Source organism: Myotis nattereri, assembly GCF_964212035.1.
Source record: "Myotis nattereri genome assembly, chromosome: 11".
Classification (NCBI taxonomy): Eukaryota; Metazoa; Chordata; class Mammalia; order Chiroptera; family Vespertilionidae; genus Myotis; species Myotis nattereri.
In genome coordinates, this window is record NC_138086.1 from 6,147,431 (window position 1) to 6,271,432 (window position 124,002).

At 52.3% G+C, this 124,002-nt stretch overlaps 6 protein-coding genes across 12 annotated transcripts; 5 read left to right on the forward strand and 1 right to left on the reverse strand.

The window, feature by feature from the left end:
* Positions 1 to 3,494: 3,494 nt before the first annotated feature.
* SMARCD3 (SWI/SNF related BAF chromatin remodeling complex subunit D3) lies at positions 3,495 to 40,621 on the forward strand. Of its 2 annotated transcripts, XM_081102557.1 has the most exons (14): positions 3,495 to 3,569; positions 5,424 to 5,564; positions 32,870 to 33,081; positions 35,280 to 35,322; positions 36,364 to 36,486; positions 36,601 to 36,723; positions 36,974 to 37,069; positions 37,235 to 37,336; positions 37,566 to 37,727; positions 39,244 to 39,341; positions 39,498 to 39,633; positions 39,889 to 40,011; positions 40,128 to 40,229; positions 40,441 to 40,621. In XM_081102557.1, the coding sequence occupies exons 2-14, from the start codon at positions 5,526 to 5,528 to the stop codon at positions 40,492 to 40,494; spliced, it is 1,413 nt and encodes a 470-aa protein (XP_080958683.1). In that variant the 5' UTR covers positions 3,495 to 3,569; positions 5,424 to 5,525; the 3' UTR covers positions 40,495 to 40,621. The 2 variants fall into 2 exon arrangements, with proteins under 2 accessions (XP_080958683.1, XP_080958682.1); XM_081102556.1 differs by lacking the exons at positions 3,495 to 3,569; positions 5,424 to 5,564 and adding an exon at positions 29,560 to 29,811.
* Positions 40,622 to 40,730: 109 nt separating this feature from the next.
* Positions 40,731 to 46,410, reverse strand: CHPF2 (chondroitin polymerizing factor 2). Of its 2 annotated transcripts, XM_081102554.1 has the most exons (4): positions 44,892 to 46,410; positions 43,902 to 44,466; positions 43,065 to 43,247; positions 40,731 to 42,155 (listed from the first exon to the last, which is right to left on the reverse strand). In XM_081102554.1, exons 1-4 carry the CDS (start codon positions 45,176 to 45,178, stop codon positions 40,857 to 40,859), a joined length of 2,334 nt encoding a protein of 777 aa, XP_080958680.1. In that variant the 5' UTR covers positions 45,179 to 46,410; the 3' UTR covers positions 40,731 to 40,856. The 2 variants fall into 2 exon arrangements, with proteins under 2 accessions (XP_080958680.1, XP_080958681.1); XM_081102555.1 differs by lacking the exon at positions 43,065 to 43,247 and having other exon boundaries at positions 44,892 to 45,346.
* A 7,377-nt stretch (positions 46,411 to 53,787) lies between these two features.
* LOC308527368 (ATP-binding cassette sub-family F member 2) lies at positions 53,788 to 71,588 on the forward strand. 5 transcript variants are annotated; one of them, XM_081102667.1, is made up of 15 exons: positions 53,788 to 53,844; positions 54,499 to 54,699; positions 60,434 to 60,646; positions 61,823 to 62,005; positions 62,092 to 62,263; positions 63,486 to 63,581; positions 65,078 to 65,180; positions 66,341 to 66,436; positions 66,608 to 66,727; positions 66,816 to 66,905; positions 67,261 to 67,371; positions 68,046 to 68,108; positions 68,304 to 68,432; positions 69,607 to 69,810; positions 70,966 to 71,588. In XM_081102667.1, exons 2-15 carry the CDS (start codon positions 54,540 to 54,542, stop codon positions 71,101 to 71,103), a joined length of 1,878 nt encoding a protein of 625 aa, XP_080958793.1. In that variant the 5' UTR covers positions 53,788 to 53,844; positions 54,499 to 54,539; the 3' UTR covers positions 71,104 to 71,588. The 5 variants fall into 5 exon arrangements, with proteins under 5 accessions (XP_080958793.1, XP_080958795.1, XP_080958794.1 ...); XM_081102668.1 differs by lacking the exon at positions 53,788 to 53,844 and adding an exon at positions 53,850 to 53,964; XM_081102666.1 differs by lacking the exon at positions 53,788 to 53,844 and adding an exon at positions 53,888 to 54,412.
* A 1,727-nt stretch (positions 71,589 to 73,315) lies between these two features.
* Positions 73,316 to 75,818, forward strand: H2BK1 (H2B.K variant histone 1; the record flags this gene model as incomplete). Its single annotated transcript, XM_081102626.1, is given in 4 exon segments — positions 73,316 to 73,438; positions 73,551 to 73,646; positions 75,581 to 75,682; positions 75,684 to 75,818. Coding segments are annotated over 4 exon segments (456 nt in total).
* A 17,097-nt stretch (positions 75,819 to 92,915) lies between these two features.
* DRC11L (dynein regulatory complex subunit 11 like) lies at positions 92,916 to 106,733 on the forward strand (the record flags this gene model as incomplete). The annotated part of the gene is made up of 19 exons (XM_081102627.1): positions 92,916 to 92,926; positions 93,572 to 93,899; positions 94,767 to 94,886; positions 95,205 to 95,390; positions 97,779 to 97,850; positions 99,236 to 99,432; positions 99,884 to 99,968; positions 100,400 to 100,510; positions 100,662 to 100,737; positions 101,417 to 101,523; positions 102,286 to 102,369; positions 102,465 to 102,529; positions 103,253 to 103,335; positions 103,515 to 103,622; positions 104,198 to 104,397; positions 104,811 to 104,897; positions 105,141 to 105,318; positions 105,613 to 105,854; positions 106,629 to 106,733. 19 exons carry the CDS (start codon positions 92,916 to 92,918, stop codon positions 106,731 to 106,733), a joined length of 2,445 nt encoding a protein of 814 aa, XP_080958753.1.
* Positions 106,734 to 109,365: 2,632 nt separating this feature from the next.
* On the forward strand, positions 109,366 to 116,970 carry ASB10 (ankyrin repeat and SOCS box containing 10; the record flags this gene model as incomplete). The annotated part of the gene is made up of 5 exons (XM_081102765.1): positions 109,366 to 109,675; positions 109,819 to 110,086; positions 112,653 to 113,172; positions 116,411 to 116,524; positions 116,785 to 116,970. 5 exons carry the CDS (start codon positions 109,366 to 109,368, stop codon positions 116,968 to 116,970), a joined length of 1,398 nt encoding a protein of 465 aa, XP_080958891.1.
* Between the last annotated feature and the right edge of the window lie 7,032 nt (positions 116,971 to 124,002).

Genomic DNA, 124,002 nt, shown 5'->3' on the forward strand with positions numbered 1-124,002 from the left:
CCACCAACATCTCCAGAACTTCTTACTCTCATGAAACAGAAACTGTCCCCAGCCCAGCCGGTGTGGCTCAGTGGTTGAACATCTACCCAAGAACCAAGAAGTCGCTGCTTCTATTCCCAGTCAAGGTGCATGCCCAGGTTTCGGCTTGATCCCCAGTAGGGGGCGTGCAGGAGGCAGCCAATCAATGATGTTTCTATCTCTCTATCCTTCTCCCCTCCTCTCCCTCTAAAATCAATGAAAAACAAACAAACAAAAACTGCCTCCATTTAACACTAACTCCCCATTCCTTCTCCTCCCACCCCCTGGTGACCTCCATTCTATTTCTGTCCCCTGCAGCATTCATGATAGCTTCTGTGACAGCACATCGTCCCTTCTACCTGGTGTGGTGAGTTGTTTACATGGATTAATCGCTCCCATCTGCTTGAGAGCTCTCATTCATCCCTGCCCCACAGAGCCCAGTATGGTGCCTGCCACACAGTAGTACAGGCTGGAGGAAGGAAGGCAAAACGAAGGTGGGAAGTTAACAAAGGCTCCCTATGGGTTCGTGGTCAGAGGCACATAGCTCTGTGGTCTGAGTTTACATAGTGGGTGCTCAGAATATATTAAAAATCGAAATGATGATATAGATGATTTTTGTAAACTTTTACTTATTTTTTGAATGGATAAAATATTCTAAATTCAAATCCCTTACCCCTCCCAACCCTTCACCCCATCCTCCAGGCCCTCACCAGAGGCAACCTCTGCAGCCAGTTCCTTGTGCATCCTTCCAGAGGACTGTGAGTGTGTGTGAGTGCGTGCACACACATTAGCATGCTTTACATGCTCTTGTGCACACCTTGCATTTTTTCACACGCCTTATCTTTGAGATCCTTCTCTATCAGCATATAGAGAGCTTTGCCATTGTTTGACAACATTCATTGAATGTATTTACCTTGTCATCTGTTTATTCTGCCTCCTATCACCTGGCTATACTTGTCACACCCTTTATTTAACCTGTCACCTGTTGGTGAACATTTAGGCTGTTCCAAATTCTTGCTGTACAAGAGGTGACACATGAACAACCTTGGGCCTCACCAGGGACTGAGTCTCGGCCCTTTACCTCAAGCCTGGTGTGCCCCAGCCTCTGGCTCAGGCCTCCCCAGCTCTCCTGGGCTGCGCTGCCGCCCCCTCCACAGCCATGGCCCCCCTGTCTGCATCCTCCTCCAAACCCTTCCCGAGCCTCACTCTGTGCCAGGCTTGTGCTGGCTTCTGGGTGTCCAGGCCAACAAGCCCCAGCCCCACCTTCCTGGAGCTCACAGTCCTGAGGGGGAATGGACAAGGGAGCAGTCACTTAAAATCAAGGTGGTAAGTGCTGGGAAACAGGCCTGCTGCCCGCCCACCTGGGAAGTCAAGGGGAAGGGCTTTGGGCTTAATCCCTGATAATCTTACCCCTGATCCAGGCTGCCGGGGTGGTTTCCTTACTGACTGTGAGTGGGAGGGGGGGAAGGGGGACACAGGGTAGGGTCAGAGGAGGCGGGGCTGCCCATATGGCTGCTCTGCCTGCCCGGTCTGGGCCAGGCCTAGGCCAGCTCTTGGTCTGCTGCCTGCTGCTGCCCCCACCTGTGCCCTCGCTGCCTGCTCCCCCTCTGGTGACCCCACAGCTCACTCCCTTATGTCAGAACCACCTCTGCTCACTTTTGAAACTAATGTCCCATCGGAAGGGCTCATTCTGGGAAGCTTATTCCACCAAGTTAATAGCTGGTGATGGGAGGGAAGGGATTGGGGGCAAGAGGGTGGATACTGTCTAAATCAGTGGTTCTCAACCTTCCTAATGCTGTGACCCTTTATTTATTTAAAAATATATATTTTATTGATTTTTTTCAGAGAGGAAGGGAGAGGGATAGAGAGCCAGAAACATCGATGAGAGAGAAACATTGATCAGCTGCCTCCTGCACATCTCCTACTGGGGATGTGCCTGCAACCAAGGTACATGCCCTTAACTGGAATCAAACCTGGGACCCTTTAGTCGCCAGGCCGATGCTCTACCCAGTGAGCCAAACCAGCTAGGGCTGCCGCGACCCTTTAATACAGTTCCTCATGTTGTGGTGACCCCCAGCCATAAAATTATTTTCGTTGCTACTTCATAACTGTCATGTTGCTACTGTTATGAATCGTCATGTAAATATCTGATATGCAGGATGTATTTTCATTGTTACAAATTGAACATAATTACAGCATAGTGGTTAATCACAAAAACAATACGTAATTATATATGTGTTTTCCGATGGTCTTAGGCGACCCCTGTGAAAGGGTCGTTCGACGCCCAAAGGGGTCGCGACCCACAGGTTGAGAACCGCTGGTCTAAATGAACTCTTCTTGGCCCAGGGGAGTAGACGCCAGCACTGACCTAGGGCACCAGGGCCCCTATCATGGGAAGCCACCCAAGTCCCCTCAAGTCCCACTGTCCAGACGGCTGTCCATGTGCCCCCCAGGTCACTCGGCAAGCCTTCCCACATCACTACACCCATCGCCACACCCTCCCCTGACCACCAGGAGTCCCTGGCTCACAGGCCAGCATCTAGCAAGGGCAGCGGGACTCACAGGCACTCACATCCCCTCACCAGAAGGAGCGCAGGATGCGGCTTTAAGTATCATGGGGCTGGGAGGAACTGAACACATCTTCCCAGGGCTGAGCGGAGGGAGTTTCTGGGCGGTTTAGTGTTGCATATTGTTAAAGGGCGGTAAAAGCAGCATTATTCACAGTGGCCAGAAGGTGGAAGCAATCCAATTGTCCACAGACAGGTGAATGGATAAACAAAATGTGGTCTGTGTATATATACATTGCACATACACAGGCAGTGGGGTCTAATTCAGAGTTACAAGGAAGGAAATTCTGACAGGCTACAATGCGGAGGAACCTTGACGGTGTTATGCTAAGTGAAATAAGCCAGACACAAAAGAACAAATACTATATGATTCCACTGACGTGAGGCACCAGAGTAGTCACGGAGTGATCAGAACCCCCTGCCTGGCTGGATGCCCGGAAAGGACGCCTCTTGGCTGTCAGGGTGCTTGCGGAAACATGAGGAAAGGAGACGGGACCTGGATTAGACCAGGCGCGGGCGGGCGAGCTCCTAAAGACTGGGGAGCGGGGCGGGGGCATCAGCCAGAGCCTGACCCTGAACCTGGCGTGGAACTTAAGTTCCCACCCTCACCCCGCCTCCCCGCCAAGGTGTGCGTGTGTGCGTGTGTGTGGCCCTGAAGAGGTCATGTCTCGGGTCACACAGGATCACACAGAATGCCCTGACGGCCTGTGTGCATCCGTGGGCGCGAAGTGCGCCTACAGACAGACCTAGGGCGCATTGTGCGCAGGCCAGGGCGCGGCGTGGCGCTCCCAGCGTGGGGACCGCACGGTCGGTTCGCTGGGGCCACGGCGCCTGCTCCGATCCCTAAGTCATTATTCAGCTCCTCGCTCTTTGCAGACGCTCCCTGCGCCTCCCCCTCTCGGGGCTGCAGCGGCGCAGGCGCCGGCCCAGCCGATCGCTGAGCGGGAGCGGGCGGCCGTGCTCCCGGCCGTCCCGGGGGAGCAGGTGAGCGACCCGTGCCGCTCGGCCGCCAGGCCCTTGCGGAGACGGAGAAGAGACGCCGCCAGGCCGCGCCGCGCCCCCGCCCCCGTCCCGCCTTCCCTGCCTGGAAGTACCCGTCTTGCCTCTGTTGGCATCACCCCTCCTTCTCCTGCCTGGCATCCCTCCTCCCCCCTGCCTGGTTTCCCTCTCCTCCCGCCTGCTGGCATCCCTTCTCCATGGCTGGCATCCCTCTCCCCCCGCCTGGCATCTCCCGCCTTATCCCTTGCCTGGCATCTTCCCCTTACCTGGCATCCCCCTTCTCCCCGCCTGGATGCTCCCTCCCTTTCCTGATGCCTCCTTCACTCCTGACTCTTCCTCCCTGCCCCCTGCCTGGCACCCCCAGCCCCAGCCTGGTGCCTCGTCCTCCTGTCCCCTGTCTCGCACCTCTTCCATGACTGCCAAGTTCCCACCCGCCGTCCTCTCCTCTCGGATGCCTCCCCTCCTCATCCCTCTTTCCCTACCTGGTACCTTTCCATCCCCCCCAACCCCCCTGCATTTCCCCTCCTTCCCTTTGCCTGGCGCCCTCCTGCCTGGTACCATACTCTCCTCCCTCCAGTCTGGCACCTTCCCTCCTCCACGATTGTCTTGCACCTACTCCTCCTCATCACCTGTCACCTCCCCTCTGCCTAGCACTTTCCCATTCAACTCTTGCCTGGCATCCTTGCCCTCTGCCCTACACCCCTGCCTGGCACCTCCCCTCCTCCTTCCTGCCTGGCATCTTCCCACCTCCCATCCTGTCAGCACCTTCCCTCCTCCCCCTGCCTGGCATCTTCTCTCCTCCCATCCTGCCTGGCCCTTCTCCTCCTCCCCCTTCCCTGGCACCTCCCATCCCGCCTGGCACCTTCCCTCCTTCTCCCTGCCTGGCACCTCCCCTCCTCCCCCTTCCTTGGCACCTCCCATCCCGCCTGGCACCTCCCCTCCTCCCATTCTGCCTAGTACCTCCCCTCCTCCCCCCTGCCTGGTATCTTTCCTCCCCCCTGCCTGGCATCTTCCCTCCCCCCTGCCTGGCATCTTCCCTCCTCCCTCCTGCCTGGCATCTTCCCTCCTCACATCCTGCCTGGTACCTCCCCTGTCTCTACTTGGCTGTATACCTCTCTCCTATTCAGGTGTTTCTCTCTCTCCCATCTTCCTGCAGGGCACCTCCCCCAGTCCTGGGCTGATAATCTCTCCCCTATTGGCATCTTCCTCTACATGGCCTTGCCTTCCTCCTCACCCTTCCCAGAGTCACCCCCTGGCCACCAGCCCCTGCACATGACCTGAGCCACTCTCAAGCCCTCCACTCCCGCCCCTTATCTACAGCACCACCCTCCGCTCAATCCCCACGTCCAGCCTCTGCCCGGGGACTTCAGCACAAGCCACCCTGAAGCCCAGGGCCCACAGGGCGAATCCAGGGGGGCCCTGCACAGCGGAGGGGATGGCTGCCACTACCTGCCTGCCGCTCCTACAATTCCCTCGCGAGGCCTAGGCTGACCAGAGGCCACCCAGTTCCCATCCTGACCTGCCGGTCACACCCTCACCTCCAGTGCCCAGCTCTCTGCCCACCTGTTGCCAGGTCCCCAGAGCTTCACCCCTGTAGGGACCTGGGCCTGCCTGGGTTCTCAGGAGCCAGTGTCTGACGGCTTCCTGCACGCACCCTGCCCCATCCCATGCTCTTCCTCGTACCACCAGCCTGGGCCTCACCACCTCAGTCCTGGTCACTCCCTGTCAGGGGCTGGTCCATGGTGGCCCCTCAACTGTCTTCTTCCCCAGCCTCCTGACGCCCTTGAATCTGCCTGGGGCTCGAGGTCTGCTGGCCCTCCCACTGCCCTCTCCTTTCAGATCCTCCTCAGAATGGCGCTTGGAGCTGCAGGCGAGGTGGGCTCTGGGCCCGCACCCCGAGGGGGCACTGGATGAGTGCCCTGCTGCAGGACCCTGCCACCCATGACTCCAGGCCTTCAGCACCCACCCACCGTGGTACAGGTAGGCGCTGCCTCCCCCAGCCTGGGAGCAGGAGCCCTGGGGCCCAACTGAAAGTTGCTGGCGTCTGGCCCCCTCTTGGCACTTCTGCCCCAGCCAGGCCCATGGTGGTGCCTCTTAGCCCTCGCACAGCTGGAGCCTCAGCCCAGGCCCCGCTGGCACACCCTCCACCTTCCCCCCTCCTGTCCCTGGGTCCTGCCTCTCGGAGCCGCCAGCTGAGCCAGGGACAAGCAAGCCTGAAGCCGTGTTTTTGGTTCAGGTGAAAATGGTCTGTGTCTATGGCTTGTTCCATTTCCTTCCCACCAACAGACACCCCGACACACATCTCTCCTCTCCCCCATGTGTGAACACACCCCCATGTGCACACACGTGCCCCCCCTGCTGGGAGGAACCTGCTGACCCCTGGCACCAGGTGGCCTCCAGAAACCTAACCCCAAACACGCTGTGGCAGACGTGCCAAAGCCTGCAGGGCCGGCGGGTTTGTTCTTAGCAGGAGGGGGAGGTAGCAGCCTGTGGCACAGCCTTGGGGGAGCCAGCCCTGTGCTGCCGCTAGGCAGGCCTGCGGCTCAGGCGCTCCGCGGTGCCCACTGATGTGAGCTGGACCCGCCTGGGCCTCCTCCTGGCAGAGGGAGAGGAGGATGGCCTGGCTAGTCCCACATCAGCCTCCCTGGCCCAGAAGGACACACTGAGGCACCGCATGGAAAGGCCACCTGCCGGAGGGCGCATTTATCTTGGGGAGGGGCTGGCGCTGGTCTGAAGCCTGCAGTCTGGTCTGGGCTCCGCCTGCCCAGCCCCACCTGCCTCTCTGGCTGCCTCACTGGTGGGGTCACCTGGCAACAGCCTGTGAGACCCAGTCCCAGCAGGAGGAGCGGACAGCCCATCCCGCAGGAAGTGCCACAGGGCCCTGGGAGGGACACGGGGGAAGCCCTGGATGGGACGTTTGAGGCAGCCTTTTGGAGAAGAGGAGGCGGGGCAGCTGGTGCCAGGGTCAAGGGTGAGCTGGATGAGAGTGGCTTTCTCAGCTTCTCCTTCCTCAGAAGCTGCTGAGGACTCAGCGTCCTGGTGTGGCTGCTCTGAGGCAGGGGCAGCCCCGTCCCCCCCCCCCGCCCCCCCCCCCCCGACCCTGTGGCTGGCAGGCCCAGAGGATGGAGCAGCAGGGTGGCAGGGAGCTCCGACATCCGCGCTGTCACCCTGGAATACGTGCAGTGAGGGGCAGGAAATCAAGGCCCCAACAGAGGTCCCATCCACTGCCCCCAAACCTAAGCACCGTCTGAGGGGAAGTGGGGACCTATTCCTCAGCTTGCGGGTCGGTTTTAATGCGGAATCCTGGAGGAAAGCTACGAGCTAGTTAGTGTCCCACACACGTTCTCCCTGGGTGCTCTTAAGTTCTGGGGTGTCTGAGGGCAGAGGCCAGGTCCCAGGGGGTGGGGAGGCTGATGGGAGGCAGCTGAGGTCCCTGGGAGATACGCCCGAGTCAGGTCCCCAAATGGTAAGGCCTCGTACATTTCCACCGATTTGGGGTGCACTGAACTAAGCCCTGAGGGGCTCCCCAGCAGCAGTAGGCAGGTGCCTCAGGCTGTGAGGATGGGCAGTGGGGGAGGGGAGGCTTGAGAAGACTGGGAGGCCCTGGGACAGTGAGTCCATCCTGGTGACACTTGGTCCCCAAGTGGCCCCAGTCACAAGGTGGATCTAAGGCTTATCTGGGATTCCTGGGGAGTCAGGAGCCCCAACCTCCCCATGTGCTGAAGGTGGTGAGGAGTCAGGTGCTAGAGGAAGTTTCTGGCAGTTTATTTTAGAGTCACATTAGCCTAACGTGGCCTTCATTCAGTGTGTACAGTGGTGGGTGTGGAGCTGGCTTGGACGCCTGGCAGTGTGGGCACGTGCTCTCACTTGGATGCTGACAAGCTCTGAGCTAGTGCGGGTCTAGACCAGGCATCCAGAGCTGCACTATCACCCCGCCCCGCCCCCCCCCCTCCCCCAGCGCTTAGCAGTACGATGGCAGGAGAGAGCTCCGGGTCAGTGAGCTGTCACATGGCGGAGGTAATGGGCGAAGGCGAAGGTGTCGCCAGGAGAAGGCTGAATGGCCCTGGGTTTGGTGGATTCTGAACTCTCTTCAGTTGCTGCACCAGTGGGGTCAGCCTGCGTCTGGTGGGCACTCAGCTAAGGGACACTTTGTAGGGCCGTGTCCCCCAAAGCGAGGCGTGTGCAGACCCTCGGTGACCGTGAGGGACCCGATGGGAGAGCAGTTGCTCTCAGGCTGGCCCTTGATTTGCTTCCCAAGCTGTGAACCTGATTTCTCTGTGACCTAAACCTGCAGGAAATTTGAGTTGGTCTTATGCACACATCCCCCCTGGTGTCTTGACTGGAATTAACGAACTTGGATCACTCCATGTCAACTGTCTCCCAGACTGCAGAGCATTCTGGGCCTGAAGGGAGGGAGAGAATGGGGAACGAGAGGATGCCCACCTCATTCCAGGAGGAGTTGGAGGGAGGAAGTACAGGAAGGAAATGTATGGCGAAGAAGGAGTTAGTCCACAACATGCAAACCAAGAGGCCCTGGAACATGAGCACTCATGTGGGTCACGCTGCCCTTATGACAAAAAGTACACCATTTGTTCAGAAATACTGTGATTTCTGGCCCTGACACCCCAAGAAGTCTCTCCTGTATGATGACATAGGGGGGCACTGGGTGACAAAGTTAAGTGATGTCCTTAACAACACCCTGAATTTCCTGGGCTATGACAAGGACTAACACAAGCTGGGCAGCCAGAGAAATATTGCTATTGTGCTCAATCCAACGATAAAATTTAGAAAAACTAGAGGAATGCATTGCCTGCCGTCAGGAAATCCTCTCTGTTAATATTTACAACAGTGTTTCCGATAAATATCAGGCAGGAGGGCTCGGTTCCAGCCAGGAATTATGTAGTCCCATTCCTGGGGTAAGGGTAGCATCCTCCTAGGAGAATAGAGACCCTCCCAGCATGTGTGCCCAACGGTGAGCTTGGGTGGAGAGAGGGCCCCATCACCTGCCTTACCCACCAGGTCCTGAACCCACTAGGAAAGAGGCACGGCTGCAGGGATTTCTCAGTTATTGCGGGAAAGCTGGACTGAAGAGGGGCTTGAACCTGAGGCCCAGATGCAGACCTGTGTGCTCACTGGGGCATGGGAACAAGAGGAGATGGGCAGGCTTCAAGGGAAAGGCAGGGATGCCTAAATTCAACGCACGCCCCCGGCCCCCGCCCCCCGCCCTGCCCAGGAGAGGAACGTGTCCAGCAGGTGTCAGACTCTCACCACTTTGTCAGACAGCGCCCCACCCAAGAGAAGGGTGGAGAGACTGGGCAAGGAATCTTCTCTTCAGAGGAATAGAGTAGAAGCTTTCTGTGAACACATGAACACAAGAGGCCAGGGGTGCCTCTCCAGTGGGGGTGGGGCTGGTCACATTGCTGACCTGGGAGTAACCTTTGATCCTACCCCTTCCTTCTTTCTGCATAAGAACAATCACCTCATTCTTTTTTAAAAAATGCATTTATTTTTTAAAAAAATATCTTTATTGTGGAGGGTATTATAGGTGTCCCCCTATTCCCCCAATTGCCCCCCTCCACCAAGTTCCTGCCTCACTGCAGGCCTTTATCATCCTATTGTCTGTGTCCATAGGTAATGCATATATGCAAGATCTTTGGCTAATCTCTTCCCACCTCCACCCCCTCTTCCCTTTGAGATTCATCATTCTGTTCCATGTTTCCATGCCTCTGATTCTATTTTATTCACCAGTTTATTTTGCTCATTCGATTCCTTGTTTGTTTATTTTGATTTTTAGATTCAGTTGTTGATAGATGTGTATTTAGTGCCATTTTAATGTTCATATTTTTCGCCTTCTTCTTCCTCTTCTTAAAGAATACCCTTCAACATTTCATGTAATACTGGCTTGGTGGTGATGAACTTCTTTAGCTTTTACTTGTCTGTAAAACTCTTTATCTGACCTTCAATTCTAAATGAGAGCTTTGCTGGCTAGAGTAATCTTGGTTATAGGTCCTTGCTACTCATCACTTTGAATATTTCTTGCCACTCCCTTCTGGCCTGCAAAGTTTCTGTTGAGAAATCAGTTGACAGCTGTATGGGTGCTCCCTTGTAAGTAACTAACTGCTTTTCTCTTGATGCTTTTAAGATTCTCTTTTTGTCTTTAATCCTTAGCATTTTAATTATGATGTGTCTTGGTGTGGGGCTCTTTGGGTTCCTCTCTGCACTTTGTGGACTTGTAACTCTATTTCTTTAACCAGGTAGGAGAAGTTTTCTGTCATTATTGCTTCAAATAGTTTTTCAATATCTTGCTCTCTCTCCTCTCCTTCTGGCACCCCCATGATGTGAATGTTGGTACTCTTCAAGTTGTCCCAGAGGCTCCTTATACTATCTACATATTTTTAAATTTTTTCTTCTTTTTTTGCACTTCTGACTAGATGGTTTCCCTTCCTCATATTTCAAATTGTTGATTTGATTCTCAGAATCCTCTACTCGACTGTTAAATTCCTGTAAATTATTCTTTATTTCAGTTAGTATATGCTTAATTTCTGACTGTTCCTTTTCATGTCTTTTGAAATTCTTACTAAGATCCTTGAAAGTCTCACTAAGTCCCTTGAAGCTCTCATTAAGATTCTTGATTAGTCTTATAACCATGGTTTTGAACTCTGTATTCAGTAGTTTGCTTGCTTCCATTGTGACATGTTTCTTTATCTCTGCATTTTGGCTGCTTCACTGTGTCTGTTTCTATGTATTAGGTAGAGCTACTATGTCTTCTGGAACTAGGAGAGTGCCCTTATGTAGTAGGTGTCCTGTAGAGCCCAGTGGCTCAGCCTCCCCAGTCACTTGATCTGGGCACTGTAGGTGTGCCCCTGTGTGGGCTGTGTGCATAGTCCTGTACTTGAACCTTGATTGCTGTTGGCGTCACTGGGAGAAATTGACCTCTAGGTCAAATTGGCTGTGAGAACCAGCTGCAGTGGAAGAGCAGCTGTGCAGGAGATACCCCTATGGAGCAGGACTTGCTTTAGTAAGGCTTTGGTGCTCACTGAGTCTGCCTCTTGAGTGTGTTGCTTGTGGATGTGTAGAGCTGTAATCTGGTATGGTCTGAAGCTATCCATCAGGTACACTGGTTCTGGGTCCTTCTGGGAGGTGCAAAGTCAGACACTGCCTGGGGCCACCTGGCAGGAGCTACAGAGAGGTCTGTAGATGGCTGCTACTTGTATTGGGCTTATGAAGTGCCCAGGCAAGGCCAAGTTGTGAAGCAAGGCAGGCTGGTGCTAGTACTGGGTATTGGGCCTTTTATTGATAGGTTTGGGGCACACTGACACCAGCTGCTGCTTGTTTGAGAGATTTTAGCAAAGTTTGAAGCCTGAGCTAGAACAGGCTCTTCAGATGGAGAAGTTGCAGCAAACAGCTTGGGTGGGGCTGCAAATTGGATGGGGCAGGGTTTCAGGGAATCACCAGTGGGGAGCAAACAGTGTGAGCCAGGCTGATGGAAACTCAGATATGGCTGCCAGTCAGCTATGCGACCTGAGGGGGAGGAGGGAGAAGGGGCTCAGAGAGGGGTAAAAGGGGAGAGGAGGTCCTAGCACAAGAACAATGACACCTGCCTGCAAGCACCCCCTGTATGGGAGAAAGCCATCCCTGATTTCCTGCCACTATGCTAAACACTCCTCCCTGTATATCCCTGTGTCCCCCAAAGCCATCTGGTGCTGGAGCTCAGAGGGATAGAGTCTGAGTAAGTTCGTGCTCTGGCCTTTTAAAAGGAGCTCTCTGGGTCTCCAGCAGCCTCTGTGTCACTCAACCACAATCCCTGCTGGTTTTTATAGCCTGAAGTTATGGGGACGTCTCTTACCAGCTCTGGAACCCCAGGCTGGGGGCCTGATGTGGGGCTGGGACCCCTTACTCCTCACAGAGAGTGCCTCTGCAGCCAATATATCCCTTGCAATTAAAAAAATGGCACATGTGGGTGTCTGACCAGCCTGTTCTGCACTTCCACCTCTCCTACCAGTCTCAATGTGCTTTCTTTTTTACTTCTCTAATTGTAGGACTTCCATTCAGCCAGCTTTCAGGTAGTTCTGAATGATGGTTGTTTTGTAGTTTCATTGTAATTTTGCTGTGATTGTGGGAGGCAGCAAGTACTGGTGTTTTACCTATGTGGCCATCTTGATTCCTCTTTCCAATCACCTCATTCTTTTATTTGATTTTTATTTCCTAGAACCATCTCAATTCCATCGGCTTATTTCTCAGGTCACCATCCTGTTCAATCTGCTGCTGTCTTCTGCCCAGATCACTGAGGTAGCCACCTAATTGGTGCCCCACACTCAGTCTGGCCCCCTGCCCCAAGCCCCAACCGACCAGGGCATTCACAGTGGGCTTCCTGAAACACGACCTGGCCTGTCTTCCATGTCCTCATGGCCTTCAAATGACTGCCCTCGCTCACAGCCTTCACACATGCTATTCCCTTTGCCAGCAATACTCTTTCAGCTCCCTTCACCTGCCTAAGTATGCTCATTCTTCAAGGCTAGACTTAAATGCCACTCCTTCCGGGGACACTTTTTCACTCCCCAAAAGTCAGAAAAGTCAGTCCCACCTTCTTATGTACCAGAAATGTAAATATTTCACTGTAGAGCCCCTTAAAGGCACAGACTGAATGCATCTGTCTTGTTCAGCATAGCACAAACAAATATTTCTTGAATGAGCGAGTGAATAAATGAGGCAGTCAGAGAGGAAAGGAGGTGGCCCTGACAGCTGGTCCTAAGATGAGCCTGCCCTCCCTTTTGCTGTTGGCCACGCCCTCTCTACACCCCCATGACCCAAGAGGGGGCCTTTCTTACCTGCCCACCTTGACCTGCCAACACCTGAGCAGCTCCATCCAGCTGCTCTTGGCCCCCACCCGGCAGTCCCTCCCCAACAGGACCTGTTCACCATGTTCCAAAGCTTAGTCCTTCCTCAGTTGTTCTTGTGGTGACCTTGGTCTTGCCCTTTGGAGAATATTTCTGCTTCCACGACATTTGTCCGCCCCCAGACACTTGGAGAGAAGTCGTCACACACTCTGCACCTGCTCTCGGGAACATCCAGTTCTGGCTTCTTCAAGTGTTCCTACCTGGGGCATGTGCAGGCTGTTCATGACCTTGGTGCCCACTGGGGAGAGACAGCCAGAGGGGGCGAGGCTGCCTAGTGTGTCAGCCTTTGTATTTACTCAGGCCTGATCTTTCATCTGTAAAGTGGGACTTAATGCCCCTTCCATAAGGATGCAGTGGATGCTGAGGAGCAGGCCCTCCACCCAAGGCCTCATGTGCGGTGAATGTCAGGAACGCCCTCCTCAGTGCATGGGTTAAATGTCCTTCTAGGGCTGCTCCGGCTCCAGGTGTCATCTATAGACCCCAGAGCACGACTTTTTAGCAGTGACCAGGGTCTCCCTTAGTTCCAGGCCACACCCACCATTGGCTCTTAAAGGCCCGGGGTCAGTGAGGAGCCCCTGGGGCTTCCTCCCACCAGCCAAGTTGTGCCTTCTCCTTGTCCCCTGCCTGTGCAGTCATCTTCCCAGCCAGCAGCTCTCCATCGGCCTGATGTAACCTGCATATTTGGGAGGCCTAACTTCTTTCCTCTAATAGAGTTTTCAGTTGGAAGCGGGGGTGGTGAATGAACCAGTGCGGGGCTCCAGGAGAGAGCCCTGTGGTCCCCCAGCTCTCTGGGGCTGTAGACACATCTGACTGAGTTTCAGCAGCTGAATCAGCAGCAGGGCTGCAGGTGGGTCGCTTTGAGGCAGGAGGAGGGGCGAGGTCCCTTTGGGTGGCAGCCTGAGTAGAGAGGGAAGAAGCTGAGACCTGGTTTTGTCACAAATCTGACTTCCCCCACCCATCAGCAAGCCATCATTTTGCTTTTATTTTTGTGCCTCAGTTTACCCTCTGAGCCCCTATTTTACTACCTCTTATCCTATCTCACCCTGGCCTCTCCCTTCAGGTTACAACTCTGTCTTTGAAACCCTTCAAAAATTTGCCTGTTCAGTAGATGATGATAGCTCTATCTGTCAAGACCCCCCTCACCCCACAACTGCCCCCCCCCCCCGTTGCTCACCCCTCACTTCCTCAGCAGCATCTGAGGCTTAGAGCACCACCTGCAGGAGGGAACAGAGCAAAGCATGTGGAGTCAGAATAATAGCAGCCAGTGCTGATGGAGGACTCATGGCAAATTCAAGAACTGTTTTTAGAATTTTTCATGGCTTAACATTTATCCTTACCACAACACTATAAGGTAAATGCCATTATTATCTTCATCACTTTTAAGATGAGAAACTGAGGCACAGAGAGGTTAAGTAGCCTCTGAATGGTCAGGGCAAGAGTCCCAGATGGGGTCTCTCGACCACATCTGGCTCTCGGAGGTGTGTGTGGCCCAGACCACAGGGAAACAGCCAGGCCCTCCACCTCCAGCAGAGACCTAAGGTCAAAGGCTAATTGTTCTGGTGCTCAAAGCCCAGACCACTTATTTACATTAATTGCTGAGCCCCTAGGGGCATTAGAGTTTGTGGTCCCTAAAATAGGGAATTAGGAGGAGGAGTGGATTAGAGAGCTCTTGCCCGTTCAAAAAGGGGCACCCCCTTCTAACCTCCATCTGACTGTCCAAGGTCTTGTTGGGCTTATTGCCAGATTTCCCGTTTCTTAAGAGACTGGAAATCTGTTTCTTTATGTGAAATCTGACAATTTTTAAGGTTTCTAAGAGTGCGTAAGACACAGTGTGGGCTAAGCGAGAGCTATCTGCCTTACCCAATTGGTAACATCCATCCTGAACTTTCCTTACCCCTTGTCATCTCTTTTATCCATTAGGCTCAGGACGTTTCTCACCCCGAGAACTTGAGGGCCTCAGTTTGAGAAATACTGCATTAAGAGTTGCTGTCACTTTAGGTAGTCTCTTGTCATCAATGAGTTATAAACAAACTGTGAAGAACTTTCTCAAAATGTGAAGACCTCTTCCCAAGTATCAGTCAGGGGTCCCATTTTGAGAAGCATTGCTCATTAATCCTCAGTGGTGTGCTGCTGATGGGAAGGGTGGGGACTGCTGTGGAACCCCCCTCTCAACTTCTCTACGTTTAAACCCGGGGCAGTGGCCCCACCCTCCACACTAGTTCGCTGTCTGGCTCTGTGTCAATCATCAACCTTGTGCCCCTCATTTTTAAAAAAGGTATAGTAATATCCTGCCCTTTCACTTCCTGGGATGTTGAAAGAACCAGATTATATAATGAATATTGAATTGTTTTATAGGCTATTAAGCTTCATTAAAATATATATGTTAATTTGGACATATATCCAAAGTATTTGACAAAGTCTTCCCCAATATTTTGAGTTTGGCACATAAACATGGGCTGGGTGCAGTGGTGTGTGTTTAAATACCCAACAACTGGCTCTTCACAGGCTGGGAAGGGGGAGCTGAGCTCTGATCTGTATTGTTTGCCAATTCCTATGGTGTAAATACTCCTACTGTGGCTGCTTGTATTTTATTATTTATTTATTTATCCTCACCTGAGGATATTTTTCCACTGATTTTTAGAGAGAGTGAAGAGAGAGGGAAAGGAAAGAAAGAGAAAAATATCGATGTGAGAGAAACACATCAATTGGTTGCCTCCTGCATGAGCTCTGACCAGGGCCCAGGCCAGGGATGAGCCTGCAACCCCTTGACCACAGTCAAACCCAAGACCCTTCTATCTGCAGGCCGACGCTCTATCCACTGAGCCAAACCGGCTAGGGCACTGGCTGATTTTTATCTACCACATGACACTCCATCATGGGACTGGATATTCCTATGATGGAGTAAGTTTACTGCCAGGTGAAGACTAAGCCCCAAGGGGGTAGATTGTCTGGAGAGAGGGTTTTGTCCTGGTGCCTGTCTTCTTTCAATACCTTCAGCAAAGACCCGGATGAAGAGAGGTTATGCTCACTGGATTTATGAATGAGGCACAGCTGGAAAGGACAGTAAATATATTGGATAATGGAACTGAGATTCAAAAGCTCTCAAGCCAGAACAATGGGCTAAGGCTTACAAAATGAATATGAACAGGAATAACTATGTGTCTGTTCTTGAGTCCACAAAGGCAACATTACAAGAATGGGATGGGGAGACATGCTTTGGCACAATTGGAGTAGGAAGCGAATTGAGGTTTTAATTGACAGTGAGTTCAATACAAGGCCAGAGTGGGAAGGGTGGTTACCAAGGAGTGATTCATTAACAGTGGTACTTTATTCAGTCCTCTGTGACTTAAGGAGAATTTTCACATGTCCTCTCATTACTGTTTTGCTACTGACAGTAACCCAATGAGACGATAGTATGCCCATTTTAAAAATGAAGGGAATGAATGTCGGACCGGTTGACATGACTTCACACTGCTGTCTTCTGGTCAATAGGCCGTGGGGTGAACACTCAGACACAGGTCTTCTGGGCCAGGCTCTGCCCTGTGTTGTGCTTGTGCAACACATTGTTCTAGGGCAGTGGTTCTCAACCTTCTGGCCCTTTAAATACAGTTCCTCATGTTGTGACCCAACCATAAAATTATTTTCGTTTCTACTTCATAACTGTAATGTTGCTACTGTTATGAATCATCATGTAAATATCTGATATGCAGGATGGTCTTCGGCGACCCCTGTGAAAGGGTCGTCCAACCCCCAAAGGGGTCGCGACCCACAGGTTGAGAACCGCTGTAGGGGCTGCCCTTAGGCTATGGGAGCAGAATGGATGGCCCACGGACTGGCCAGCAGGTCACATGCAGACCACTGTAGGGATCGTGAAGAGCCGTGTTGGGTGGACTAGTAATTAGTACCTAGGGCTGCCACAAAGTACCACAGACCCGGGCTGAAACAACTGAAATGCGTTTTTCGCACAGCCTAGAGGTTGGAAGCCTGAGATCAAGGTGTCAGCAGGGCTGGTCCGTCCTGGGGGCTGTGAGGAAGGACCTGTGGGGAAGGCCTGCAGATGGCCATCTTCCCTCTGTCTCCTCACATCATCTTCCCTCTGTGTGTGTCAGTCTCTGTGTCCGAAAGTCCCCTATTTCTTAAGGACGCCGGTCACATTGGATTAGAATCAATCTAATGGCCATCTGAACTCGATGACCTCTGTAAATGCCATGTCTCCAGATAAGATCACATTCTGAGGTGCTGTGGGTTAGGACCCCAACAAATGACTTTCTGGGGAACATAATTCAGCCCCTAACGGGACTGTGATCGCTGCCTTCAGCACTGGGAGTCCTGTCTTTTGCAGGAGAGAGATGAGCTCTAAGTGGCCAGAACCTCCAGGAGGTTTGAGCCTGGGTTACACCTGCCACAGGAAGAACCAAGGCCCCAGGGGACAGTTGGACTCCCCGCCACCGTGGAATCCCTTGGGCCCTGGTGGCTGGAACACAGGCTCCCCACCTGGCTCTAGCTCTCCCCTCAGGGGACTGTGCGGAGCCGGAGGGGGCCTCCTTTCTGTGCCACTGATACAGTCAATGTGCCACAGGTTCGCTGGCAGCCAGCCCATGGCAACCCTGCAGCCAGCTCTCGGCCGGCCGGGCTGCAGCTGCTGGCTTCTCCTCCACTGACACCGAGGCCCGCTGCACCGCCCAGCCACAGCCCCTGAGGCGGCAGCTGCTAGGGGTAATTCCCTCTCTCCTCCGCAAGGACTACATCCTCCTAACCCGGTGCTGGTCCAGGCGCCCCTGACTGCCGGCTTCATTGTGAGAGACCTTAGCACGGACCCAGGGCTCTGGAATGGGACGCACTACCTAGTACTAGAACTGCAGCCTTCCTGGCGGCTGGGTGGGGGGCAGCTGACATGAGCTTCTTGCATCTTGCAGTGTGTCAAGGCCTTCAGTCCCATCAGCCCCTTTCTGCTCCTTAAATTCAGGTGTCTCGAGGGTTGAGGCTGTGTCTAGCACGTGAGTCAGCAGCACTTCTCGCAAAGCATCCCTAGTGCAGGGGTGGGCAAACTTTTTGACTCGAGGGCCACAATGGGTTCTTAAACTGGACCGGAGGGCCGGAACAAAAGCATGGATGGAGTATTTGTGTGAACTAGTATAAATTCAAAGTAAACATCATTACATAAAAGGGTACGGTCTTTTTTTTCAATAGTTTTATTCATTTCAAACGGGCCAAATCCGGCCCGCGGGCCGTAGTTTGCCCACGGCTGCCCTAGTGGGTGCTCACTAAGCATGGGAAAGGGGAGGCAGAGGAGAGGTGGGGAAGGACGGTGCAGGGGGAGGCCCTGCTTTGCCTCTAGGTGTCTTCAGCAGCAGCTCCCAAACCTCGGCTTCCCTGGGCCAACAAGCAGCCTTGGGAATTATTCCTGGATTTAAATCCACTTGGTTTGCTGTGGTGGCTCCTGAAGCACCTCCCTCTTTCCTGCAGCGCCTGCCGTGTTTCTGGGCCACATATACAGGCTAACCACACCAGGCCCGGCCTGCATGCTGATGGCCAGTCTCTGCTCAAGGAAGCTTCTGGTGGTTTGGGGGAACCGAGACTCCCCCCAGGCTCCCATAGCCATCATGATCAGCCACTACGATCCCCACAGCTGCAGGGCTCCAAGGGCTCCCTGGTTCACTGCTCCCCTAGCTGGGGGGTGGTCCGCAGCAGGACCACCAGGGACCCAGCGGTAAGCAGAGCAGTGGCAGTGGAGCTGGGGCGGGGAGAAGGGGGAGTGTTTGAGAGGTGCAGCATCGGGAACCCAGCAACAGCAGCAAGCTCTCATGCAGTGCCTACCCTGTGCCAGGCGCCATGCTGAATTCTGCACACGTGCGACCTCACTTTGACACTCCCATCCACCTGCGAGGCAGGTGTAAGGATCCCTGTTGTGCAGATGGAGAGAATGAGGCGTAGACAGTCAGGTAACTTGTACAAGTTTTGGTCGTCAGTGGCTGAGCCAGGCGTGAACCCACCACTGACTGACTCTGGGGCAGTGGTTCTCAGTCCGGGGCAGTTTCTCCCTCCAGGACACGGAACCGTGTCTGGAGATACTTTTGCTTGTCCCACTAGAGCAGTGGTTCTCAACCTTCCTAATGCCGCGACCCTTTAATACAGTTCCTCATGTTGTGGTGACCCCCAACCATAAAGTTATTTTCGTTGCTACTTCATAACTGTAATGTTGCCACTGTTATGAATCGTCATGTAAATACCTGATATGCAGGATGTATTTAGGCGACCCCTGTGAAAGGGTCGTTTGACCCCCAAAGGGGTCGCGACCCACAGGTTGAGAACCGCTGCACTAGAGGGCTGAGGGTGGTGGTAGAAATTACTGAATAGAAACCAGGGATGCTCCTAACATTGTATAATGCATGGCACAGCCTACACACACGCACGCACACACGTACACATGCACACGCATGCGCGCACACACACACAAGAGTTATCCAGCCCAAAATGTCAACAGTGCCAAGAGGACTTTAGAAGCCTTGTTCCCAGGTTGAAGCTCAGAGCTATCACACCATGGGCCTGCAGAGACCCCATTAGAACAGTGGGTTCAGGACCTGGGGAAAGATAGGCCCGCAGGCCCTGAACCCAGAGGACCTCAGATTTCTTGGGGAAGCAGGCAGAAGTATGTGGGGTTGAGAGGAGGTGGGCCTGCAAGGGATCAGGGATTTCACAAAGCCGGCCTCAGCCTCCCCATGTCCCCACGCAGCAGACCCTATAAGTCACTGGAGCGATGGGCAATGGGCAGGGCACAGGGCAGTTAGGACCCATTGTCACAGCCCTGGCCTGAGACAGGCTGGGTTGCAATACCTAAGGCAAGAGCCTAGATCTGGGAGCAAGGACATGGTCAGGGCAGGGCCAAACACTTCCCGGAGTGGGGAATCCTTATACAGGTGGGCGGGGGCACCAAGCAGACTTTGTTACAAAGGTTAGTGGAGACAGGGGTGGTGCACCTAGCAGGTCCAGGCCCCAAGAACACCTGTGTCCCCCCTCAGCCGCTCCATGGTGAGTCTTCATGGGGTTTCTTGGCTGTCGCCGCACTATTGGGACCCAGAACTAAAGCACGGTCTGCTGACTTATAGGGTCTGCTGTGTGGGGACATGGGGGAGGCTGAGCCCTGCTTTGTGAACCCTGATCCCTAGCAGGCCCATCTCCTCTCAACCCCACATACTTTTGCCTGGTTCCCCAAGAAGTCTGGGGTCCTCTTGGCACAGATGGAGCCTCTTGCCTTTGCTCACATCATTTCTCCTACCCTCTTAGGCCAGATCGAATTCTTCAGACCTGTGGCCACCAAACGGCACCAGGAAGGCAGGACAAGGTGGCCCTGGATCTGCCCAAGACCACCACCTGCCTATGGCCAGGTAGCATGTCCCTGCAGGAAGCACGAACCGGGGTGGCCAGGTGGGAGGACAGAGAGGCATTGCTGATCTGGTGATCGTGTGTGCGTTTCCCACCCAAGAGTTACATGCACACGTGTGTCCTTCCGCACGGCCCGGAGAAGCCACTAAACTGCCTGCTGCTCCACCCACAAGAGCGAAGGGCTTATTCAAAGTTGAACTAAGATTCATTTTTTTGGCTAAAGGATATTTCTAACATAGGACTTAAAGGAACCTCCTAAAAATGCATTGAAATTTGTTTTAGACATCTTGATGGTGCATTCCTAGAATTTGTATTCTTAGTGTTTGAAACAATCTGCTTGAGGTCTTTTGGGGTGAATTTTAAAAAACAAATGAGAGTAATTCAGCTTAAATGTACAGACTTCTGGGAATCTTGATTTTCTTCTCTAAAAGGCAGGTGTTTGGGGAAGGGGGAGGTGTGTGTGTGTGTGTGTGTGTGTGTGTGTGTGTGTGTGTGACTATTCCCAGGGGGCAGGCATTCTACATGGAGATGTCAGGGAGGCAGCTTGGGATGGAGAAAACCCAGAAACCTTGAGGTTGGGAGATGGATTTGCAGTCCCGACCCCACCCCGTAATAGCACCGTGACTGCTGGCAAGTCACACGGCTCCTAGAGCCCTTTTTCCTTATCTTTAGAACAGGAATCCTATCCCCTACCTGGTAGGGTCTCTGTGAGGGCTAGGCTGGTTACTGCGTGTGAAAGTGCCTGGCTGGCCAACAGTAAAGTTCTGTTCAGACTTAAGACGATGCTATTGCTATGAATCCTACCATGACATGAGCACAGATTGTAGCATATATGCAGGTGTCATTTGGAAGCATGTAGAAATCCCACACTGCCTTCACCTCTGAGGAATCACTGTCTTGACCATGTGCCAGCTACTCGGGATTTATTCGTGAACAAGCCAGAGACTTGGCTTTGTAGAGCTTACCTTCAAACAGAGGGAAGGAGGGGGACACACTAACACAGTAAGTAAGTCCATGACGTAGAATGGTGGAAGGTGTGCAGCACCACGGGGAGATGAGCAGAATATGGGAGATGACTGCAGAGGGGAGGGAGGGCTGCAGTTTTTAATGGTGTGGACAGATTGTACCCATTGAGAAGAGGACATTTGAACAAAGACTTTAGGGAGATAGGAGAGTTAGCCATGCAGAAGAGCCTTCCGGGCGGAGGGAACAAAGCCCCAGGGCTGCCCAATGCCTGGAGTTTCTGAAGAACCATAATGAGGCCAGAGGCCGGGGCACAGACAAGAGTGAAGGACTGGCAGGAGGTGAGGGGCAGAGGGAGCAGAGAGTAGCGTTGGGACTGGGTCCTGGGACCCGCAGGACCTTGGTCCGTACTCAGAATAAGATAGGGGGACTTAGGAGAGTTTCAAGCAGAGAGATGATGTGATCTGATTCCCCTTTTTATTTTTTTTGTGTTTTTTTAATGTTTTTATTTATTTCCGAGAGGAAGGGAGAGAGAAATAGAAACATCAAAGATGAGAGAATCATTGATCAGCTGCCTCCTACACCCTCACCCCCCAACCTGTAACCCGGACATGTGCCCTGACCTGGAATCAAACCGTGACCTCCTGGTTCACAAGTCGACGCTCAACCACTGAGCCACACCGGCCAGGCTGATTTCCCCGTTTAAAGGACCACTCTGGTTGCCGAGTTGAGAATAGACTTGGTGCAGGTTGGAAGCAAGCTAACCACCACTCACGGATTGAACCAGGTGGTAGCAAGGAGAGGTAAGAAGGGGTTGGGTACTGGATCCAGAGCCAACAGGACTTGCCTTCAGATTGGATGCAGGATGTGAGAGAAAGACAGGATTCTAAGGTCACTCCAATGTTGGTGGGCAGAGAGCAGGAGTTTGTTGTGGGGATATGAAGGTGGAGCCGTCTATGACTGATCCAGGTGGAAATGTTGAGTAGACAATTGCATATCCAAGTCTAAGAGTTGGGCGAGGGGACTGCTCGGGAAGAAAATGTTGGTAGTTGTCAACATATAGATGGTCTTTAAAGCTATGACACTGGGTGAGGTCACCAAGGAAGTGATTGTGGAGAAGTGAAGAGGACCAAGGCCTGGGCCCGAAGTGCCCCCACCCTGAGGGGGAAGATGAGCTGGACAGCCCCGGAGGTGAGAAGGGGCAGCAGGGGATGCAAGAGGGAAACCCAAGGATGGGAGTGCTCTAGAGCAGCGGTCCCAACCTTTCGGACCTCACGGACCACCAGTGGCCCACGGACCACCGGTTGGTGACCGCGGCTCTGAGCCAAGGCTAGAGAGTATTTCCAAGAGGAGACAGTGGCCAACTGTATGGAATGAGGCAGCTGCTTAAGCAAGATGATTCCTGAGAACTGAGGGCGGCTCCGACAGGAGCATTTCCAGTGGAGCAGCGAGTAGGATGTGTGCCAGCAAGGATTGGATTGGGAGAAGATAACACTTTTGAGAAGCTTTGTTGCAACTGGGCAGTGACCGATAGGATGAGCAGATGGGGAAATGGCAGGACTTTGCGTGCTGGCAGGAGGCATCCAGGAACGAGGGAAGGCTGACCATGTGATGGTGTGGGAGAGAATTGCTGGAGCAACGTCCTTGAGGGTGTGAGAAGGGACAGGAGCCAGGATACCAGGATGGCAGCTCCGGACCAGAGCACAGACAACTCCTATAGGAACGGGGCCACAGCACAGGTGACTCCTATAGGAACGGGAGAGAGCTGCTGGGAGATGGGAGGTTGGTGGGAGTCTCTGGAAGTTTCTTTCATTTTCTCAGTGAAGCAAGAAGCACGCCTATCATCTGGGAGTGCAGAGGGGAGGAGGATTTTGAAGTCAGAGGAGGGAGAAGAAGAAAACTCATGTCGAAGTGGGACCAGGGAAGGAAATGAATGGACCAGAGATGGCTCAAGGCCATTGAACTCTGTGCTCCTGAAGTGACAGTGAGACCAGTTCCAGGCAGGGGTGTGTTTCACTCCAGCCACAGTCAGCTGCTGGGTGCAGCTGCTGGGAGTTAGTGAAGCTGGATTTAACTCTTAAGAGAGTTAAGAATAGATGCAAAGGAGGTTAAAATGAACTTTTATGTTATATATATTTCACCATAACTTGAAAGAAGAGCATCTATATGCCGGTGTCATTGCAATGAGGGATGTGGGTCAGAGAAATGGACCCGAGGTTCCAGTGGAGTCACAGGTTTTGGGGGTCAAGGCACTGGACAGAGTGGTCAGAGAGTGGAGTGCTTGAGACTGATACCGGGGTGCGGACTGCAGTGCCTGGAATGACAAGGCACAAGAAATGACCTGGGTGTGAGTGGCTGGGGGTGGGGTTCGGGGGAGGATCACTGGAGGTGAGGAGGCCAAGGAATCAAGACCAGAGGATCTGAAAAGCAGCAGGAAGAGGGCAGGGAGTTACACTGGTGGGAGTGACAGTGAGCTGGAGCTGGAACCCCCAGGAAATGAAGGCACCGTGTGTGGGGATAAGATGCAAAACTAGGGCCTGCAAGCTGCTGCCATGGGCCAGGAGGGGTACTGCCCCTCCTCAAGGTCAGTGCGTGGCGGACGGGGGGCGGGGGGGGGAGTTCTGGGGAAAACATTGTCAAGGGGAGCTGAGCTCTGTCACAAGAAAGCGAAAGGGATGTTCACGGAAGTGGCCAAGTGGATCGGACATCTTACTTATGACAGAGCACAGAGTGGAAGGGCTCAGGCTGGTGGGAGAGGAGAGCAGAGAGGGTGCTGGAGCCTTGCGGAGCCACGCCTGCAGGAGTGGAGGGAAGTGCGGGGTTTCCTATGGCAGGAAGGCAGGTGCGCCACAGGTAGCCCACAGGCGTGGTGGAGAGGCAGAGTGTCGGGTGAGGGGCTGAGGGCAGGGCTCCCTGGGCCCCACGGATGCAGAGGAGAAAGTGCATTTCAGACCCTGAGAGCGGGGCTCACCCTTGACTCCAGGTGAAGCTGAAGACATCTGGGAGGCCAGGTCCCTGGGCTGTTCCATGGATGTTTTATCTATACATTCCACTGCCTGTTGCCATTTGGTTTAATTTCCCCAAAAAATGTCTTCAAGGAAATGCAGATGAATTCTTTTCTCTATTCAGTTCTCTTCACTTGGGTGACATCCCAGACCTCAGAATGTAGTGGCTGGCGGAAATCCCTCTGACCACCTGGTCAGAGCAGTGGCTCAGGCCTCAGGAGTTTTCCAGGGTGAGGAGCAGGATCTTTGGTCACCATGACATTGTCCTGACACTGGTCATAAAGAGCAGCCAAGGGTCTCCCAGCCAGGAGGCACAGGGAGCCAGGGTCCATGCTTGAGGCTTGGCAACGGGCAGCAACTGTCCTTCCCCGGCATGCCAGCCAAGGCCCTTCTGGCTTTCTCGGAGGTCTGGGTAAGGCAGCAGTATCTCATTTCACAGAGGAGGACGTAGCACCTGGGGCGTAGCCGCCACGAGCAGAGCTGGGTGTCCACAGGAAGTCATGAGCTGCCCCTGAATGTGGTCCCCAGCCTCCCAGGCAGTGAACAAAGTGAGGATTGGACCAGCATCTGTTGATAGACTTGAGGTGGACCAGGATGTTAAGGACATAAAGAGGGGTAGGTGACTCCGTGGAGCCTCAGGCATTTGGCAGATGGCAGGAGCAGAGCTGGAGGGAAGGCTTCAGCTAGAGAGAGGGTTTTGTGAGGATGGGTGGGGTTCCCAGCCCTATGGATCCAGGTAGGCTCCTGGCCTCAGGGAGGCAAGGAGGGACGTGTGCTGCTGCTGCTGCTGCTGCTGCTGCTGCTGCTGCTGCTGCTGCTGCTACTTGGTGTCTTGAAGGCCTGCGAGTCCCGAGGCCACAGATCCCGCTTGCGTTTTCCCTGAATGTAACGGGTCCAGGACTGAGGCTGTTTCTATGGGACTGAGGCTGTTTCTATGGGAACATCCCTGCTGCCCGACCTGGCAGAACCATGCTGGTCCCACCGAGTCGGCTGCAGTGGGCAGCCTGGCTGTTAGAGCACCACTCAGGACCAACCCCGTCCTTGCTGAAATGGGGACCAGGCCAGTGTGGCTCCTTTTTGCACGGAGCCCCAAGCTGCTGGGCATGAACTGTTACCTAAAGAATGGGAGAGGGGAGTGAGAGAAAACTGGCTGTGAATCCGAAATGTGCCTTCCCTCTGGGCTGCACGTGCTCAGGTCCCAGAGCCTCGGCTTTCTCTCCTCCCTGACCGGCAGTTTCAGCATCCTGGTGTTGGCCCTCACTGTATGTGAGGGGCAGCGAGGGGTCCCGGAGCCCCCACAGACAGAGGAAACCCACTCACGCAAACAGGGAAAGGACTTACTCATCTGACTGACCTTTACCCTGCACCTGCTTTCTGTGCAGCCCTTGGGGGACCTTGCCCCCCTCCAAGGGGGCTGACAGCATAGTAGTGAGGGACCAACGGAGATGCCTGTGGGACAGGGACCCGGTGTCTTTGTGGGTTAGCAGCAGCCCTGGCGTGGCACGGCCCTTGCTTCTCTGTGTCTGTCTCTCTCCTCCCCGTCTGTCTGCCTGGGCTCCCGTGTCTGTCTGATGGAACCCTTGGGTTTCAGGGCAGGAGGGCCCTTTTCCTCCTGAGGAGCTGAGGGGCGATGGTCACACACCTATTTTGGTGGCCTACTTTTTTTCCTGTTTGCTTCTTTCTGTCATATTTGTCTCTTATATATGTTTGCAAGCTGACACAGAAAGGCAAAGTCTCAGAGAAAGACAGACAGCCCCTTAATAGTAGCAGACGGCGTCCTGGGCACAGAAACATTCTTGCATGAAGAGAGAGGTCCCTGCACCATGGCTCTGGCCTGGGCAGTGGAGGAGGGGGTGGAGGACAGTGCCCCCACCCATGGTCTGGTCCTCCAATGTCCTGTCCGCGGGCGGGAGGAAGCCCCTCAGTGTAGGTGGGGGCTAAGGTGTCGACTCCCCTCCACTCACCTCTGGGGGCTGGGCTGGCCCCTCCGTCCCCCTAGGGTTCCCTGGGGGCAGGGACTTAGGCCAGGCAGGGAGGCCGGGGTAGAGCTGCCGCTGGGCCCCTGGCTTGCCCTAGAGTTTAGTGAGCAGGGGGCAAAGTGGGGGCTGGGTTTAGGGATGGCCCAGGCCCCTGAAATCAGGGGTTGTCAGCCTGAGCTTCTGGTGGTCTCGCTTCATTTCCATTCTCTCTCTCTCTCTCTCTCTCTCTCTCTCTCTCTCTCTCTCTCACACACACACACACACACACACACACACACACACACCCCAATCCAAGAGGGCCATTCCATTCTGCTGCGGAAACCTTTATGGCTGGGGTAGAGGAAAGGGGGCAGCAGAAAGAGGTCTCCCCTTCAGCCGGCGTTCCTTTGTTCCTCCCCGCCTCCCCCCTCCCCTCGCCTCCCCTTCCCCGCTCCCCTCCTCGGCTCCTCGCGCTTCACCCTCCCCGCCTCCCCCTCCCCGCCTGCCTCCCCTGAGTGGGGTCCTCGGAATGGGACCTCCACGGAGGACGGGAGGGGGGACTCCAGCTCGGCGCAGCGCCGTGACCACCCTCCCGCAGGGAAGGAGTTAAGTCGCCGCCGCCTGCGCCTCCCCCGCCCCCCGCGCTCCGAGTCCTGCCGCTAGGCCCGGGGCTGACCTTCACCGGGAGGGAGGCCCAGCGCGCATGCCCGGCCGGCTCCCGCCGCTGCCCCAGCCCCGGGAGGCGACAGCGGGGCGGGCGGCTGCGGCCGGGCCACGTCCCCGCGCCGGGCGCGGTCGGGGGGCGCCGAGCCCGTCCCGCCGCCGCGGCGCATCCCTCGGCGCGGGGAGCGGCGCTTGGCCATTTGGTGCCGGTGGAGCTTCGCGGCGAGGGAAGGAGCGATGGGGGGACGGCAGGGGGGACTCCGGCTCCGGGCCGCCGGCGACCGCCCTCCGCTGGGCACGCGCCCGTCCTGGCCGGAGCGCGAGCTGGGCCGGCCGGCACGGGCGGAGGGGCTCGGAGGAAGGCCCCTGCCCGCTGGAATCTGGGCTTTCCCTGGCCTCCTTCCCACCCGGCGGGACACGGCGGCGGGGCGCTGCGGACCGCCCCTGGGGCTGAGCGGCTGGGGCTCCTGGCCCGTGTGACGTGGAAGCTCTGGCCGGTACCCACACTGGCACCTCTGCTTTCTGGCCCGAGGGCTCCCTGTGCCCGACCGCTAGGGTCGCCCCTGTAGCGACGGCACGCAAACGTGTCTGCGGGCGGGTGCCGGTGGATCTGGCCTGGCGAGCGGGCTGTGGAGCTGGTTAAGGTGCGCCCGCAGGTGCGGGTCCTGGTGGCTCCTGTCCCCTGGTGTTTGCATTAGTGTGGGTGCCTGGACTATGGGGCGGGGCGTGCGTGCGTTACAGGCAGCATAGGGATATCTCCCAGGGGTGGCTGCAGGGGAGGCCCTGACCTTGGTTGGCCCAGAAGGGGGTTCTTGTGGACCTGAGTGATACCATCTCCTGGGGTCCACCGCAGCCCTTGGTCCAACCCCTCTGACAACTCCACCACGAGACCAAGCCCCCTCACACATGCTGAGCCATCCTACCCTCAAACTGCCCAGCTGCGTAAGGCGGGGCACCCACCCCCTCCCCTGCTGTTTTCTTTTTCCAAAAAGCCTCTCCAAGAATTGAGAACTCTGCTTTACACAAAGCCGAGGGGAGTCTACCCCTGCCCAAGCACCCACAGAGGGTGGGGGTGCCCATCCCATGGTGACTCACGCCTTCAGGTAAGTGGCCAAGTACGAGTTCTGTCCACTGGCCACTGAGTTGTGGGTGGTTGCAAGAGTTAGCAGGCATTTGGTCATGTGGAGTTCCTGTGCCCAGGCATGGCAGCCGAGCGAGACTTAAAGCCAGTCCTTGACCTCAGGGGACTACAGACCTAACACACATGAAGCATGTCAGACCTTAGTCAGCCCAGTGCCAATTCATGCCACAGGGTAGGTGGCAATGACATTCGGAGAAGAGAAAGATCCGTGTACACGAGTGGACAAGGGAAGGCTTCTCGGGGAGGTGGGGCCTGAGCTGGGCTTTCAAGGATGAATATGATCAGAACAGGCAGACAGGAGGTGGAAGGCATTCCAGGCAAAGAATATCAGGAGCAGAGGCTTAGAAATGGGACTGAGCCCAGGAGGGGGGTAGAAGTTAGTGAACAGGATGGAGAGATTGCCTCCCCACCCCACCACCCCCAGGGCCCAGTCTCTGTGGGTCTGGGTCTGGGGTGGAGGCTAGGTAGAGATTTGGCAGAAAGGGGGTCTCTAGGTCCCAGCTAAGCCCCGGTGGAGGAGCGGCATCATGGACCACCCCTCTTCTCTGGCATTTCAGGGGACTGACAGTGGATGCCCAAGCAAAACCAGGGTGCAGTCAGAAGAGACTCCCCGTGCAGAATACTCCCACAGTCTTGGTCTTGACCTCTGAAGGCATTCTGAAGGGTTGAGGCCCAGGCCCCTCCACACAGCCCCACCCCCAGTGCAATGCTGGATCTGGAGGCCTAACTTCAAATACGTTTCCAACAAGTTGCCCCCTCTCCTCACCTGGATTCTGACAGTGCAGCCAGCCCCAGGAGGGCTGTAAACTTGACCCACTGTTGTTCCCAAACCCCTGGGTTCTCCCTTCTGAAGGAGGAGAGAGGGGTGTGGTTTGGGGGGCCATGGGCGGGGCCAGGGTGCCTAGCCTGTAGATCTCATGACTTGCCCCTCCCATTTCCTGTCCCTCGTAACCCAGAGGACTGGCTGCTCCCACCACACCAGCCTCCTGCAGAGCCCTCGTGACTCCCCCACCACCCTGCTCTCTTTGGGGTCTTGAGGTTGGCTCTGCCAAACCCACAGGAGCCCCACCTGCTCCGAGTCGCCCACCCCGCACCCCATTCCAAAGCCGCCGGGCTGCTTGCCTCGTGCTCTCTACCCATCCGTTGACAAGCACCCCCATCCTTGCCTCCCCCCACATTTTCCTCTTCCTGTTCTCATGAGCCCGATCCACCTCTTCCCAAAAGACATCCCCTCCTGCCCTCACTTTCACACAGAGACACACACAGCCTCGCAGGCCCAGAAATAGACGCACACGGAGCTGGGAGGCCCCGGCCAGGTCCCGCCACACACGCACCCGCCCCGCACGCGCCCCGCGCCCCGCGCCCCGCGCCCCGCGGAGGAGGCACACACAGGCGCCGTCTGTGCGCGCAAACACCCCACCCGCCGCCGAGCCGCGGTGCGGACAAGGGCGCTCACAGATGCGGGCGCCCGGGGACGCCGCCCCTCGGCACACCCACCGCCGCCGCCGGCGCGGGGGGAGGCCTGGCCCGGCTCGGCGCCCCCGCTCCTCCCGCCAGTGTTTCCCTCCTTGGCCTGCCAGGTCCCCGGGGAAAGGGCCTCAGAAATGCGGCGGGAGCCACTTGGGGAAAAGTTGGAACTGGCTGTTCCCTGCCCGCCCCGCCGGCGGACTCCCCACCCGGGACGCTGTTTGTGGCGGAGCCGGGCGGCCGGCGCGCCCCCGGCCACCTCCCCGGCGCCCCTCCCCGCGCCGCCTCCCGCGGCCCCCGGTCGGCCTCGGCGGCCGTGCGGCTCCCAGCGCCGGAGCCGGGCTCGCCGGCCGCCCGGCCGCTTATCTGCGCTGCTTGGGCAGCGAGGCTGGAAGGCCGGCCGGCCGGTCCCCGCGGAGCCGGCGGCGGACCCCGGCGGCGGACTATTTCTGTCTTATCGGCGCAGGAATGCGGCAGCCGCGGCGGCGGCGGCGGCGTGGGCCGTGGGCCGTCAGGGCAGCCCTGAAGGGGCCCCCTCCCCACTCCGCTCGAGTAGAAGTGTGAGAGCGCCCAGCAGGACTCGGAGGGGAGAGTTGGAGGGAAAAAAAGGCAGAAAAGGGAAAGAAAGAGAAAGAGAGCGAGAGAGTGCGAGGAGCCGCCGAGCCCACCCCGATGGCCGCGGACGAAGTTGCCGGAGGGGCGCGCAAAGCCACGAAAAGCAAACTTTTTGAGTTTCTGGTCCATGGGGTGGTGAGTGGGGGAAAGTTGTCGGGGGGGGGGGGGGTGCGCTCCTGGCGCGGGCTGAATGGAGGGCCGCCGGGAGGGGCTGGTGGGGGCCGCTCTCCCCCGGCCACGGCGGGCACCGCAGCCTCGGCCCAGCCCGGGACGGAGCCGGCGCGCTGGCACCGAACACGTCGCCAGGCGGCCGCCGGGGATGGGTGCCCGGGCGGCCAGGGAGGCGTTTGCCTGGGTTCTGGTCAGGGACTGGGGTGGGGACGTGGAGACTGTCCCCCACGCCCAAGTGGGGCTCCCCTCTGTCCCAGACATGTTTCCTTCCGTTCTTTCCCCTGTGGGCCCAGGTGTTACCCCTGCCCTGGGGTGGGGGTGGGGGTGGGAGGCATGGCGTGGGCTGGACTGTGTCCATCCTTGGGAGAGTGTCTCTCTGATTGTATCTCAGAAGCAGGGAGCAGGTGACCCCTGGAGGCACTGGGAGCAGGAAGCTCTCTGGCTGAACAGCCTGTGCATCTCATGAGGAGGAATCTGGGGCTTTGCTGGTGGCCTCTGCCATCAGGGCCAGAGAGAGGCCCTCTCTAGGGACAGACCCCAAAATTAAGGGGCTGAGATGGATCCCCTTGGCAGACTCAGCCCCCAAAAGCTGCTTCCCTAATGCCTCAAAGGTGTGAAGGAAGGGCTGGCGTCAGGGAGTGAGGCCTAGAGGCCCATGCGGGGAGGCAGCACAGGGAGCCCGAGGGACCCCACGGCCACCTGGGGGCATGGGAGCCTCCAGCAGAGGCAGCAGGGCCAGGCGGGGAGAGGTGTGGAGGGCAGGTGGACGGGAGAGGCAGGGGCGTCAGAACTTGACATGGGTACTAGGGTTGGAGCCAGGTGTAGAGGAAGCAGTCAGATCGACTGTGGCCAAATTTGGTTCTGACCCCAAGAAAGGCACACTGTCAGTGAGGCAGGCCCTGGAGCCTCGGCCCACCACGGGGTGGCCCTGGTGGCTGCCACAGCTCCCTGGGGCCTCTTCAGCAGGGCAGTGAGTATCCCTGACCTTGATAAATGGGAGAGCAGCTGATAAGGAAAATGGGTTTCCTTGGGGTGGCCTGTCCTCCAGCCTGAACCTCTGGGGCAACGCCCCAGGGGTGTTGGTGTTGGTCCGAGGAGTTGCCAGTCCTAACCTTGTTGTTTGGGGAGTCCCTTTAAGAAAGCCCATCTAGGTGGGAGGAAAGCTACACTTGTGGGTTTTTTTATTTGGTCAACTTAGAGCTTCCGTTCTTGAATGGGTTGGAGCCCCCATTGCCCCACTCCCAGTGCCTCATCTGTGCTGGTGGGGAGCGGCTGGCCTAGGCTCCCTTCTGGGCCACCACCCTGGAGGGGTGAGTGACAGGGTCAGCTGGGTGGGGGAGGCAGACACATGGACAGGCAGGTTTCACTGTGGGAGAGATGGACAGAGGCAGCTGGTTGGCTGCAGGTTAGGGTTAGACATAATGCGGGGCTGGAGGGAGAGCTGGCAGTTAGAAGGAATTCACCCAGTTTGGGGTCAGGGCTCCTCCTTGTGCCTGGGGGCCGCTGCGCTCCTGGGGGTAAAGTGGTAGTATTTTTATTGTTGTTGATCCTCACCAGAGGATATTTTCTCCATTGATTTTTAGACAGAGTGGAAGGGAGGAAAAGAGACAGAGAGAAACATCGATGTGAGAGAGACACATTGATTGGTTGCCTCCCACACACGCACCAACCTGGGCCGGGATTGAGCCTGCAGCTGAGGTACATGCCCTTGACAGGAGTCGAACCCGGGACGCTTCAGTCCCAGGGCTGATGCTCCAACCACTGAGCCAGACCAGCCAGGGCTAAAGTGGTAATATTTAAATGATAAGAGGGCCAAGGGGCTGCATCCCTTGCTCCCTAATCTTCTTCCTGCTCTCCATGTCCCAATCCCCATCCCACCCAGCGTCCACTTTACAGCCCCTCTGGTCCTCCCCAATCTCTCCTCTGGAATCTAGACAAGTGGGGTTTCAAAAGTCTGTGGAACATTTCACTCCGTGTATTTGCATCTCATTTACATCCCGTCTGAGCACCTGGATAGTGTCAAGGGAATACACCTGCCTCATCCATCTCTCCAAAGCCCCCTTTGAACCCTGACTTGTGACCTCACTGGGTGGGGTGGGAAGTAGAGGAGGTCTATATGATGAGTCCATCTCTGGTGATTCAGGCCTACAGGAAGGAAAGATGATTCTAAGAGGAAATATGCTGCTTTTGACCTACCCAAGCCCTCTGGCAGCCCATCTCCGGCTCCTCCCTGCTCCCCTCCTTCCCCCCCATCAGAGAGTGATGGTGGGGTTTGACCTCAGCCTCTCAGGTTGCCTCCAGACCCACCTCCAGCCTCACCTTGGGAGCAAATTATGGGATGGACCGAGTCAGCGAAGCCCCTAGGCGTGGACGCTTAGAATAGCTGAAGGGGGTTGGGGGTGGGGCTGAGGGGTCAGAAGCTGGGCCCAGAGAGACGAGAGGGTGGAGATGGAGGGAGCGGGGTGAGTGCAGGGCAAGACGGCCCGGGAAGCAGGGAATGAAGGGAAGCGGGCCTGCGGGAGTCCCAGCGGGGAGCTCGGCCCTGACCTAGGTGCAGCCAGCTGGCCACTCGGGCTGCCTGTGCCAGGAGGAGCCGTGTGACCTTGGCGAGGTCACGCCTCTCCTTGAGCCGCGGTTGCCTCATCTGTCAAGTGGGGATGGAAGGACCCTCCGAGTCTGTTTTTCGGAGCAGCATGTGGATGTGCACATCCTTTGAAAAGGTTCAAAGGCGCCATTAATATTCATTTCCGCGGTACCTTCCGCAAATCCGAAGCTGGCGATGCCCCGTGCAGTTGCCTGGCTGCAGTTAGCTTCCTGCAGCGAGACGCGAAGCCCCCTCCGCCAAAGCCGCGCGGTTCCGGCGCCCCTGCCCCTCCCACCTTCGTTCACGCCGCTGCAGCAGGGTCACCAGCCGGGGTTCGGGGTGGGGGAGACGCGGCTCAGGACGCCTGGAGCCGGGCCCTGCTCTGACCGGCGGGCGCCTGTTTCTGCTTCACCCCCGCCACCCCCCTCCCCAACCCAGCGCCCCGGGATGCCGTCTGGAGCCCGGATGCCCCACCAGGGGGCGCCCATGGGCCCCCCGGGCTCCCCATACATGGGCAGCCCCGCCGTGCGACCCGGCCTGGCCCCCGCGGGCATGGAGCCCGCCCGCAAGCGAGCAGCGCCTCCGCCCGGCCAGAGCCAGGCCCAGAGCCAGGGCCAGCCCGTGCCCACCGCCCCCGCGCGGAGCCGCAGGTGAGTGGGGCCCGGCGCGGAGGGGGCGGGCCGCAGGGACGGGGTGGGCGAGGAGCGGGATTGGCAGGGGCGAGGAGGCATGAGCAGCAGGGGCCGAGGCGTCCCGGGAGGGATGCCCTCTGGAGAAGTGGAGTGAGGGGCACTGCTCTGGCTCCTTTGTGTGCCCACCGTAGACGAGCTGCGGCCGCAGCGCCCTTTCTCCTTGTCACCTGCTCCAGCCCTCTCTCCAGCCCTTGTTCCAGGTTAAGGGTGATGCTTCAGTCTTTGGGGTTGGGGGGTGGGTGCTGGCAGAAGGCCTGAGAGCAGAGCTGTGGGACTGTGTTTCTCAAACTGTGGTTGTCCGGTGCACCTTCCCCAGAATTCCCTGGCTTGACTGTTTAAAGCCCCATTCCAGATCTTGGGAATCCGAATCCCTGGCGTGTGTGTGTGTGTGTGTGTGTGTGTGTGTGTGTCTGTGTAGCAGCTTGGGAATTTGCCCTGTTGGGGTGAGGGGATGTCTTCTGCCCAGTCCTGCTCGCAGGCACTCAAAGATTGGAGAGCTGTCATAATCTGGCCTCTGGACCAGGTCTGCCCCCAAGCCCCCAGGGCCAGCCCATGTCCTTGTTGGGGCCAGTTGGTGGCACCCCCAAAGCCCCTGCTGGTGCATGACAAGAGAAATGCCCCTTTGGGTTTCACTATTTAGCCAAACACACATGCTTCCCTCTGCTCACCACATGGAGTCCTGTAAAATGTGTAATATGGATTATACCTCATTATAAAATATTTTTTACACATCGAGGAAAATTCCCTGTTCATAGGAATCCTACGGTGAATTCTCCTTCAAAATAAATCATCCTGTTATACAGTTAACAAGTCCCTGATTTATTTTGTACAAATGGAGAGTCTCACATAGATACTTTGTTCAAAACAAGTCAGACCTGCCTGGCCGGTGTGGCTCAATGGCTGAGCGTCTACCTGAGGTCACAGGTTCGATTCCCAGTGAGGGCACATGCCTGGGTTGCGGACTCAGTCCCCAGTGAGGGGCGTGCAGGAGGTAGCTGATCAATGATTCTTTCTCATAACTGATGTTTCTATCTCTCTTCCCCTCTTCCTTCCTCTCTGAAATCAATAAAAATGTCTTTTAAAAAACACAAAAACAGCCCTAGCCGGTTTTGCTCAGTGGGTAGAGCATTAGCCTGCGGACCAAAGGGTCCCGGGTTCAATTCCAGTCAAGGGCACATACCTTGGTTGCAGGCTCTTCCCCAGCCCAGCCCGAGCACGAGGCAACCAATCGATGTGTTTCTCTCACATCATTGTTTCTTTCTGTCTTTCCCTCTCTCTTCCATTCTCTCTAAAAATCAATGGGAAAATATCCTCGGATGGGGATTAACAAAAACACAAAAACAAAACAAACAAACAAGTCAGACCTTGAGTGAAAGCTACTCGTCTAGCCTTAGAATAGATTTCTGGACAGGGAGGGGCAGTAGTTGAGAACACCACATGGGGGCAGTATAGAGCCATCCTTTAGGCTGGGCTATTCACTTGCCAAGGATTTTCTGGGGTGCATTTGGAAGTCAGAAGCAGCTAGTTGGTCAAGAATAATCCAATTCCCCCCGAAGTCATGTCCCAGGGGAGAATGTCCCCCACACACACACTCTCTGAGTCCCTAGGAGAGTGTCCCTGGACCCTGTTGGCAGGTGGTCCAAGGGCACCAGCTCCCTCTCCTCTCAGCATCTCCTCCAAGCCCAGGTGGCAGAGGTGCAGTCCTCACCAGCTTCATGTCATCACCTCCTGCTCCAGGGATTGGGGCCCGGGGGTTGGCTAGCCTTCCTTGGACAGTGCCCCCCAGTTTGGCAGCATAGGAAAGTCCTCAGGAGCCATCCTCCCTCTCCTCTGTCCTCTCTCCTTCCCAGCTTTCCCCAAACGCTTCTGCAGCTCCCCACCTCAGCCCCCAAGTCTGCGATTGTCTGGCCCTGTCAGGGCACATGCCTGGGGCAGAAGGAGGCTCCCAGGCCAGAGAAAGGAGGAGTCCCCTCTGCCCCCCTAGAGGACAGAGCAGGAGGCCACACACCACCGTTGTTGCCCCTTGAGCAGGCAGAGGAGTGGGCTGTGGGAACCCCAGCCAGGCGGGCGGAGAGGGGGGATAATTTAGCAGGTGGCCTCCTTACTCCCAGATCTGTTACCATGGTAACCTGGTTTTTTCTTTAAAAAATGTACAGTGCCAAGAGGAGGAAGATGGCTGACAAAATCCTCCCTCAAAGGGTGAGTGCCTTTCACAGAAGCCCCCAGCAGACCCCCACCCCTTGCTGCCCCACCTCATTGGTCTCCCCTCCCCCTAAGGAGCAGAGCTTCAGCGATCACAGTCACTTTTACTTTTTGTTTAAAAAGCTAATTAAGAAGTGAGGCTCCCCAGGCCAGAGGGGGGGGTGGGATAGAGGGAAGGAACAGAACCCAAAGGGGTAGCATCCTGGGCCTGGGGTGCAGTGGGCTGAATTGCAGCGGTCCAAACACATGCTGAGCGGTGGGGGGGGAGTGCGGGGGGATAGCTGGTTTAGACATCAGTTGGAGTGACTGGGTGAGGTGCCAGGGCAGAGGCAAGCAGCCACATCCCCTAACTGTCTCAGGGACACCAAGGTCCTAGCCAATTTGCAGACACCCAAGGATAGCCCAGAGGCTGTGTGACAAAGGAAAGAGCCAGAGGAGGAGGTGAAGCCCGAGTTTGTTGGGGTCCATGGTGACTCTGGCCTTCCCTAATCATGAAATGCATGGGTCTCCCTAGAGCAGCGGTTCTCAACCTGTGGGTCGCGACCCCTTTGGGGGTCGAATGACCCTTTCACAGGGGTCGCCTAAGACCATCGGAAAACACATCTATAATTACATATTGTTTTTGTGATTCATCACTATGCTTTAATTATGTTCAATTGGTAACAATGAAAATACATCCTGCATATCAGATATTTACATGACGATTCATAGCAATAGCAAAATTACAGTTATGAAGTAGCAACGAAAATAATTTTATGGTTGGGGGTCACCACCACATGAGGAACTGTATTAAAGGGTCGCGGCATTAGGAAGGTTGAGAACCACTGCCCTGGAGGGAGAAGCAGTTTTTGTCCCTATACGTGAGGCTGCTACTGCTGGATACGCAGTCCTGGGGAGAGGTCCCATTCTCACTCTCAGAAGTCCCAGAACCAGCCAGCTCCCCTCCATCTCCGTGTACCTGGAATCACATGATACGCACACATTCCACCTACAAGATTGGCTGAGCCCCTGTTCCCTGCCTTGCTCCTCCTCTTCCAGATCCGGGAGCTGGTCCCTGAATCCCAGGCTTACATGGACCTCCTGGCGTTTGAGAGGAAACTGGATCAAACCATCATGCGGAAGCGGGTGGACATCCAGGAGGCTCTGAAGAGGCCGATGAAGGTGCCTTGGTTTAGGGGTGGGAAGGCGCTCTACGTCCTGTTCCCAGAATGGAGACAGGGGGTTGCGGGGTTGGCACACAGTGCTTGCTCTGTGGGACACTCTTTATTTCTACAGCAAAAGCGGAAGCTGCGTCTCTATATCTCCAATACCTTTAACCCTGCGAAGCCCGATGCTGAGGATTCTGACGGCAGCATCGCCTCCTGGGAGCTGCGGGTGGAGGGGAAACTCCTGGATGACGTACGTCTTGGCCCAGGTCTCTCCAGGTGTCCTGGGGTGGGTATGGGGCTGGGCTGAGGACAGAACTAGATGTTTGCACTGAGGGTTAGGGAGTCAGCCCTGCCCAGGGTGGGTGGCCTGGAGGGACATCAGAGGTGCAGAGGCCTGCTTCTAACCATGCTGCCCTACCCATCCAGCCCCACCCCCTCCCAACTCGTTCTGCCCCCATGGTCCCTGTTCTGCCCCCACAGTCCCTGTTCTTCTCCCACAGCCCAGCAAGCAGAAGCGAAAGTTCTCTTCCTTCTTCAAGAGTTTGGTCATTGAACTAGACAAAGACCTTTATGGCCCTGACAACCACCTAGTTGAGGTAAGACCCAGACCCCACATTGCCCTAGAATTGCCACCCTTCCACAGGCCCAAGTCCCGCAGTCCCATCCGCTGCACAGGTTTGCACCAGGGACCACCCTAGAGCCCCAAGCATCACCAGCCCACATGGGCCTGTGACGTGACCCAGCTCTTCTCCCCTGGACAGTGGCACCGGACGCCCACCACCCAGGAGACGGATGGGTTCCAGGTGAAGAGGCCGGGGGACCTGAGTGTGCGCTGCACGCTGCTCCTCATGCTGGACTACCAGGTCCGCGCCAGTCCCCCACATCCTTTGGCCCCCCACACCCTTTCTCTTAGACAGGTGGGCGAAGGCCCCCAAGGTAGGCATCCCAAGAGACCCATCCTAACTCTGTCTCCAGAAGCACATTTCCAAGGAGCCCAATCACCATGTCGTACCCCCCACTTCCACCCCAGTCCCAAGCTGCCTGGCTTTGAGCTCTTCCCACTCCCTAATTTTCATGGTCACCTTTTCACAGCCTCCCCAGTTCAAACTGGATCCCCGCCTGGCCCGGCTGCTGGGCTTGCACACGCAGAGCCGCTCAGCCATCGTGCAGGCCCTGTGGCAGTATGTGAAGACCAACAGGCTGCAGGACTCCCACGACAAGGAGTACATCAATGGGGACAAGTATTTCCAGCAGGTACCCTGAGCCCAGGGATGTGGGGAGCAGACAGAGTCACCGGTAGGGGAAGTGCCTCTACGAAGCTAATACCACCCCTGCCTTTAGATTCTCAGGTATTAGAAACCATAGTCACTCTCTCAGAGCCAGAGGCTAGGTCCTAGTCCAGGCCCTACCATGGTGTAGCTCTGTGCTGCATGTTCGCCATCCCAGGTCAGGGAGGTCTGGAACCCCACAAAGCTCTCAGGAATGTAATATTCTTGGCACTCAGAGTTGGATCTCAGGGTCTGGTCCTGGGTCCTGACTCTCGGTGAATTACTTGGCCATTTTGAGCCTTGTTCCTCATCTGTCCCATCTAACCCACTGGGCAGTTAGGAAAATCAAATTGCTATGAAAGGGTTTTGACAAAAATTCTACCGAAGTAGAGATTCTTTTTTTAATCCTCACCCGAGGATATCTTTTTATTTTTTTAATTTAAATATATTCTTATTGATTTCAGAGAGGAAGGGAGAGGGAGAGAGAGATAGAAACATCAATGATGAGAGAGAATCATGGATCTGCTGCCTCCTGCACACCCCACACTGGGGATCGAGCCCGCAACCTGGGAATTGAATCGTGACTTCCTGGTTCACAGGACGACACTCGACCACTGAGCCATGCTGGCCAGGCTGAGGATATCTTTTTAAAATATATTTTTGATTTCAGTGAGAGGGAGGGAGAGGGAGATAGAAACATCAATGATGAGAGAGAATCATCAATCCACTGCTTCCTGCACACCCCCTACTGGGGATCCAGCCTGAAACCTGGGCATGTGCCCTGACTGCGAATCGAACCATGATCTCCTGGTTCATGGGTCAGCATTCAACCACTGAGCCGATAGTTTTCCCCCATTGACCTTTTTAGGGAGAGTGGGAGGGAAGAGGGAAAGAGAAACATCAATGTGAGAAACACATTGACTGGTTGCCTCCTGCATGTGCCCTTCTGGGGCTGGGGATAGAACCTGCAACTGAGGTATGTGCCCTTGACCCAGAATTGAACCCATGAGCCTTCGGTCCACAGGCTGACGCTCTAACCACTGAGAAACCAGCCAGGGCAGTAGAGATTATTCTTCATACATTTTAAATAAATACAGCAGATAAACCTGAGGAGTAAAAAGAACAGTTGATGTTTATTAAACACATACCACGTGTCAGGCAGGTATGTTCCAAGCACATTGAGTGTACTGATGCACTGAATTCTAACCACAACCCTGAGAGAGGGGAACTACTATTATCCCCATTGTAGAGATGAAGAAACTGAGGTCTGAGTCATTAAGTAACTTGCTCAGGCTGCAGAGTAAGTGGTGGGAGCAGGATTGGTATAGGCAGGCAGACCCAGGGTCCATCCTCAACCACTGCACCGCACCAGCCCATGGGCCCCTAGTTTCAGACCCGTGACTCAGATGCTCCTGGCTTCTTGTGGCCTTTCCAGAATGGATCTAGAACTGTAGTTATGCTCTTTCCAAGCACAAAAGAGTGACCTCTTCCTCCTGCCTCAGATTTTTGATTGTCCCCGGCTGAAGTTTTCTGAGATTCCCCAACGCCTCACAGCCCTGCTGTTGCCCCCTGACCCAATTGTCATCAATCACGTCATCAGGTGAGGCCCCGGCTTGCTCCTCAGACCGGGGAATCATTTCCTCCTGTCCTGCCTGTCCCTCCCATCCCAACGCCCCCTCCCTCCCCACTGCGTCTGCCCTGGGGCCCTTGGCCTCTGTGGAGGCAGGTGAACTCCAAGGGCTGGACTTCCTGGCAGCGTGGACCCGTCGGACCAGAAGAAGACGGCGTGCTATGACATTGATGTGGAGGTGGAGGAGCCACTGAAGGGGCAGATGAGCAGTTTCCTCCTGTCCACGGCCAACCAGCAGGAGATCAGCGCTCTGGACAGTAAGGTGGGGCCAGAGCCCAGAGCTGCAGTGGGATGTTAACCCAGAAATGACAGAGTACAGACAGAACAGACACGAGCATGGGCCTATGGAGAGATGAAGGACTTAACACCCCCTCCCCTGGGACTGCAGAGGCCTGGGGCCCGAGGGACTGTTCTTCAAAGGAACAGCAGCAGCCCTTCCCCCACGTGCCTGCCTCCCCCTTCCCCCTTCTTCCACATCACCACAGCCAGGTGAAAGCTTCTGTCTTTCTACCTGTAGATCCATGAGACGATTGAGTCCATAAACCAGCTCAAGATCCAGAGGGACTTCATGCTAAGCTTCTCCAGAGACCCCAAAGGCTACATCCAAGACCTGCTCTGCTCCCAGAGCCGGGACCTCAAGGTGAAGGGGACTTGGGGAGCACTGGATGGAAGACAAGCATATCAGGAAGACAGTAAAGGTTGTACACAGGGGCGGGAAGGGCCCGGGCTCAGGGCTGATTCCACTCTCCCTCCCAGGTGATGACAGATGTGGCAGGCAACCCTGAGGAGGAGCGCCGGGCTGAGTTCTACCACCAGCCCTGGTCTCAGGAAGCGGTCAGCCGCTACTTCTACTGCAAGGTGTGAAGGGGCCCGGGCACCTTAGGCCCCTCCTCACTGAGAAACTTCCTTCCTCAGCCTCCTGCGCCTTTGCCACTCCACCATGTCCCTCACCTCCTGGGAGCCCTCCCTGCTCCCAGATGCTCTTCCAGGGTGGGCAGCGGGTGGTTGGGGTCGTCCTGTCACTCACCAGCCACACCGTAACCCTGCTCCTGCTCTCATTTCTCTAAAGATCCAGCAGCGCAGGCAGGAGCTGGAGCAGTCGCTGGTGGTGCGCAACACCTAGGAGCCCTGCAAATGAGCACCGCGGGCCAGGCCGCCTGACCCAGGCTCTGCCAGCACCCCTCTGCCCACCTGTGGGAGGTGGGGAACTGGATTAAAGGTCATTCATCTGCTAGCAGCTGTGTGCTCATTGGCAACTGGGAGAGGGGGGGAGGGGGAGGCAGTAGGTCCCTCTGGGAAAACTCCCAGCCCCTCCCTCAGATTCTTCTCCTGACTCCGTTTCCCTAGACCTAAAATCACTTTGGCAGAAGACACTTTTAATCACATTTTCTTATTTTAAAAAAAATACAGCCACAAGCTCTCCATCCATCTTGCCTTGCCCTCCTGGGGCTGAGGCAGAAAGGGGAACCCCACGGCAGGCCGAGGCTAGGTGCTGTTGCCCTGCTCTTGCTCGAACAGGGCCATGGCCAGCTGGGCCCGGCCGGCCAGCCCCTCCAGGTTGCTTAGGCGGCAGCGGTGGTAGAGTTCCTCACTGAGCCGAGGGCTGCAGTCCCGCAGGGAGAACTTCTGCACCAGCCCTGGCTCCACGGCTCGGAAGAGGTGGAGCCCTGAGAACCGGAGGAACACATCCATCACCTCCAGCCCCTCCAGGGCTTCCTCCTCTTCCTGGCCTGCCAGTTCCGCAGCCAGCCGCGCGCGGGCAGCCAGGTAGTCGGCATTGTAGAAGCAGCCCTCCGCGGAAGCCTGGCGGTCAAACCGGCCTCCTCCGGGAGCCCCCCGGGCAGGGTCAGCACCAGGAGGGGATGGGGGGTCAGGGCCAGCCCCCGGGGGAGACTTCTGAGGTGCCAGGGCGGGGTGGAACTCCTGGAAATGGACGGGGAAGAAGGCCTGCCAGCCAGAGATGGCGTTCATGCGGCAGCGGTTGAGCACCTCCGGTCCCGGCCGGGTCCACACAGTGGTGAGGAAGAAAAGCGTGTCCACCGGGTGCTTCTTGGACACCACGTCCATGAGCCGTACCTGGGAAGGGGCCTCCGCCCGCACTGCGAGCCAGGCCAGCCTCGTCCCAGGGTACCGTCGCTCCAACTCGGCCACTGCAGCCTTCACCCCGAGAAACGGGTCCAGGGCCCCTCGGCCACCTTCCTGTGGCCCATAGACCAGCAGGAGGGTGAGCAACACATGCTCTCGTGGCTCCAGAACGCTGGCCGCAAAGGCCTCGAGGAAAGCAGGGGCCAAAGCAGCTTCCGCCACCAGGAGCGGCAGCACCAGCTGCACACGGGTGGCCTCTGTGACATAGGGCATAGGTAGGATTTCCACTCGACTCAGCGGCCGAAGCAGGCTGACCCTGCGGGCCAGAGCCCGCCGGTGCCCACGCTGCGTCACAGCTTCCAGCAGTAGGTCCAGGGTGTACTCCATGCCCCGCGCTGGGTCAAAGCGCCGGTAGCCATTGAGCAGCCGCTGCTTCTGGAATCGCAGCCGGGGCTGATAGCGCCGGTTCAGCTGCTCCAGAGCCGTCTCCACAGCATCGCCCACGTCCGCCCGGCTAGCCCCTTGCAGTGGGCACTTGGGCGCCCCATCTGCACAGGAGAAGGTGTGCTGTTCTGTGAAGTAGTCCCAGCCCAGCACCTCAAATCGAGAGCGTGGTGTGAACGGGGCCGGGAGCCCCACAGGCCAGCTCAGCCCTGCCTCCCCCTCGGGGGTCAGCACGGTCAGGTTCCGGATCTGAGCCTAGGGCAGGAGGGACACACAGTGAGTAAACCGGGGGAGCGGGGCAGTCCTCAGGACCCGACCCGCCTGGGCTCTGCGCTGTCCTGACACTTAGTGGGGTGCCCCTTGGCTAATCACTCAATGCCCTGTACCTTACATCCTTCCTCTACAAACGCAGTGGGCATAGGAATTATACCCCCCGTACACAGATGCAGTGAGGAGGCCGGCGGGGAGGAATGTGCTTTGGCAGACAGACCTTAAAGCATCCTGAAATACAAAGCTCAACGGCTCCCCCTCCAAAACCCAAAGTACTCCCATCCTCCTGAGAACACACCTTTGTGTGCACCTGTACTTCCCCTCTGACAACCCCACAATAAACTAGAATATTCTTCAAACCCTTGGTTTTTTAGGCCAGTGATAGAAATTAGGGGACTTTGGGATTGTGGCCTCCTTGGTGGAGAGGCACACTGTTCCGAGCCCTGACCCTCAGTTCACCACCAAACCCTTCTAACTGCCTCCGGGTCTTTCCAGGAGCTCATCTGATGACTGGCCTGGACCCAAGAGCCCCTTCTCTCTGGAGCTGCTTTAAATTTAGGTACAGTTAGCCCTTCCCTGTCTGGCTCCATGGATAGAGCACTGGCCCGAGGACTAAAGGATCCTGGGTTTAATTCCAGTCAAGGGCATGTACCTCATTTGCAGGCTTGATCCCCGGCCCTGGTCGGGGCATATTGGGAGGCAACCAATGGATGTGTCTTGTCTCTCTCACATCAATGTTTCTTTCTGTCTCTCCCCCTCCCTTCCACTCTCTCTAAAAATCAATGGAAAAATATCCTCGGGTGAGGATAAAAAAAAAATTTAGGTATGGTCAGCTTCTTCCTACCCCACCAGCCTCCCCCTCAGCTGCCACTCACTCCAGCCAACCTGGCTCACCTGCAGTTGCTCTATTTCGCTGTACGTCTGCTCCAGCTCCAGGGTGCTGAAGCGCTTGTGGAGCCGGTACATGAGGGTCCCCTCCGATACAGGGTGCACTGCAAAGGCACTCAGGAAAGCCGAGCTCCCCTCCTTCTCCGGGTCTCTATTTTTGGCCAGTTCAAATGAGCGATACTGCTGCCCCTAGAGGGACCAATCAGACCAATCAGTGCCACACACGGAGGGCTGCCCGTCTCAACCAGCCCTGACCAAACCCAGCATTCACCCCCTAACTGCTGCTGCCGTGCAAGGACGGAGGAAGCAGGGGCTCAGTCCAGTGTCCCCTTAACCTTGGCCTTACTCTCACTGCTAAATTTTGAAAAAAAGAATGTTCAGTAGGCAACTAAGGGTACTCTCTTCCCCAGAGAGCCCCACTGTTTCTCCAGGGAATGAACACCATGAGCCAGCAAGTACTCCTATGATACCAGTCCCAGAGACAGGGCAGCTCTCAGGGCTAGAACAGGGATTACCTCACTTCTCCAGGAGCGTAGCCATCTCTAGAACATTCCCAGATTGTTCACGACTGTGCGTGTGTCAGGGAAGGGGTGGAGGAAGGGGGGCAGATGGAGGACTGAGGAGGGGGCACCTTTTATCTTCTCACAGGGTCCCTGACAAGATGCCCCCGGGGCTAAGACTGCCTGAGGGCACCAGGGCAGCCAGAGGCACACTCCCTATCTGTGAAGGGCAAACCAGAGGCCGCATGTGCTGCCGGGAAGGAGCCAGCATCACCGAGCCCGGAGACCAACCCTCAGTCACTACTGTTGTCAGGGACCCCGACTGACTTGAAAGGGCTGTCACCTGGTGCTGTGAGACACAGCCGATGCCCAGAGAGTCGATGAGGCAGCGGCCAAGCCACTCGTCAGGACGGGCACTGAGAATGTCCCCTCGGCAGCCATCCAGATGTGGCCGCAATCGAAGCAGGAGACTCCGAGACAACAGGTAGCCAAAGCCCCCATGGCAGTACCGGGCCTGCTCGCCGGCGCCAATGAACTCCTCCGCCCGGCCCAAATACAGGTCTTGGTTGATGCTGAGGTGGCCAGCAAGGGCTGCCAGGCGGGGGGCCTGCACATACGTGTCATCCTGCATGATGAAGAACCAGTCGTAGTCGGCCCCAAAGTGTGTGTGGAGATGGCGCAGGGTCTCCGACATGAGCCAGGCCGGTCGCTCGTCCCCATGAGATACCACCTGCATCCCCGCTGGAGCCCGGGCCCCCCGCTGCCCCGTGAAGTAGAGCAACCGCGGGAAGTGGTGGGCCACGGTGCGGTTCACAGCCACGGCCAACGTGGGCAGCGTGGCCCGGGAAGTCAGGACAGCCACCAGCAACCGCTCCCGAGAGCCCAGCTCTGTCTGGATGTACCGAGTCCTGTGGAGAGACCAGTCTGTCAAGGGTCAGCTCCCTCATCTCAGGAACCCAGGTTGTATAGCATACACACCCCTCTAGAAATGAGGTAGTTGGAGGTGAGAAAAGAGAAGCAAGAGACCTCCTCATCAGCATTAATTAGCTCCTGGAGTAAGCATCCTCTGAACAGCTGACACTGGGGAGGGATTTACTAATGATGGACTAGACGAAGTAGATGCAATTCCTACCCTATCTAAGAACATCCAGCACTAATGTAACACCAACAGGTGAGACTTTCTTAGACTGAGGAAGCGGGGAAAAAAGAAATAGAACCACGATGGTAAGAATTGCTCCACGGGGCCCAACACACATTACCACTGAAGGCAGAGGCAAGGCCTTAGAGCAGCCCTAAAGTGGGGTCGGGGGCTATGCACGCATGCAGCTCTCACCTCAGCACCTTCTTGTAAGGCTTGTTGGGATCCCTATAGTAGGGGACAATCCGGGGTTTGAACTCTTCATCGCTTTGGTCAAGCCCAATTCTCGAGTCAGGATTCTGCAGGCCTCCTGGTTCCCCCACAGCCTCTACACAGGGATCTTCTCCCTCACCCTGGATCCAGGAAACCCGCAAGAGGCTCAGGCTGCATCCCAGAGACAGCCCCAGGATGAGGGGCAGCGCTGGTCGCAGAAGAGCCAACAGGGAGCTCAGTCGCATGGTGGTAGGCCCTGCTGTGCGCATGCTCCGGGGGGCACAGCCTCAAGGATCACTCAGTAGGTTGACGGGTGCCAGGCCAGTGGTAGGCATGCGGTTTTAACCAGGGAACCTGGCGCCCGTGAGCTCAGCAGCAGAACAAGGCGTGTTTGCTTCCAGGCCCAGCATCGCCAGGAAGCTGGACGTCCCGTCTTCACAATCCTGTCTGGCTGGTCTCCAGTTATCAAAGTGCCAGATCTAACCCTCAGTCCAGACGGTAATAAATATTAGACTCCAATTCGCCCACTAACGGCTTATGGCCTGTCTTCCCGTAGAAAAGGGAGGCAACACCACTCACTCCTGCCAGACGTAACCCGAAAGGCCCACGCACACCTGCAGACCAAGTCAGGGGCCAGCAGCAGCTGCTGCAGAAGGGGCCGGGGAAAGCACCTGCTGCACCAGAACAGGGCGCCCCCCAGGCGCTGCCCCCTACCCTGCCCCGGCCTGGCCTGGCGGCCTCTTCCTACTCCACTCCCGAGTGCCAAGGAAACACGGGGCGGGAGGGACCCTCCGCCCGCTCAGGAGGGGGCGAGAGCCACTGGCATGGCACACGGAAGCTCTGCCCACCCAAACGAGGGGCAGAGAGCGAGCCCCAGCCCGCAGCGCTCACAGGGGCACGGTGGCTGCCGGGGCCATTTTGCAGCACCTCCTTCCCCGAGCCCGGATGCTCAGAGGCGGTGCTGCCACCTCCCTCTCCGGGAGGACAGGAGGCAACTGGCAGTCGCTGCGGAGGGCGGTGTCAGGGCCCCTCGCTGTCCGGTCGTCCCAAGGCCCCAGGTTCCCACACCAAACCGAACCGAGAGGCCGAGGAGCGGCTCGGGGCCACGCGGGTTCTGGACAGGCCGGCCGCGGTGCTCCCTCTGCGATCACGGACCCATCCCGGTCCTGGAAAGAAGGCTCAAGGCGACTGTTGGCTGTTCGTCTCCAAACGAACAAAACCGGCTGCGTCACGGAGCTGCCGAGGGCGGGGGGCTGAGAGGCGGGCAGGGACCCCGCGCCCGGGGCTTCCGCGGGGCCGCAGGGGGAGGCCCGGCAGCAGGCCCGGGCGAAGCGGGGAGGATGCGACCGCCGCGAGCAGCGCCGTCCCCGGGACCGGGCGAGGGCGTGGGGCGGGGCAGGGCGGGAAGGAGGAACAGACCCCAGGTCCCGCCGAGGCGCCGGCTCCGCCGCGGCCGCTGCCACCTCACGGCCGGCCCCTCCTTCCTCTTCCGCCCGCTGTCAGCCCGTCTCTATGGTGACCGCATCCGGCCGCTCGCTCCGCCGCGCCCTCTCTATGGTCTGCCGGCTCCTCCTCGGGACCGCGCGCCGCCGCCCCTCTCGAGCCGGCGTGCGCCCCACCGCGGCTCCTCCGAGTGGCCCTGGGGGGCCGCAAACCTCCCACCCCAACTCCCATCCCAACTCCCACCCGCCCAGGAAAGTGCCCACCAGTGATCGCGTGTCCGTCCCGGGACTCCCCCGCGGCCCCGGAACCCGCCGCTCCGCTCCGTCCGGCGGCCAGGTGTTGGCCTGGAAGTTGCCGGCCATCGTCGTGGGTACCGAGTGACCGGCCGGGCGGGTGGGCGTGGTCCCTCCCTCGGGAGCTGAGAGTCGACGCTAAACTCACACTGACCGGCAGAACGCACGCGGGCAGATGTCCCGAGCTGTCACACGTGCCACGGCGGACACGGCGAGTCCAGTGGGAAAACACGACAGGACGAATTAGACTGTGAATTTGGGAAGGCTGAGAATCCAGAGTTTCAGTGAGTCACCCAAACGAAATGTGAGATTTCCAGGTAAAAAGCAGAGCCCAGAGAGAGGAGAGAGGCTGCCTGAGAGGAGAACTGGGGAGGCTGGAGGCCGGGGCAGCTAGGGCCCGGGGAGGGGGGAACACAGCCCGGGGCGGCGGGGCCTCTGACAACCACGCCGGCTCCGGCCAGGACGCACACCCCTCGGGGCAAGCGGGGGCAAGCGGGAGGTGTGCAGGAGCAACTGTGTTGCCAAATGTTCCAGGGGAAGAGCCAAGAACGTCAGACGCCTTGCACATTGTAAGACAGTATCACACAAGTAGCAATGGTCTGTCCCGGGCCTTGACCACGTCCTATGGCCCAGCGCGTGTGGCTCAGTGGTTTTGAGCGTTGACCCATGAACCGGCAATCACAGTTCCAATCCCGCTCAGGGCACATGCCCGGGTTTAGACTCCATCCCCAGTTGAGGGCTGCAGGAGGCGGCCAATAAATGATTCTCTTATCATTGATGTTCCTATCTCTCCTTCTCCTCTCTCTGAAATCAATGAAAACACATTAAGAAAAAAAATTGCCCTATTGAACATTCATGTAAGTGAAATATATTTTCTAAAAGTGTTTGCTATTAAAAGGGAACACCAGAGCTAATAGAGTTTAAGAACCATCATTCTAGGAAGAATAGAAGATAGAACTCACCAGGACTGCTATCCTTTGCTGCGTTTTGATCTTATCCTCAGACCACAACTTGAGCTCCCCTCAGCAGCTGGCACATAAAAGGTGGTAAATGACTTGTTAGAAGAAACTCCAGAAAGGAGAAGAGGGACAATCACCTGGACGTGGGATGATAATAGGTTCCAGATAAGCATTGTCCAATAGAAATATAATCTGAGCCACAAACGTGAGCCATATATGTAATTTAAATTTTTCTTATATATGTTTTATTATAGTACTAAATATATCCAAAATATTTCATTTTTTTAATATATATATTTTTACTGATTTCAGAGAGGAAGGGAGAGGGAGAAGGAGATAGAACCATCAATGATGGGAGAGAATCATTGATGGGCTGCCTCCTGCACGACCCCCTACTGGGGATGGAGCCTGAAACCCAGGCATGTGCCCTGACTGGGAATCAAACTGTGATCTCCTGGTTCATAGATCAGGGCGACATTCAACCACTAAGTCACGCAGGCTGGGTTCCAAAATATTACTTCAACATATAACCAAAATAAAAAGTTGACATATTTTACACCCCCCCCCCCATATGCAATCTTTGAAATTGAATGCATATTTGATACAGCTTATCTCAATTCACACTAGTCACATTTCAGGTCCAAGTTCAAGTGCTCCATAGCCAGAGGCTACCACAGCCATGGGCAAACTACGGCCAGCGGGCCAGATCCGGCCTGTTTGAAATGAATAAAACTAAAAAAAAAAAAAAAAAAAAAAAGACCGTACCCTTTTATGGAATGATGTTTACTTTGAATTTATATTAGTTCACACAAACACTCCATCCATGCTTTTGTTCCGGCCCTCCGGTCCAGTTTAAGAACCCATTGTGGCCCTCGAGTCAAAAAGTTTGCCCACCCCTGGGCTACCACATTGAACAGCACAGTTCCACACCCTTCTCACTGAGTTCCTAGGTAATTCTGGATGAGACGTTTCCTTCCGTGGGTCTCATTTCTTCATATTTAAATGACGAGTTCAGCCGAAACCGGTTTGGCTCAGTGGATAGAGCGTCGGCCTGCGGACTGAAGGGTCCCGGGTTCGATTCCGGTCAAGGGCATGTACCTGGGTTGCGGGCACATCCCCGGTGGGAGGTGTGCAGGAGGCAGCTGATCGATGTTTCTAACTCTCTGTCTCTCTCCCTTCCTCTCTGTAAAAAAATCAATAAAATTAAATAAATAAATAAATAAATAATGAGTTCAGACCAAGTGTTCTTGCTTGCAGCACTGACCTTCAGTGATTTTTCATATTTAGCCAGTCCTTCCCTACTCTACCTATCTCTCTCTCTCTCTCTCCATTTCCCCATTTCTTCTCCCCTCATTGCCAGATCTGTTCCCTGAAAGATATGTAAACCCTGGGTGAGAATGGCAGAATTTCTAAGTGGCCAACAAGTTTTCTAAACCACTCATGCTGTGCTGAAGGAAGACTTCCAAGCAACTGTTGATTCATGAGAAATCCTGGAGATGATTGGTGGCTATGTAGGTGGCTTCTTGAAGTAACTGGTGATAGTCTTTCTCTTGCTAACCTAAGCCATTTTAGAGCTGGAGTTCTGGAACCAGCAAATTTCAGCCTTAAATCCTGCCACTGTCTCCTACTGGCAGTGATGTGTTATTAACAGCTCTGTACCTTTGTTTCCAATATGTAAAATGGTAATAATACCCACCTTGGGGTTTGTTGGGGAAGATTAAATGGAATTGCATAGATGAATGGGCATAATAAATGTTAGTTCTCTGTAACCTGTAGCCTGCCCATAACCAGACATTTTAATGAGGCTGGGAGAGGGAGGCATATTTTAGACAGGTGCTTAGAAGAAAGGCTTTGCTCAGCTATTTGTCTATATTCTTTACCTAAAACAATGCTTCTGTCCAGAGTAGATGCTTACTATTTGTCAAATGTATTAAATAAAATAAATACTCAGTGTATACTTAGGCAAGGCTTCTAATAGTAGCAGAAAAGGCAAAAGGAAGCCTATCAGAACTTTGGTTAAGTAATTATTAGCCAGTTTACAAGAATTAAACTCTAATCCTGCCCTAGCCAGTAGTTAGAACATCGGCTCTCGACTGAAGGGTCTCAGTCAAGGGCATGCCTGTACCTGGCTTGCAGGCTCGATCCCCCACGCCAGTCTGGGCGTGTGTGGGAGGCAACCAATTGATATGTCTTTTTCACCTTGATGTTTCTCTCTCCCTGTCTCACTCTCTAAAAATATCAATGGTGTTCATATTTTCTGCCTATGTTTTAATTGGGTTTTCTTTTTATTGATATGTAAGAGGTCTTTATATATTATCAACACAAGTCCTCTTTCATAGAGGTGATTTCCAAATATTTTCTCCCAGCTTGTGGTTTGTCTTTTCAATTCTCTTAACAGTAGCTTTTGAAGAGCATAAGATTTCAATATTGATGAGGTCCAATGTTTCAGTTCTTTTATGGATTGTGGGCTTAGTATCATATTTAAGAAATATTTGCCTTACCCAAGTGTATAAAGGCTTTCTCCTATGTTTCCTTCCTGTTTTTATAACTTAAAATTTTACATTTAGATTCATCATCTGTTCTGAATTAAATTTTGTATAGGATGTGAGGTGTGGACCTAGGTTCCTCTCTCCTTTCCTTTTTAAATGGGTCACCTATTGTAGCACCATTTTTTGAAAGCATGGTTCCTTTTCTACTGAGTTGCCTTTGCACCCTTGCCGCAAATCAGCTGTCCATGTCCGTGGGGCCCAGCGCTAGATTCTGTTTTGCTGCATTGATCTACTTGTCTACTTTGATGCCATTAACACCCTGCCTGAATTGAAGCCATGTAGTGTCAGTCATCCTACTTTGTTTTTTGCCAAAATTGTTTAGGCCGTTCTAGGTCCTTTGCATTTCCATGTGAATTTTAGAACCGATTTGTCAATTTCTACAAAACATATCCTAAGATTTTTATTGAGATTGTATTGAATCTGTAGATCAATTTTGGAGTAACTGACATTGTAACTATATAGTCTTTTGACTCATGAACATTGTAAATGTATTCATTTATTTAGATCTTAATTTAGCAGTGTTCTATAATTTTTACTGTTTAGATCTTTTACACCTTTTCTCAGATTCATGTCTAAATATTTCATATTTTTGATGCTCTAATAAATAGTAAATATCTAATTTTCAAAAAAAATCAATGGAAAAAATATCCTCGGGTGAGAATTAACCAAAACACAAAAACAAACCAACAAAACTCTAATCCTTCTAAGAACCATATGAGGTAAGTACTATCATCAGTCCCACTTTACAGAGGAGAGAATGTATTTTTTTCCAGGTCACACACTGTAAATGGTAGCATTGGGGTTTGAATGCAGGCAGTTTGCTCCCAGAATTCATGCGCTTGGTTATGCTATGACAAGTGAGGTCCCCATCCAGGAATTCCAGCAGCAGGCACAAGTCACTTCTTTTAAGGCACTTACCACCTAAATGCCATGGTTTGTTCACCTTTTTAAAGTTCCTTCTTGCCCTAACCGGTTTGGCTCAGTGGCTAGAGCGTCAGCCTGCGGACTCAAGGGTCCCAGGTTCGATTCCGGTCAAGGGCATGTACCTTGGTTGCGGGCACATCCCCAGTAGGGGGTGTGCAGGAGGCAGCTGATTGATGTTTCTCTCTCATTGGTGTTTCTCTCTATCCCTCTCCCTTCTTCTCTGTAAAAAAAATCAATTGCCGGGAGCCGGTCCATCCTTGCTGTTTCAAGGGACCTGGCATATATGGCATACTGTTCTTAATATGTTTGCTCACCTTCTTGGCACTATGTGTTTTAACCAAGGTCACCTCTCTGAGAAAGGTTGTTTCCCCAGGTAGGGATTTTCCCCTGAAGTTAGGGAGGGAATAAAACCCCTTAACTAAGTGCCAGGCGGGTAATTAATCACTTTAACTACGAACAATCATGCTTAAGCTACATAATCTTTACTCCCTGGAATGGAGATAAGAAATGCCCTAACCTTTGGAATAGAGATTAATAGGATTGGAATCAACTGGTATAAATACAGATGTAACAAGACAACAGGACACAGAACCTAGACACAGAACCTAGAGACAGAACCTAGAGACAGAACATGGCAAAAGATCCTGGACAGAAACTGGCCACAGAACCTAGAGACAGAACCTAGCGAGAGAACCTGGCTGAAGATCCTAGAGACAGAACCTGGCTACAGAACCTGGATAGAACATGGCAAGAGAACCTGACTAGAACCTAGACTGAACCTGGCTGGAGAACCTAGCGAGGGAACATAGCTACAGAACCTAGCTGGAGATCCTAGACAACTTGGCTGGAGATCCTGGCTAGAGGAACCTGGCTATGATGATCACCCGAAGGCTGCCTCCGTGTCATTCCTTCTTCGCTGACTCTGTCCACACCTTTGGGGACCCCTGGACCTGCTGGGGTTGGACCCCAGCAATCAATAAAATATATTAAAAAAAAAAAAAGTTCCTTCTTAACTGCGAGCTCCCTAGGGCAGTGGTCAGCAAACCGCGGCTCACGAGCCACATGTGGCTCTTTGGCCCCTTGAGTGTGGCTCTTCCACAAAATACCACGTGCGGGCGTGCATGTACAGTGCAATTGAACCTTCGTGGCCCATGCGCAGAAGTCGGTTTTCGGCCTGGGCAAGTCTATTTTGAAGAAGTGGCGTTAGAAGAAGTGGGGGGTGTCGGGCAGTCGGGCGACGGGAGACACAGCACAGGCGGGCCTCGGGATAGATTCATGCACGAGTTGAGTGAGCTGGTCAGCAGTCTCATTGTGTAGTGGTTAGTGCTAGTCGCCTCCGCAAATCGCGTGTGGGTGACAAAAGTACCTACTCGAAGCATAAAGTTACCTGTATTTTTCCAACCAGCTGCAAATCCTACAGGTATTTTTGTCATCAATTTAAGAATTGTAATTATTTTGTGTTGGTGGCTTTATTATTATTATAAAATGAAACATTTTTTTAGATGCCCTGTTTGACATGGCTACAAAGAAGAAGCAAACTACCTATATAGTTTAAGTTTAAAAAATTTGGCTCTCAAAAGAAATTTCAGTCGTTGTACTGTTGATATTTGGCTCTGTTGACTAATGAGTATGCCGACCACTGGCCTAGGGTGAGAGAATGCCTTGTCACCATTGCAACTCCAGCATCTAGCTCTGAGCCTAACGTACACTGGACACTTAATTGGTGGAGGGTAATCTAGAAAAAGTTACTTTCAAAGGCATGAATGTGTGAAATAGAATTATCTGAAATACGAGCAGTTAGATTCTATTGGAGAATCAAGTTTGAGGAAGAAAACTAGTTTTATGTGGGTGGCGGAGTGAGTTTGCTTCCCTACAGCCTGTCACTGATGGTGTGGCCCTGCTGGTCAGAAGCCTGGGGAGGTTAACAGGGATCACAAAACACCTGCTTTGCGTTTGAAGCTACAAATTTGGGATTTACAGCGTAGGCGATGAGAAATCTGTGAGGCTCACAAGAAAAGTAACGGACTAACTGATGATAAAGGTGCCCTCGGAAAGAGGGTCTTCCCACCAAACTGCATGGTTTCGAGCAGACCTAACAATTCTGGAGTGGGTAGGCTAAGCGGCAAGTTTCAGGAACAACGATCGGCACATTCTACAAGTTTGGTTAACGCTGGATTAGACTCTTAAATCTCGGTTTCAAGAAACGGGGACGCCTTTCTTTCAGGCAGGATAGCTTTCTGTTCGCAACCGCCTCTCTCTTCCTCCTTTTCCCTCCTCTGCTTGGCCCATTGTTTCGACCCCATTCCTGCCTGATGCAGTCTGGGAAGTGTAGTCGCTCGCCCGCCTACCTAAACCGGGAGGCCCTCTAAACTCGGTATCGCCACACAACTCAACAGACTTTCGAGAGGTGGGGTAAAGCGCGGAAGATCCAGCCCGCTTATCCGAGGAGCAATCTGGGACTTGCCGTTTGCAGCAGCCAAACCGCTTCTGGGAACAGAGGGGTCCAGGACTCTAATCTCCCTCCGCCCACTATCCCGGCCTCGCGCGTCGTAATGACATCAGGGCCTGTGAGGCCCCTGGGATATGCGGTAGTTCTCGAGGAGTGTTCTCTGCCTCAGCAGCTGCGACTTGAGGACCACACTTCCCAGGAGTCTGAGCGGCGGCGCGCCGAGAGCCGCGCGGGCCCGTGATTGGCTGGTGAGCCGGCCGCACGCGGAGGAGCCCCAGGAGCAGCTCCGTTGCGACAGAGGCCGAGCGGCAAGGCCCAGTGAGTTGGGGGAAGAGACGCTGGGGGGAGGGCGCCGGCCAGTGAAGGGGAAGGAGGATGAGAAGAGGGAGGAGGGACGGGGTCGGGATGGATGGAGGAATCTTCGAGGGAGAAGAAAAGGCAAAGGGGGAGAAGCCGACGGGCGGGGGTTGGGGTCCGTTCGGGGGTGGCGTGTGAGGAGACCCCGAGGGGACTCACCCGGGTAGGGGGGACAGTGCGTCCCGGGGGAGCCGGCTGGGTGGTGTGGAAGCAAGGGGACAGCGGAGAGGAGGCCCGAGGCGGACGGGAGGAGGCAGCCCGGCAAAGCGAGGCGGACGTCTGGAGCGCGGAGCGCCAAGTTGCGGGGAAACCGGAGACGGGACCTCTGCCCTCTGCCGAGGGGCAGAACCCGGTGCCCACCGGGCGCCCTGGAAGGAGGAGCGTTTCCGGAGCGAGGCAGGCCGTGGGGATTGGCGGACACAGCCCGAGGGAAGAGATGCTGAGGTTAAAAGAGCGGCCGAGGATCAGCATCGGCTCGAGAAACTGACAAAGTTGGGAGCTACCGGGCAGGGGCGGAGCTGGTCCCGAGGTTCGCTAGGAAAATTCCCGGCAGGGACGGAGCAGGGCCCGGGCATTCTCCCTAAGGGAGACTTAGGGGTGCTTGCCTTCCTTCAGGCTCCCTGGAAGACCAGTACCGACCCCTGTGGTTCATCACCATGCCCTCCGACCTGGCCAAAAAGAAGGCGGCGAAAAAGAAGGAAGCTGCCAAAGCGCGGCAGCGGCCCAGGAAGGGGCATGAAGAAAACGGAGATGCTGCCGCAGAACCACAGGTGGCAGAGGAGAGAAACGAGGGGGTCAATGGCCAGGAGACCACAGGTGCGTGGAGGGCGAGGTGGGCGCCAGGGCTGGTTGCTAGGACTTGATGGATGCGGGCCCCAGCCAGAGGCCGGATCCGGATGCTGGGGGCACTGAACACTGTCTCAGGTGCCTCGAAACTTTGCATGAACCCAAACAGTAGCGTTGGAGCTTGTGGCATCCTGTTACTGTTCCGGGAAACACGGGCTCCTCACATACCCGGGCAGGCAGCTGGGAGAGCCGTGCTACTTTGTTGCTCTGTCTGCTGGACTGTGAGGAGGAGGTCGGCTCCCTGCCCCTTTCTCAGTTCCCATTTCTACCCCTGGTGGTCAGTGCGCCGGGCTCTTTGCCAAATCACACCCTTGTCCTCTCTGGGGTAATGACTTCTATTCATAAACTTATGAATTACTTTATGGGTTTTTCCTGGGAAAGAGATAATTTCTGTTATAGTTTGGAAAATATGTAGCACTTCTCCAGGGCTGGACACTGTTCTACATACTGAGGTGCTCAGCTATACACACAGTCTGCCCTCGCAGAACTGACAGTCTAGGTGGGGGAACATGGCAGTGTGTGATAAAGAATATTCCAGCCCTAGCCGGTTTGGCTCAGTGGATAGAGCGTCAGCCTGCGGACTGAAAGGTCCCAGGTGCGATTCCGGTCAAGGGCACATGCCTGGGGTTTTAGGCTTGATCCCCAGTGGGGGGCGTGCAGAAAGCAGCCAATCAGTGATTCTCTCTCATCATTGATGTTTCTATCTCTCTCTCCCTCTCCCTTCCTCTCTGAAATCAATAAAAATATATAAAAAGAAAAGAAAAATAATGTTAAAAAAAAGAAAGAAAAATAATATTCCAGGCTCTTGGGAGTCTATTTCCAGCCCTCCCCCCTGCCCCCTGAAGGCTCTCTAAACAGGCCTTCTCAATACAGACTATTATTATTCCTTGAATAGTCACCATGTTTCTGTCCTTTTACACACTGAGTTCTAATACCACAATTTTTATGCTAGTTACATTTGACATTTTTCTCAAAGCCTTTCCCAATCAAACCTGACCTTAATATTTCCATTTACTACACTCCTGTGCTATCTTATACCATTACCTTTTTATATTTTCTCTTCTGTTTTTTTTTTTTTCCCCACCTAAATTGTTTGGTTTTTGCAGGGACTGTGTCTTGGATAATGCTATTTTGTATGACTAGCCTTGCAGATAGAGATGCTAAGTAAATGTTTGAAGAGGAGAGGAGAATTACTAATGCAAATTATGACAGTCAGATAGAACTTCAGAAAAGGAGGAGTTAAAAATGATTGAGAGTAGAGAGTTGAGTGGTAAGAATTGTCTCCAAAATAAGAATTATAGGAAAAAACTGGTGCATTGCAGTCAGGCCATGGGGAAGTTTTATTCTTGGCAGGAGGAGGGATGAGAAGTTAAGAATGGTGGGAGTGAACAGGCTGAGTTGTGATCTCTAAAGTAGAGAGTTAGGGTCCCCTCTAGACGCTCAGGAACCATGGTAAGCTGCATCATTGGCTCTGTGGGGACTTTCTGGATGAATTGGAAAGGTAGAAAACTGAATCCTACTTTGAGACTATTGTCCACTGTCCTCATTACAAATTTCTTCACCCTTCCTCTTCTATGAAAATAGAATTTCCCAGGGAACCCAGATGTAGCATCCCTATCTCAATAATACAGGATCTTTGGATTTTACCTTTCTTCCTCAGGGAGATACTATTATGAAATGTGACAAACCCTCTCAAAACATTTCTTATTGCCAGGAGCCATGTCATTTCTGCTTTCATAATTAATGAGTCCTCTCTCCTCTCTGGGTTTGGGATTATTTGATACTGTGAGTGACCATTCTCCAACCTTTACCAATTGCCATTACCATGTGGTCTTCCTTAGATAGCAAGGTATGAAAAGACCAAGATAAATAGCAAAGAAAGTGACCTCTGACCAACAGTTCCACCTTCTTTACAATGTGAGACACTTGAAGATAAGCACTGGAGAATGAGTAGAAGGGACAGTACTCACTCTGGTGAAGTTTGTTCCAGAATCTTTCTTCCATTTCTTCAAAGCTATTCACTTGTCTTTGGAGCCTGTTTTCTGGGATATTGTAGGCTAGACAATGAGGTCTGTTTAAGTGTCTTTCTTTTGAAGCTTAGAAGATGACTTAGGTTATAGATGCTATAAACTGGAAGAGATCAAAAGAAAATGGCATATAGCCTTCCCTTAATTTTGATCTTCCCCTGCCTGAGCAGATGAAGAGATAGACTAGGGATTGTCAAACTTTTTCTGTAAAGATCCAAATAGTAATGTAATATTTTAAACAATAAAGAATTAAAGAAAAAAAAGAGTATTAAGATATTGGTGGGTTTCTCCTAATGTCACTGAACAAGGAAAAAAAAAATCCAGATAGTAAATATTTGTGGCTTTGTGGGCTATACATATGGACTATATCTTGCAGCTGTTCAATTCTCTCACTGTAGTAGAAAGCAGCCATAGACAATATGTAAATAATGAATGTGGCTGTGTTCCAATAAAACTTTTATTTATAAAAGTAGGCAGTTGGCCAGCCTTTTTTTTAAGCCACCTTCTCTCCTAAGCTAAGAATGGTTTTTACATTTTTTTAGAGGGTTACATTTCAATGGTAATGTAGATACTAAATAATGATCTTGATTTTACCATTTGTCCTGTAAACTCTAAAATGTTTACCATCTGGCCCTTTAAGAAAAAGTTTATCAACTACTTATCTAGACATGAACTTCTTTCTCCCTACTCCATAATCATCTCAGCATCTAGAACAGGGATTGGCACAAAGCAAGGCTGTGGGAAGCTTGGTAACACAACCATATTGAAAAAAGACTTAAAATTCCTCCTTGCAGTCAAAACTAAAAACTTAGTCCTCCATTCAAAAAGTACTTATCAAGCACTTACATATATATCATAGTGTTCAGGAGCTGAGGGAGGTACAGAATGACTGCTGTCTGTCTTGTGGAGCATTCTCCGCCCTCAGTGCTGGTTCCTTGCAAATAGAGCAGGTTTAGCAGCAAGGTGGGTAATGGTGCCAGCACAGGTAATCTGACAGGATGGGGTATTTGGAGAGTGACCTCTGAGACTGACCACGTACCACCACACCTTCTGTCTTGGCATTGCTCTCCCCAAGCTTACCTGTCCAAGGAGGGCACCGAGCTGTCTTCCTCCCTCTGCTACATCTCTACTCGTCCTGAGAACAAGCGCATGACTTTTCTCATTTCATGGGTTCTACTCTAAAATCACTAAGGGAACACAGATAAGGGTAACAGACTAAAAAGTCAGAAAATTCTCGTACTGCAACCTCGTGTGTAGATTCTGATTCCTACTTGAAAAGGTAACTAGATCACCTTTTCTCTTTTGGCTAAGCTTACTAAGACTCCCTCCACTCCCATTTCTGTCCACTTTCAACAACTCTTTGTGGGTACTTTCCTATATAGAAAGGTAGTATAGTGAAGCAGGTGAGGTCATGGGCTTTGGGACCAGACAAGCACTAGTTCAAATTCTGACTCTGTCACTTACTAGCCTTTTTGGCCTTGACTATGTTATCTAACTTCTTCATTTATAAACTGGGGTTTATAGGTGTATGTGTCATAAGGATTATTAGTATTAAATTAGATGGGAAATAAGGATTATTAGTATTAAATAAGGTTTATTACTAATACTAATAAGGATTATTAGTATTAAATTAGATGATACAGCACAGTCCTAGGCACAGAGTAAACTCAGCTATTAGCCAGTTATATTAGCCATTAATAGTAATTGTTCTTGGAGGAGGGTTGGTAGGTGGGTGGAAAGAGATCAACCAAAGAACTTGTATGCATATATGCGTACCCCATGGACACAGACAATAAAGTTGTGAAGGCCTGGGGTGGGTGTGGAGGCAGATTAGAAGAGATGAATAGGGGTAAAAAGGAGGCATATGTAATACTTTCAACAGTAAAGATTTTTAAAGTATGTAACAGTGTTCTGATAGAATGTGTATAGCATTACTTTACAAATCTAGGTAAATGAAAGACATTGTCATTAAAATGCAAAATAAATTTATTTTATTTACTTTGTAAAAAAAAAAAAAGTAATAGTTCTCAACCTAAAGATGTAGTCATGCATGAAAAACCACAGAGACAGGACAGCTAGTCTCTTTTCTCAGGATCACTTTACCTCTGAAACCCTTCAGATTTGGGGACTTCTGGCTTGTCCAGCCTTGGCCTTGCCTGCGGTTTCCCTCTGTAAATTTCCTCACTGGTCCCTTCTGGGCAGCAAGCTTCCTGGAAGCATCTTCCAGAACAGGGGTGGGGAATGTCTGGCCCTTGGGCCCTATAAGGCTGCGAAATCATTTGGTCTGGCCCTGCAGAGGCATTAGGGGTGAGTTAGTTAAAAGTTTGACTAAATATAGTAGGCTAATTTTTTATTTTTCTTCTTTTTCTTGTTAATCCTCACCCGAGGACATTTTTTCATTGATTTTTGGAGAGAGTAGAAGGGAAGGAGAGAGACAGAGAGAGAGAAACATCAATGTGAGCGACACATCCATTGGTTGCTTCCCACATACCCCACCCCCCGACCGGGCCGGGGATTGAGCCTGTCACCGAGGTACATGCCCTTGACTGGAATCAAGCCTGAGACCCTTCAGTCTGCAGGCCAACACTCTATCCACAAGCTAGGGCAGCAGGCTAATTTTTAAGTTGATAATTTTATATGGCCTGAGAATCATGTTATAAATATCCAAATGGCCCTTGTTAGAAAAAAGCCCCCCCCCCCCCCCAATCTAGGAGCTTCTTAGCTTGTGAAATTAGAGAGTTACACCTCTATAGTATCTACTTTCTGGGAGCATTAGGACTAGTCACTTAATACATACAGAGGACAATTTGCAGTTACAGTCATTCCCACCATGTATTTATATAATCTAGAAACGGGAGGTTAAAAGGATAAGTTATAAACTCTGGCCAGGTGGCTCAGTTGATTTGATGCATCATTCTGTGCACCAAAAGGTTTGATTCCCATTCAGGGCACATGCCTAGGTTGCAGGTTTGATCTCTGGGGAATGTATGGAAGGCAACACATTGTTATTTCTTTCTCAGTGGATGTTTCTTTCCCTTCATCTCTCTAATAACCAATAAAAACATATTCTTGGGTGAGGATTTAAAAAATGGTAAGTTATGAAGTAAAAAGTATCCAAAAAAGCAGGGTATTAGGGCAGATCTATATACAAAGTATCCCCTGTTTAAAGTTTGTAGACCTCTGAATCTGCTCAACTTGATCTGGAGTCCAGGTCCTTTAGAACACACATGCCTTTTTTCAGCATTCAGAATTCTGTATGGTAATATTGAGTAACCTGAATAAAGGGAAAAGCCACAAATGTCCATACAGGGACTGGAAACCTGGACTCTCAGGTTAAAAGTCTGATGCTCTCCCAACAGAGCGATCCAGGCACTCTAACACAGTGACGGCGAACCTTTTGAGCTTGGTGTGTCAGCATTTTGAAAAACCCTAACTTAACTCTGGTGCCGTGTCACATATAGAAATTTTTTGATCTTTGCAACCATAGTAAAACAAAAGATTTATGTTTTTGATATTTATTTTATATATTTAAATGCCATTTAACAAAGCAAAATCAACCAAAAACATGAGTTCATGTGTCACCTCTGACACGCGTGTCATAGGTTCGCCATCACTGCTCTAGCATATGCCTTGAGAGCTGCGTCTCTTCCCAAACTGCTTTTCTTCTCTGTCCCCAGAAGTGGATTTGCTGTCCAAGGAGCTGGAGGACTTTGAGATGAAGAAAGCTGCCGCTCGAGCTGTCACTGGTGTCCTTGCCTCTCACCCCAACAGTACTGATGTCCACATTATCAACCTCTCCCTCACTTTTCATGGCCAAGAGCTGCTCAGTGACACCAAACTGGAATTAAACTCGGGCCGTCGTTATGGTCTCATTGGCTTAAATGGAATTGGTGAGGCCCTTGGAAGGCGAGGTGGGAGGTATCTCTCCTTGGCTCATCTGTCACTCAGCGAGTATTTACCTAGCACCAGCTATGTACAAAACAAGGAGTTTACAGTATGGGTGGGAGAGCAGAAATGCCCAGGGAAAGGAGCTAGCAATACAGAGCAGTGTGTGGTAAGTACCACATGAGTAGTTACAATAGGTGCTGGAAAAGTGGGCGGGAGGGGTGGGTTGGCAGTGTGAGGCTGCTGTAGATGAACAGATTTCACAGAGGAGGGGTGAGGCAAGAATTGGAGGGAAGGTGTCCTAAGAACGGGGAGCGGGTAATAGGGTTTGAATGAATGAAAGGAAGGAAGGGTCCAGCCAGTGTGGCTCAGTGTTTGAGCTGGAGGTCACTGGTTTGATTCTAGTCAGGGCACATGCATGGGTTGCGGGCCTATACCCAGTAGTGGGTGTGCAGGAGGCAGCCGATCCGTGTCTCTCTCTTTCTCTCTCTCTCTCTCTCTCTCTCTCTCTCTCTCTCTCTCTCTCTCATGTTTCTGTACCTCCCTCTTTCTTCCTCTCTTTCTGAAATCAATAAAGACATTTTATTATTATTACTTTTTTAAAATAACTCTTTTTATTTCAGAGAGAGAGAGAGAGAGAGAAACATCAATGATGTGAGAAAATTGTTGATTGGCTGCCTCCTACATTCTCCGCACTGGGTATCAGGCCTGCAACCCAGGCATGTGCCCTGACATGGAATTGAACTGCTACCTTCCGGTTCATGAGTCAGTGCTCAACCACTGAGCCACATTGGCTGGGAAATAAAGACATATTTTTTAAAAAAAGAAAGGAAGGAAGGAAAGTACTAAAAAAAAAAAAAATGGTGCCCTAGCCGGCTTGACTCAGTGGATAGAGCGTTGGCCTGCAGACTGAAGGGTCCTGGGTTTGATTCTGGTCAAGGGCATATGCCTGGGTTACCGGCTCGATCCTCAGTAGGGGGCATGTAGGAGGCAGCTGATCAATTATTCTCATCATTGATGTTTCTATCTCTCTCTCCCTCTCCCTTCCTCTCTGAAATCAATGAAAATGTATTTTTTTAAAAATGGTGAGGTTGTGGCTGGGCTGGAGTGGAGGAACTGGTTGGAGTAATGACACAAAACTGCTGAGTGTCCCCTTCCCATTCTTTGCCTGCTTCTCTCAGGCAAGTCCATGCTGCTCTCTGCCATTGGGAAACGTGAAGTGCCCATCCCTGAGCACATCGACATCTACCATCTGACTCGGGAGATGCCCCCTAGTGACAAGACACCCCTGCAGTGTGTGATGGAAGTCGATACGGAGCGGGCCATGCTGGAGAAGGAGGCTGAGCGGCTGGCTCACGAGGATGGTAGGGCTCCAGACCTGGGGGGTGGAGGTGCGAGGCTTCCTCCCAGGAAGGGCCCAGGGAGCCTGAAGGCTGTTCACTGCCCACAGCGGAGTGTGAGAAGCTCATGGAGCTCTACGAGCGTCTGGAGGAGCTGGATGCTGACAAGGCAGAGATGAGAGCCTCGCGGATCTTGCACGGACTGGGTTTCACACCTGCCATGCAGCGCAAGAAACTAAAAGACTTCAGTGGAGGCTGGAGGATGAGGGTTGCCCTCGCCAGGTGAGTCCCTCTCCCTCCTCCCCCCTGTAGCTCCCCTTCTCTCTCAGGGATGAAAGCTCGCTCTAATAGAAGTGTTTTGAACAGGGCTCAGTGGTCAGTAACTGCCAAACAGGACACCGACATCGACGATGTGGAGGGCTGATGTGTGTGGGTTAAGGAGGGGGCTCCTGACTGAGTGGTCGCTGTTGGGTTCTGGCACAGTGTTTAGGCATCTTCGGTAAATGGTGGACTAGGTCTGCCTTTCTCCTCCTGACTCCCCTCTCACCCTTTTTTGTGCTTCAGTCTTTCTCATTGTTTTTTCTATAAGGAGAGAATGTTCGAATGCCAGCTGTTAAGATCTGTTTTCTCATCTTCTTGTGACTTGGACCTGAAATGAGTTTCTTTCTTTTTTTTTAAATATATTTATTTATTCTCCCTTTACCCTTTTCTACCTCCCCCACTCCCCTTTCCCTCTGGTAATGACCATACTTTGTCTGGGTCTATGAGGGTGTTTTTTTTTCTTCACTTAATCCCTTTACTGAGCTTCATAACCATCATTCCTTTAGCAATCCCCCCAGAAAGTCCCGATTAAATAGGTGGTTCCCTAGCCACCATTGTCTGCCAGGTGCCTTGGTGAGCCTGACACGCTGCCTCAGCAAGGCTGCCTATGTGCACCTTCAAGCACGAGTGCAGGGATCCCACATGTGAGAAGGATTAGCTGCCTTGGGTTTGCCTAGAGAGCTTTTAAAAATACAGATTTCCTAGCCTGTTCTTATTTCTAAAAAGCTCCACAGATGTGGGAACCAGAGTTATCCCCTTGCTTCTCCTGTCTTGAGATTCCATCTAAGAAAAGAGCTTTCTCTGGACTCCTTGCTAGAGGCCAGCAACCCTGCCAGATAGCTCTAACCTGAATACTTTTCACTGCAATGATTGATTTCTTCTGTCCTTTTTCCTTCCTGATGGTCACCATCATCAGTGTAAAAGACTGACAGACTCAGGGACTTTACAGTCTCATCTCCAAAGCATATCATCCCTCTGCTTCTCAACCCTGTTTCTGCCCTTTAACCTCTGCTCTTCAACTCTGGTTTCTCTCCTAGTTCTCCCTTTCCTCTGAGGTATAGAACCTAGAATTGGTTTCAGGACTCAAGCCAGGCCTGACCCAAATTGCGGTAGCAGGCAGGGCAGTCCCTTTCTGTGTCGCACCCATTAGACTGAGGTGGCTCCGTCCTTTCCTGTCCTTCAGAGCCCTCTTCATTCGGCCCTTCATGCTGCTCCTGGACGAGCCCACCAACCACCTGGACCTCGATGCTTGTGTGTGGTTGGAAGAGGAACTAAAGACGTAAGGGGACAGGGCTGGGGTTGGGAGTGGGCAGGTGCTGAGGAGGGAGTTGAGCGGGTCCAGAGGAAATGGATACCCAGAAACCGCACTGATGTTAGAGCAGTTAACAAATGAATGGAGCGAGGCCACGAAGGCCACAGTGACAGTGGTAAGCACCTTTAGGGCCGGCCTTTGTGTTTGATTGTCTTTCTTTTGTCTGAAACGTGTGGGTGGTTTTTTTTTCATTAAAGCTGATTTCTTTTTTTCATTAATTTCAGAGAGTAAGGGAGAGGGAGAGAGAGGTAGAAACATCAATGATGAGAGAGAATCATTGATTGGCTGCCTCCTGCACACCCCTACTAGGGATTGAGCCTGTAACCCAGGCATGTGCCCTTGACTGGAATCGAACCTGGGACCTTTCAGTTCACAGTAAAGCTGATTTCTTTAACTATATTTCTAGCCATCACATATAGATATCATTTTTGTTTATATTAAAGCCAATTTCTTTTTATCTTATTTTTATTTTTTTAAATATATTTTATTGATTTTTCACAGAGAGGATGAGAGAGGAATAGAGTTAGAAACATCCATCAGCTGCCTCCTGCACACCCCCTACTGGGGATGTGCCTGCAACCAAGGTACATGCCCTTGACCAGAATCGAACCTGGGACCCCTGAGTCTGCAGGCCGACGCTCTATCCACTAAGCCAAACTGGTCATGGAAGCCAATTACTTTTTAAAAAAAATATTTTTATTGATTTCAGAGAGGAAGGGAGAGGGAGAGAGAGATAGAAACATCAATGATGAGAGGGCCTGCTCCTGCATGCCCCGCACTGGGGATCAAACCGTGACCTTCTGGTTTGAGTGTGACCTTCTGGTTTGAGCATCACAGGTTGACGCTCAACCACTGAGCCACACCAGCTATGCTTAAAGTCAATTTCTTTAACTGTATTTGTAGACATTATCTAAGATCATGATGTAGTGACAAAGGAAAAATAGCAGATATGGCAGTGGTCTCTCTGGTTAAAGAGCTGAATAACCTGGGTATTGTGCCAGCTCTAGACGAAGGTTTTCAGTGATCTCTGCAGTGACTTGGTACCTTCTTTCAAAAAGAAGAGTGTCATGATTTTGACTGTGCCGATTCCAGTTCTTCTCACCCATAGTTCCAATACACTTATGGGCGGGTCTGTGCACATACACTTTTGTTTTTACCATCACTGGTACTACCATCTCTACTCCATTCTGTTGAAAATTAGAACCTGGAGGAAAATTAGAAGATGAGGGAATCTCAGACTGTCTCATCACACTTTGAAAGGCATTAAAACGTCCTTATAGGTAAATGGTGCACTAGTGGCTTCAGTGCTTGCTGAGAGCTGGGAATTGACCAATAAATCTAACAGGTGCTCAAGTGTAAGGATGAGCAAGGATGAAGGTTTTCTGGGCCTGACTCTCAGCTTACCTGTTGTGGACTATCTTCCAGTTGTGAGCACCCCCCTGACTGGTTCTTTGGCTTTGCAGTTTTAAGCGCATCCTGGTTCTCGTCTCCCATTCCCAGGACTTTCTGAATGGTGTCTGTACCAACATCATTCACATGCACAACAAGAAACTGAAGTATTATACGGTGAGTAGCCCCCCCTTCTCCACAGAAACCTCTGGGTTACCAATTCCCTGAAGTTCTCCTTTAAAAAACACACAGACAAACCAAAAAACAGACTTAGCAGCCTTTTCTACCTATTGCTGTAAAAATATGTGGACAAGGAATCTTGCAGCCTGTTTTAGTCCCAAAGCATTTGCTTTCAGGCCATCGGCCTGGATTGTCAGCCAGTGCACACAGTGTATGTTTGCGTTGTGGCAAAGAGGTTGACTTTTCACGGTACCTAGGCTGCCGTCTCTGTCTTCCCGAATGGCTGCTTAACTGCTTCATGACCGCCGGCACATTTACCCTCCTTCCATGAAGAATGGGCGTCAGGATCTCGACAGCCTACTTTTGTGCCTTTCCATAGTCTCTATTTCAAAAATCATATCAGATGAAAAATAGAAGTCCTCTTCATTCATAACTATACTTGCCATGGGAGTACTAATAGTTTCTTAAATAGCCTTCCAGAAATTTCCTGTGTACCTGCAAGCATTTGTGGAAAATTTCTTGTATACATATCACAGTTGTAATCTTAATAATCATTCTCTTCTGTAGGTTGCTGTTAAAGTTTACTGTATCTTGGACTGCTTTTCATATGAATATATATATAAATCAACCTCATTCATTTTGGTGGCTGCATGGTATTTTGTTGTGTGGCTATCCTATACCTTATTTGTCAAACCCTTTTTAATGGATATTTAGGTTGAGTCTAGTGTTTTGCAGATAAAAACCATGCCAGTCCAATTGTGCAGGGTTTGCCAGGTCCTAAATCTGATTGGTCTGTGTCTTCCCTCCTGGGAGCAGTTCTTGTCAACTGCAGGGGGCTTCAGCCTCTAGGGGTGGGTGTATTAGGGAGAGCCTGTGATGTCTGTACGACGGTGGTTTTCACGGCTGCTCCCAATGCTGTGGGTGTGTTTATGGCTAAAGTGAGGATTTGGTCTGGCACCCTGCTCTGGCTGAGGCATACAATTTGAAAGGCCCCAGATTCCAGATCAGGATATGCTTTTTTAGTGCATTTCCTCTTTCCCTACTGCATAGTCTTATAGCCAAGGCCTAGTCACATGTCATCTGCATCCCCTAAACCCTGGGTGAAAACCCAGGACCGAGGTTCACACTGCCCCCCTCACTGGCGCGTTTCCCCACAGGGTAATTATGACCAGTATGTGAAGACACGGCTGGAGCTGGAGGAGAACCAGATGAAGAGGTTTCACTGGGAGCAAGATCAGATTGCGCACATGAAGGTAGGGCAGTTGGGATGTGGGTAGGGCATCCAGGGAGTGGGATGAGGGTTTCGGGAGAGTTTAGGGCTACTGGAGGAGGTCAGGAGGAGGCACATAAGTTTTTACTCTGCTTTTAAGACGAGTTGTTTGATGCCTGCCCATTCTCCAAGCCCCCTTTCTGATCTCTTTCAGAACTACATTGCTAGGTTTGGTCATGGCAGTGCTAAACTGGCCCGGCAGGCCCAGAGCAAGGAGAAGACGCTACAGAAAATGATGGCATCAGGACTGACAGAGAGGGTCGTGAGCGACAAGGTGGGGTCCAATTGGGTGGAGAGGGGTGGCCTAAAGTGAGGTGATTAAGAAAGCACCTAACCTGATGAATGCCCTGTCCTTTTCCTAGACATTGTCATTTTATTTTCCACCATGTGGCAAGATCCCTCCACCCGTCATCATGGTGCAGAATGTGAGCTTCAAGTATACAAAAGATGGGGTGAGTCTCCTGTGTGGTTGGGAGGCTGGGGTGCATTTTACAAGGTGTCAACTGGCTGGGAGAGTCTTCTGTTCTGTGCTGAGTATACCTCCTAACCCCTGGGCTGTGGGGGATTTCAGGTGTGGCAGCTGAGGTGCCTCATCCAGGGATTCAGTAGCCCCTCTTACGTAGTTGGGGGGAAGAGTACTCAGCTGGGCCTATGGTGGGGACGGTGGGCTGGAGTCCGCCATGAGAGCTGCCTCCTTCCTCCACACTGCCACCTCCTCCAGGCACTCAGTAGGGTTGGTCTGCCAGTCAGTTTGATCGCTACCATGGCCTGGTATCCAGCTCTCTCTCTCTCTCTCATCCACCTCAGCCTTGCATCTACAACAATCTAGAATTTGGTATCGACCTTGACACACGAGTGGCTCTGGTAGGGCCCAATGGAGCAGGGAAGTCAACTCTTTTGAAGCTGCTAACTGGAGAGGTATGGTGCCAGATGGGATGGGACTTCCCAGAGAGAGTACGAGACTGTGTAAGAGAGGACACATGCATGGGTCTATTTTTTGTATTTTCAATCAGAGCATTTGCAGGGGTGGGCAAACTTTTTGACTCGAGGGCCACAATGGGTTCTTAAACTGGACCGGAGGGCCGGAACAAAAGCATGGATGGAGTGTTTGTGTGAACTAATATAAATTCAAAGTAAACATCATTACATAAAAGGGTACGGTCTTTTTTTTCTTTTTTTTTTTTTTTTAGTTTTATTCATTTCAAACGGGCCGGATCCGGCCCGTGGGCCGTAGTTTGCCCACGGCTGATTTAGAGTATAGGAACGTCTGTGCATTTACAGATATGCTTTCATTTTAGAAAATATGTGTGGTGCCTATGTTTGAGTCCTTTGTTATACAGTATGTTGCATGCTGTAGTAGACATTTAGTCACCACTGAGGAGATGTGCTGAACATCTACTTCAGTATATCTTCCTAAATATTTTTTATGGACCAGAGTAGTAGTCTGTGAGGAGGTGATGTAGCTTCAGTATAGGAAGTTGTATGAGTTTTGTTCAGTGTGAACATATGTTAGTTTCCCAGTTCTGCCTGTCTCTGCTTCTGACTGGTTTCCTTTTTTGTGTGCTTGTCTTTCCATTTACTACTTTTTCTAGCTATTACCCACAGATGGGATGATCCGAAAACACTCTCATGTCAAGATAGGGCGATACCATCAGGTATGACAGGCCTGGGGTTGAGGTGGGGGAACTCCCCGGTGTGTGGTAATTGGGCTGCATGTGACCCAGTCGACTCCTACCTGCTTCTCCTTGAACAGGTGGTGCCTGGGTAGAGGGAGTAAGTTACTTGGCAAGTTACCCAGCAGGGTTCTTGGACGTCAGTCAAACCTGGGTGGGTTCCTTTTTTTCCTGTAGCATTTACAAGAGCAGCTGGACTTGGACCTTTCCCCTTTGGAGTACATGATGAAGTGCTATCCAGAGATCAAGGAGAAGGAAGAAATGAGGAAGATCATTGGGCGATATGGTCTCACTGGGAAACAGCAGGTTAGTGGAGGCGGGTGTGGGGAAGAAGCCCAGAGGACTGGGAGACTGGCTGGATGGTCAGGGGACACTGTCCTGGCCACCATTCCCTTTCCTCTGCCCCAGGTTGTTATGTAGTAGAGCAGCAGTTTTCAACCTCTTTCCTCTGATGTCACACACAAACTATTAAAATTCTGTGGCATACCAAAAAATATATTTGTTGCCAATTTGACCCCAAAAAGGTATAATTTTGATACATGCACACTGGACGGCTATTGTGTTGGCTGTTCTCATTTTAAAAAAAATTTTTTTTTTTTTATTTCAGAGAAGAAGAGGGGAGAGGGAGAGATAGAAACATCAGTGATGGGAGATACATTGGTCAGCTGCCTCCTGCACAATCCTTACTGGGGATTGAGCCCACAACCTGGGCATGTGCCCTGACCAGAATTGAACCGTGGCCTCCTGGTTCATGGGTCAGTGCCCCAAAACAGAGCCACATGGCCAGGCTGTTGTCATTTTTTTATTTGACAATCTAAGGGAAAAGAGGCCTTTGACTAGTCGGGTATTTGATATTTTAAAAATTTCTGTGGCACACGGTTGAAAATTGCTATAGTAGAGCATTTAGGTCTCTCTATGAGGAAGGGGCAAGCACATCATGCAGTCTCTGAGCCATTGTGCTTGAGGGCAAGGGAAATTAAACATAGAAAACAAGTTCCTGGATTCAGGTCTGGACTGAAGGTCCACTGGATTGCTCTGAATCCTAAGGTTTATTTCTTTTTAGAGAGGAAGTGGGGGAGAGAGACAGACAGAAACATTGATATGAGAGAGAATCATCAATTGGCTGCCTCCCACATGCATCCCTACTGCATGTGGGAGGCAGGATCAAACCTGCCACCTGGGTATATGCCTTGACCAGGAATCGAACCTGCTACCTTTTGGTGTATGGGATGATGCCCAGCCAGGCCAGGGCTGAATCATTAAGATTTAAGTGCTGAGAGTCATGGCCTTGGTAACTGCAGGAGCTTCTGGCTTCTGGATGCATTCCTTAAGGCCTGAGAGACTGATGACTGTGTCACCACCTTGCTGCCTGAACTTGGATGTTCCTGACACCAGCTTTTGTTGAGTGACGGGGAAGAGGTGAACTGTGCTGTTTGGTGGGGGTAACACTAACTTATATAAATATCACGGTCCTACTCAGGTGAGCCCGATCCGGAACCTATCTGATGGGCAGAAGTGCCGGGTGTGTCTGGCCTGGCTGGCCTGGCAGAACCCCCACATGCTCTTCTTGGACGAGCCCACCAATCACCTGGATATTGAGACCATTGATGCCCTGGCTGATGCCATCAATGAGTTTGAGGGTGGAATGATGCTGGTCAGCCATGATTTCAGACTTATTCAGCAGGTGAGGCTCCTGGCTCGGGTGGGAGGCCTAGTAGGGGGCATATAGGAGAAGGTTGGATGGAGGACAGTCATGACACATAGGGGGCACTTAACACATTTTTTTCTTAATCCTCACCCGAGGATATTTTTCCATTGATTTTTAGAGAGAGGGAAAGAGAAATATCGATGTGAGAGAAACACATCAATTGGTTGCCTCCTGCACAAGCCCTGACCAGGGCTTGGGCCGGGAAGGAGCCTGCAACCTAGGTACGTGCCCTTGACCAGAATTGAACCGGAGACCCTTTGGTCCAAAGGCCAATGCTCTATCCCAGGGGTCCTCAAACTACGGCCCGCGGGCCACATGCAAATATTGTATTTGTTCCCGTTTTGTTTTTTTACTTCAAAATAAGATATGTGCAGTGTGCATAGGAATTTGTTCATAGTTTTTTTTTTTTAACTATAGTCCAGCCCTCCAACGGTCTGAGAGACAGTGAACTGGCCCCCTGTTTAAAAAGTTTGATGACCCCTGCTCTATCCACTGAGCCAAACCAGCTAGGGCAACACATTTTTATTTGATTTGGGAAAGGGGCTCAGGGCATAGATGGGGTGGTTTGGATCAGATCTTATGGCTCTTTGGGAAACTTAGAAAGCCTTAATGGACATACTTCATTTCTTCAGTAGCTATTTGGGGATGTTAGCCTATTTAATATTGTTGGCCAAAATCAGGGTGGGAGTTGGGTAGAGAACAGAGTGCTTTTGCTACTGTCCCAAGGTTCTTCAGCCTAATGATATACTAAGGAGGATTTTGATTAGACAGAGGGCTACCACCAGTCTTTGGTGAAAAAGCTGCTGGTCATTTCTCTGAAGCTTTGGGGAAGATGGGATGGAGCTGAGAGTGAAGCCTGTGAACAGATCTAGGCCCTGCTAGGGGACTGGTAATCAGGAGGACAGCAGCTCCTGGCTGGGAGTCTCCAAACCTGCTCGTTATATTTCCTCTGTGTTAAGCCATCCCAAAGAATGTGGAGATAGTGAAACCAGCCCCGAACTGGATATGAAGCTGGTGAAGGGGCTTGGAAAGGCTGTGGAGTCTTTTTCCTGGAATTCCCCAAAAACAGCTTTCTGTGAGGGAGAGAGAGAGTGCTGGCCAGGATCATTAAGTCTATGATTTGCTTTCTAGGTAGCACAAGAAATCTGGGTCTGTGAGAAGCAGACAATCACCAAATGGCCTGGAGACATCCTGGCCTACAAGGAGCACCTCAAGTCCAAGCTGGTGGGCGAAGAGCCCCAGCTTAGCAGGAGGACCCACAATGTGTGAGCCCTACCCTGGCCAGATGGGCCAGGCCCCTGGGGCCGCACTCCTGCATTGCTGCAATACCACTCCCCAGCTCCTCCCCTGCCCCCACCTGCCTTAGCTACACTCTGTGATCCTATCTACAGCTGGACAGTACCTGTCCGTTTTCTGTCCTTCCCATTATTTTTGTCCATGTCTGGACTCAGCCGGCTGTTCCTGCCAGCCCCTTGCTGGTTCCTGACCCTGAGTGATGCAGCCAGAGGCACCTGAGGGTTAGCCCAAGGGCCCACACCCTGGTTGGCTTGTGAAGGAGCTTAGGATCCTGGTTTTCTGCGTTTTGATGAAATTGGAGGAATACAACTCAGCCCACCGCCCCCATTCCTTTCTGCTTCTGGTTTGGAGCTCTGGATCAGGGCCTTATTCCTGATCGGTTTTTAAATAATTATTTAAAAGTGTAACTTTTAGACCTGCGTGACATCTACAAAGCGTCCAATAAAGAAAGAACAAGCCATGGTCCCTGCTTTCTTTCTCGGGTCTCTGGGCCCTTTGCTCCCCTCCTCGCTGCGCTGCCAATGTCCATTTCCCTTCAGCAAGAGCTGGGGTGGGTGTCAGGATGGATGTGGTCTGAAGACTAGTCTGTAGAGTCCTGAAGAACTCAGTCCCTTTTGCTGATTTGAAATTGTGCCTTTTCTTACACTAGTGGTTCACAAACTTTAAGGTTCACAAACTTTAACGAGTCAGAATCACCTGGAGGACATATCAGGTCACAGGTCACGGTCTTTCCTGAGTTTCTGGCTCAGTAGACCAAGAAGTAACATTTCTAACAGGTTCCCAGGTGCTGCTGGTGCTCCTGGCCTGGGGACCACATTGAGAAGTAGCCTCCTGGAACATGTTTCTCAGAGTTGTCTGAGGCACCTGCCACGTGGGACCTGTATCACACTCTTAGGACGCTTGTTAAAAATGCAGCTGCCCAGGCTCCAGATCTGTTGATTCTGTCTGGTGGGATGGGAGAGGTGCAAAAATGGTCAAGAGTCTGCATTTTCACACCCAAATTTGTGAACCACTGTTGCTGGTCATACAGGGAGCTTTATTATTTTACCTGTATTTTTGCCTGAATTTTCATGAGCACTATCTAGATGACAATCAACCCAAGGATTGGCATAGCCTGTCTGAATTTTGACTAGCATTCACCTTTGTGCCACCATGGATTCCTCACTCCACCTCTGCAACCTCGGCAGCCATGTCTGTGGGAGAACACAGCCATGATTTTTCAGTGCTCATTACAGTGCATCTCCAACTAGAAAAAGTCTGGAATGTCGTCAAAACCCCCACAGAGCTCAGGATATAATGAGAAAGGCAACAAGACTAGAGAGCAAGATGGCATAAATCAGATGCTAATTTGTGATTTAGGTAGAAGGATACAAAAGGGAGGGAAGTTTCCAGAAAGGTGGGACTTGGTGCTCTAACTTGAAAGATGAGAAGGATCTCAGATGGCCATGAAGTCCAAGAGCAGCCCTGGGCAGAGGTACAGTAAGTGAGCATCAGGTGAGAAGCTGTAGCTCAAGGTGCTGAGGCCAGAGGAAGGGCTAGGACTCCTACTCCACCCAGGACCTGGCTTGCTGCTTTGTACCCTAAGTGGGGTCCAAAGCAAAGTGGCCTGTCATTGGTCTGGAGTATCCAGAGACTGGATTCCGGGGGGAATGGTATCAAGAGTGAGCTACGGGGATGGATGATAAGCTGCGGAGCTGGGAGCTTTTGCTGCTTCAGCCAAGGAGTGCTGCCTTATATTATAGCCCTGAAAGTCGCTGGGTCCCTGTGCATTGTACCTGAGGTGTGAAGGGATGCTGGCTTCAGAGCTGGAGGAAAGTTGGCTTGACTATGCAAAAGAAAAGCCAATCTCAAAACTTATGAATGCTTAAAAAGCTCACCAAATAGGTATTTCTGCAAATGCCTAAAATTAGCAGTGCCTTATTGTGGGTTAAGCATTGGCCTCCTGACGGTGCCCTCAGTGGTCCTGGATCTGTCTCTGGCTTCAAAGTTTGGATAGAACAGATCCAGGGACGCCCCTTCTTCTAGCCTCAACCACCCTATGTCTTTCCAGTCACAACCTCTGGAACCACCTCAGCCATCTTCAGCCTTCGAAGCCAGCCAACACCGTTTTTTTGTTTGTTTGGGTTTTTTTGGTGTTTTTTTTAAAAAAATTATTGTTACCTTAACTTCTTATTGCCAAACAACCATGAGCTCCCTAAGTCGTCAGTGTTCTTCCACGGAGGTGGAGGCTGCCGTCAACCGCCTGGTCAACCGCATCTGCGGGCCTCCTACACCTACCTCTCTGAGCTTCTATTTGGACCGCCACAATGTGCTCTGGAGGGCATGGGCCACTTCTCACACAAGTTGGCAGAGAAGAAGCACAAGGGTGCTGAGCATCTCTTAAAGATGCAAAACTAGCGCAGTGGCAGATTCCCTTCTAGGACATGCTGAAGCCTCCCCAAGATGAGTGGGGCAAAACTCAGGACACCATGGAGGCCGCCATGGCCTTGAAGAGGAACCTGAACTGGGCCTTGTGGGTCTGCAGGCTCTGGGTTCTACCTGCGCAGACCCTCATCTCTGACTTCCTGGAAAACCACTTCCTGGATGAGGAAATGAAATCATAAAGAAGATGGGTGACCCCCTGACTGACCTCCACAGGCTGGCCAGCCCCAAGCTGGGTGAGTATCTCTTCGAAAGCTCCCCTCAAGCAGACTAGGACCTTTGGAGCCCAGAGGCCTTTGAGGGGCCCCTCTGCATCCCCCTCATGTCTGGCTTTTGCCTGAGCCATTCTTTTAACCACTCTGGAGCCCTCTGGAAACAATAAAGCTTGCAGGAAAAAAAAGAATTGGCCTCCTAGTCCTCTCAAACCTTAGCATGTAAGCGGTAGCCAGATGCTGGGAACTGAGTGAGGGGTGAGTCTAGTGCAGGGATGCTTGCTCAGGTTTGTTTTCAAACCCTTCAGTGGGGGAGTCTCGACTCACCCTCACCGGCAACCCTGAGGAGAACAGGGTCTAATGAGACACCAGGGGTTTAAGCTAAACCAGCCTCGTATGGGCTCAGATTTCCTGTTGTCAGTGGTAACCAGAGGTGTCCAGTTCTGCCTCCACCACTGGCTTGATGTATGTCACTGGGGAGTTACTGACCTCCCATTTTACAGAGAAACAATGTCTGCCTACTCACATTGTAGGATTTATCAGGTCCCCACCGTTTGTTTTACTAGAGATCACCTAGTCCAAAATTTTGTGTGATAGCCCAGCTGTCCCATGCATCAGGACGATGCTCAGCCAACTGGTTCGATTTCCGGTCAGAGCTTATGCCCGGTTTGCGGGCTCAACCCCCAGTGTAGGGCATGCAGGAGGCAGCCGATCAATGATTCTCTCTCATTGATGTTTCTATCTCTCTCTCACTCTCCCTTCCTCTCTGAAATCAATAAAAATTATATTTAAAAAATAAAAATATCCTGTGTGATAGAAGAGGAAACAGGCTGAGGAAAGTGCCTTATGAGGTGACAGAGTGAGTCACAGTCCAGCCACAGAACTGGGTGTCCTGACTCCTCTCGTCTGGTACTGAGATTAGGTCACAGAGGTGTGCTCTCTGGCAGGTAATTTGGTAACGACAATCTACCAAATTAACTGCACACACCCTGTGACTTGGCAGTGTCGTCTCTAGGCATAACCTTCTTTATGCTTGCACAGTGTCCATAGTTGCATATTTACTATAACACTAATAGCAAGAAAACAAAAGCCCCAAAATGTCCATTAAAAGAAGAATGGAGCCGGAACCGGTTTGGCTCAGTGGATAGAGCATCGGCCTGCGGACTGAAGGGTCCCAGGTTCGATTCCGGTCGGGGGCATGTGCCTGGGTTGCGGACATATCACCAGTAGGAGATGTGCAGGAGGCAGCTGATCGATGTTTCTCTCTCATCGATGTTTCTGGCTCTCTATCTCTCTCCCTTCCTCTCTGTAAAAAATCAATAAATTAAATAAATAAATAAATAAATAAATAAATAAAAGAAGAATGGAGATATGAGCTATGATTCCTCCACACTATGAAACACTATGCAAAAAACCCCCAAAACACTATGCAAATACATTCAATGGGAAAAGCAAAGTGCTGTGTAACTGATTCCATTTGTCAAAGATAGATGTTGAAGGGGCAGGGATGGGCTAGAAGAGGTTAAGCGGGGGGGAAGGGGGGAGGACATATGTAGTACTTTCAACAATATAGATTTTTTTAAAAAGATAGATGCTGACATGTGCTTATACAGAACCTGATAGTGTTACCTCTTTCGGTTGGGACAAACCATTTCTTTTTAACTTGGAAATAATAGTATAAAAATGAATCCCGATTTCCATGTCTCTTGGCTTCTGGGAAGAGGCTGGTGAGGTGGCCTTACAGTGCTGTGTCTCCACCCTGGGGCTGGGGCATCCAGCAGAGCTTCCTCGTTAAAGCAGTCCTGCTGTTTATCTAGGTGCACCCTGACATCGGCATCTCTTCCAAAGCTATGAGCATCATGAACTCACTTGTGAATGACGTGTTTGAGCGCCTGGCCTGCGAGGCTGCCCGACTGGCCCCAGTACTCAGACCGAACCACACTGACGTCCCGGGAAGTCCAGACGGCAGTGTGCCTGCTGCTGCCTGGAGAGCTGGCCAAGCACACTGTGTCCAAGGGCACCAAGGTTGTCACCAAGTACACCAGCTCCAAGTGACCCGGGGCCTAAGCTAAATAAAGGGTCAACTGGTCTCATGCACTGTGGTGATTTCAAAAATGGACATGTGCAGGTGAGGTGTGATTTGGGACAAGGGTATTATACTTTTCCCCCTCTTTTTTAAAAAAAATTATGTTTTTATTGATTTTAGAGAGAGGGAGAGGAGAGGGGGAGAGAGAGAAATATTGATCAGCTGCGTCCTGCATGAGCCCACAACCTGGTCATGTGCCCTAACCAGGAATTGAACCAACCACCTCTCAATGCATAGGATGACGCTCAACTAACTGAGTCACCCAGCCAGGGCAGGTATTGTCACTTTTGATGGCCACTGAGGTGGAATTGCAACACTTACTTATACCTTTTTTTACATTGCTTTCTGGGTGTACCCCATGAGCACATGTGAAAAATGTTCTCACCTGCAGTGAGCTGATGTAGGACTTGGGGCTGGATTCAGAATCCTCCAGCTGCTACCAGCTGTATTCATCATACCCTCTCTGGGCCTGAAATTCCTCCTGTGTTACTCCTTTTTTTTTAATTTCAAGAAAAACGATTTTAAATATAATAATGTTACATGCAATAAACCTTAATATTTCAAGAAAAACTATTATTTATTTATTTATTTTTATTAAATCTTTATTCAGATTATTACAGTTGCTTCTTCCTCCTGCCCCCATAGCTCCCCTTCACCCGGTTCCCACCCCACACTCTGCCCTTACTCCCCTCCATCCTCATCCATAGGTGTATGATTTTAGTCCAGTCTCTTCCCGCATCCCCCACACCCCTTTTCCCCAGAGAATTGTCAGTCCACTTCCTTTCTCTGCCCCTGATTCTATTATATTATATTCACCAGTTTATTCTGTTCATCAGATTATTTATTCACTTGATTTTTAGATTCACTTGTTGATAGATATGTATTTGTTGTTCATAATTTTTATCTTTACCCTTTTCTTCTTCTTCCTCTTCTTAAAGGATACCTTTCAGCATTTCATATAATACTGGTTTGGGTGATGAACTCCTTTAGCTTTTTCTTTCTGTGAAGCTCTTTATCTGACCTTCAATTCTGAATGATAGCTTTGCTGGGTAAAGTAATCTTGGTTTTAGGTTCTTGCTATTCACATTTTGAATATTTCTCGCCACTCCCTTCTGGCCTGCATAGTTTCTGTTGAGAAATCAGCTGACAGTCGTCTGGGTATTCCCTTGTAAGTAACCTAGTTTCTTTCTCTTGCTGCTTTTAAGATTCTCTCTTTGTCTTTTGCTCTTGGCATTTTAATTATGATGTGTCTTGGTGTGGTCCTCTTTGGATTCCTTTTGTTTGGGGTTCTCTGCGCTTCCTGGACTTGTAAGTCTATTTCTTTCACCAGGTAGGGGAAGTTTTCTGTCATTTCTTCAAATAGGTTTTCAATATCTTGCTCTCTCTCTTCTTCTGGCACCCCCATAATTCAGATGTTGGTTCACCTGAAGCTGTCCCAGAGGCTCCTTACACTATCTTCATATTTTTGGATTCTTTTTTCTTTTCTGGTAGGGTGTTTTTTACTTCTTCATATTTCAAATCTTTGACTTGATTCTTGCGATTCTCTAGTCTGCTGTTGGATCTCTGTATAACATTCTTTATTTCAGTCAGTGTATGCTTAATTTCTAGTTGGTCTTTTCTCATATCCTTGAGGGTCTCACTAGATTTATCGAGGGTCTCACTAAATTTATCGGCAGTTTCTAGAAAATTCTTGAAAAACCTTATAAGTGTGGTTTTGACCTCTATATCCAGTAGTTTGTTTTCCTCCATTTCTGTCATTTGTGACCTGTTTCTTTGTCTCCGCATTTTGGCTGCTTCCCTGTGTTGATAGAGTGGCTTTCTGAGCTAGGTGTCCTATAGGGCCCAGTGGCTCAGCCTCCCCAATTACCTGAGGTGGACACTCTTGATGCATCCCTTTGTGGGCTGTGTGCACAGTCTTGTTGTAGTTAAGCCTTGATTGTAGTTGGTATCACTGGGAGGAATTGACCTCCAGGCCAATTGGCTGTGAGAATCGGCTGTGTCTATGGTGGGAGAACTTCTGTGCTGGAGACATCCTTATGGGGCAAGACTTGCTTCAAGGGGGCTTTGGTGCTCACTGAGTTTGCCCCTTGAGTGTGTCCCTTATGGATCTGAGGAGTTGTAATCTGGAGGGTCCCACTCTGACCACTGGGTACACTGGCTCTTGGATCTCTAAGGAGGTATTAATTTAGCCTCTGCCTGAGCCTACCCAGCAGGAGCTACGGAGTACATGCAGATTCCTCTTCTTTGTTTGGGGTTTGGAGGTGCCCAGATGAGGCCCAGCTATGAAGCAATGCAAGCTGCTGTGGGACCTTGGGCCTTCTTTTGGATGTTCTGAGTTTCTCTGACCCAGCTGCAGTTTGTTAGGTAATTTTAGATTGCAAAGGGCCAGACCATTCATATGCAAAAGCCTCTGAGCACTGCTTGGGTGGGGCAAGGTCTCAGGGAATCAACAGGGCAGAGCAAACAGCTATGGCTGATCTTCAGCCCTGCCCTAAGAGGTCCCGGGTCTCAGTGTCCTGCGGTAATCGCTGCAAGCACCTCTGAGAGAAAGCCGCCCTCAAGTTCTGCCCACTGCCATACAGTCCAGTTTCTCCCCGTATGAGTCTGGGTCCCCAGAGACTCACCCTGAACTGGAGTGCAGAGGAGTCAGGACCTTGTGTCTCCCTCCCGATTGAAAATTACAACCGTGTCCTCAGTTGCCAGCCCTTTCTGCATGAGCCTCCGTACCTCTGCACTTGACTTCCGCACCTCCTCTGAGTCTCAGTGTGCTTTTCTCTTTCCTTCTAGTTGTAGAATTTCCACTCAGCCAGCCTTCCTGTGGCTCTGGATGATGTTTGTTTTGTCTTTTAGTTGTATTTTTGAAGTGGTTGTACAAGGCAGCAAGCAATTTCAGGTGTTTACCTATGTCGCCATCTTGGTTTCTCCAAGAAAAACTATTTTAAATATGATAATGTTACATATTAATACAATTATTCAAGAAAAATGATCTTATATATAATATTACATGCAATAAACACTAATATTTCAAGAATAAAAGGATTTTAAGTATAATAATATTGCCAAAACTGTACTAACATAGTTTGATATCACAAAAGTTGTAGGAAATATTAAAAATCTGCAAATAATAGGATTGCTTCTATTATATTCTAGAATATTTTCCCCTCTGGCTCTATTTCTGTTCATCAGTTTATGTTGTTCATTATATTCCACAAATGAGTGAGATTATATGATATTTATCTTTCTCTGACTGGCTTCTTTCACTTAGCATGATGCTTTTAAATTCTATTTTGTCAGATATGAGTATTGCTACTCCAGCTTTTTTTTTTCTTTTCCATTTGCCTGGAAAAAATTTTTCCATCCCTTCACTTTCATCCTGTGTCTGTCTTTTGTTTTGAGGTGGGTCTCTTATAGACAGCATGTAGTTGGGTCATGTTTTTGTATCCATTCAGCTACCCTACACCTTTTGATTGGAGCATTTAATCCATTTACATTTAGGGTTATTATTGACAGGTACCTATTTATAGCCATTTTAATTCTGTATGGCTAGGTTTCTCTCTCTGTTTCTTCTTCTCAGCAATCCCTTATAGTAGTCCCCTTAGCATTTCTTATTTATTTATTTATTTATTTTTTAAATTGTTTTATTGCTTAAAGTATTACAAAGGGTATTACATATGTCTCCTTTTTCACCAGCCCTTGACAATCCACAGGCCTCCCCTACCCCCCAGTGTCTTATGTCCATTGGTTATGCTTATGTGCATGCATACAAGTCCTTCAGTTGATCTCTTACCCGCCCCCCTTGCCCCCCCATCCTCCTCGGCCTTCCTGCTATAGTTTGACAGTCTGTTTGAGGCAGCTCTGCCTCTGTATCTATTTTTGTTCATAAGTTTATAATGGTCTTTATTATCCATGAATGAGTGAAATCATGTGGTGTTTTTCCTTCATTGACTGGCTTATTTCACTTAGCATAATGCTCTCCAGTTCCATCCATGCTGTTGCAAATGGTAAGAGTTCCTTCCTTTTTAGAGCAGCATAGTATTCCATCGTGTAGATGTACCACAGTTTTCTAATCCATTCATCTACTGATGGGCACTTAGGCTGTTTCCAGATCTTAGCTATGGTTTATTGTGCTGCTATGAACATAGGGGTGCATATATCCTTTCTGATTGGTGTTTCTGGTTTCTTGGGATATATTCCTAGAAGTGGGATCATGGGGTCAAATAGGAGTTCCATTTTTAGTTTTTTGAGGAAACTCCATACTATCTTCCATAGTGGCTGCACCAGTCTGCATTCCCACCAGCAGTGCACGAGGTTTTCCTTTTTCTCCACATCGTCTCCAGCACTTGTCATTTGTGGATTTGTTGATGATAGCCATTCTGACAGGTGTGAGATGGTACCTCATTGTTGTTTTGATTTGCATCTCTCGGATGATTAGTGGTTTTCATATGTCTCTTAGCTTTCTGAATGTCCTCTTTTGAAAGGTGTCTATTTAGGTCCTTTGCCCATTTTTTGATTGGGTTGTTTATCTTCCTTTTGTTAAGTTGTATGAGTTCCCTATAAATTTTGGAGATTAGGCCCTTATCAGACACTAGAGGCCCAGTGCACAAAAATTTGTGCACTCGGGGGGGAGGGGGTCCCTCAGCCTGGCCTGTGCCCTCTCGCAGTCTGGGACCCCTTGGGAGATAACGACCTGCTGGCTTAGGCCTGCTCCCGGGTGGCAGAGGGCAGGCCCAATCCCTAGGTGCAGCCCCTGGTCGGGCTTAGAGCAGGGCCGATTGGGGAGTTGGGTGCCACCCCGTCATGCACAGAGCAGGGCGATCGGGAGGTTGTGATGCGACCCTCAGTCACGCTCAGGGTAGGGCCGATTGGGGGGTTGGGGCACCGTCCGCTGTCACACTCAAGGCAGGGTCGATGGGGAGGTTGCGGCGCCACCCCCTGTCACGCACAGAGCAGGGCCAATCAGGGGTTGGGGCACTGCCCCCTGTCACTCACAGAGCAGGGCCCATCAGGGGGGTTGGGGCTCTGTACCATGTCACGCACAGAGCAGGGCCAATCAGGGGGTTGGGGCGCTGCCCCCTGTCACGCTGATCCCGGTGCCTAGAGGCCTCGCGGCTCCTCTGATCCCGATGCTGGGAGGCATATTACCCTTTTACTATATAGGATAGAGGCCTGGTGCACGGGTGGGGGCCGGCTGGTTTGCCCTGAAGGGTGTCCTGGATCAGGGTTGGGGTCCCCACTGGGGTGCCTGGCCAGCCTGGGTGAGGGGCTGAGGGCTGTTTTCAGGCTGGGGGTGACTGAAGCTCCCAACCGCTCCTTTTTTTCTTTTTTCTTTTTTATTCTGGGCCAGCTTTAGCTTTGAGGCTTGGCTCCAGCTCTTAGGCCTCTGCTGATGAAAGTAGGTTTCTGGCCTTTGCTTACAATGTTGCGATCCAGCTGACTGAAGCCCGGCGGACTAAAGCAGGTTTCTGGGGTTTTGTTTAGCTTATATTTGTTACATAGTTGCTTAGAGTTGCAGCTCAGAGGCCTGCAGTGGCAGGCAGGGAATGTTGGAGTCCTCTGTCACTGAAGCAATCAAGCCCCATGTTAGTTTCAAGCTGCCTGGCTGCCGGCCGCCATCTTGGCTGGCAGTTAATTTGCATATCGCCCTGATTAGCCAATGGGAAGCATAGCGGTCGTAGCCAATTACCATGTTTCTCTTTTATTAGATAGGATAACATTGGCAAATATGTTCCCCATGCAGTGGGCTTTCTTGTTTTGTTGATGGTTTCTTTTACTGTGCAGAAGCTTTTTATTTTGATGTGGTCCCATTTGTTCATTTTCTCTTTAGTTTCAAGTGCCCTACGAGCGGTATCAGTGAAGAAATTGCTTCAGCATATGTCTGAGATTTTGTTGCCTTTGGATTCTTCTAGTATTTTTATGGTTTCCCGTCATACATTTAAGTCCTTTATCCATTTTGAGTTTATTTTTGTGTATGGTGTAAGTTGGTGGTCTAGTTTCATTTTCTTGCATGTATCTGTCCAATTTTCCCAACACCATTTATTGAAGAGACTATCTTGGCTCCATTGTATGTTCTTGCCTCCTTTGTCAAATATTAATTGAGCATATTGGTTCAGGCCGATTTCTGGGCTCTCTATTCTATTCCATTTATCTATATGTCTGTTCTTGTGCCAGTACCAGGCAGTTTTGAGAACAGTGGCTTTGTAATACAGCTTGATATTTGGTATTGAGATCCCACCTACTTTGTTCTTTCTTAGGATCATTGCAGCTATTCGGGGTCTTTTTTTTTTATTCCAGATGAATTTTTGGAGAGTTCGTTCTAGATCTGTGAAATATCCCATTGGTATTTTAATGGGAAGTGCGTTGAATTTATAGATTGCTTTGGGTAGTATGGACATTTTAATGATGTTGATTCTACTAATCCATGAACACGGTATGTTCTTCCATCTGTTTATGTCTTCCTCTATCTCTTTTTTCAACATCATGTAGTTTTCTGAGTAGAGGTCTTTTACCTCTTTAGTTGAGTTTATTCCTAGGTAGCTTAATTTTTTTTGTGCGATGGTAAATGGGATTGTTTTTTTAGTCTCTTTTTCTGTAAGTTCACTATTGGTGTATAGAAATGCCTTAGATTTCTTGTGGTTAATTTTGTATCCTGCTACATTGCCAAATTCATGTATTAAGTCTAGTAGTTTTTTGATGGAGTCTCTAGGGTTTTGTATGTATAATATCATGTCGTCTGCAAATAAGGACAGTTTTACTTCTTCTTTTCCAATTTGGATGCCTTTTATTTCTTCTTCTTGTCTAATTGCAATGGCTAGTACTTCCAGTACTATGTTGGTGAGAGTGGGAATCCCTGTCTTGTTCCTGTTCTTAGGGGAAATGGTGTTAATTTTTGTCCATTGAGGATGATGTTGGCTGTGGTTTTGTCATATATGGCTTTTATTATGTTGAGGTATGATCCTTCTATTCCCACCTTGCTGAGAGTTTTTATCAAAAATGGGTGTTGGATTTTGTCAAATGCTTTTTCTGCATCAATTGATATGACTATGTGTGTTTTTTTTTCTTTCAATTTGTTTATGTGATGTATCACGTTTATTGATTTGCGGATATTGTACCATCCTTGCATCCCTGGGATAAATCCTATTTGGTCATGGTGTATGATCTTTCTGATATACTGCTGGATCCGATTTGCTAAGATTTTGTTGAGGGTTTTGGCATTTATGTTCATGAGGGATATTGGCCTGTAATTCTCTTTCATTGTGTTTTCTTTCCCTGGTTTTGGTATTAGGGTGATGCTGGCTTCATAGAATGAGCTTGGAAGTGTTCTTTCCTCTTGTATTTTTTGTAGTAGTCTGAGGAGGATAGGTTTTATTTCTTCCTTGAATGTTTGGTAAAACTCACCTGTGAAGCTGTCTGGTCCTGGGCTTTTGTTTGCTGGAAGCTTTTTGATAACTGCTTCAATTTCTTCCATAGTTATTGGCCTATTGAGATTTTTAGGTTCTTCCTGATTGAGTTTTGGAATGTTGTATTTTTCTAGGAATTTGTCCATTTCCTCCAGGTTGTCTAGTTTGTTGGAGTAGAGTTGTCCATAGTATTTTTTAATAATAATTTTTATTTCTGTGGGGTCTGTTGTTATTTCGCCTCTATCATTTCTGATTTTGTTTATTTGTATCCTCTCTGCTTCTTGGTGAGCCTGGCTAGAGGTTCATCAATCTTATTTATCCTTTCAAAGAACAAGCTCTTGGTTTCATTGATTTTCTGTATTTTTTTTTGGTCTCTATGTCATTTATTTCTGCTCTAATCTTTATTATCTCCTTCCTTCTGCTCACTCTGGGCTTTTCTTTTTGCTCTCTTTCTAATTCTTTGAGCTGTAGATTTAGATGATTTACTACAATTTTTTCTTGTTTTTTGAGATAGGCCTTGTAGACCTATAAACTTCCCTCTCAGGACTGCTTTCATTGTGTCCCATAGGTTTTGAATTGTTGTGTTTTCATTGTCATTAGTTTACAGGATGTTTTTAATTTCTTCTTTGATCTCATTGGTGACACAATCAATATTTAATAACATGCTATTCAGCTTCCAAGTATTTGAGTATTTTGGGTTGTTTTATTGTAGTTTATTTCTAATATTATGCCATCGTGGTCTGAAAAGATGGTTGGTATGATTTCAATCTTCTTGAATTTGGGGAGACTTTGTTTGTGACCCAATATGTGGTCTATTTTTGAAGATGTCCCATGAGCAGTTGAGAAGAATGTATATTCCGTGGCTTCGGGGTGAAATGTTCTGAAGATGTCAATTAAGTCCATCTGATCTAGTGAGTCATTTAGGATTGCTGTTTCTTTGCTGAGTTTTTGTCTAGAGTATTTATCCAGTGATGTCAGTGGTGTATTAAAGTCCCCTACTATGATTGTATTGTTGTCGATCTCTCCTTTGATATCTTCCAGGAGTTTTTTTATGTATTTGGGTGCTCCTGCATTGGGTGCATATATGTTTATCAGGGTTATATCTTCTTGTTGTATTGATCCCTTTAGTATTATGAAGTGGCCTTCCTTATCTCTTGTTATGGCCTTCACTTTGAAGTCTATTTTGTCCAATATAAGTATTGCTACCTCAGCTTTTTTTTCATTTCCATTTGCCTGAAAGATATTTTTCCATCCCTTCACTTTCAGTCTGTGTGAGTCCCTTCTTCTGAGGTGGGTCTCTTGTAGACAGCAAATATATGAGTCATGTTTTTTTTATCCATTCAGCCACTTGATGTCTTTTGGTTAGAGCATTTAGTCCATTTCCATTTAAAGTTATTATTGAAAGGTACTTGTTTGTAGCCATTTCTATTTTTTGTGCCTGTTTTCTTTCTTAGCCTTTTTTTTTCTTTTTCTGCTTTTTACACCAGTCCCTTTAACATTTCTTGCATTGCTGGGTTGGTGGTGATAAACTCCCTTAGCCTTTTTTTGTCTGTGAAGCTTCTTATTTCCCCTTCAAGTTTGAATGATAGCCTTGCTGGATAGAGTATTCTTGGGTTCAGTCCTTTGCTTTGCATCACTTTGTAAATTTCCATCCATTCTTTTCTGGCCTGATGTGTTCCTGTTGAGAAATCATTTGATAATCTAATGAGAGATCCCTTGTATGTAACTTTCCATCTCTCTCTTGCAGCCTGTAAGATTCTCTCTTTGTCCTGAACATTTGCCATGGTAATTATGATGTGTCTTGCTGTGGGTCTTTTCGGGTTCACCTTGTTTGGGACTCTCTGGGCTTGTGTGACTTTTTTCTTCCCCACCTCAGGGAAGTTTTCTGATATTATTTCTTCAAATAGGTTTTCTTACCCTTGTTCCTCTTTCTGTTGTTCTGGCATCCCTATTATTCGTATGTTGTTTTGTTTCATGTTGTCCCAAAGCTCCCTTTGGCTCTCCTCCTGTCTTTTATTTTTTTTCTCCAATTGCAGTTCAGTTTGGGTGTGTTTTGCTTCCTTGGCTTCTAATTCACTAATTCGGTCCGCTGCTTCTCCTAGTCTACTGTTGAAACTTTCAATGGTGTTTTTTATTGCAGCTATATCACTCTTCATTTCTTCTTGGTTCTTACCTAAGTTATTGATTTTTTCATTCATTTCTTTTTGATTCTTACATAAGTTGTTGATTTTTTCATCTGTTTCTTTTTGCTTCTTATATAAGTTGTTGATTTTTTTCCTCCATCCGGTTTATGCACTCTAGGACCCTTAATCTGAATTCTTTTTCTGTCATGTTGCATGCCTCTGTATCACTTAGCTGCTTTTCTGGCGAGTCCTCCTTTTCTTTCCTTTGGAGGTTTCTTTGTCTACCCATGTTTGATCTCACTGACATATCTAGATGTGGAGTTGTTCAGTGGCTGCTCCCTGGGTGGCAGTGGCTCCTCGGGCTGCGGTTGCTCCTCGGGCAGTTGTGGTAGCAGCTGCTCCTCAGTTGGCAGCAGCTCATCTGGTGGGTGCTGTTCACAGCTGTGGTGGCTCTTCTGGCTGGTGGGGGGAGGCTTCACACACAGCTGCTGTTCCTCAGACAGAGGGTGTGGTGCTCAGGAGGCTGCTGTTGCTTGGATCTGCTGCGGTGATTTAAAGGCACAAAATACAACACAACAAGGCACAACGTACCAGGCGCTGAACACAAATGTATTCACGATATTAATAACCCTAAATAAAGGTGACCACCCGAGCAAAGAGAATTCGGGGATAAGGAAGAAAGAAGAGAAAAAGAGAAAAAAGAAACAAAAAAAGGAGTGCAAAAATGAAATTTGGAAAAGGGAGGGGGGAAAAAGAGAGAAAATAGAGAATGAAGTAGAAGAGGGGAAGAGACTATTTATATGAGGAGAAAATTCCGATAGAACTGCCACTGATCCCAACAAATTCCAGCAACAGATCCCTGGAGAAGAATGCAAACTACAAACAACCAATAATATCAAGCGAGGCAAGGGAAAACAGAAGCACAAAAGTAACCAGAGGGGCGGGGGGAAGAAAAAAAACCCAGCAGAAAAATAAAAAGAAAAAGCAAAACAACCTCACAAACAATCCCAAAAAAGAAAAAAAAAAAACAATATACTCAACAATCAAGCAAACAACAGCAAAACAATAGAAAGAGAAAAGAAAAGAAAAAATTTGGATAGTGAAGAAAGATAAGGGAGAGGTGTATAAGGATTTAGAGCAGGGGATTGGAAATAGGATATATAAGTAGGGTGAAATTTTGACAGGGGGTAAAAAGAAGGAACAGGAAAAATCTAAAGCAGGAATAGGGTAAGAGAAACAGGACAACAAAAGGGGAAAAGTGAGGAAGAGGGTTTTAGCATAAAGGTAAAATTGAGGTAAAGAAAAATGATGCTAAAGGAACGATGAAAATAGAATGTAGAACACTAATCCCAAAATAAAATAAAGAGAAAATAAAATGACACTTTAAAAAATGGTAAAATGGTAGCAGTAATAATACTAGTTTAAAAAAATGTAATTAAAAGGGTAAAATCAGGTGATGAAAAAAGAAAAAAATTGGTTTCTTAATTAAAAGGTGAAAAAAGAATAAAATAAATAAATAAAAAATGTGCAGTAGTGAAGGTCCTTCAGTTCTTCTACTCTTCAGTCTGGCACACCTTAGTCCTGCCAGGTATTCAGGAGAGTGTTGAATTTCCCTGCGATACACTGTTCCTCCATGTTTTAAACCACAGTCCTGATTTTAAAGCAGGTTGTATTTGTTTCCCAGACTGCCTTAATTTGTGTTTACATAAGAGTCAGTTTGTGGCTCAGCCTCTGAGTGGCAGTGTTTCTGGATTGACCTCTGAGGCTATAAGTCCTCTCTATCCAGCAGTTGTTTATTTTCCGTATCGCACTTAAAACTGGTTTGGGAGAGTCGACTGTCCTAGAACCTGTTCTTTAGTCGTTACTCCTGCTCTGTTTCCCAGGTTCCACAAAAACAACTTTCCCCTTCAGTCTCTGCGAGTGACCCCGAATGGGCAATCCCATGTACTGGCTTTAATAATCAAATGCAAAGATTTAATGGGAAGAGAGAGAACAAGGGCCTGAGAGGTTGCGCGAATTCACAACCCTCCACCTTTCAGCTCTGTGCGCAGTCCCTTCCGTGCACCCTCTCTTCCCCAGTGCTAAGCAGCCGGCACACTGGCAAAATCCAAGCCTGCTTTTTTTGCACCCAGTCCAGCTATGGGCTTATTTTTAGCATTCCCTTCTGCCAGCAGCCCTGCAGGAGCCCTTCCACACTCGCGGATCACACTGGCCCCAACGACCGCAAACTTTGTGAGGCTCAGATTTTCCCCACGCACATGCGCGTTCCTCTCTCCAACCTGAATTGCAAACCGCACCTTTAGGGGAAGTCTGATCCTTCCGTGGGGAGAAGCAGGGTTCCTCTAAGTTCACGTAGTCGCGCTGCTTGGGTTCCGTTGTTTCCGGGTTAGTAGCCAATCTCTGAATGCCTTGGATGCTGAGTCTTTGGCTTTATATGCTTCCAATAACAGCCACTCAAGATGGCACGTTCTCCGCAGCTGAGCCGGCGCTCGGGGATAGATTTCAGCTGCAATCTCCAACCATTCCCTTTCTCCGGCAGTTCTCTGTCTTTCCCGGCTGCAAACTGTCTCCCAGCTGAATATCTTCTGCTTATTAGGGCTGTATGTTACCCGTTTCAGCTGCTCACCCTTATCTGCTCCTAGACAAGGCACGGGACACGTCCATCTATACCTCCGCCATTTTCTTCTCCAATTGATTTTTATTCTGAAAATCAGCCAATCAGCAATACTCTCACCCTAGTTAATGCTTCTCAGCATTTCTTATAATGCTGGCTTGGTGGTGATGAACTCCTTTAGTTTTTGTTTGTTTGTTTTTTTGTCTGGGAAGCTCTTTATTTGACCTTCTATTTTGAATGATAGCCTTGCTGGATATAGTAATCTTGGTTTCAGATCCTTGCTTTCCATTACCTTGAGTACTTCATGCCATTCCCTCTGGCTTGTAGAGTTTCTGATTAGAAATCAGGCATCAGCCTTATGGGAACTCCTTTGTAGGCAATAGTTTTCTTTTCTCTTGCTGCCTTTAAGATTCTCTTTGTCTTTAATTTTTGGCATTTTAATTATGATGTGTCTGGCTGTAGGTATGTTTGGGTTCTTGTTTGGGGTTTTCTGTGCCGCCTGAACTTGTGTGACTTTTTCCTTTACCAGGTTAGTGAAGTTTTCTACCATTATTTCTTCAAACACCTTCTCTATGCCTTTCTCCCTTTCTGCCCCTTCTGGCACACCTATCATTCTAATATTGTTACGTTTCACATTGTCCCACAGGTCCCTTAAGCTGTCCTCCTGTTTTTTAATTGTTTTTTTCTTTTTGGTTCTCTAATTGAGTGATATTTTCAACTCTGTCTTCTAATTCACTGATTTGATCCTCAGCTTCCCCTAATCTGCTGTGTATTCCTTCCAATATGTTCTTTATTTGTGTTATGCCATTCTTTATCTCAGACGACTCTTTTTTCATAATTACTATATCTTTTTTCATACTGTTAAGCATTTTTAACATCATTACTCTGAACTCTGTTTCAGATAAATTTCTTATCTCTGCTTCATTTATCTCTTCTGGAGAATTTGCTAGTTCTTTCATTTGGGGGTTGTTTCTTTGGTTCCTCATTTTGGTTGTCTGTTTGGGTTTGTGACTATGTATTAGGTAGGTCCTCTACACCTCTGAATTTATACTGCAGGACAGTGTTAAAGGCTGTTTCTGACTAACTGGATTAGGCAAAGACTCAAAGTCTCCAGAGACCGCCTCTGTCTACAGACTAATAACTTAAATTGCCTGCAGGCAACCATCCTCAGGTGGTTTTTTCAACAGGGTGGGGCAGTTACTTCTGCCTGGAGGCTAATTGCTACTTTTAATCTCTTAAGTGGCCTCAGGGCAAGGTGTTTTCTACTAGGGTGTGTCAACTGTCTTCCCCCACCTCAGGCAACGCAAATGTCTGTGTCGGAAAGATGTCCTCTGCTGTGTGAGGGAATGACTCAGTACAGGAAACTTGGGGTGTCTGCTGAAAGGGCGAGTCGTCGCGGGGCCTACATGGGCCGGCCACCGGGCCCCATGAGGCACAGCCTGACCACGCTGCTGGCGGCCTCGGGCACCGACTCCCCAGCCCACGGCGGGAGCCCGGCACAGGCCGCCACCCGCCCGCCGCCCCCGGACCGGACCCACGCGGCAGCAGCGGCAGCGGGGCGGGGCGCGTGCCCTTGCCCGAGGAGATGGAGGAGGAGGCGATCACCGGCGCCCCCAGGAACGAGACGGAGGACGTGAAATTCCTGTCTGGGCTGGAACTGGTCGATCTGCTGGACCCCCGGCAACCGGACTGGCCCCTGGAGCCCGGGCTCAGCTCGCCCTGGGGCAGGGGGCTAGGACTGCGCCCTCCATCTTGCCCTGGGTCCTCCATTTTTGGGGCGGCCGCCATGTGCTCAGGAGAGTGCCTTCTTTCTGGAAGCCCAGACCCCTGCTGGCCACGCCCAGGATTTCTTTAAACTAACCAATGACAATCAAGGGACGTGCGCGCCATAGAGATGACCACATCCTGTGTAACAACACCCGACTCGCGCCTGGCCAATCGGCGGGGCCCACAGTCCCCTCCCCTGCCCTTACTATAAAACCCACAATCCCATCAGGCCTCACTCTCTCTCTGCCACTGGGCTCACCGTTGCATCGGTGAGTGTGGTCGGGGAGCCGAACTAGTTTGAAATGAAGGACTGTTTGCTTTTGCATCAGACTCGCTGGCTCCCTGGTGGGCTTTTTGGGAACCTTGAAATCTGGGCACAACATCTGCCTTCTGAGAGCTATCCCCCAAGTCCCCAGTCCTGGGGTCTGCTCTCACAGCTCCAGTCCACTTTGCCTTCCCTCTGCCTGAGCACAAGGTGGGTGGCTCCACAGGGAATTTTTGTGTGTTAGCCCTTTAAGAGGGTGCTCAAACTTTCAGCTGCCACTCCCTGGCAGACAGCACCCCACTGCTTTTCCTAGCTAGATGTTATGTGGGTACCCTCTTCAGCTTGGTGCTATCTAATGGGGAGCCCAGCTTCAGGATTAGATCCTAGAGTTCTCAGTGGCAGCTCCCCTACTCCCCCCTCCCCAGCTGAGATATCTCTTCGGTACTTCAGTTGACATCTGTGGGTGCCTAGCCAGCCTTTCATGCCTCCATCCCTCCTACCAGTCTCTATGCCAGCAGTTCTCAACCTGTGGGTCGCAACCCCTTTGGGGGTCGAACAACCCTTTCACAGGGGTCGCCTAAGACCATTGGAAAACACATATATAATTACATATTGTTTTTGTGATTGATCACTATGCTTTAATTATGTTTAATTTGTAACAATGAAATTGGGGGTCACCACAACATGAGGAACTCTATTAAAGGTTCTCGGCATTAGGAAGGTTGAGAACCACTGCTCTATGCGGTCTCCACCTTCAGTCCTTGGTTATCAGGGTTCTCTCCTGTGAGTTTTCTGTTGATTATTCAGGAAGCATTTCTGTATTTCAGTTGTAATTTCAGCTTGTTCCTGGGAGCATGTCCATGCAGCATCCTCCTACTCTGCCGCCTTTTTTTTTTTTTTTTTTTAAATTTTTACGGAGAAGGGAAAAGGACAGAGAGCTAGAAACATCAGTGAGAGAGAAACATCGATCAGCTGCCTCCTGCACACACCCCACTGGGGATGTGCCTGCACCAAGGTACATGCCCTTGATGGGAATCGAACTCGGGACCCTTGAGTCCGCAGGCCGACGCTCTATCCACTGAGCCAAACCGGTCAGGGCTCTGCCGCCATTTTTAATCTCCCCTGTGTTACTCCTTCAGACTATGTTTTATGATGCCATTTCCAGCAAACTGCCATTTTTGTCCCATGCTGGATATAGGGGTCTACATAGATGTATTCTTTATATATATATATTATTGATTTCAGAGAGGAAGAGAGGAGAGAGATAGAAACATTAATGATGAGAGAGAATCATTGATTAGCTGCCTCCTGCATCCTCCTTACTGGAGATGGAGCCCACAACCCGGGCATGTGCCCTGACTGGGAATCAAACTGTGACATTCAACCACTGAGCAACACCGGCCAGGCTAGATGTATTCTTTAAGATACAAAACAGAAGACCTGAACCAGCTTGCAAACAGCCTGCTGGGATCTGTAAGATGTTTTCATTCTCCCCTAACATTTTCTTCCCCTTCATTTCAGAACAAATTGGTGGGAAGGTTTTTGAGACTAACTTTTCTTCACCAATTTTATTTCAAAAAAATCTCAAACCCAGACACCCACAAAAAGTTGCAAGAGAATACAATGGTCATTTGTGTGTCCCTCACTCAAGTCTACCACTTAACATCTGACCCCATGTATCTTTTCTCTCTTATTCAGTCTTTGCTCCAGCTTGTGCGCATGTGACCCATAAATGCTGTCCCAAGCTCAGAGAGGTGGAGTGGAGGGAGTCAGTGACTAAGTCCAAAATTCGCTATGTTCTCTTTGTGACTGGCTACCAGGGGTGGGCAAACTTTTTGCCTCGAGGGCCACAATGGGTTCTTAAACTGGACCGGAGGGCCGGAACAAAAGCATGGATGGAGTGTTTGTGTGAACTAATATAAATTCAAAGTAAACATCATTACATAAAAGGGTACGGTCTTTTTTTTTTTTAGTCTTATTCATTTCAATAGGGCCGGATCCGGCCCGCGGGCCGTAGTTTCACACACATTTTCTCATATGAAGAGACTCACATGGAGGTGCCCTGAGGAGAGAACTAATTATCCACGCTTGGGTTTCACAGCCTAGAAGCTGGCGGGCACAGATCTGACCCCTGAGCCTCAGCTTTTCCCGGCTCCTACCTTGCTACTCCAGGTGCCATTCAGAGACTGGCCATGTCTGCGTGGCTGGGAGCTTGTCAGGAATACAGACTCTCAGGCCTACCTCAAACTGTGGAATTGGAACCTGCATTTTGACAAGATCCTCAAGTACTAATGCCTGAGAACTCATCTCTCTGCTCCTCCCTTCTCCCTCTTCCTTTGCCCTGTGCCTTATGTATGTATTTAATTTTAAGTCCCTACTTAATATGGAGCCTAAAAGACAACCACCAGCTGACCAGAGTCAGGAGGTAATGCTTTGTCTTTTCTAAAGAATGGTCTCCTGAACCCCCAGGACAGTCGCACAGCGGAGTGAACGAGCTGGATCTGCATTAAGGGGTACAGGGCTCCCCCAGCTGGAGTAATGCCTTCACGACTAATATTCACCAGAGTCTTGAAGTTACAGGGTGATTTCAAACAGGGACCATTCTTTTATTTGATCCTCACAAGAGAAGTAGCCACAGCAGAGCCCACACTCTGCCCTAGCTTTCCAAGGCTTGCTGCAAAGGAGCCTGACTCCCCTCAGAGTGCTGCCTCCAGAATGTCCTCTGTGATATGTCCCCAATTGTGCACCCACAGCCCCTCCCCTCCCAACCTTGGAACATGGAGACAATGGGACAGAACCCTTATAACTGGGCTGCTCTGGGGGTGCAGTCAGAGCGGAACCACAGGGCTTCTGTGGATTCCACGACCAGCTCACCAAGGATAGCGTGAGGAGTGAGCACCATGTCGGAGGGGTAAGTTGGGACTGGAATGGAGCCCCCAGGGCTGGGAGAGCAAAGAGCAAGCTGCCTCCTACTCAAGGTCCCATCAGGCTGGGGCTGCTGGACAGGGAGAAGGACTGATGGGGGGGGGGGGGCAGGTCATGCTGGGCCAGGGCCCCTGATTCTCACTAAGCAGCCCCAGTTGCTCCAGTCTGTGGTCAGCTTTTGCTCTTCAGATGTCTCTTGGACTATTAAATCCAGAGCCAGGGCTCTTCTCTGGGAAAGGGACCATCCTCTACACTCATCCCTCACCCCACTTCCCACCCACCATCCTAGGCCACTGCAGCATCCCTGGGCTGCACCCTCACCATGGACGGACCAACTGCTGCCGACTCCAAAGGGCCTCTTCCTTATAGGGAGCCCCTAAGAGCCATGGCCATTCTCCATTCCTCTAGTGACCCCAATCTCACACTGCTAAGCCCCAGTGAGCTCACTGTGGCTGCCATCTCCTGCCCCTGAGGACCCCTCACTTCACTGAGCTCACTGTGAGTAACCCTAGCGTCACACCTTCTGAAACCTGAGTGCACACTCCTCGGAAGGCTCAGCAGCACCCCTGCAGCCCCCGTCCCCAAGCCCCTGATGCTCAGAACACTCCAGTGCACACTGCCTCCTCTCCAGATCTTACCAGCGCCTCTGGGACTCTTCCCACGTGACCTTGCAGGAGCTACTGGACCAAGAGCAGCCCATGCTCCAACCCGTGCCCACCAGGGAGTGGCAGTCCTTCCAGTACAGGCTCTCATCGCTCTACCTGTACTACCTGGGGCTGCTGCGCGGGTTCGACATTCTCTATGACCAGATGGTGCAGCCGCAGAAGCGGCGGCTGCTGCGGCGCCTGCTGGACAGCGTGGCGGGCCGTGTGCTGGAGCTCAAGGATGAGATGGTGCGGGTAGACATGTGCGAGTGGCACTGCCTGGACCACGTGCTGCGGGACCTCAGGCTCACCCCGGTGCGAGGACAGCGTGGTGCCACACCCACACCAGTGGAGGGTGCGGGTGGGGGTGGGGCTGGTCTCGACCTCCTTCAGACACCTCTGGGGCCTCTGCAAGGAAGGGAGGGAGGTCAAGCAGGTGGATCAAGGATCGGGGAGAAGGCCTTCAGAAACTGGAGTGGGGGTGGAGGTGCATGCAAGTGGCTGGAGGTGTGTAGCTAGAGTCAGGCTGGAGGTCTCGCGTGGATGGGAAGATTCATGTCCCAGGAGGGATCAGTGAAGAGTCCTCTAGATGCTTGCTCCTCAAAGTGTAGTCCATGGACAAGCAGCGTCTGCACCACTAGCAGCTCGTTAGAAATGCAGACTCTGGAGGCCTCACCCCAAGCCTACTCATCTGTACTTGCATTTTAACAAGACCCTCAGGTGATCTGGATGTACCAGCAGGTTCCAGAGCATGAAGCTCCAAGGCCATGGTTCACTGCTCCCATCCAGGGCAGCCTCGGTTTCCTGACCTGCTGCATCAGGCTCAGCTGTTGGTTTGAAAAAAACAGATTCTCCAGGCCGTGCAATTCTGAGTGGTGGTCTGGGGAGGGCCTGGGAGTCTGCATTTTAAAGGCTTCCCAGTTGATTCTGGTGCACAGTCAGGTTTGGAACCACTACCCATTAGCTACCATGATCCTCCAGAATTCAACTCTGGTCACAGGGTCCAGGCAGGGGAGAAAGTGATGACTGTGAGTGGATTTTCCAGTTGCCCATAAATTTCCAACTCCAGGGATCTAGCATGGAGGGAAACAGGATCTCTGTGAGTAGCTGGAAATAGTAATGGACTGGCCAAATGGCCTACCTTCTGATTTCTGGCCTTCCGTCCACCCTATTGCCCCAAAGGCTGACCTGGAGGTTCCAATCCCCAAATACTTCCTGCTGGAGCAGTCCAGCATTCTGCAGGAGCGAGAGCTGATGCTGGCAGAAATCCTATCCAGAATGGAGCCAGTGGCCTTCCAGGAGGCAAGTCCAGGGGACTCTCTCCCCGACTCCTCCCATAGCCCTGCTCCGGGAATAGAGATGCCCCCCTTCAGGACCCAGGGAGGCCCTGCCCTGCCCTACTCCCACCTGAGAGTGCTCTTCGGATAATCCCTAGTCTCCTTCAGGCTGCTCCTGTGTCCTTGTAACCTTCCAACACCAACAGAGAGGAGCAGGACTTGGGCACCTCGATATCCTGGGCGGCCCATGCCCCCAGCATGTCCTTCAGTGTCTAATTCCCCGACTGCCCACCTGGATACGAGCCCTCCCTCATCTTCTGCTCCTTTGCTCTAATCTGGCCAGGTCGAACCAGTAATGAGCCGGACTGAGGCCATAATCCTGCTGCAAACGGCCGAGCGGGCCAGACAAGGCAGACTCCGAGCCACCTTCATTCGAGAGATTCGAAGAGAGGAGGAGCGGGATCGGAAGATGAGGGAGAGCGGGTGGCACAAGTTAAATCCGAACCAAGCAGCTATCACCATTCAGAAGGTAACCCCCCAGTGTCCAGGAAGAAAGGCAAGGTAGTCACCTCCTCCAGGAAGCCTCCCTAGCTTAGCAATTGATGACAGAGGTGCAGGTGCTTGGGTTCTGTGGCCACATAACTAGACTCTAAACTAGGGACCTTGATAATCAATACTCATGCATCTTATTTGTTTATTTATTCTACATCTTATCCCCAAAAAGAACTTGAAGTAGGATACCATAAAAGTCCTAGAAACAGATGGCTCATTAAAATTAGGGGAGAGCCCTGACCGGTTTGGCTCAGTGGATAGAGTGTCGGCCTGTGGACTGAGCGGTCCCAGGTTCCGTTCTGGTCAAGGGCATGTTCCTTGGTTGCCGGCATATCCCCATTGGGGAGTGTGCAGGAGGCAGCTGATTGATGTTTCTCTCTCATCGATGTTTCTGGCTCTCTATCCCTCTCCCTTCCTCTCTGTAAAAAAATCAATAAAATATATTTAAAAAAAAAAATTAGGGGAGAATGATCCATAATAAGGTAGCAGGACAGAGTACGTAATCATTTTAGAAATTCTTAAGACTGTTAAAAATGTCACTAAAATATACCCTGACCCTCCTGGCAGCTGAGGCAAAAGGAAATATAATGAAGAGAACTGATGTGATCCAGGCGTCCTCAAGGTCTGTGCCACCTGGAGTCACCCTCAGTTTTAACATGGAAATAACACAATCACACCCCATCCTGCTCACTGCAGAGCATCCGGCTGTGTCCCCAGGTTTCCCCATCCTTCTCACTGTTCTGGCGGCCATTCTACACCTCCCAGCTCCTGCTGTGCCCCCAGTGTGTGGGCCTGGCCTCTATCATTGGCCGCCACGAGGCTGGGCCATAGTGGTTACCAGCTTGATGATCCTGGAGGGGCCCTGGGAAAATTTCAGTGCAGAAAAGGGCCATTTTGCTCCTGAAGCTGTCACCCCTCCTGGGGCCCTGCTGGTCACAGGAAGTCACTTGCCACCTTTTCTTTCCAAAGCGGGCCCAGAATGGCTGGCATGGGCTAGGTTTTCCTCTCCTTCTCCCTCAAGTCCCAATGCCTCCAAGCCTCCTGTCTGCTGGCCTCAGAGAGGAAACTTAGAGGCACTTTCTACCAAAACCCCAAAGTAAACCAACCTACTGACAAACATCACCCCTGAGGACAGAGAGCCTCTCCAAGTGGGCAGATTTTGATTATTTAAAAAAAAAAAATCAAATTTTTATTCACTTCAGAGAAGGGAGAGAAAGAGAGAGATAGAAACATCAATGATGAAAGAGAATCATTTATTGGCTGCCTCCTGCACGTCCCATACTGGAGATTGAGCCTGCAGCCTGGGCATGTGCCCTGATTAGGAATAGAACTATGACCTCGTGGTTCATAGGTTGACGTTCAACCACTGACCCTCCCCCCAACCCCCGGCTAGGATAGATTTTGATTATTGATCAGTAGGCAGAGTGTTCCAACCAGAGCCCCTGCATTTGGTGACCGACCCAACGTCCAGCTACCCCATGGAGGAGGAGGTCCTCACCTTCAGGGTCAATAAAGCAGCATTTTGAGAGGGGGGTTGACCCCAAAGACAGAGCCCCACTTCCCCCCAAGAACCAAAGCAAGTCACTTTATCCCTGTTGCCAGACATCAAGAGTGTGGGAATTCTACATCCCAGTCTTCAAGTTCTTGGGTACAAATACTAATCAAAAGCCATTATCGTGGGCTTTTCCACTGCTAGTCCCAGGAGCCCAGACAGGCGCCCGCCCTGCCTCCCTCTGCCCAGTGCACCTCCTTCTACCCTCTGGCACTGGGTTGTCCGCAGGTCTGAGAGTGGCTGGTGGCCTGGGAGAACATTGGGCGAGGAGTCAGGAAACCTGGCCCCAGTCTCAGCTCTGCAGTGACAGGCTCCGGGCCTGGGAGATCTCTTGTCCTCTCTACAGCCTCAGTTTCCTTATGTCAGAAATGCAGGAATTGTTTAGGGGAGCTCTGTAGTTCCTACAGAACTGATGTTTGTGTGCCTGGGTGAAATAATGGAGTATTTATTCCAAATGCTATGGGAATTCTGAGACATGAGTGTGGTCAGTGCTTTTTGAAGATGGCAGTACTTGAACTCTGATCTGTGCCTCAAAAGTTACAGCAGATGAGGAGGGACTGCTGGGGAGGCCCTGAGGGAGCAATGCCTAGGTGCTGGACAGCTTGGGTGCATCCCTGCCCCACCCTGTTTCACACTGTCCCTGCTCAGGTGGCAATTGTCCATGAGCTGTACCTCCCCAGGTGCCTCCCCAGCTCCTCCCCCACCTCCCACCCAAACCTTCGCCATCCAGACCTCCAGGGCAGCTGCTAAGCCCAAGAGCCACATCCTAGAAGAAGTGCAGTGTCCGGAGTGTCTGGGCCTGTGTTCCCCCAGGTGTGGAAAGGTTACCTACAGAGGAAACACACTCAGAATGACCGGCAAACAGAGATGGAATTCATTGGCATGGTGAGTCCTCTGGGCACAGGCAGGGGCACAGGGCTGCCAGTGTATGGGATGTCCTTCTGTGTCCCAGCCCCAGAGCACAGCCCTGACAGCCATCACTGCCCACACCACCCACCACTCAGGACTGTGGTGGGCACGATGAAGGGGACAGGCCAATGCCAGGGGGCCCGAGGGTCCTTCAGGACTTGGCTGAGAAAGGACAGGAAAGCCACAGCCAACACATCCCTTCCCACCCTCCCTGAACTAGAGCCTTAGAAGAATCTCAAATATGGGTGTGGGATGAGGGATAATAGCACCAAGTATCCTGGACCCCATGTCTGTACCCCTGGCTGGAGGAGGGGCTGCATGTGTGGGCCCAGCAGAAGGAGGTCACAGGGGCCCAGTTGGGATGGGGCACACCCCCTCACACAGTGTTTTTTGGGGGGCTATGGGCTCCCCACTTGCTCTGGGCCCCAGAATTGCTTCTCCTCTGCATGCAGGGAGCAGGGCTAAGTGTGAACAACATGAGGCAAGCGTGAGAGTGCACATGGGGGAGTGTGGGTGGTAAGAGGGGAGTGTGGGTGGTAAGTGGGGCCTGTGCACGCTGGTAAGAGTGTGCACAGGCCTCACCCCCTGAATCTGTCTGTCCTCTGCTCTCTGATGCTTCCTTCATCTAGCTGGTCTCCGCTGACTTAGGGTGACAGGGGCAAGAGACATGATCCCTGGCAGGGGCTTTGCAGTGGGCAGAGCCCATGGAGGCCTGGCTGATATGGGGGCGGGGCAGAGAGATTAGAGACAGAGCTGGGATGGCTACTTTAAGAGGCTTGGGGACTTCAGGAGAGAGGGGCCAGGGTCTGCTTCATGGGAGTGGAGGTCAGAGACTTGGGGGGCTGATGATCTGGACCCCCAGGAGGCCCGAGGTCAGGCTTTGGTGGGGAGGGGCAGGGGGCTTTGGCACCGCGGGGGGTGAGGAATGAGCCTGCTGCCCGGCCCATCAGCAGTGTGAGCTCAGCGTTTTCAGTAATTGTCTCTGCGCACAGTGATATTTAAAATACATTTGGGAGCCAATGAGGCGGGAAAGTGGCTGCGAGTGAGGCTGCCAAGGCGGGCGCTGGGCGGGGGTGCAGGCGGGGATGGGGGGGGGCACTGAGGTTCACAGGGGAGGGTGTGCTGGGGGATCGGGCAGGGGGGCCTGCCCGGATGCATCTAGCAAACTCATTATCAGAGTAATTTACACAGAGGAGTTTCAGCACCAAACAATTTCTCGTGATGCAGGCATGCCCGATGTTCCGTGTGGGTGTGCATGCGAGGCACGTGCAGGGAATGCGTGGGGGCAGGTGTGCGAGCCTAAGGCTGGGTCCTCCCCACTCCCACTCCTGAGTCCCTTGGCCCCCTCCTCATGTTCCCAGATCCCCTTGCCCGACGCAGTGGAGCACGCGTCCGTAGCCAACCTCAGGAAGGATGTCAGGAGATCCCGCCAGATAGAGAAAGAGGAGGAGTTCCAGATGGCGATTGCGAAGACCCACGATGCCCTCAGAGAGACCGAGGGGCCCGATATCAAGGAGAAAATGAAGGATCAAATCCGACAGTGGTTTATCGAGTGCCAGTCAGTGTCCCCAGCCTTGGCTGACTCAACCCCTTTCCTTCCTCACCCAGGTCCCCACACCTGTCTTGTCCTCTGGTCTAGCCTGGGCCCTCTTCTCCATTCACCCTGTCCCACCAGCACTCTGCTAATGCATTGGCTTAAACTTGGGACCATCTCCACCACAGGACCCTCTCCACCATGACTTGCTATTTCCCCGAATAGAAGAGAAAATGCCAGAATAAGATGGGGAAAATATCCAGGAATGTCCCCTGAGTGATCTGTCTTTTCTATTCTGTAACTATTCCTTCCCTCTCTCCCTCATCCTCTCTGGCCCTTTATCCTTCCCCATCCTTCTCTCTGTGCATCTATTCATCCATAGACCCACCCTTCTACCCACCCTTCCACCTGCCCATCCATTCGTCCATATGTCCACCCACCTGTCCATCTCTCTGACCATCTTATGTTCACTTAGTGCCCTTACTGGCCGATTCCCTAATTATCCAGACGAGTCTTTAGGTGGATCCAACCAGATCTTCTCAGACAAGACTCCAGAACAGGTACCCTGGAGGTGGGGCAGATTTTCTGTGGCCGATGGAGTACTGAGTGTAAGCTGAGGGTGGCAGTGGGGTGCCGGGCGAGGTCAGTCTCAATGGAGGCAGAGGTGGCTGGAGGAAATCTATGTAGTTAGGAAGACTGCTTGGGGGGATGGGGTGCCTGCATCTGAGAAGGCATCCTTGTCCAGGGAGAGGAAATGTCTGGTGAGACTATTGTAGCTCTAGTAATCCACAGGCCAGGAGAGAGCAACTGCTCTGGTCAGAACACTTCATCACCTGATGCCCCTCTTCCTGGATCCCAGATACGTCTCAGGGCCCCACCCGTTCCCCTAGGCCTTGGGACCCTGAGCCCACCCCAGCCACAGGCCTGGGTTCTCTTGCTCCTATAAAATGCCCTTGGTCTTCTCTGAAGCATCGTGTATCCTTGGTCACAGGTGAAAATGGAACTGGAGAATCCGGTCCAGGAGAGCACTAAAAAAGAAGACAAAAATAAAGAAAAAGAAAAGGAGAAGAAGAAAGCGAAGGAAGACAAGAGCAAGAAGGGTGTAAGGCAGCTCCCGAACGTGTGAAATAATAGGGCGGGGGAACAACGTCTGAGGGGATTTCTGGCAGAAAAGCTGGTCTGGTGAGCATTATTAGGGTCAGAGTTTGTGAAGGGTGAGGCGGGGTCAAGGTCACATGGTGTTTCTCTTCTAGGAAGCAGATGCAATGCTGAAAGCATTGCCATCCAAATTTATCCCCCTGATCAATGCCGGGCACGAGGAGTATAAAAGTAAGGGGCGAGAAGGCTGGACGCTGCCCAGGACGTGTGGGACCTGAGAGTGACCCTTGGTCCTGGGGAAAGTGGACATGTGCCATCAGGTGGCAGGATGGGTGTGGAGGCCAAGGGGCTAACCCCAAAGGGAGAGGGTGTGAGGTCATTATGGGTTTGGGTCTGAATCCTGCAGTCATAGGCCTTGGCATCAGGCCTCTGTCTATGGCAGTGATGGCGAACCTATGACACGCGTGTCAGAGGTGACATGCGAACTCATTCTTTTGGCTGATTTTTCTTTGTTAAATGGCATTTAAATACATAAAATAAATATCAAAAATATAAATCTTTATTTTACTATGGTTGCAAATATCAAAAAATTTCTACATGTGACACGGCACCAGAGTTAAGTTAGAGTTTTTCAAAATGCTGACACGCCGAGCTCAAAAGGTTCACCATCACTGGTCTGTGATGTGGTAGAAGCAGTGCCAGGTAGCTGGGTGAGGACAGGGGGCCAGCCTGGGTCAGGTTCTTGGCTCATGTGTGCATGTGTGTGAGAGACAGAGAGACAGAACGAGAGAGAAGTAGACCAGCCTGGAACAGGTTCCTGGCCCATGTGAGCACGTGTGTGTGTGTGTGACTGTGTATGTGAGTACACCTGGGACTCTGCCCTCCACTCCGCCCATCTCCCCATGCTCAGATGTGTGGAAGAACCGGCCTGATCACCTATACCCTGATCAGAGTTTTGACCCCAAGGCCCTCCGGGCGGAGAAGAGGAAGGAACTGGAGCAGGAGATCCGGAAACAGGTGGGCATTCTGGCTCCGGGCCTCTTTGCAGGCCCCCTCTTCCCACCACAGCCTTCAGCTGCTTCGGGCTCTGTCCCTCTGTCTTCCCTCTGCTCATACCCACAGCTTGCTCATCCTTTATAGCTTCCTCTAGCCACTGCCTTCCCTGTATAGGCCATTTCAGTCCATCCTGGTCCCACTGTCCTCTGCCTCTCCGGGTCCCTCTCGCTCCCCTGCAGCCCAGAGGTGAGGGAATGGGGGGCTCTGTGCTGGGGTACCACCCACCATCATCTTCACCAGCGCTTAAAGAGCTCTTACGATGTGTCTTTGGGAGTGTTAGATCACATGATCACAATGGCGCCTGAGGTAAGCACCATGATTTTCCTGATGCTACTTATAAAAAACCTGAGGCTGAGCGGTCATACAACTCCTCAAGTTCACACAGAGCCTACAGGGTGGGTCTAGGGCTGCAGCTGAAAGCTGATCCACTCCATCCCCGGGCTTCTCTCCACATGGATAGCCAGTTGAGAGCAGGGTTCATGCGTGAGCAGAATATGGATTAGGATTGAGGGTGGACAGGTGCAGGGATAGGGACAAATGCCAAGGCCAAGGGTTCTGAAAGAAGACATGGGAAGGTTATTGGCCACTGCTACCTTCACTGTGCTTGTCTGCCTCTGCTCTGAGGCTGCTGTCTTCCTCTCCACCCCTGCCTCCATCCCTACCTCTCCTGCCTGTCCTCCCCAGCCCCTGGTCGCCCCTCCACACACTCTTCTGTCTCTGCAGGTGGATGAGCTGATGCGTCAAGAGCTGAAGAACCTGCGCCTGGCTGTGGACCGGGAGGAGGAGAGACCCTTCAAGGCTCCGAAGGCAAGATGAGAGGCCTGGCTGGGACAGGAGAGGGAGGGCACAACAGGGGAGGCAAGGACCACAGGACCATTTCCTGTGTGCTTGTTTCCATCCAGAAAAAAAATGTGAAAAAGAAAGCTGGGAAGAAGAAGAAGAAGGAAAAAGATCTGACCCCGAACAGGTAGCAGACCCTCCATAGATCCAACTGCTGGCCCTGGTTCTGTTGCTGAGTGACCTCGGGAAAGTCATTTAACCTCTCTGACTCCCTATTAACCAAGCACTTCTCCTGCCAAACCCAAAAGATAGCTGTGAGGATCAAACAGAAGCATAAGAAAGTGATTTGAAATGATGATATAGAATAAGATATGAGTGGTGTATTGTAATCAACGTTCCCTCTAGCCTTGGCCTTCATCAGTTCTGTCCCTACAAAGCCATCTCCCCATGGACTTCCCACTCTGGGGCCTTGAAGTCAGCTGTCCCTTTCTACTCACTTCTCTCTTGAAGTCAGTCATGAGCACAATGACGTTAGCTGCTTTGATGATCACCCCTCCCAGACCATGTTCACCTTAAATGTGGTTTCTAGGAAGAGAGGTCGATTGGGTTCTGTTGGTGGAACTTTGGGCCATGAGCAGACTGGTGGAGGGAGAGTTACAGGATGCTGGTCCTTCTTACACCCCCCAACCCACAGAGCACTGCTGTGTATGGGCAGACTGCCTTCTGGGCCTGCGGGTTGGTGCCCCACCTTCTGACTCTGGCTGCCCAGTGGCACTATTGATGTTGACCACAGGAGGTGGGGCAGAAGGGCCTCTTAGCCTCTCTCCTCATGCCTGTGACAGCACCCCACTCATCTCTTTCTCCATGTCCCTTCCTTCTCGGGGGGAGGCCCTGTGCCATCCTCTGCCAGGTCCCTGGCCTCTCTGTTTGAAGAGCTTGTTGTCTTTGGCCTTCTAAAGAAGTGCAAGGCAGTGTTATTGAAGGACTTCGTTGGTGAGACCCCTCCCCCGCACCTGCTCCCAGGCTAAGGAATGGTGCCCAAGGCTCCCAGGCCATGGCCTTCCTGGTGGCCAACTACCACCCTCTGAAGTGAACCTTCTCCTCCAGTGGCTCTCTCTCTCTTGGCCCTGCCCAAGTAGATGCCACTCACCAGGTGGCCACCTGTCCCCCAGGTGACTACCTCTATCTTGGATCCACTCTGAGTCTGGCCCACAAGTTGCCCATGCCTTCCCTGTTTGACGTTCGACAGAACATGGCCTTGTACGGGGTCCTTCGGCTTGGTGAGAGGCCCTAGTGGAGGGAAACCTTGGGGAGGGAAGGAGGGTGGTTGAGGCAGGCATGTCCAGTCACAGCCTCCAATGCCCCGGGCCGGGGACCTACGGTGGGTTCCTCCAGCCTGGGCCACCCCAGAAGTCATGTGGGCTCTTGACCTGCTGAGGAGACCACACTTCTAGCCTCTTACTCAATTCCAAGTGGCATCCCATAGTCTGCCCCATTTCTAGAAGATTGGTGTCTTTCTAAAGAGGTTGATATCCCACACCTTTTAGTTGGATCCCTTCTTAATGCAGGGGTGGAAACGGGTGGCATGGGAAACAACAAGGACATTGGATGGGGCAGGGGCTCCCTCCTGACACCCACCTGTCGCCATTGTGATTCCTGAGCCATTGGGAGGCTTGTAAGCTGCCGCTCCTGGCATGTTTGCCTGGGGCACTGCTCAGGCCATGGGAGGAGGCAGTGCAGCCAAGATGTGAACCTCATCCCACTCAGCCCCCGGCCTTGGCCCTCGCCTCACACCATGTCCCATAGGGTCCCTGACGGCCCACTGTCTGTCTCTGGCTTCTGTTTTCTCTCTCAGGCTCCCCTGATATACACTCCATGGCTCCCCTCATCCGCTCCATCCTCCTGGTGGGCCCCTCCGGTGTGGGGAAGAAGATGCTGGTCAATGCCGTGTGCACAGAAACTGGTGCCAACCTGTTCGACCTGTCACCTGCCAACCTGCAGGGCAAATACCCTGGCAAGGCCGGGGTGCAGATGCTAGTGCACATTGTCTTTAAGGTTCGGCATTTCTAGTTCTCAGGCTGTGACAACAGAGCAGGGTGGGCTCTGTGCTCAGGAGGCTACCCATCTGCCTAGTTGGTGTGAGTTCGGGAGCTGGTGAGGTCTCACCAAGCACTGCTAGGAGATTGTGCACACCTGAAGCCCCATAATGGGGGAGGTGGGGCGAAGTGGGGAGGAGAGATGAGGCGTAGGATGTAGCCACCCCCAATCTCCAGGGAGGGCAAGGACTCTGCTCGCACTGAAGGGTGATGGATGTGCAATGAGCTGGCAGGTAGGGTCGACAGTATGTGGGAAGTGGAACCTGGCCACCATTGCCCGAGGCCGGCCCTGACCCTGGGATGGGCCGGATGGGGAGGTGAGCCTTGCCCAGGAATGGCCATTGTCAGGTTTCTATTCTCTGGCCTGTCCAGGTGGCTCGACTCCTACAGCCCTCAGTGATCTGGATTGGAAATGCCGAGAAGAATTTCTACAAGAAGGTCCCGAAAGAGGAAAAGGAGGTAAGGCCGCACGGGCAGGCAGCCGGAGCCCCTGGCAAGCCACTCCAAGCGGCACCCACGGCGTGACCTTGGACAAGTCCCCTGTCCTCCTCCTACCTCATTTCCTTCTCCTTAAAGCAGGACTGACAGCTGCTCCGGCCTGCCTCTCAGGGTCCCTGTGCGTGTGGACAGGTGCCCTGAGTACTTGGGAGCCCATATAATGAGTCACCGTGTCCCCACCCCCACCCTGTCTCCCCCGAGCAGATGGACCCAAAGCGAATAAAGAAGGACCTCACCAAGGCCCTGCGCCTGCTGAACCCCGGAGACCGCGTCATGCTGATAGGGACCACTAACCAGCCGCAGCTCGCCGAGATGAAGGGGCTGCGCCGGACCTACGAACGGATTCTCTTCATGCCGCGGCCCGATTACGCTTCTCGCTATGGTGAGGCCTGGGAATGTGGGAACAGGCCGGAGAAGGGGTTCCTGCCAAAGCTCCCCACTCTTATTCCCATCCCTCACTGTTGCTCTGAGCAGCACCCTCACAGCCAAGTGCTCTGGAAGGGCCGGCTGCGATACAAGCAGCCCAGTGGCCTGGGTCCCGGCCCGGTTCTGTGGACAAGGGCCGGCTGCTTAAGTCCTGCCGTCTCATTTTCCTGTGTTGAGTGGGGATGATCCCCACCGTCCTGGGAGGAGAGGCTCACTGCCTCTCGCCCCATTTCCTCCCCCACGCCCGCAGTGCTCTGGAAGCACATGCTGCACATGGAGAGAATCCAGGTGACCCAGACCCACCTGGACATCAGTGCCCTGGCCAGGGTGTCCGATGGCTACACACCTGGTCACATTCTCCAAGCCATCCGACTGGTGCTCACGGAGCGGCGGCTCCTCCAATTGTCCCGGCGGCCCTTGCTGGCCTCAGAGTTCCTCGCTCACCTGGCGAAGCTGGAGCCAGTGTACAGGGAGGAGGAGGCATCCCTAAAGGTGAGGCTTGGTGGGTAGGGGGGCAGCCAGGGGGAGGATTTGGGCTAGCACCAGAGCGAGGCCGCCCTCTAAACCCCAGGCGTGCAGCACGCCTCCGGCTCCTCCCTCCGCTGCCCCGTGGAGTTCAGCCTGTGAGGGAACTAGAAGTCACAGGGAAGGACTTGTGGGCAGGCCTGGCTCACCTGGTTTCCTCGAGAGTGGGAGCCTGAAAGTGCCACCTGTGTCTTAGGATCCCTTCGTCGTTTCTGGCACCAGCTGCCCCTTACTTCCCTACGTCTGAGTCGGTGGCACCCCCCAGGGTGGTGAGGTGGCTATGGGAGCACAGGAGAGAGGGCCACAGGGTCTGACACTGTGGCCTGAAGCATCTGGTGGAACTAAAAGAAACCACGGCTCGAGCAGGATGCCGGGCAGAGGGATGGGGGGCTCTGGGGGAGGAGAAAAAGCTACTGCAGACACAGCTCTGGAAACACATGCTGCACACCCAGGGAGTCCAGGTGGGTCACCTGGACATCAGTGTCCTGGCCAAGGTGTCCGATGGCTACACACCTGGTCACATTCTCCAAGCCATCCGATCGGTGCTCCCCGAGTGGCAGAGGGATGAGGTCAGGAGGCAGGACCGAGGGCCGGGTGCAATGCACTTACCCTCACCCTCCTCCTCCTCCTCCTCCTCCTCCTCCTCCTCCTCCTCCTCCTCCTCCTCTTCCTCCTCCTCCTCCTCCTCCTCCTCCTCCTCCTCCTCCTCCTCCTCCTCCTTCTCCCCCTCCTCTGACCCAGGACTGGTACTTCAAGACCCCACTGGGCATGAAGAAGATAGAATTTAACAAGGACCTGGAGGCTGAGGAGGCCAGGCTGGCAAAGGAGAAGAAAAAACGGAAGTGACTGCTGAGGAGTGCCCGAGAGGGGCGGTGGGACTGGGGCAAAGGGCCCGGGGGCAGAGGCATAAACTCCCAGATGGCTTGGGGACCAGCTCTCTTTGTCCATCTCCGTGCTTCCACCCCTTGTTCTGTGTCCCTGGCTCCACCTCATACCCCACCCTGTCGAGTTTCTCTGATCCCAGATCTCTGTCCTCTGACCTCACCCTGTCATTTTTGTGTCCTGGCTCCCCACTGTAGGGGAGGAAAATGGGAAGAGAAGGGGAGAGAGAGAGGGAGAGAGAGAGAGAGATAGAGAGAGAGAGAGAGAGAGAGAGAGAGAGAGAGAGAAGATCTCGGTAAGTAGAATAAGAAGGAGAAGCAGGAGCTGGAGGTCAGCAGAGCCTGGTCCAGGCCCGCTCGGCACTGACCCCTGTGTGGGCTGCACAGCCTTTCCTGACCTGGCCTCAGTGTCCTCTCCTGTAGAGTAAGATGACCTCTGGCCGATCTCCTTTCTACTCTGGGGTTGGCTATTCCTCCCAAGGTGTCCGGGAAGTTAGGGAGGTGGCGGGTGGGGGGAGAAAAGGTGGGGAGATGGAGGTAGTTGTGACTGCTGGTAGATCCAGTGCCTTTTCTGAGTGGTCTTCACTTCCTCTTTCCTCTGGACACCTTCTCCCACCTGCCTTTGTCTTTGACCCAGAGCCTGGCCCCAAGGGGCTCAGTGAGCAGAAGTCCATCTCTGGGTCCTCCTTGTGGGGAGAGAAGAGCTCGGGGGAACTGGAGTCAGGAAACTCTGGGGTTCTCCCGAAGAAGCAGTGTAAGGAGTGTGTGAATATGCCCTAACCCGTTTGGCTCAGTGGATAGAGCGTGGGCCTGCGGACTCAAGGGTCCCAGGTTCGATTCCGGTCAAGGGCATGTACCGTTGTTGCAGGCACATCCCCAGTAGGGAGTGTGCAGGAGGCAGCTGATCGATGTTTCTAACTCTCTATCCCTCTCCCTTCCTCTCTGTAAAAAATCAATAAAATATATTTTTTAAAAAATAGTGTGAATAAAGGTGAAGGGTACCCCACAGGCTGTAATGGCGACGAGAGCCGGGCGCGGCAAGGCGAGGCTGCGGGGGCCGGAGCTAGCTCCTGTGGCAGAGGTGGCTCCGCTGAGCCCAGGGGATGGTTTGAGTTTTCTTTCTCCCTGTTTTCATTTTCTCTCCCCAAATGAAAGTCGCTTCATTATCCTAATGTGGGCAGAGCCACCTCCTCCTTCTCACTTTCCAGCTGAGACCCCTTCTGACCGTGGCAGGTAGAGAGGTGATGGGAGATGCAGGGGTCATCCACAGAGACGGGGTCAGCACGAGGGGGCTGTGGGAGATGAGCACCGCGGAGGTATTGCTGCTGGTGGGAGCCCTGTTCCCCTGGGTAGAGTCTGTCCAGGTCAGAACCCCCGGAGGAGATCACTCATAGAGGGGGCCTTCTCTGCAATTGTCCCTACTCTGAATCCCTCCCTTAGGTTTGGGAGGGTGACGGTGTGGGACTAATTGGTGACATTTGGGAAAACAGGAAAAATTATGTGCACCCACCTGCCCTCCCTCGGCCCCAGCAGCTGGAGGCCTCTTGGTGGAGCACATGATAGGTGAGAAAGGATGAGAAATGGCAGCTGGAGAGCGGCCCCCCCCCCCCCCCCCCCCGCTCCCAGTCCCTGCTCTGCAACAACTTGTCACACCAGGGGCCAATCACTTCCCACCTCTGGACTCCACTTTCCCTTACCTGTGAAACCGCAGTGGTGCCACCATCTGGGTAGTCCCTTCAATCCGGCTGCGAACCATTTGGGATGAAGCTCAGGGTTGGAGGGTTCCATCCTCACTCGATCTCCAGGCTCCTCCCTAGTTCCCGTTGCCAGCCTAAGCCTCATTCCCCACGACTGACAGCTAGGACAGTCCAAGCTATTTTTGGCTTGGCTACCCTGCCCCTCCCACAATGGGCCTCGCCTGGGTCAGGCCCAGTGCCTGCCAGCTGGCATCGCCCTGAGTCCTGCTTCTTTGGCTCTCTCTTCCGCAAACTAGCCATGCCTGGGAGAAGGGGCTCCCCTCCCTACTCGGGACACCATCGGGGGTGCGTCCCCTCAGCCCCTGCCTGCCGAGTCTGGGATCCTCAGTCCCGCCCAGACCGGGAGCCCCCACGGCCATCGCCGCTGCTGTGCCGTGACATGGCCCTGCAGAATGCCCTGTACACCGGAGACCTGGCGAGGCTGCTGGAGCTGTTTCCCCCGCACAGCACAGCCGACCTGCTGCTGGAGAGCCGGGCTGCGGAGCCTCGATGGAGCAGCCACCAGAGAGGTGAGGGGCAGCAGGGGACGGGGCTGAGGACCAGGGGGCTGGGCTGGCAGCATCGGGCAGAGGTAGCAAGTGCTAAAGGAAAAGAAGCCCCGGGCAGTTCCTCCCTCACCCCAAGGCTTGCCTAAACCTTGGCCCAGGAGTGGAGTCATGCGGAGCCCAGAATAGCTCCTGTTGAACTGCGTGGCCGGGTCAGGCTCAGCTCGGACTCAGCTCAGGGACAGAGACCCTCTCCTTCCATCTGTCTGTGTTTCTCTTCCTTTTCTCTCTCTGCCTTTGGCCCCAACCTCTCCTCCCCCAGAGCCCCCTCCCCATATGCTCACTCTCTGCCCTAATGAGCTGGTCCCCAGATGAATGCAGTGGGTGGGAAGAGCCCCCGGGTGACAGACGTGCCCTCTGTGCCAGGCTGGTGGAGAAGCCCAGCAGTGGGTCTGCAGAACACCCAGAGTCTGGCCCGGGACCCATCGTCACCCGCACGGCCTCAGGACCTGCCCTGGCCTTCTGGCAGGCATTGCTGGCCGGGGACGTGGGCTCTGTCTCCCGCATCCTCGCCGACTCCAGCGCTGGCCTGGCACCAGATTCCATCTTTGATACCAGCGACCCAGAGCGATGGAGGGATTACCGCTTCAACATTCGTGCTCTGAGTATGGCCAGGGGCATTGGGGGTCTGAGCAGGAGAAGGGAGGCTGGGAATGGAGCTCTGGGCTCCCTCTGCCCACCTCCCCTGTTACCTGGCAGCTCTTTGCTTCCCTCCAGGATCTGAGGCCGGTGTCTCCTCTCTCCCCAGGACTCTGGTCTCTGACTTACGAAGAGGAGCTGACCACCCCACTGCACGTGGCAGCCAGCCGGGGCCACGCGGATGTGGTGCAGCTGCTGCTGAGGCGGCGGGCAAAGCCAGACAGTGCCCCCGGGGGCCGTACCGCCCTGCATGAGGCCTGTGCCGCAGGCCACACTGCCTGTGTCCATGCGCTGCTGGTGGCAGGAGCCGACCCCGACATCCCTGACCAGGATGGGAAACACCCCTTGCACCTCTGCCAGGGGGCTGGCACCCTCGAGTGAGTGACTCCTCACCCTAACCCCCAGCCCACTCGTAGGGGAGATAAAACCATGACCTCAGGTGGGGGCGGGGGGCATATCAGGGGTTAACAGGCTGGGTGAGCTGGATGGAGGAGTCTGGGCTCAGGTAGGGAGTCAGGATGCAATTGTTCCTCAAACCGTCCAACCATTGGTTCCAAGAAGTTTGGAATGGCCTGAACTTGGGACAGTTTCTGCTTCCCCAGAGGTGGAGGAGGGCTGTGTCAGGGGGCAGCCGCAAGGCCTGCATTGGAGAACTTGTCTGGATTCATTCTGGGGATCCATCCTGTGCCATAAAGTTTTCATTTGTTCTACAGCAACTGAGGCACAGTCCTCCCTCAGGGATAGACTGTCCGGTGATCCAGACAGGCTGTAAGGATAGTGACTTCCAGTTAGAGTCTGCATTGGTCCCTGGGGACAGGGTCTGGTTTCCAGAATGGCAGACACCCTCAGTAATGGGCTCAGGGACCGAGTCCAGCTAACCAAACTCTAAGAAACTAATGGATATACCCAAATGTGACAAAGGTATTGTTTACTGTATGGAATATTCCGAATAATTATGCCCCATGTGCAGGGGACCTTGGAGGATGAGTCCTCACAATTCTTTGAGCATGGAATTCCCCAAAGGAAGCCTTTGCAAACCGCTGACTAATTGCACCCACAACGGAGGCCCTCTCTCTACTGACTACACACCTGCCAAATTTCACATCCTGCCCTGAATGGTGCCAATTTTTTTATCCTTGGGTCCTTCTTTCATGAACCTTCTTCCACCTGTTAACCTCGTCAGCTTTCAGAGGACTCCACTGACTTAATATGTTGAAGACATGTCCTACACCGGCATAGTCCCAGAGAAATACACTTGTGGGTGTGAGCCAGCCACGCAGGTAATTTAAATTTTCTAGTAGCCTTATCATAAAATGAAAAAGAAACAGGTGAAATTAATTTTTTAAACAGTGGTAAAATACCCATAGCATAAAATTTACCATCTTAACCATTTCTAAGTATGCAAGTACATTCACATTGTTGTGTAACCATCATCACCATCCATCCAACTCCTGAAGTTTTAATCTTACAAAATGAAATTCCAGCCCTACTGAACAATAACTTCCCATTCCCCCACCCCTCACGGCAACCACCATTCTACTTTCTGTCTCTATGACTTTGACTCCTCTGACTACCTCACATAAGTGGAATATCTAGTGTTTGTCCTTTTGTGACTGACTTATATCACTTAGCATAATGTCCTCAGGGTTCATCCATGCTGTAGCATGTATCAGAATTTCCTTTCTTTTTAAAGGTTGCATAATATTCTATTGCATGTAGATGCCACATGTCAGTTACCCATTCATTCATTTATTGATGGAGACTTTGTTTGCTTCCATGTTTTGGCTGTTGTGAATAATGCTGCTGTGAACGTGTGTATAAAATATCTGTGAAACAACTGAAATTAATTTTAATAATATATTTCATTTAACAAAATATATCCAAAATGTTATCATTTCAACATATAATCAATAGCAAAAAACCCTAATGAGATGTTTTACATTCTTGTTTTGTACTATCTTCAAGTTGATGTGATTTTACACTCAGTGGGTATCAATTAGGACTAATCATATTGCAAGTGCTCAATAGCCACAAGTGGCTGATGGCTACTGATTGGACAACGCAGTTCTGCCTGGTGACCTCATCAGCCTTCAGAGGGCTCCTATTTTTAGTTCTGGCCATGTTCCAGCTCAGCCCCCTTGAAATGACACCCAGTGATGATCCTTCCTTCCTTTCTTGAGTAAGCAAATGTATATCTAAAATCATTACGGAGAATTTCAAACACAGACATGTGGGCAGGATAAGATAATGATCCATCATCATCTATACCGCCCACCTCTCCCTGCCATCAACGCTGCTGCTAAGAGTCCTTATGATAACAGCTTTTCAGGCCTATGCGGCCCACAACAGCGTCATTTAGGTCTAGATTTCAGCAATTATCCCTATTCTACAGATGAGGAAGCTGGAGCTGATCTTAGCAAAGAGGCTAATGCCTTTAGCCTTGAAGCCTGGCTGGTCAGTTTTGTTTTTCTTTGTGCTCACTGCCAGGCCCCACTCCCCCATCCCCTCCTCCAGTCCCTCTAACTCCCCTGCTGTCCCTGGACTGGAAGGCCAGCTTCTCCCCTTACTAGCTGTGCGAACGTGGGTGAGAGCCTCAGGCCCTCAGTGCCTCCGTTTCCCCATCCGAACCTGCCCTAGGAAACAAGTGAGTGCAGGTCAGGCGCCCGGAAGCTGCCTGTTGTGAGTGCACCATGGCGCCTCGTGACTGTCCCTGCCATGGAGGGTTTAGTGCACTGTTCCTGCAGGGTGTGTGGGCTTGAAGAGAGGGCATTGTTGATCCTGCAGAATGTTGCTGGGTGGCCAGTGACAAGATGGGAGGTGAGGGCATACAGAAGCAGGAGCCACCCAAGGCTCCCCCATGTTCGCTTTGCTCAGACTGGCGGAAATGCAAGGGTGAAGGGCTGCACCCCATTTTCTTTCCCACCGCCCTGTCACCCTCACTAGGTGTGCAGAGCTGCTCCTGAGGTTTGGGGCGAAAGTGGATGGTCGGTCCGAGGGGGAAGAGGAGACCCCTTTGCATGTGGCCGCCCGGCTGGGCCATGTGGAGCTGGCAGACCTACTTCTAAGACGGGGCGCGGACCCAGATGCCCGAGACACTGAAGGCTGGACACCGCTGCTGGCTGCCTGTGACACCCGCTGCACACCCGAAACTGACCCCGAGGCCACCGCAGCCCGCTGCCTCCAGCTGTGCCGCTTGCTGCTCTCAGCCGGTGCCGACCCCGATGCTGCCGACCAGGACAGGCGGCGGCCCCTGCATCTGGCCTGTCTCCGCGGCTATGGGGCCATCGTGGAACTGCTCCTGTCCTGTGGCGTCAGTGTCAACGCCATGGACTATGGGGGACACACAGCCCTGCACTGTGCTCTGCAGGGCCCACCCTTGGCCCTGGCCCAGAGCCCAGAGCATGCAGTGCGAGCTCTGCTCAACCACGGTGCTGTCCGAATCTGGCCTGGGGCTCTCCCCAAGGTACGGGGCTGGGGGCAGAGGGAGGGCAACGAAGGCCAGGGAACAGGGGACCAGGCCTGTGTACCCACACCCTCTGGGTATATGTAGCCCAGGCCACTTGGGCATTTTATAGGTCAGTTCAGTCTGTCTTTCATTCCACAAGCCAGCAAAGCCCAACAGGGGGCAGAGGTGAGGACACAGACCAGCGGAGGAGTGTGTGTACACACGTGTGAACGTGCATCCATGTGCGCACACATGTGTGTACATATACATGTGCACTCCATATGGACTGAGGGCAGTGGGGCCAGATTATAAAGGATTGGAAGAGTCTGAGAGGAAGAGCCAGGACTGATGCAGACAGAAGTGAGCTGATAAAAAAAAAGCCCTTAGGCAGCTCTGCCTGGCTGTGGGCCGATCAGTGAGACACTGGAAGCTCAGGCGAGGCTCCCCTGAGCAGGTGAAGAGCCTGGGTCACGAGGTTCAAGACGAGCTTGGTCCTGGTTTCTGAGGCATCACCCAGTCCCGCGCGGCTGTCCTGGCACCTGAGAAAAAATCCTTCACTGTCAATTTCCAATCTGTCTCTTAATTTATGTTAACGTCCCCAAAGGGGGTTCACCGGGAAGACCTGTTACTGATGCCCTGGCAGGGGGCCCTGTCCCACGCAGTGTCATGTCTAGAGGTGGCTATATGACGTCATGAAGGGCACTGGGTCTTGGGTTGGGTCAGGACTGATATGGCTGTGGGCAGGTGCCCCTGCCCTATCTCCCTGCTTATTCTGTCCAGCCTGGCCTTGTCCTGGATGCTCCCCTTCTGTCCCTACCTTTCCCCTCCACTCACAAACCTAGAAGCATTTGTCTAGATTCCTAAGCAAGACCAAATAATTAAGCAGCCTGAGAGTTCGGCAGATTGGTCTCCCCTTTGGGAGAATACAAGAAAATCAACAATTAACACTAATTAATCTCCTATTAACACCAGATAATTAGGAGACAAGTAATTCCCTGTAATCTGACAGTGGCTCTGACAGCTAATGATTCCCGGAGTCAGAAACAGGGTGGGAGGAGGAGGTGGAACAGCGAGCGGATTTCCCAGGACCCCTCTGCCTGCCCCTCTGGCCCTGCTCCTCCCTGCCTCCCGGACCACGGGGGCCACACAGCAAAGAGCCCCATTCATTCCTTCGTGATCGGAAAGTGCAGGATCCATTTCTCATGATTGGACAGTTATGCCAGGCTCGCTGGGATGCCTGTTCTCTGGTAAGGAGCTCCTCCCTGCTAGGAGGTCTCCGTGGCCCACCTGGGACCACTGCCAGCCCCAGCCAGTTCTCTAGGAGCCACCACACGGGACTGAGCACTTAGGAGACCGGTTTTGATGCTCGTGTGACTATAGGCAAGTCACTGGGATTTTTTGAACCCAAGTTCCCTGCGACCAACCGTGATGAAAAGCGATTGGAGCACAGTGGGCAGCATAGAGCCAGCACAGTCCTGCCCACACACAGACACCGTCTGAAGGTGTGTGACCTGTTACATGGGTCCCCTTGGTCCTCCCAACAACCTCTGAGGCGGGTGGCGGCTGAGAGTGCAGGCTCTGGAGCCAGGCACCCTATCTGGGCGACCCGTGGCAAGCTGCTTAGTCTCCCTGGGCCTTAGTTTCCTCATCTGTAAAATAGGAACATAACAGTATGCCTGATTCTTAGGTTAGTGTGAGAACTAAACGAGTTTACACATACAAAGCTCTTTGGACAGGGCCTAACTGGAGCCCGTGTGCAACCCCTGTTAGCTAGCATTGTTTTGAAATTGCATAGTGTATGTGAAAGCACTTGGAAAGCTGTTAGGCGTTATCCCAATGTAGGGTATCACTGGACAAGGGAGAGAGAGGCACAGGCTGGAACGCAGGAGAGTTCCTGGAGGGGAGGGGACTTGGGCTTGAAGAGCTGGAGGCACCGGCATTCCAGGCAGCGTGCAGAGACAAATCAACGTGGGCCAGGACAGACAGAGACTGGCCCCAACGGCAGGCAGGAGGAGCAGGTCGAGCAGGGAAGTCCGATGTAACCAGCTTGCAACTTCCTAGCTCTAAGGAGTGAGGCAAAGAGGCCTGCCCTGGGCAGATAGCTGGGGCAGCTTCGGTGAGCACTGCCCCGATGCAGGGCCAGAAGCAGAGGGCCGTGGGTGTGTGCGATGCTTTCTCCAGGGGTCCTGCTTCCTGGACAAGGCCTTCCCCCTGCTCCCATTATCTGACGGTGCCAGTCCATGCAGCACTCCCAGCCGGCCAGGCAGATGGGTCTTCTCTCCTTGTGCAGGGTGTTAAAGCCCCTAATGCCAGTGTGTGGGGAGGGAAGTGGGGTATGTGCAGAGATGCTGCCTGGAACATGGCACCTGGCTGTTTTCAGATTTTACAAAGAATCTGTGGCCGGTAGCTTGACATATAGCAAGAAATGGAGGTGAAGCACGAATCTGCTTATGGGTATTACATGCAGGCATTGGGTGGGTATGACAGTACCTGTGTGTGCCACACCTGTGCATGGTTGCCTTTCTGACCATGTGGATGGTCTCCCAGCATGGGCAGCTTCTTGGCATGGCTTGCCCTCACTGCATCCAGGTGTGGGCAAGGTTGGTTTCTTCCAGAGGCTCTGAGAGAGAATCTGTTCCATGCTTGTCTCCAAGCTTTTGGTGGCTGCCCACAATCCTGGGCGTTCCTTGACTTGTAGGCTCATCACTCCAATCTCTGCCTCCATTGTCACATGGCATTCTCCCTGTGTGATGTCTGTGTTCTGTTTTCTCTTCTTATAAAGATAGCAGTCATATTGGATTAGGACCCACCCTAATGGCCTCATTTTAAAATATATTTTATTGATTTTTTACAGAGAGGAAGGGAGAGGGATAGAGAGTTAGAAACATCGATGGGAGAGAAACATTGATCAGCTGCCTCCTGCACACCCCCTCCTGGGGATGTGCCTGCAACCAAGGTACATGCCCTTGACTGGAATCGAACCCGGGACCTTTCAATCCACAGGCCGATGCTTTATCCACTGAGCAAAACCAGTTAGGGCCTAATGGCCTCATTTTAACTGGATTACATCGGCAAAGGCCCTATCTCTGAATAGGTCACATTTATAGGTCCTAGGGGTTAGGACATCCACATATCCTTTGGGGAGGTTATAAAGCCACAACAGCTGTTCTGGGCTGGCTGGTCATCCTGGGTGGACTGACTGGGACCTGCAGTGTGGGGTAACCCTGGGCACACTCACTACCTCTGCCTCCTCCAGGTGCTGGAACGCTGGTGTACGTCCCCGCGGACCATTGAGGTCCTGATGAACACCTACAGTGTCATGAAGCTTCCTGAGGAGGCCGCGGGTCTGGTACCTCCTGAAATTCTGCAGGTTAGACTCCAGGACCCTGACCACACAATCGCTCAACCTGTCCAAGAGACTCCCACCTCCTAAAGGAAACCCCACGGGTCCCCCCACTCTGCCCCACAGAAATTATCCAGAGACCCTCTGATGTCCCAGAAGAAGAAAAGTCAGAGTGAACACCCCAAGAGGCTTCAGAAGATACCCACTGGCCACCAGCCTACCCCTGTGGGAGGAATGGGTGCCTCTTGTCGAAGGCTGCCTCGCTGAGCCCTCCATTCTATCCCCAGAAGCACCACCGATTCTACTCCTCCCTCTTTGCCTTGGTGAGGCAGCCCCGATCGCTGCAGCACCTGAGCCGCTGTGTGCTCCGAGCTCACCTAGAGGCCTGCCTGCCCCATGCCCTGCCCCGCCTTCCCCTGCCGCCCCGCCTGCTCCGCTACCTGCAGCTGGACTTTGAGGACGTGCTCTACTAGGTAAGTCCTGGCTTCTGTGGACAGTCCCAGCAGGAGTTCTTTTTTTTTTTTTTTTTTTGGAGGGGGAGGGTAGGGGGCAAGAGGGGAGTTGGGGGCAGTGTCCTGGCCAGAGCCAGCCAGCCTCCCGTAGCACTGGACCTCTCTGAATGCACGTCTCTCCTTCCAGATGAACGCTGCACTTGGAGAGAGCCTAAAAGCAAGTGCCCCGGACACCAGGGGCTCTGGCCTGCTTCTCACAGTGCACCAAGCCCAGGACTGAACGGAACCAACTCAAGCCCAGGTGGCCCTCTCAGCCGGAGGTCCATCTCCACGGGCAGAGTGGATGCTGCCATTCCCACCAGGGAGAGGCGGATGGACCATGTTTGTTGGAGAGAGAGCGAGGACTCATGGCAAGTGATACTCTCCTCTTGGGGATCTCCCGGGATCCCCTCTGGACAGTCTGAATCCTGCATGCACATTAAAGTCTCCAGACCTGTGTTGTTGGGTATTATCTCCAACAGGCCTGCCTCTGAGCTGGCCCACTCACTGGGGCCTCAGGATGGGCAGACTGGATCTGTTCCATGGTGCCAGCCGTGTCACCTTCCCCCTCTGGCATCCACCAGCTGTTGAGGGATCCCAGGCAGAGCCCTGCCCCTGAGCCCCGTGATAGTGTCAGAAAAGTCCCAAAGGACAGCCGGCCAGTAGATGACTAGGGTTAGGGCAGAGCCTCAGCAGACGAGGCCGTGCATACAGTGGGGCAGGAGAGTAAAGGTAGCTGGGAGTGGGGAGCGGGCGGGAGGACAGAAAGGCCAAGGGGAAGTTAGGTGCCCAGGTGGGCAAGCATGGAGGGGTAACCATGCATGAAGAGAGATTGGAAGGCCCAGGTTTAGAAAAAATAAACTCCCCCAAAGCTCTCCCTCTTCCCTGTCCTGTAGGTCAGGGAGCATCGGATGCACACTGGTTCCTGCCACTGTTGATCTGCTCCTTCAATTTAGCTTCGAGGTGGCAGGAGCTGAACTGAGAGTTACGCCCTTGGGTTCTAGCCATTAACTTACGGAACGTAAGTCTCTTCCCCGCTCTGGGCTGTAAAACAAGACAGGAGGGAGTTCCTGAGGGTCTTTGCAGAACCAGGATTTTAAGAACCTGCAGGGTCCCCAGCAGCCAGGAGTCGGCCTGCAGGGACAGGAGGAAGGGAGGGAGGCAGAGTTGACCGGAGCCGCAGAGCAGCCAATCAAGTGCACTGTAATTCGTGACGACACGGTTGCTAGACAGATTTCCAGGGCCACAGAGTGCGCACGCGCCGGCGTTCACGATTTTCCCGCCAACAGCCGGGCTGGCCTGGAGGGCGCGAGGCGGCGGGGCGGGGCTTGGAGGGCGCGGAGCTCGCCGGTTGAAGGAGCAGCTGAGGCGGCCGGGCCGGCCGAGGTGAGTGAGCCTGGCTTCCCACCGGGCCTCTCTGGCCTTGGGCTGCCTGGGGGTTGCGGGGCGCGGCGCGAGGACGGACGCCTGGCCGGGAGGGCCGGCGCCGGGAGCCCAGGCCCACAGAGGTCAGGCCGATGGCGGGCTGTGTGGGGCGTCCAGGTCCCGCCTCGGGACAAGTCGGGGCGGGTTGTGAGAGACGCGTCAAGAGCGGTTTCCGAGGCGTGTGCCGGGGCGGGAGGGGTACGTGGTGGGGAGGGGGGGCGTTCTGTACTGCGGCCTCTGGAGGGCGCAGCCCGGGGAGAAGCCCGGGTGTCCGCTCACGGGTTCAGCGGCGCGGTCCGCCCAGTGGGGGGCGCTAAGCAGACCCGGAAGGAGCGGCTCCCGCGTGACTGGCCGGGCGGTGGGGAGCGGTGTGAGGGGAGGGTGTGAGGGGGGCACGCGGGGCGATGGGGAGCGGTGTGAGGGGAGGGTGTGAGGGGGGCACGCGGGGCGATGGGGAGCGGTGTTCCGGGAGGGTGTGAGGGGGGCACGCGGGGCGATGGGGAGCGGTGTTCCGGGAGGGTGTGAGGGGGGCACGCGGGGCGATGGGGAGCGGTGTTCCGGGAGGGTGTGAGGGGGGCACGCGGGGCGATGGGGAGCGGTGTGAGGGGAAGGTGTGAGGGGGGCACGCGGGGCGATGGGGAGCGGCGTGAGGGGAGGGTGTGAGGGGGCAGGGACGCCCCTCTTTGAGGAGGTGGCCTCTGCTTTCACCCGGGGCCTGAGTGACGGGGAGGAGCCCGCCGGAGGCTCGCGGACCGACGGGTTTAAAGGGTCTCTCGGCCCGAGTGGCTGGCGGGGGCGGGGGCGGGGGAGGGAGAGTCAGGGGCTGCGGGGCGGCCCGGCCGACGGGGAGGCCGCAGGCCAGGCCCCCTCCCAGACCCCGGGCCTCGCGGAAGGACGGGCGGCCGGGGCCAGGACCGAGCGTGCTGACTACGCGGCGGAGAGGGGCAGGCGCGCGGACCGGGCTCCATGGGGCTCCCGGGCACGAGCGTCCCGAGGCCGCGGGCCGGCGGCTGGTCTGCGGGTCTGGAAGGCAGGACGAGGGCCGGTCGGGGCCGCACGGGGGCCGCTGGGCGGTGGCGGAGGCTGAACGCTCTGCTCCAAGCGGACCCCCGCTCTCGAGGATGCCTGGCTTTCAGAGAGCGCCGTGTGTGCGTTCTGATGGAAAATGTTTTCTTCGTACTGAGTTGGTGGGGCGGCATTGGCTAATGGGACTGTACGGCGCCGCGGCACGTCCTCTGCAGAGTGTCATGTGTCTGCCGCCCCGCGCGCGGCCTCCCTCCGTCACCACGTCCCCTGTGCGCTCCACCCCCCCTCCCACCCGGAAGTCCCCTCACGCCGTCCGCGCCATCGGCTTCCTGATGCCTGGGTTTAGGCTCGTCGCTGGGAATGCGGCCTGGCCTGCCCTCAGTGAACCTTCCGTCTAACGGCGACTCTACCCTGAGAAACAAGTGGGAGGAAGTAGTTCAGTGCAAGGGGCAATGGAGTGGACGCAGAGCCGGAGCCGCGGGCGGGAGGAGGAAGGAGAGGGGAGGGCAGGCAGCTGGGAAGAGGGCGCTGGCCTCTCCCCGACCATCAGGGCGAGGACTCCGGCCACAGCCGGGAGGCCCCGGAGCGGGCAGGGGAGAGGCTGCCGCCCGCTTCCCACCTCCCCGCCGGCCGTGCCGGGAAGGCCCTTTCCAGGGTTAGACACCCAGACACTCCTGCAGCCAGGGAGCTTCCTCCAGCCTCCGGGCTGCCGGTCCCGCGGGCCTAGAACCTCTCCCCGGTAATTGCTTTCCGTAATGTGTTTGCTCCAAACCAATTTCACGCCTCCGTGAGGACTCCGCCCTGCGCTGGAGGCGCGGACCTCCCCACCACCCACCCACCGCGTGTAACACGCGCTCACACGCAGACAGCACACGTTGAACACAGCAGATACGCAGGGGTCGGGTCCCTGGACAAGCCTGCTCGCGTGCACACTGGACTTAAGCTCCCGTGTGCACTCCTCATGCCCAGCCAGTGCACTCAGGCACGTACCGAGCAGCGCAGCGCCCCTGGCGCGCCGGGCCCGGCCGGCCGTCCGGATCCCACTCCGTTGCCCGGGGGCACCTCCCGGACCGAAGCGAGGAGGCGCTGTCGCGGTGACGCAGTTGCACTCTGCTGCCACCAGAGGGTACTCGCGGACAGGGCCTGTCGCTGCCCACCGGCACTGGACTCCCGTCCCTGAGTGAGGCGGCAGTATCTGTTGGCTTTAACTTTTTGTTTGTTTATTTTGTTAATCCTCATCAGAGGATATTTTTCCATTGATTTTTAGAGAGAGTGGAAGGGTCTAGGTAGCATGGCTCAGTGGTTGAGCATCTACCCAGGAACTAGGAGGTCACAGTTCGATTCCGGGTCAGGGCACATGCCTGGGTTGTGGGCTCGATCCCCAGTGTGGGGCCAGCAGGAGGAGCCAATCCATGATTCTCATCATTGATGTTTCTATCTCTCCCTCCCTCTCCCTTCTCTGAAATCAATAAAAATATATTTTTTAAAAAGATAGAGAGTGGAAGGGAGGGGGAGTGACACACAGAGAGAGAAACATTGATGTGAGAGAGACACATCCATTGTTTGCCTCCTGCAAATGCCCTGACCAGCCGGGATCAGGCCAGATCTAGCCTGCAACTGAGGTAGGTGTCCTTGACCAGAATGGAACCCCGGGGCAACCCGTCAGTCCGAGGGCTGAGGCTCTGTGCACTGAACCAAACCAGATAAGGGCTGTTGGCTTTGATTTTAGAATACTGTGTTTATTCTTAGCATCCTAGGTTCTGACCTCTAATCAATGAAGGGGAGGCCAGATGATGGGCTCTGGCATAGACTTGTACGAGTAGAGAGAGTAGATTCAAAATGAAATTCCTCTGCAGGAGCATTTCCCCGACAGATGGAATAGTGAGAGTGGGACAAGTCAGAGCACATAGACAATGAAAGCAGCACTTTTAGAATAACATTTTAGGCAGTGAGAGGAGGTGCTTACCTTCAAGGGACCCGTTTCCGGATTCAGGGGGAGAACCAGTTTTCTCTTGGTAAAGATTTGACAGCAATGGCTTCTGTCCTTGGTACTGATAGGAGAGCCTCGGATTTGGGGACTTCCATTCTTTTCTTCTTTCTGTTTTTAGAATTAGTGCATATATTTTACTTTATTCTATTTTTTCTTTCTTTGGGGGTGAGGGGGGACTTCCATTCTTGACTACACCGCTCTTCTTGGCCCACTTAGTGCAGAAACTCATTTTGAAAGGTATTTCCTCATATTCACTTGATCCTTGCACCAGCTCTTTGACTAATCCATTCTGTCCCACCAGAGAGTGATAGGCTTATTAAAGTGGTCTTTTACTGAAAAGACTGGTGGGAGGGAAATGTTTCAATATATATACCCTTTGAGCTTTTGGAACTTTGTGCTATCTGATTTTATTACCTATGCAAACATGAATGCAATTACTTTTAAAAATGGGTCTTCCTTCATGGTTTATTTTATTGGTGTTGTTACTAATAGAGCTTTTAAGTTCAGTTTGTAGCCCAAAAGTTCCCTCGATAATTTATCAAGTCAGTAAGCCTCTTATTGCCCTAACCGGTTTGGCTCAGTGGATAGAGCGTCAGTCTGCAGACTGAAGGGTCCCAGGTTCAGTTCCAGTCAAGGGCACGTACCTTGGTTACAGGCACATCCCCAGTGGGGGGTGTGCAGGAGACAGCTGAGCGATGTTTCTCTCTCATCAATGTTTCTAACTCTCTGTCCCTCTCCCTTCCTCTCTGTGAAAAATCAATAAAATATTTTTTTTTAAAAAAATAAGCCTCTTATTGTGTATCCAATACTCTAAAGCCATCAAACCAAGTACTGACCTCTATCTCACTTTTTAAGTACAATACACTTTAAAGTCCAGTCTTCCATATTGGTGCCATGAAGTACTTGGTTAATTTCACAAAGGGTTCTGACAGATATCTTTAGAAGAATGTGCAAGGATTATCCTTGTACTTTAGTAGTGAGTTGGGCTTCCCAGACCTAAGTTAAGCCACCCCTTTTTTTCTCCCTGGTAGCATCTTCCCACCAGACTCATCTCAGAAGTTTAATGTAGAGCCCACAATCAGGACGGAATGGAAATCACCCTCTTCTCCCTTTACCTCTCTGATGAACTGTCAATCAAGCATAACAAAAGAAAGCTCCTTTCTTGGGTCCCACCATCTTTTGTCCCGCTCTGGTAACAGTGTCTTTCGGGGTGCTGATTTTTAATGCATTAGCCTGACATTAGTGTTGTTCACTAGGCCAACACAACACTCCTGAACTGAACAAATGTCACGGAGATCCAGGGGTCCCTTCTGCCCTGCTCTGTTTTGCCTCAGAAACTCTGAGACTCTTTGGCGTAAGTTTTCATCCTCACCTGAGCCAAATCATCCTCCTAAACTTTGCTACTTTGTGTGGCTTTGCTACTGTTAATTCTAACTAGCGTGACTCTCCCAGTGACCAGATGACCCCCATTTTAGCGGGCCAGGCTTGCTCTATGTACTGAAGCTCAGTTCACTCTTCTGTTGACTTGTTTCTGACCTGAGGCTCCTATCAAGCGAAAGTGCCCATGACTTTTGCCTCATAGACAACTCTTCTGCTGGGAATCAGGAGGGTGAGAATAAAAAAGACCACCATTTCAGTATGTGAGAATGGGGGAAGGTGAGCAGAGTCATCAGCAATTAGCAGATAATTAGCGCTGCTGACCCTTAGGGCTCATCAGCACGCCTGGGGCCAGCCCCCAGCAATCAGCCAGGGCAGGTCGATAGTGTCAGGCCCAGGAATGAATAGGGCTCATCAGCAGCGCTGGAGCTGGGGAGCCAATCAGGGAAATTAATAGTGAGAGAGGGAGAGAGGAGAAGGGGGGGGGGGCGACAGAAAGACAGACAGGAGATACAGATATAGGCGAAAAATGAGGGGGGAAATAGAATAAGGTGCACTGGGGTAGGGAGTGAGAAATAGTAATGATCAAATAGGAGCAGGGATAGACAGGGGCAGGAAAGAAGATTGGGAGGAAGGAAAAGAATGGAAAGGATGGGAGAAAGACGGAGGAGGAGGAAAGGTGAGAGGGATGCTAAGCGCTTGGCATAGTGTGGGCCCTTCCGGAAACGACCAGGAGGCCAGAGTGAGGGACTAAGGGAGTCCACCATAGAGGAGGAGGAGGAGGAAATGAGGGTTCCAAGGAAGGAAGAGCCAATGCCAAGAGAGACCAGGGGAGAGAGTGTGGATGGGGCTGGGAGGACACGACCAACTGAGAAGGAAAAGGGCCGATGTGAGTGGCCCTGAGCCTCGGTGCCCCGCAGCGGAGTGCGCCCCCTGCCGGCCGGCCCCGCCGCCCAAGCGGGCACCGAGGTGCTGTCTCGTCTGCCCCTCTGGGCTTGCTTTTGGAGCTGCCAGGTCTTTCGCCCCGGGGGCTGGGACACCGGGAGACTGGCTTGGGTCGGACAGAGGGCAGCAGCCTGAGCCGGGGTTGGCTGGGGGCTGCGGCACCTCGGTCTGAGCCTGCCCCTCACGGCGCGCCCTCCTTGCCTGCCGCCCCGCGCCCAGTCCACACCCGGCCGATTGGGCTAGGTCGGGGC

What these genes read in the sequence shown, in the direction of transcription:
- SMARCD3 (XM_081102556.1), top strand. Translation starts at nt 29,734, where the DNA reads ATGGCCGCGGACGAAGTTGCCGGAGGGGCGCGCAAAGCCACGAAAAGC. An exon ending in GCCCCCGCGCGGAGCCGCAG is followed by an intron (nt 33,082 to 35,279) that starts GTGAGTGGGGCC and finishes AAAAATGTACAG; the next exon opens with TGCCAAGAGGAGGAAGATGG. An exon ending in GCCGCTACTTCTACTGCAAG is followed by an intron (nt 40,230 to 40,440) that starts GTGTGAAGGGGC and finishes ATTTCTCTAAAG; the next exon opens with ATCCAGCAGCGCAGGCAGGA.
- CHPF2 (XM_081102554.1), bottom strand. Translation starts at nt 45,178, where the DNA reads ATGCGCACAGCAGGGCCTACCACCATGCGACTGAGCTCCCTGTTGGCT. An exon ending in GCTGTGTCTCACAGCACCAG is followed by an intron (nt 43,248 to 43,901) that starts GTGACAGCCCTT and finishes TGGTCCCTCTAG; the next exon opens with GGGCAGCAGTATCGCTCATT. An exon ending in GCGAAATAGAGCAACTGCAG is followed by an intron (nt 42,156 to 43,064) that starts GTGAGCCAGGTT and finishes CTCCTGCCCTAG; the next exon opens with GCTCAGATCCGGAACCTGAC.
- LOC308527368 (XM_081102667.1), top strand. Translation starts at nt 54,540, where the DNA reads ATGCCCTCCGACCTGGCCAAAAAGAAGGCGGCGAAAAAGAAGGAAGCT. An exon ending in CAATGGCCAGGAGACCACAG is followed by an intron (nt 54,700 to 60,433) that starts GTGCGTGGAGGG and finishes CTCTGTCCCCAG; the next exon opens with AAGTGGATTTGCTGTCCAAG. An exon ending in GTCTCACTGGGAAACAGCAG is followed by an intron (nt 68,433 to 69,606) that starts GTTAGTGGAGGC and finishes GGTCCTACTCAG; the next exon opens with GTGAGCCCGATCCGGAACCT.